Below are 144,179 nucleotides of genomic sequence, written 5' to 3'. Positions count from 1 at the left end.
CTTCCTGCTCCAAGTTAGGCATGCAGTGTATTATTATTTTATTATTTCTATGCCACCCTTCATCTAAAGATCAAAGGGCCATTAACAATACAAAAATATATAGCATAATAACAAGCAAAAACAATAACCTCCCACAGCATTACTTTACTTTACTTTTTACTTTTTACTTTACTCTTTACTTTACTTTACTTTACTTTATTTACTGGGTCAGGGGTGATGGGAGTCCAACAACATCTGGGTGACCACGGGTCAGCTGCAACATACCTCACTGCTACAGTGGATGCTTACCAGGGCTGCTGTGAAGATAAAATGGGGAGAGGAAGAGGCTTGCATGCTGTTCAGAGTTATTTAGAGAAAGGCCAGGGTTAACATTGTAATATAAAAATAAAATAATCACAAAACCTAGAACAGATAAAGAGGAGATTAAAACAAAAACTTATTTATTTAGGCCCAGATAGTAATGGTGATGAGCCTTCTCTCAAAGAGACAAGAAGAGATTAAAACTAAAGCTTATTTAATTTTATGTAAGCTCAGATAATAATGGTGAAGTTCCTTCTTTAAAGTCTTTAATTGTAATAGATAGAGTTTCTTCAGTCCACAAGAAATCACAGCAATCCCTGGGAAAGACAGAATGCTGTATCTGTGAGGGTTTTTGTTTTTTAAAAAATGTTTTCTCCCAATGCAGTTTAAGTACAGCTTTATTTGCAAAGGCAAGTCCTCAAATCTCTTCAGTGTAATTCAGTCCACACAAGAAAAGCTGCAAATATAGGTCCATAATCTTTCTTAGACTCTTTTATATTGTCTTTCAAAATACACAGCATTTTTCACGACTCCCAAATCTGTTATACTTTTCAGCTGTACTCTGGACTGCCAGTATAAACCAGAATATTAAATCCCAATGTTACTCCTGAAAGAGAGATGGATTTATTCAGTTGAAACCATTTTTGAAGGGGGGGAAGTATGGTAGCGTTTGTGTATATTTTCCTGAGCAACTAAATACTGTATTTTAAGAAAATTGACTTCTTGAATGTGAATGTTGATATCTCCAGCCTTGTAAGGCCAGGACACACAAAAGCAATATTCCTGCACTGAAAGTGCTCTTGGTCACCATTACTGTCTGCCACCGTATTATGATGAAGCTTTGTTAAGTTATTTTACATAAGATATGCTTGCTCACTTTGTGGGGCTAGAACAAGTTTACTGATCAACATAACAAAATTGGACCAGAAAAAGAAAATAACCACCAGAACAAGCTAAAAGGTGGAGTCTTAGCTCCAGCCACAAATAACTAGAGACAATGTTTAACTCCATCATTATCCATTATTACTGTCTCCATACAAAACAGGTGGGGCAGGGCTATAGAGAATGGAAACTTGATGGTGATCTGCATGATTCACAACTGGGAGAGAACACTTAGTATTCCAGATGATGGTGGACTCTTCCTAATCTGCCTGAAGGATTTGCTGAAAAAAGTTGTGTCTTTCATTCTCTTACTTGCTATCTTTATCTCTACTTGTTTGCCAAGGAAGCCAAACATATTGTCAAACAGAGACTATCAGATATCAACCTGCAAGGGCTGTGTGGCCCAGCTCAGCAGGTGTTGTCCTTGTAAAAATTAAGAGGTGGAGTCATTGGCACGTCTTCTTTTAAAATGTAGATTTTCTCAGGGGGGTGAAGAATACTGCATTACACAGTCCTTCCCAGGATAATCTTCAGAGTGTCTGTCGGTCATTTTATTGGAGACTTCTGATTTTTAAATTACTAAGCAAGCTGCAAAATTTCTAAACATTGCCATTTCCCTAAGACAATCTCCAACTGCCTCATGATTGTTCTGCCTCTTTCAACAATCTTATTTTACATAGGCGCCGACTCCATGGGGCCTGAGGGGGCCCGAGCCCCCTCAAAAATTTGATTGGGGGGGTGGAGCCCCCCCAATAATTTAAGAAAATTATTAGTGCGTGAACCTTCGTGTAAAGTCTGGCGGGCCAGCGCTGTGGCCGCGGCGACATCAAAAGGACTGGAGAGTCCCGAGGAGATTGCACGGCGGGGGAGAGAGAGAGGGAGAGAGAGGCAGGAGGTGCACTCGCTCGCCGCGCGCACGCACACGCAAATACAAACACACCGAGGGAGAGGGAAAAGTGTTTTGCAGGAGGAGCTGCTGCCGCCGCTGCTGCTGCCAGGACGCGCCAGAGGAGCCGCCGGGTGGGAGGGGGAATCCGAACGGAAGAACAACAAGAGAGAGAGAGAGAGAGAGAGAGAGAGAGAGAGAGAGAGAGAGAGAGAGAGAGAGAAGCAGCAGCGTCTCTGAATGGGCTGGATATTCCTCCTCAGGCGGCGCTGGCTCTGTGGCTCCCTGGGCCTGGGCGGCAGCAAGCAAAGCAAAGGAGCCGCCGACCGAACAGCAGCAGCAGCCACCTGCCTGCCTGCCTGCCTGCAAGCCTGCCTTCTATACCAAGGTCCAGGTTCTTACCCGGTCTACCTGGAAGAAGGCAGGCAGGCAGGCAGGCAGGCAGGCATGGGACGTCCACGCACCCTGGCCTGCTGCCTTCCTGCCTGCCTGCGGCCGCCTGGCGCTTCTATACCAAGGTCCAGGTTCTTACACGGTCCACCTGGAAGCAGGCAGGCAGGCAGGCAGGCAGGCAGGGGACGTCCACGCACCCTGGCCTGCTGCCTGGCTGCCTGGCTGAGGCCGCCTGGCGCTTCTATACAAAGGGCCAGGTTCTTACCCGGTCTACCTGGGGGGAGGGAGGGAGGCAGGCAGGCAGGCAGGGGATGGCCATGCTCCCTGCCTGCCTGTGGCCGCCTGTCGCTTCTATACAAAGGGCCAGGTTCTTACCCGGTCTACCTGGAAGAAGGCAGGCAGGCAGGCAGGCAGGCAGGGAACGTCCACGCTCCCTGCCTGCCTGCCTGCTGCCCGCCTGTCGCTTCTATACAAAGGGCCAGGTTCCTACCCGGTCTACCTGGAGGGAGGCGGGCAGGCACGGGGGTCCTGCTCAAGCAAGGAACCGACGCCTACCCGGCCAACCCGCTGCCTTGAGGCAGGAGCAGCAGCTGCGCGGGGTCTCGCGTTCTCTCAGAGGCTTGCGCTGCTTCTCGTGTTCTCCCTCCCCCAGGACCCTGGTATGGGCCCCCCCAATATTTTTTATAAGTCGGCGCCCCTGATTGTGTAACTTTTTATTTGTGAAAATAAAAAAATTCCTTCCAGTAGCACCTTAAAGACCAACTAAGTTAGTTCTTGGTATGAGCTTTCGTGTGCATGCACACTTCTTCAGATATTTGTGGTGAGTGGACTGCAAATAAGTAATATTCATGTTTGTATTCATGTCAAGAAATGTTATTGCTTATTTCCTACTGTCTTCCTCCAAAGAGCCCAGGGCATGTCTCCCCCCACTCCCACTTTCAAGCTAGGCTATGAAGCAGGATAGACTGAAATGACTGACCCAAGGCTGCACATGAACTTAGTGGCTTGAAGGAGATCTGAACTTGGGCAAGTCGAATGACTACCTGTGGCCATTGCTCAGATGTCTTTTAAGCTGGTAGCTTAATATGAGCAACTTGCTGTGTATTATGCAAAAAGCAAGTCTGGTCAAAATCAACTTAGATGAATGCCAATGGCTGATAAGTTCACACGGTTATAGGAACTGTGCATAAGAACTGACATTATTCTAAATTACATCTCACAAAAGAGGGACAGTGTCATTTGCTAAAATGTTAGGTGGAAAAATTAAGGGAGTTTAAAAAAGAAAGAACTATGCATATGGTCTATGGTGAAGCATAAGGTAAAACATTTATCAAGAAATTGAAGTAATTTGTGTCTTGGTATATCATTTCTTTTGTACCAGATGCTAACCATGTTAAAAGCAATACTTGTGAACATCTTGTAGCAAGGAAGTAGTAGAAAATGGAGGTTAAAATTCATAGCAACTAAGTGCCTCTTGAGCATATTTAAAGTGCATATTATTACCATTAGGATGGTCTAGGAGGATGAATGGTTTCATTTCAACTGATCTAGCATCAAGGCCATTATATATACATACATATATGAATGAATGAAGCAACCACCACCACAGAACATGTTAGGTCATCTCTGCAATATGCCAGATAACAAAAGAGGACAAGGCTCAGTTCTCATATAAGAAAAGTAATATTTTCTTGCCGCCTTCTGTGGCATTCTTTTCTGCAACCTGTTGCTGTGGACTCCTCTTTAAAAATGCCCTCCAATTTCCATTTCTCTTTCCTTAATGATGCCCCATTACAGGTTTTCCAAACTGGAATAATTAGATTCCATTCTCTTTTCACTTAGCACTTAGTAACATCTGTTCACAACATGATTGTGAACAGGACTTTCTCAGGCCCTTGTTGGTGTAGAATCATGAATGGTGGCAAGCTTGCATGACCTTTGTGCAACGGTTCTGATCCTAACTGGATGCTCCAGCAGCCGGGAGAACAGCAGTCAGAATGCATGGTAGACCCCAAATGCCCTGATGATGTGGCACCTAATTTAAATGAAAAGCTTTAAATGAAAAGCCACCCATATAGGACCGCCATGCAGCTGGCATCACATTCTCCCCCCCATTCAGTGGCTCAGTCATATGTTCTGCCTGCATTGTTGTTCATTGGACTTTGGTATGTAAACACTGTAAATGGATATGCTGGTAAATGGAATAAGAGCCTTTTAAATAGGATGCCAGTGGTAGTGTTGAATGCAACTAAAATTCACATCAACAAGCCTTACAACAATAAAGTGCCCATAGATGGGAGCGGACTTCCTTTTTAAACTCCCATTTTTTGCCGAATTGGTAAAATTAAATACTTCTCACGCTTCTGTCGGCTTGGATTCTTTTTGGAAAGGTGACCACTGTAAAAGGCTGGAACAGAAGCGTCGCTCTGCAGGGTGCGTTGTTGCCTAACTGACCGGATTTTTTGGCTCCCCCCCCCCACTCTCCATACTTCCCAGCAATGGAGGTAGAAAAATGACCTTGCCAAACTGCTGTTGCCAGTTGCAGGACCCCGCAACCCCTCAGGTACTCTCCTGAGGCTTTCTTGGGGGGGGGTGTCACTCTCATGCTCCCCCCACCCTCTGTGGAGCCAAATCTGACAGCGCTCAGCTGGAGCTGTCGGATCTCCGCCCGTCCACCATTGCGCAGCTACCCAGAAGTCATGACCAGAGGTTTCCTAACCCTGATCTAGGCATTATCTCTCAGGCCAACCTGCCTCATGGGGCTTTTACGATTATAAAATTCCACCTTGAGCTTTTTGGGATATAGATTTCATACATGAACAATGGACACAAATTATGCACATAAGATCATACAGCATTTTCTGTGAAAAGCTACTCTTATTATATAAACTTGAAAGGATCTTGCAATATGTGGATTATGACTACATTGGGCAGAAAAAATATCTGAGCGGAGAGATGAAAGGACCAATAAACAGGTTGAAAGCCAAGGGATTAATGCACCAGCTGTATAAAAATTACAGATGAGCTGCTTGATCTCTCAAATCCTCAAGGCCTACATCTGATCATACAAAGTTTAGAGCCATATGTCATGTGTGTGTGTTCAATTCTAGGGCAAGGAATATTTGATGTTTTAATATATACAGTTCATCAGTAAGAAGTGGTCAAGAGACCCAAACAGGCAGTAACACATCACAAAAGCAGAATCAGGAATAAAAGATTATGGAACTGTCAGTGAGTCATATGCACACATAAAACCATGGGATGGAAAATATTGTGCTCGCAATTCACTAGGTTTAACCATCTGGCAATGTTTCTGCAACACTGTGACCAGGATTATTAGACAGACTGATGCACAGTTTTAGTCTCGTTCTTACAAGTCCTGAGATGTTGTTTTTTGGACCCTTCTTATTTATGCTGGCCTGCCTGAGCTACTTCCTATACTCTATTCTGCCGTTTCTTTTACCCTTGAAAGGCAATGTCAACTAATCGTAACACCCTGCTTTGGTGAGTGGCACTACCAGGGCGGACGTGGGGACAGAAATCAAGGCTCCACTCAGCAGAATGAGCAGAAGGGTCCCCAAACATGGCACAATTTGAAATGAGAAGCTAAGTACATCACCATTTAAAGAGGGCCCAACCATAAGACCATTAATCCCAGTCTGCAGGTGCCTAACTGTACTACGCATGTTTGACGCAGCAGGACATTCTCCCCTCTCTTCCCCTGTGTGCCCTATACCTCCCAAATTGGCTGAGGTAGAGGGTCAGGAGAATGCCCCAAGACAGCAAACAATAATGATAACTAGACATTTGAAGGAGTGCCTGTTCTTACAGAGCCTGCCGTCTCACTCTGCTTATCATCCTAGGCTTTGCTCCATGCACTGTTGCCTTCAGAAGCATGGTAGGTTAGGTGATGGAGCAGGGCCTTTGTGGCTGAAGCACCACAAAGGCTGTGGAAGTTGAATGCATTATTTGTACTTGTTTTCCCTGTGGAAGATGTAGGGCATTTCCCTGTTTCTGAAGTGACTTTTCTAAGGAAGGGAGTCTGAGAAATGGGCAAACAGCGACATTGAAACAAATGAACATTGGAAGAATCAGGACAGACGAAAATTATTCACAACTACGGAGTTCATTCCCATAAGATGGAGTGATGGCTACCAACCTGGACAGCTTTAAAGGAGATTAGAAATTACAAAGAGGATAATGTGATTGGCGGCTACTAGTCATGATGGCTGCTAGTATGGTGTGCATTTAATATCAGAGGCAACAAGTCAGAGCTGGGAGAGAGCTATTATCCGCATGCTCTGCTGAAGACATCTAGTTAGCTACTGTGAGAACTATGGCAGACTAAATGGGTCTTTGGTCTGATGCATGCACAACTCCCACCTTATAGAGGTTTGGCTGCTCCTTTCTCTTTACATTTTTAGGTGGCTTGTAAAAACTGTTTTGGTGGTGCTTTTAAAGGTGTTTCTGTTTTAAACTGATCTTTGCTGCTTGATTGTGTTTTAGTAGCACTGTTTTAAAGATCTATTTCTATTGTATTCCTATTTTTAGTTTTGCAAGCCACCTTGAGGGCCCTATTAAGGCAGGGTAGAAATGATCTTTATAGACAAATAGTTAGATAAATACACTTTTGAAACAGAGCTCCCCATCACAGTTTGACCTGAGGCTTGCTCCCAAATTGACAAATCTGGGAACTGGTTTATTCAGCTAACTTGATTGCATAATGGTAGAAGAGAGAGAGAGAATGTGGGTTGTACAAAATTGTCTGCACACATCCCACCACAAACAACCAAAAGGGTGAATCCTGAAAATAGAGACAGTGCATGTAAACAAAACAGGCACAGGAACTTTGTGAACTACACCGACTTTGACGCTTGGATGAATCAGCCCACAGTAATAGTTAATTTGATACAACTTTATATCTTTTGTGTAACTGTGGCAGCAGCAAAAGTTGCAGGAAAGTTCTTACAATTGTAAGAACTCTGGTGGCAATATTCCCCCCAAACAGTTCATTTGCATTAGTTAATGGCTTCTCTTCAATGGTGCTTAATCTTCTAAAGTGTACAGAAGAAAATCTCATTAAAATTGAATTTTGCAGAAATGTCTCTGTAGAAGATCTCTTTCTTTAATGGAGCTAAATTTTTCCCTTAGAAATAAAACCTTCATCCTGTTGCTTCAGACAACGGAACAGAAAGAAGATCATGGAAATGTCTCAGATCGGTTCTAATCATGCAAAGACTGTTTACAGTTAAATCTCTGCCATTGTGGTAGCACAACCCTTGGGAGGTTGAAAAGAAGCACAACAGAGGAAACGATGCAGAAATCTCTCATTTTAAAAAATATACAATTTCATAATGTTTATCTTGTTCCAGTGGGGCAGTGAAGGGTTTATGGGGTGTTAGGGGAGGGGTAGTACCTATGGTGGGAGACTCGTCATGCTCCTTCTGAGGTAGTTTGTCTATCTTTGCTCCCCACTTTGCACTCAGCTCTCACCTATGGCTTCTAGAAGCTGTCAGCCAGTGTGGTGTAGTGGTTAAGAGCGGTAGGCTCATAATCTGGTGAACCGGGTTCGCTTCCCTGCTCCTCCACATGTAGCTGCTGGGTGACCTTGGGCTAATCACACTTCTTTGAAGTCTCTCAGCCCCACTCACCTCACAGAGTGTTTGTTGTGGGGGAGGAAGGGAAAGGAGAATGTTAGCCGCTTTGAGACTCCTTAAAGGGAGTGAAAGGTGGGATAGCAGATCCAAACTCCTCCTCCTCTTCTTCTTCTTCAGCATGTGACAGCAGCCACAGTCCAGGAAACGGCTTCGACTGGCCAGCTAAACCACGTGAAGCTAGTCAATAGGACTCAAACCCTCAGTGAGTTAGGGAGATCCTCTGCATGTGAAGACAGGCTCTGGTGGATTGAGTGGGCAAGTCCAATAGTGGGTCCAACAGTCAAGAAGGCAGTTTCTGCATGTGCTGTAGAGAGACGTAAGGGGCAGTAAAATCAACCCTAACTATTGGCAAGCTTCAGTTTGCTAGAAGCTGAGCACCAAGGAGGTGCAACAGGTGTGAACAATGCAACCTTATCCCTCGATTAGATTACACAAATACTCAATGGGCTGAATGCACCTTGAGTAATAGTGAATAGAGCTAATCATTTGTCAGCGTATATTGGAAGAAAGTTGGAGTGATTATTTAGAATCAAATCCCTGTGAAGCTTGCTGGGTGGGCATTTTGACTCTCTGACATCCTGAACTACCTCACAGGGTTGCCGGGAGGATAACATGGAGAGGAATGAGGTCTATTGCCTTCAGTTCCATGGCACCTTGAACTCCATGGAGGACAGGTGAGATTTTGAAAAGTAAAATAACTATCATATTGTGAGGAAAATCTTACTACATTCCTGTTCATGATCAGAAGTCCAGGGTGTGGGATAACCAGTCTCTTATAACCAACATGGGGTTAATGCCATAGAGTAAGCTGTCCTGCCAGGCTTAGCTAGGTCACTCCCCTGCATCTTGGGAAGAAACTCATCAAGTCTTTGTTTTCCCAGTGTACCCAAGCAGCTCAGTATGTAAAGAGGTGTGAGCTGGTTGCCCCAAGCTCAGACCGCATGCCTCCACAAGCCTTTCTTGAGTTCCTATACCAATAATTTAGGAATTTTCACCCCTGTAACTAGGCCAAGTTTTACTGCCTGTGCAACCTTTTCTGAATGCTGTATGGAAAAGCACACAAACCTGACCTTTGGAGAGTTCGCAAGTAAACCATTTTTAAATTACCAAACATGTGGTCTTTTTCTATGCTAATGCCGTAGTCCTGTCTGAGTAAGCAGGGACTAAGAGTCTCTGAGGAACACTTGCCCAAGAGCAGAATCCACATACCAAGTCCGACAGTCCAGAGGTCAGGGAATCCAGATAATCACAGAGTCAACAGTCCAGCAGGAAGCAGCAAGTTAGGGCTAGGAACTACAGGCATTGTTTCCAGCATCTGACTGCTGCTGAGAGCTCTGTTTAAGAAGGCCAGAGTCAGTGTCTTCTCTGTGAAGGCTGATCAGCTGCTGGTGGTCACTCCGCCTTCTCTCCCTTCAGGCTGCTGTTCAGCAGGCAAAGCTGACTCCTGGCCCATGACAGTTAAGGGAAGAGGGAGGTTTCGGAACTCAGTAGGGCATATTTTAAAGATCTAACAGCCTGCATTTCCACAGTTTACTTGCTGCATATTTTCTGATTTTAAATCTCTGATTGGGCTCTCTCTCACCAAAGAGTACTTGCCCCTTGGCATCCAGGGAATTTCCCTTTTTAAAACCTATTTTTCCTTGCCACCAACACAGGAAAGCAGTGGACATAGCAAGACAAGTGTGTGTGTGTGTGTGTGTGTGTGTGTGTGTGTGTGTGTGTGTGTGTATGTAGTTGTGTAGCATTTCTATGGTAAATTATAAGATTCATGTTATTAGTAAAAATATACTTAGGAAAAGGTCACACACTTATTATACATATAACAGCTCCTTCCTTGTTGTCCTTCCTCCTGCTGGCGAAGACTTTATTGTTCCAAAAAACTTTGGGGAACTGACTGCTTTTAATGAAAGGGCTGGTGCCATGCTGCTTTTATTGTAATTGTTGGTATGGTTTTTAATAAATTATATATATATATGTATATAGTTCTAATTCTATCAATGTTCAATTGATTTTCATGATTTTTTTCTTTCTATGTTTTTAGTGGGCGACCTCACAAATTCGATACCAATAAACAAGGGAGTGCGCCAAGGATGTATATTGGCTCCCTGCCTATTCAACCTATTCATCAGCGACATGCGAGCACCCCTAGTCAACTCATCTCCAAGTACACACGCGCCTAGACTAGCGGATTACCGCTGTCCACTCCTTCTATACGCGGACGACGCGGTAATTCTATCTTATACACGTGTTGGACTAACCAGAGCTCTGAAGATCTTTGCCACGTATTGTCAACTCAACCAATTAACCATCAACCATGCTAAATCTAAGATTCTGATTTTCGCCAGAAGTCGGAGATTATACGAATGGAAGCTTGGTGGAGCAAAAATAGAGCAAGTCCTAAAATTTCAATACCTAGGAGTTATTTTTCAATACAATTTGGGGTGGAAAGCACAAATTCAACACCTACTTAACAAGGCCAAAACTCTGTCATATGCGCTCCTCCGATTTTTCTTTTCGGATGGAGCTTTGCATGTTCCCTCGGCCCTAAAGGTGTTCAAGGCAAAAGTGGTTACCGTGCTTGCTTATGCTGCCCCGCTCTGGGCCGTGATGACAGATCTTACTCCTCTTGAGACTCTGCAAAACCAATTCCTACGTCGGCTCCTAATGCTCCCCCTGTGCGTAAGCAACGCAGCCATGCGATTAGAATTGAAGATCGCATCCTTAGAAACTTGCCTGTGGAAGCAAGTCTTCAATTATTGGTTATCATTGTGGCACAGATTACCAGACCATTACCTTGTCCAATGCTTATGGCGTGATGAATTCTCCAGCCTTTGGACTAGTAGAATTCATGCCAAACTCCTGAGTTATGAAATCTCTCCCTTAGATTCCCTTAAACTAGATCAAATCACTGCTCAAAGACTGATCCGCCAAAGACTGGACGACATCGATTTACAGCGAAATTATACGCTGGGGGGAGGTGTTTGTTTGCCCCAGAACATTGGTATCACTTTAACTTACTGCGTTCCATCATACCTCTCCTCCCTTTCGTCTGTTGCCCATAGGCTGGCCTTCACCAAAGCGAGGTTTAACGTTTTTCCCTCCAATGTCCTGAGACATAGATTCTCAAAGGGACAAGCCTCCGCCATGTGCGAATGTGATAGGGAGACGCCGGAGTCGCTTCAGCACATTATGTTCACTTGCCCCTTGTTCAATGTGCCACAGGCAAATTTGTTGGGATCAATCATACAGAAGCTAGAGGGTACCCCACCAAAATTCCACCTTGCCCAAATCCTGCAGGATAAGGATATCCATACGACCCTGAAAGTGGCTAGGTTTCTGGTCGCTGTCCTTACCCAAAAGCGCTGCCAAGGAGCACTACAAGCTAATTAAGGCGCAGTATGTCATTCCATCTTACAGTATTTTATTGTTATAGTGATGTTTTAGCGGCTGTTTTTTCCCACGTGCACAAGCTGTTATTTATGTCTTGTTTTTATCTGTATGGGCCTATGGCCGTAATAAATATCTAATCTATGTTTTTAGTGGTTCATATTTTTATTTGTAAGCCACCTTGAGTCCCATCAGGGTAAAAGACAGGAGACAGACAGACAGACAGACAGACAGATAGATAGATAGATAGTTAGATAGATAGATAGAACAAACATAGTGCATGGTGAAGTTACTATTTGACAAAGCAGTCATCCATATTCAATCTTCAACATGGAGCCTATTTATTTAATAGCTGTTGTCAGGGGTTCAGGAGCAGAGGCGAGGGCAAGGGAGGAAACAGAGAGCGAGGGGGAGGAGGCAGAAGAAAAGATGAGTGATGACGACGACCCGAGATCTCCGAGTCTTTCCAGTGAATCAGAAGATTCACAGAAAGGAGCACCAGTGGCCAGAGCAAGGGGGGAGCCTAGGGGGACACCCCAGGAAGAAGGGTCCAGAGGGGGCTCAGAGGGGAGCAGTTGGAAATCGGGAACAGCGTCACCAACAGAGAGCAGGGGAGAAGAAGGGCGCCAGGTATCAAGCACTGGCAGCTCGCAACAGGAGGGAGGGCACGAGTCAGGAGTGGCCACACCTCCATCGGAGAGTGAAGAAACGGTCAGGAGGAAAGTGGAAGGTTGGGCGCGCGCGCCAAGTTCAAATGCACAGGAAGGTGGCGCAGTAAGCAGCCCGGAAAGGGAGCCAGGTCCTAAAGCCCGGCGCAAGGAGACAGGAGGGTCCGGGGGGTCCGCTTCAGAAGAGTCCCGGAAGGAAGAGACCACGGGGGGCAGAGGGACCCAGAGAAGAACGGTCAGGCGGAAAAGGTGGAGTAAAGCTAGGTTAGTAAGCTGGTGCACAGGGGGCGGAGACTCAGACGGAGCTTCGTCGGTCTAACCCTTAAGACGTAGAGTTGCGCGCAGCAGCTTGAGAATGGAAACTGTAACTCAATAAAGACTTTTATAAAGTGACCGCTGGCTAGCGTGATCCTCTGTGAGCTAGGATCTGGAAGCAGCTCTGACAGCTGTATTAATTTTTTAACTACAAATCTAGACCTTTAAGGTCTGTTTGTTCATGTGGATCTGTACGAAAGATATCAAAACCAATTAATAGGCAGTAACATCACAGTAATCCAAGTTTATGCAGCAACTACTGGTGCTGAAGAAACTGAAATTGACCAATTCTATGAAGACTTACAACACCTTATAGAAATGACACCAAAGAAGGATGTTCTTTTCATTATAGGGGATTGGAATGCTAAAGCAGGGAATCAAGAGATAAAAGGAAAAACTGGCAAGTTTGGCCTTGGAGATCAAAACGAAGCAGGGCAAAGGCTAATAGAGTTCTGCCAAGAGAACAAGCTGGTCATCACAAACACGCTTTTCCAACAACACAAGAGACGACTCTACACATGGACATCACCGGATGGGCAGCATCGGAATCAGATTGATTATATACTCTGCAGCCAAAGATGGAGAAGCTCTATACAGTCAGCAAAAACAAGACCTAGAGCTGACCGTGGCTCAGATCATCAGCTTCTTATAGCAAAATTCAAGCTTAAACTGAAGAAAGTAGGAAAAACCACTGGGCCGGTAAGATACAATCTAAGTCAAATCCCTTATGAATACACAGTGGAAGTGAGGAACAGGTTTAAGGATTTAGATTTGGTGGACAGAGTGCCTGAAGAACTATGGATGGAGGCTCGTAACATTATACAGAAGGCTGCAACTAAAACCATCCCAATGAAAAGGAAATGCAAGAAAGCAAAGTGGCTGTCCAATGAAGCCTTACAAATAGCAGGGGAGAGAAGGCAAGCAAAATGCGAGGGAGATAGTGAAAGATACAGGAAATTGAATGCAGAGTTCCAAAAAATAGCAAGGAGAGACAAGAAGGCCTTCTTAAACGAGCAGTGCAAAGAAATAGAGGAAAACAATAGAATGGGAAAAACCAGAGATCTGTTCAAGAAAATTGGAGATATGAAAGGAACATTTCGTACAAAGATTACCATAATAAAAGACAAAAGTGGAAAGGACCTAACAGAAGCAGAAGACATCAAGAAGAGGTGGCAAGAATACACAGAGAAATTATACCAGAAAGATATGGATGTCTCGTACACCCCAGGTAGTGTGGTTGCTGACCTTGAGCCAGACATCCTTGAGAGTGAAGTCAAATGGGCCTTAGAAAGCACTGCAAATAACAAGGCCAGTGGAAGTGATGATATTCCAGCTGAACTATTTAAAATTTTAAAAGATGATGCTGTCCAAATATGCCAGCAAATTTGGAAAACTCAGCAGTGGCCAGAAGATTGGAGAAGATCAGTCTACATCCCAATCCCAAAGAAGGGCAGTGCCAAAGAATGCTCCAACTACTGCACAATTGCACTCATTTCACACGCTAGCAAGGTTATGCTTAAAATTCTACAAGGCAGGCTTAAGCAGTATGTGGACCGAGAACTCCCAGAAGTGCAAGCTGGATTTTGAAGGGGCAGAGGAACCAGGGACCAAATTGCAAACATGCGCTGGATTATGGAGAAAGCTAGAGAGTTCCAGAAAGACATCTACTTCTGCTTCATTGACTATGCAAAAGCCTTTGACTGTGTCAACCACAGCAAACTATGGCAAGTTCTTAAAGAAATGGGAGTGCCTGATCACCTCATCTGTCTCCTGAGAAATCTCTATGTGGGACAAGAAGCTACAGTTAGAACTGGATATGGAACAACTGACTGGTTCAAAATTGGGAAAGGAGTATGGCTAGGCTGTATATTGTCTCCCTGCTTATTTAATTTATATGCAGAATTCATCATGCGAAAGGCTGGGCTGGATGGATCCCAAGCCGGAATTAAGATTGCCGGAAGAATTATCAACAACCTCAGATATGCAGATGACACAGCCTTGATGGCAGAAAGTGAGGAGGAATTAAAGAACCTTTTAATGAGGGTGAAAGAGGAGAGCGCAAAATATGGTCTGAAGCTCAACATCAAAAAAACTAAGATCATGGCCACTGGGCCCATCACCTCCTGGCAAATAGAAGGGGAAGAAATGGAGGCAGTGAGAGATTTTACTTTCTTGGGCTCCATGATCACTGCAGATGGTGACAGCAGTCACAAAATTAAAAGACGCCTGCTCCTTGGGAGAAAGGCAATGGCAAACCTAGACAGCATCTTAAAAAGCAGAGACATCACCTTGCCAACAAAGGTCCGTATAGTTAAAGCCATGGTTTTCCCTGTAGTAATGTATGGAAGTGAGAGCTGGACCATAAAGAAGGCTGATCGCCGAAGAATTGATGCTTTTGAATTATGCTGCTGGAGGAGACTCTTGAGACTCCCATGGACTGCAAGAAGATCAAACACATCCATTCTTAAGGAAATTAGCCCTGAGTGCTCACTGGAAGGACAGATCCTGAAGCTGAGGCTCCAATACTTTGGCCACCTCATGAGAAGAGAAGATTCCCTGGAAAAGACCCTGATGTTGAGAAAGATTGAGGGCACAAGGAGAAGGGGACGACAGAGAACGAGATGGTTGGACAGTGTTCTCGAAGCTACAAACATGAGTCTGACCAAACTGCGGGAGGCAGTGGAAGACAGGAGTGCCTGGCGTGCTCTGGTCCATGGGGTCACGAAGAGTCGGACACGACTAAACAAGAACAATTACTAGCACTGACTATAATTGTAACTTGATTGTTATAAGAAAATTAACTCTGGCTATTACCCATATAGTTGTACCATTGGTAGATAAACAAGAGGAAAAAATACTTGGACAGAAGCAGTTGAATGCAGTTGCTATTTTTATGCATTTCTAAATCTCATTTAATTAAGCATTTGAGTCGGAGATATTTAATGCTTTCCAAATACATAAATGACACGACTAAATGACTAAACAACAACACGGAGGGGCGCGGTTGGCGCTGTGGGTTAAACCACAGAGCCTAGGATTTGCCAATCAGAAGGTCGGCGGTTCGAATACCCGCGATGGTGTGAGCTTCCATTGCTCGGTCCCAGCTCCTGCCAACCTAGCAGTTCGAAAGCACGTCAAAGTGCAAGTAGATAAATAGGTACTGCTCCGGCGGGAAGGTAAACGGCGTTTCCGTGCGCTACTCTGGTTCGCCAGAAGCGGCTTAGTCATGCTGGCCACATGACCCGGAAGCTGTACGCCGGCTCCCTCGGCCAATAAAGCGAGATGAACGCCACAACCCCAGAATCAGTAACGACTGGACCTAATGGTCAGGGGTCCCTTTACCTTTTAACACGACTAAACAACAACAACTGAGATACAGTCGATTTCCTGGTGATCCCATACAAGTAATGAGGATCTAAATATTCTCTCTTCTTGAGAGAATGTGAAAAATCTGCAGGTGGTTCATGTCAACATCTTGTTTTTGCCTGTTCTAGCAGAGTAACAGTGTCTCGGAAGCAGCTGCTGCCTGTCATGACACAAATATGCCTGAATTGGGTTGTTTTACTTCCCGTGTTTGGGCATAAATTTAGTCTCTTCCCTAGGCTTGTGAGATACGAATAATTTTATAATGCAAGAATGCCCTTACTGATCAGGGGTAGGGGAGCCAACTTGATTAAAATATGGGGGGGGGGAGGTAAACCTCACCCCACATAATCAATCACATGACGTGGTTCACACACTCTGTTTGAATGGCAATCCCCATCAATGGGGGCAGGCAGACCCCTTAAATATTTTATTAGGAGTTGGCTCCTAATACCAGGAGTGTAACCAGATACATGATGGGATTGTGTTTGCATCTTGCATCTTGTCATATTTGTGTGAAACAAGTCTGAAATTAACCTGCATACAGGTAAACCTTCCAATAGGAGTGGATGAGGACCTTTCTGTTGTGGGATTAGGTCCATCCCCTCCATTGCACAAATCTGTAAAAGGGCACCTGCGTGTGTAGCTGTTCTCCCTCAACGCTCCAGATCATATTTGTTGGGGCATGTAGTGGCAGGAGAGGGAGGAAAAGTTGGGTTGCGCAAGAGGAAGTCCTTGGGTGAACGAGACAACCTTGTTAGATACAACGCCAGGTGTGTATATAGTGGCAGCTCCTTATGGGTTGAGAGGTGATGGCACCCAGGTTATGAAACACCCTCCCATTCACCACAAGGTAGTTCTGAATGCTGGTTTTGGACACTATAATGCGTACAGTCTACCAGTATTTTAATGTGTACAGTCACATTATATAATGTGTACAGTCTACCAGTATTTTAATCCCTCTCAAAAATATGTGTGCATGCAAGGTCTAATCCTGTTCCTCACAGAGGCTACACAAATCATTACCCCATTTATGAAAGCAGCAGACTTGAAGCTAAAATTCCATATAATCTGCTTCCTTTGCCCCTGTAATGCTGACTGTTGGATCAGGCCATAGGAGAAATATTGAGGTTTGCTGTGCTTCTGGGAAAAACACATTTTTACCTTTGCTGATAAAAACTGGAATGGAGCACAGCCTCCACATCCCCAGAGGTGTTTTTTAGGCCACTAGCATTATTTTGCTCTATCAGAAGTGCAGCAGTATTAAAAACATAAAGAGTTGCTATCCAAATCTCTTTCTTGTCTTACAAAACAAACACTATATTATAGGCTCTTGTTTTTTCCTTACTTTCATTTGCTGTCGTTCTTATACACCTACAGATAATGTTTAATTATTATTTTTATACCCAACAGCCCTGAAATTGGCACCAGGTTTTGCATTTTTAAAATTAAATTCTAAGATATTAAATTCTAAGAAAAAATGATACATGCCCAGCCCTCTGTTGTCTTAACTTTGTATCCTAGGGTGGAACACTATGTAGAATTAAGACAATTGTTGCATCAGTGCAAGAATTTCTGCTTTCACAATGTTCTCCCTGACTCCTCCCCCTGCGTACCCCCTAAATCTGGGGTTTCTCCGACCCTCTGGAGCAGATCTGGGGGGGTGTGGGGCACATGGAGGAGGAGGTGGGAATGTTCTGCTGCAAATCTGGAAATCCTTGTGACGGGACTTGTTAACAGACTACTGTTCAAAGGCTGAAGGAAGATGATGAAAGGAACATCCTCCTTTGGAAAGCGTCGCAATAAGACACACACTTTGTGCCGTCGATGTGGGTCCAAAGCCTATCATCTCCAGAAGTCCACCTGTGGGAAATGTGGATATCCTGCTAAGCGCAAGAGAAAGTATAACTGGAGTGCTAAGGCCAAGAGGCGCAATACTACCAGAACTGGCCGTATGAGGCACCTGAAAAAGGTTTACTGCAGATTCAGGAATGGATTCTGTGAAGGAACAGCGCCAAAGCCCAAGAGAGCTGCTGTTGCAGCATCCAGCTCATCTTAAGGACTCAAATGTCTTTTTTAAAATAAATGGCCTGAACTGCCGGGGGGGGGGGAGAGGCAGTCCAAATATCATTTATATATTATCTTCAAAATATGTTCCAGTTTTCCAGGAATCACTCGCTTGTCTAAATGTGGGTGTCTGGAATGTAGATCCAAAAGTACATTGTTGGCTGATCTTTGAATGTATGTCAGGTAAGTATACATGGGATTTATTTCTTAATAAATGGGCACGTAAATTTAGCAATAGGTACGCTCTGTCTTATTCTGCACACACATAAGCCTTTCCTATGTTTTTTGCTATATGTATTTCAGCACTTGGTTTTGCTCCACCTCCGGGAAGGTTTTCAAGATGAAGGGTTTGAATTATGCACCAACAATGCTCAAGGGGTCCCTGCTAGTGGATTATTATAATATTTTCTGGGTCAGGTTAATAATTCACGGGCTATTTCTGTGTGAGAATAAGATACATGGCTTGTCACTTCCAGGGCCTCTAATGGGCCTGAGAACAAGAGGTCCGTTTTTTATGAGTTTAAGCATCTGACACAAAAAAAAGTGGTTGGGAGCAAAGTGAATACATGTAAGGAAAGAATCCTTGTCACTGAGGGTAAAACCGAAATAGTAAGGTGCTTTAAGGATGCAATTCACTGCGATTTTAAACTGGGAAAGGATTTAAGCCAAGCTGTTTCCTTTTAATGTCATAGGGATATGGCTGTAAACCTAAGCCACTTAGTTGGGTGCCTGTTCCACTGAACTCAGTGGCATTTATTTCCAGCTAAATACATATATTGGATAGCAATCTCCTCTCTATGTCTTTGTTGCTTTTGGTACAACTGCCTATGATTTAAGGAGGCACACTTCTGACAACATGAAACCTTTCTTAAAAATGAACTGGTTCCTAGAGTCAATGTTCGATTGGTTGAGAGGCTGCACAGAAGTCCATTGTGTGTTCTGGAAGTTGAACTGCCCTGGGATCTATGGATGAAGGGCGGTATAACAATTTAATAAATAAGAATAATAAAAATAATTAGTACCTGTAATTGTTTTTTTTATAAATGTGCCAGACCCTGGCATCCATTACAAGCAGAAAGAGAACACTCTTCTCACAGTTAAGAGATCTAGAAGACCCTAGTAGTGATGCAACACTATCACATCAACTTGTTCTGGGGGAGTGAGGGAGGAAATGGCTGGGGAATGGCAACAGCTATGTGGCAAGTGTAGGAAGAGCTCTAGGTGGCAGTAGTAATTTATCCCCATCAAAATTTTGTGGGAGACTATAGTCAAACATAATTATGCATGAGTGTTAGTTAGTGTATGAATGGGTTAAGACTAGAGAGTTCTGTTCCTAGACTCAATTAGGCCACATCCCCTCACATCTGTGAGAGAGGAAGTGAGGCTGCTTCTCTTCCTGTTCTTCCCTCACTCTCTCTGTGCCATGTAATCCACCAGGGAGGACATGTCTAAGCTTTGCTCCAAGTTTAGAGGACATGTTTGAAGCTATATTTCTGCACTTGCTACCCAAGAGTATTCTCCCCGTGTTCTTCTTGCTGCTGTGTGGATAAATGCATGAACCTGACCTTTGGACAGTTTTGAAAGTAAAGCATTTTAAACTTAGCAGTGTGTGATCTTTTCATTGCAAGAGGGATAGAAAAAAAGGACAGCTGTATGCAAATAAAATAAAGAGGGATTAGCAGCCCATACTCCCATGTTATAGTGCTGCTTGACTTTCGTGTGTTTTAAATCTGATATTGGTCTCTCCTGGTGGAGAGTGTCCAAAGCACCCACATTTTGATTCCAGGCACCCTACACACATGGGTCACAGGGATTCCTATTTTCCTCCCACAAATTTTGGCCTTCCTGCCCCCCAAATTCCTGCTAGGAGGGAGTTTGGCTCCCCTTGTGTCCTGGTGCCCCTAAAATTTAAGCCAAAGATTTGCCACAGAGAACTTTCATCAAATTCATACTCATCAGAAACTATGTGCATATAGTTTATTTATTTGTGAATGTTTATAAAAGGCCAGTAAGCTCAAACCTGTTTCTCTCTCTAAGCACATTCAGTAACCATGAGGATGATGTTTATTCAGTTCCCATGGCTCACAGTTGCTTTAAATAATTGCTCCTGGTACCCAAAGAGTTCCCTATGTGGAATACCAGCTAGATAGCCTATTTGAACAAAAGGTTATCACTGAAGAAATACCACACGGGCCTCCTTTTCACATGACATTTAAAGCCTTCCAATTAGCAAGTGGTATTAGATAAGCTGTCAAAATCTCTGTTGCAGTAGCACAACCTATGCACATATTACAAGATCTGGACATTTATTTCCCCTCATATGACTTTTTCATGACATTTTGGTTGGCAACCATCTGCCTCTGTAAAATAATAGATTTCCATTGTTGCTTTGGGTGAAAACCAGGTTATCTGAATGAAAGCCTGGAAGTGATATGGAGTCCCATACTTGCAACTGAGATATCACCTTGACCTCCCAAGAAAAGAAAATACTTCTGTGGCTGGTTTAGCTGTAGAGGATTTATGGAAGGTAGACTACTCAAGCTACCTGATAGGATCCAGGGTGTTTTTGGGATTCTCTCCCCCCCCTTTCCCCCCTTTTGTTTTCCAGATGAACTCTTTTGGCCTTTATTTCCCCTGAGAACAACTCAAAAGACAATGAGGGCTGTAGGTTCATCACTGTGAAGTGCTATCACCATTAATTTAAAACAGGTTTATCTCTCAGTCCAAACTTACCTTACCAGGTTGTTGTGAGGATAAAATAGGATAAACCCCAATTTCATGTCAAAAGCTACATGTATATAGTTGTCCATTCATGTGCTTTCTATAGATTTCTGCATTTTTGAAATAATCTGAAACTGACACACTACATACAGTATTTAGGTTCTTCTCCAGAAGGCTCCATGATGTTGTCACACAATTTGTTGTTCAGCATCATGCGCAAATAGATGTCACAACCTATAGTGCATAAACAAGCGTTCTTATAACAGTGATATACCATTGAATATGCATTTCTACATCTTTCCATAATAGATTATTTATGATGTTAACATTTTTATATGATTTTTATTGTATGGCTTTGCATAAAACTTTGTAAACCATTCTGCTTTTCCTTTTCCTTTTCTGAATACTATATTACAACTAACTAAACAAATAAAGTTACTTGGGAACAAGGCTCATTGAATTCAGTAAGGCTGAGTAAACACACAGAGCATTGGGCTGCACTATGCTTTGTAATAGGTTGGAGGAAGGATTTTAAAATGGTACTTAACTTCTAGAAAATAGGAAGACATTTAGCAGATCAAACAGTGAGAAAGAGTTCGCTCTTGCTCTTGGAAGCAGAAAGGCTAATAAGAGCTTTTAGTCTGCCTGATTCATGTCTGAATCTTGTTTGGGAGTGTTATGATTCCATTTAGACTGCTATTATCAGGTCATTAGACCTGCATCCAAGCATAGAACTGAAGGTTAAGACACTATTAGAATTTTGTTTGTGCATCTATGAATGGAGGAACGAGCACAGGGCTCATACCAAAAGTTTCAGCAAACTGGGTATCATCACGAACCAGTAATATAGGAAAAACAATATTGTTCCCTTGAAATGTTCTGCTTCCCATGAAGTTTACATTAGGTGCAGTTCTAAATATCCTCCCTGGAAGGTCATCTCATTGGACATGGTAGGACTTGCTTCCATGTAAATATCTGTAGGATTGTGCTGTTCTCCTAATAAAAAAGGTGTAAAAGCCTTATACATAGCAAAGTATTCCTTTATTCTACACTAAGTGTTGCACCTGACTCTTTCAATGTTTTGTAGCATTTTATTCCATTACTATGAATATTTACACAGAGACGTAGGTCAAGGTGTGTCATGACTTTTGATTAACTCTCTGATCCTAAACACTTGAATGTGTTTCAGTGAAATTTATATTACCGTAAGTGCTTGATCCTTTTTATGGTTGCTGTTCCTGTGATTTTAGCTTTGTTCTTATGTAACGCTGCCTTACTGCAATTTTCTTACCAGTTGTGTACCACCTTGGGAGGTTTTTCTGCCAAAGGATGACTTACAAATAAAGCAACAACAATAATTGTTGCTGGAAGAAGCGCCTGGGAATAAGCAGACAATGCCCAATCCTACATATGACAGGCCAGAAGGTTTCAGTACTTCAGATGATCCTCAACCATCCACCATTGTTGGGAAGACTGCTGCTGTCTGCCAGCCACCACTGCCAGGAATCAACCCTGCATGGACCCTATTCCACATTTGTAGCCCTGTGTGTGTAGCGCATGGTTCACATTGATTTTAATTATGCCAGAGAAACCACCCCTGAATTGGGATTTTCCCTCCAGATCAAAATATGTGGGGTCACTCACAGATGGAGTGGTACCCCTGTGATTTGCCTTCTGGGAAGTAGTTATGAAACCCAATTTGTGTCTGAACCTGGCCTTAGTTATTTACAGTTGGATCCTTCTCTTTCTCCAAGGAACTTCACAGACAGAACTGGAATGACCTTCACACCACAATCAAGATAGATAGCTGGCTCTTTGCCTTAAGACGTGTCACTCTTGCTGTTAAGGTTTCTAAAGTATTCATCTATAAACGCAGGGTGTGAATGTGGCAAGGGGTGTGAAAAAATACAGGAATGATAGTTAAGGTTGGCTGTGACTCCCTGTTGAGTATATCCATGGTGATGAATCCTGATTTGTTGCACAGTGTGGAGAAAGATAGATAGAGAGACTTTTTTCTCCTTCTCTAATGAAACTAGAACCAGGAGTTGGTCAATGAAGCTGAATATTGAGAGGTATGGGGCAGAAAAAGGAAGCACTTCTTAATGGATATGTTACCTCATAGATGTTACCTCACATGGATATGTTACCTCAAAGTGTGATGCTGTCCACCAACTGAGAGGGCTTTAAAAGGAGATGAGATAGATTCATGGGGGATAAGGCTATCAATGGCTACTAGTCACAATGGCTATATGCAGTGCTATTTTTCTAGAAAAAGAAGGTGCTGGAACTCACCATGAACACCTCCCTCGTTCTCTTAGAATGGCAATGGCACCCACCTGAGAGGTGGCAGAACTGAGTTCCAGCTGGAAAAAAGCCCTGGCTCTATGACCTCTAGTGTCAGAGGCAGTATGTGCCTGAATGCCAGTTGCTGGGGACAGGAGTGAGAGAATGCTGTTACGCCGATAGATGTTTACAAGATGGCATGGAGAAAGGGGATAGAAAAATGAGAGGCCCAAATTCATCACCCTCTGCATCTTGCCTTCCATTCTGATCAATTCATTACATCCTAGTTGTGATGCCCTGCAGCATCTCGTACACTCAGCGCCCAGTGTGATCGTGCTGCCTTAATTTGGCCTCTGTTAGAATTTACTGGACATCCAGTGAAGCTGAATGTTGAAAGATTCAGGACAGACAAAAGAAAGCACATCTTCATGCATCACTTAGTTAAACTATGGCACTTGCTCCCACAGGAGGCAGTGAGGGCCACCAACTTAGCTCAGCTGGTTAGAGTGTGGTGTTGATAACACCTAAGCCACAGGTTGGATCCCTGAAAGGGGATCAGCTGCATATTCCGGCATTGCATGGGGTTAGACTAGCTGATCCTAAGGTTCCCTTCCAACTCTACGATTCTAAGTGGCTTTAAAAGAGGACTGCACAAATTCATGGAGGAGAGGACTCTCCAAGGCTACCAGCAATGGTGACCATGCTCTGCCTCAGTGATGCTTCTGGATATCAGTTGCTGGAAACCACAATAGGGGAGAGTGTTGGGTCCTTCTTGAGAGTTTCTCATGGGCATCTGTTTGGCCACTGTGGGAACACTGGGCCATTGGCCAGATCCAGCAGGCTCTTCTTATGATGTCCAGCTTGGGGGCTTCTCAGAGCAGCTGGATGGCCATTGCAGAAAGCTAGATGCTTGACTAGATAGGCCAGGAGGTGGGCAGAGTGCTGTTGCGCTGACGTCCATCTTGCAGGCGTCCCAGCAGTATCTGATTGGTCAGGATCCTGGACATGATGGGTCTTGATCCAGCAGTCTTATCTTATGTTCTTCAATCTGATGCAGCAGAACTTTTCTTATGCAATATATGAAATGGTCATTATAGCCAGACAAAAAGAGTTCACATCAACATGTGTAAGAAAAAAATGTACAAGTTATAGAAACATATGAACTATGGCAATAATTTGCAAAGCCCGATGATAGTGACATGCCACCATTGAAAAATGAAGCTGCAGGGGGCCACTAGGGGGCGCATTGGAAGATGGCTGACAATAACATCTCTCCGACCCACACGAGGTAATTTGGAGGCTATGATGGGGGTAATTAGCCTCCTTAACCCCCCCAGGATTGTGGGGGGGGGGACGGCCCTTGCCTGCTGTGCCCTATACCACCCCCGAATTTGGGGGGGGGCACTAGGCACAAAGCCCTCCTGTGGGATTTCGGCACTCCTGAACACCGTCCCTGATTCGCGCCACTAGATGCAGAACTTCAAAGGAAACAATTTGGATGAAAGGAATGCACATATTTCAAGAAAGAAGGGGGAGTAAAGACTGCTAACAGAAGAGATCTCTGACAAAACAAGATAAGAATAAAACATGAGAAGATACGCCAAGACAAGGTATGGCAAATGACTGATGGGGGACGGGGAAAAAACTCTTCCTTCTTTCCCTATGTGATTAAACAAGAATCCCCTCCCCTCAGGAGTCAGAAATGTCGTTTTAAGGACTTAAGCTGTGGATTTAAGGCTGTGTGGAGATAAACTTTCGAACCAAAGCACGTTTTAAGAAGAGCGTGGAATGTGTAAGAGCTTGGGAATGACGCAGTTAAAAATGCCATCGCCATATTGGGAAGTTCTGTCGGAGGTCTTGAGTCTGGGAGGAGAAAGAGAGAAATAGAGCTGTTTATATATTGTGGGTTAAACTCCTCAGTGGGACTTAAGAGCGACAGTTTTATGAGACTATGATGGAAAGAGTGATGTTATCTATGAAGGAGACGATATATGGAAACCATCTCGATTTGAGGATTGGAAGAACGGAAAATTCACACAGGACTATTATTACTATTGGTGTTTATCGCCTTAAGGAGACTATCAGAAGAGATCATAAAGAAAAAAGAGAAAATATATGAACAAGATGTGATGTGGAAACAGCAAGATAAGATGGGATAGAACTATGAGCTTCGTTTGGACTGATTTGGACTGATTGGGACATTAACGCAGCAGCAAGAAGATGATCAGAATCCCCCTTCGGATCTTGAAATATGGGTCCCCCCAACAAAATTTAAAATTCGGCTTTGTAATTCGGAATTTATGTGATATGATTTAATTTGATGTGATTGGCCAGTTAATAAAAAATATTTAAAAAAGAAAAGAAAAATGAAGCTGCAATCCTTTACCTGCTTACCTGGAAGTAAGCAGCAATGAAGACTATGGGGCTTATTTCTCAGTAGACGGGGATAGGACTGCACTGTTATAATGAATATGTGACAGGGTACTAAAATTCAGTGTGGTTGTTATATAGTTCAATCTGTTTCATTTCATTTCATCCTGTTGTCAGTTTATTCCTCTTTAGCATGGCAGCTACTTAAAGAACATAACTTGTATCTCCCAGTTGGTATAAGATTTCTGTCATGCCGACACTTGTCCCACCCAGTCCCAGTCACAAGCTGAACTGAAGCTTCCTTTGCTGCTTATTCTTTAAATTAAAAGGGCTTAGTCAGTCCCTTTAAACTGTCAATTATTTTAGAGATTTTTTAAAAAATAAGAAGGCACACAACAATATAATATCTGACAAAAGCATTGCCCACACTACAAAACGAGTTAACGAAACAGATTGTCAGTTTCCTTACAGTAATTTTGCAGCAGGTGAAAACGACTCATTTTTGTGTTTCTGCTCATTACATAATTAAGCAATATGCAGAAAATAACACAGATGTAGTTGGGTACAGACTCTCAGTGTTTTGGAAACATGAACAGCATGCAAGGCATAATTACATACATACTACATTCTGAGCTAAATATTGTCAGTTTCTAAAACTGAAGGGCACAATTCTCAGTGTGCTGTTGCATAGCTCCTATTCATCTGAAGAAGACTTGCACAGGAGATCCTAGTGGATTGTGCTTGCTTACAAGTTACTTAGTACTATAAAACTCATGTCCTGGTTTTTGATCAGAAAAAGTTGGACGGTATGCTTTCATGCAACGTCATAGATGATACTAAGCATATGACAAAATCTGCATCATGTCTTTTACCAAATCAAATCTCATTTCTTTAAATTTGCAGCTCTAAGCTGACAGAGTCACAGTTTGGTCCAATGTGCATATAAAGAAGTTATGAAACTTATCAAATGCCAAAACAAACAAACCCCAAATCCATAAATGTCTAAATGTGATGCCCCCTTCAAGATTGTGTCCCCAGACCAAAAAGTCCTTTTGCGCCCAGCATCTCTGATTGACCCTATATGAATATGGCTGCTCCCAGAGCCCTAAAAGAACAACAATGTCCATTCTTGTAAGCTTCACGTCTGATGCTTGCCAGTAAAAAGAATAAATAAAAAGCCAGATTTATTTGAGCGTGTAATGCATCCAAGAAACAGCAGAATAAATTAGAGCTGCCATATGGTCCTTTTATACCTGTTTTTGTTCTTGTTTTGCCACAGACCTGTCTTTTCATTATCTAAGCCTGGGAAATACCTATGTTGAAAATAAGTAATAAGTAAGCGAACAATCAGGAGCAAAGGTGAAAATACCTGTTAATGATCAGTGTAGATATTTAATTATCTGTTCTGGGCTCATGTCCAATAAATACATAATAGATATTGAAACATGCACACCCCGTCTTACTTATGTGCAGCCTGGTCCTACGGCAGGTACACAGTGGCTGAGATCGGCTTGTATTTTATGGGAGGGATTTGAGAGCACATTGCAAAGGTAGATTTGCACACGGAGAGAGGATTGAAGTGCCTCATCAGCCTGGGCATAAAAAAAATCCTCTTTTTTAAAACAAAAACTTTTTGCATTTTTAGACTTTTTGCAGTTAGGAAAGTGATGCACTGAAAAGTGTGAGATGAGCTAACAGTTACTGGCTGGCTATTTCAGCTGCACCATGCTAATATATTGGCTTGGCTACCATGCTAGTGCAATTCTGAGATTGTTGTACTGGCAAAGCACTCCTCGCATTATTTCAAAAACGTTTATTTCCATTGGTTGGGCCACTTGATTTTAAGTAAACTTTCTCTGAAGCAAGTTTCATTAAAACCCAAAGGATTGTATTGGAGTTTAGGATCTGGGACCTGCTGAGAAGTTTAGAGACTGGAGGTGCTAGATACCCTTACTTTAAAACCAGGCTTGGGTGCAAAGACAGTTACCCAACAGCATTGAAAAGTGTCCCCTAATCTATATTTTCCCCATGCTACTAGAGTCACTAACATGGTAGCTTACTTCCATGCACATATCATGTCTAGCTAGAGTGGGACACTTATGTCTATCACCATAAATGTCAAAAACAGGCACGATTTGGCATCTTTTGGGAAGCTGAATACATTAGACCTAAATTGCAGCCATAACAATATACAATGCAAGCATTCAGAAAAAAAATCCAAATCCTAAGAAATTATGGATTTTCTATCTGAATCCATTTTTTTTAAAAAAAGAACAAACCGTTAACCCAGGCCCATCTTACTTTTAATGAGTATTATGTTGTATTTTTTATTGTTATAAGCTGGGTTGAATTTTGTTCATTTTCATGTGTAGGCTACAATTTAATGTTCTTTGTAAATGGTTGTATTCTGTTAAATCTCTCTAATTATTGTTTTGCACCAGATAGGTATCCAACCCAGAGTGTTGATTTTCAGCATTACTCACAGCCACCAGAGAGATCAAGGGTTACTTGAAAGTACTTTTGTAAATCAAGCAGCTGCTATTTAGAACAGAGTACAACTTAGCATTAACAACTGTGGTCAAAATTATTTTGTGCCAGTGTGGGTTTATATTTTTTTATGCTTAGGAAAGTGAGGAGGTGAAATCTGTTAAGTGAAATTATTGACTGACAGTGTGTGATTTAAATTACCATTTGTAATTGTTGAAGATGATTTAGTTTGAAGAGCAGTTTCATAACTGTATCCTAAACGAATAGAGATTCTGCTAGTCTTTGTGAAGAATTCTTGAAAACAAGTGTGAGTTATAGCAGTTGTCTAACTATATTTCTAAAAATAGCCAAATGAAAACTGTCTCAAAGAACAGCAGGCCCACTCAGTGTCTGATCTTTATACAAACTTACGTTCTTTATGCACCCAGTTATTTATTGTTTTGAAAAAGATGCACTCCAGCACAATCATTTCCTTCCCATTATGTGTGGGCAAGATGTCATCCTACTGCAGGTGAAAAGGGCCTTGTGGAATTATCTTCCTTAGGATAAAATATATGTGCACACACAGTGCTGAAATCACTTTTGAAACAGAGTTGCAAAACTCCCATATGAACAAAGACACCAGGCAAATCCACCAGGCTCATTTCTGCAAAGTAGTTTTATTTGTTGACATTTTGCTTTCTTTCCTAAGATTACATATTGCATCTCCTTTCCTTTGGCTATGTCATCTCTGTTGCACGTGCTTCTCACAGTGTTGTGGGACCACCTATGTACTTTGCGCAGGAAAGCTATTTATCTTTTGGGAGAGAGGTCATTATTATTGCTCATCCAGGAACTGCTTACAGAAAGCCTTGCTGATTTAGAATTGCCAAGGGATATATTAGGAGTAATGCAGAATTTTGGACAATACAGATGTGCTTTGCAAGCATACTTTATAACACTTTTCTTGGAGCTGTCTCTCCAAAATTTATTATTTGCTTTCAAGTAAACTTGGTTATGATAAGGCTTGTAAGTCACAGAATTGTTGCGGTATTTAAAGAAGCTGTTTATATATTGCGTGTGCACGCGCACACACACACACGTTCTTCTTTTCAGTTCCAGTTAAAGTGGCTTGCCTCTTAAGCCGCTATGTCAACAACTATAGTAGAGAACCTTGACCGCCTACACGATTCTGTCAAGGTCTTCTAACTTCCTTTGAACTGTAGTCACAAAATCAAAGAAACAGAAGGAAACCTGAAGACCCACTTCAGGGACAATGAACATAGGAAGACCATCATATGTACAGACCTGTGGGAAACTCACAACCATAAATTTCCTTGAGGCCCTTTCAAAGCCATCTAAATTAGTGACCACCACCACATTTTGTGGTAGAAAATTCTATAGCATTCAACAGAAGAAGAGATAAGTTGCAGAAAGTGCCTGCCAGAGAAACAGTTGCTTCTTGCTCAGTCCTAACCATATATTACAGAGGAAAGCAAAAGCAAAACAGCTGTCACATCTGCACAGTAGATTTAAAGCACTCTTAGGCCACTTCAACAGTTATGGCTTTCCCTGAGGAATGCTGGAAAGCGAAGTTTGTTAAATGTGCTGACAGTTGTTAGGAGACCCCTCAGAGGGCCCAGTTCACAGCACCCATAACAAACTGTGTGATTTTGGGGAGGAAGCCATGGCAGTACAAGTGGTATAAGAGGGCTTTAAATATATGGTGTGGATGTGAATAGGAACTATACTAGTTTAGGGTAAAATCCTCCCCTTTGCCATTAAATATTATGGGTACATCCTGCAGTGCTTACAGTGGGTAAGAGTGAGCATGCGAGAGTACATAAAGAGGGCACTGGCTTAGCAAATTTATATATATTTACTAATTTCGAGCACATCCTTGTATTATTGCTGTTTCCGCTGCTGTTTGCAAACTGAAGAGGGAACAAATTGATGTGCAAATTACTTAGGCGAAGGTTAGAATGTTTTTCGCCTCTCCTAGGAAGCAGATTATTGTAAAACAGGAAAATATGAAAGTACATAGATGAGGAATCTGAAATGTATGAATTGGCAAAGTCCAGATCAAAGAAAGAAACTGGGTCATAATTCTGAAAAGTCCTATTCATTTCTTGTCTCCCATATATAAAGCTTAAGCCAACTTGTTCAAAAATGCTAGTTGACAACATTTCCAAAGATTTTCCCATTTCTAATCACCCGTTTTGAAAAATGAAATAAAGAAAAATACAGGATTGGCAGACGGTAGATGGCTAAATTAATTATTTTAGCAAAAACACTTCGCTGAGTTGATGCAAAGACAGCAGCTTGCAGAAATACAGAACTGGAAATAAAAAAAGTGTTTGAAAGCCATCCTGCAAATTGTCTTTCCTGACACCTAAGGATATTGCTGATGTTTCCATGGCAACTGCTTTTTATTTATTTCTTTTTTTAATTGTCTGTGCATCTCATTCCTGCTATTACGTCCGCACAACTAAAACTCGACACTTTGTGGTTTTTGTTTCTTTGATGTACAGCTTTGGCAGCCTACCACTTTTTGTCATTTTCCATATTTTTCAGGGCTTTGGTGGTCCACTGTTCTTTTTATGCTTCACACTTTATTTATATGGCAACAAAGAAGGAGCAGCATGTTTTCATATGGTAATTTTGCCGTTTCAGATGCAAACAAGATGCAAGGAGATGGGTGCCTTGACACCACTCTGCTCAGTGTTTCTCCCATACAAACACACAGCACTTTGATGGCTGTCACTTAAGAGGACTGATAAATGCTAAGCATGGTAATGTTACACCATGTGTCTCCATTCATTAGATATTGCTGAGGATGTGGGTTTTGACATCAAGGCACTATGATGCAGAGGCAAATCCAGGTTTGCTCATGAGTGTCCATCCAGCAGGGAATTGATGATTATGGCTTTCAGATTAGTATACCTGTAGAATATGAGCACATGGCAGTTTGTGAGCACATGTTTGTTGCCACCCCATTTTGCATGTTGAGGTGTACCCTTAAAACATCTCACTTGTCCACCTACTAAATTTAATGTTCAATGGGAACTCAAAGGACAACCAGCCCAATCCCTTTCTGAAGTAGCAAACCTTCAGCTGCATCTTCCCATCTAGCCTCTGCTTAAAGACCTGCAACGAAGGAGAATCTAGCACCATAAAAGGCAGCCTGTTCCACTGGTAAACAGCTTTTATCACCAGGAAGCTCTTCCAAAGCTTTAGTCAAATTCAGATTTTCTTGTTGTTTGAAACCTTTGGGGACCTGTTAGGATATTGATGTTCTGTTCCACATAAACAAATGTGTGGAGCTGTTGTATGTCACATGTCTGTTTACATTCCAGCACAGCTTGCTGGGAACTTCCCTTTGTGTATAGCTTTTGCCTTTTGCTTCTTGCTCTTGGACATGAAGGAGAGCAGACATGTTTTCTTTGTCCTGATCTACGCTGAATAAACTGCTTGCAAATATGCTTTACATATGCCTCTGCCACCCTTCTGTCGTGAAGAGTTTGTTATCTCTGCTGGCTTGCATGCTCAGCTTCTGAAAGGCTTCTGAAGCTCCGAGTCACAGTTTTGATGCAGAACCAAGGACTGGAGTTTGACCGGCAACTGACTGTTGGGCTGGAGCCAGCTGGGGGCCTGCCAATGGCGTCCCTTGGACGCATCGCAACAGGACCTTCCCTCTGAAGCACAGATAGTCAGAGTGAGGCACTCCAGATATTGTTGGACTACAACTCCCATCTTCTCTGACCACAGGCCATGCTAGCTGCAGATGCTGGGAGTTTGAGTCCGACAACACCTGAAAAGCATCCCGGGTGGATAGGAGGTGAAAAGTGTCAAGTTGCTCGTAAGCCAGAGAGTGAGATTCTGTGGGTCCAGAGTGGACTTTGGGGGAGTGGCAGAAGGGAAGTGATCAGGCTCCAGAGGCAAGAAATGGGATGGGAAAACAATTTTGTTGTTTTAGTTGGTTGGATGGCCTATTTAACCAAGTATTTTGTGAAATTGGAAATCTAATTGGTCGTCTCACTGATGTTTATTTTATTTGCCTTATGATCATAGAAATGTATAGCTGGAAGGGACCGCAAGGGTCATCTAGTCCAACCCCTGCAATGCAGGAATCTTTCACCCAACGTGGGACTCAAACCCATGACCTTGAGATTAATAGTCTCATGCTCTACCGACTGAGCTATGATGGAGTTGCTAATCTGTTTATGTTACTTATTGGAATTGTTTCTATGAATCCTGTAATTTTTATATATCCCCACTCCCAGCCCGTATATCTTCATTGCTTTGTTTCATTCTTCTCTGCTCTGGGACTGAAATACTCAATGAATATAAATACTACTACTGCTGTACTATTAGTAGTAATAACAAAAACACCTGTATTTCCTTATCGTCGCAACTGTGTTCCAGTTTTCTATATCCATCTTAAACTATGGTATCCAGAAATGGACACAGTGAGATGTTACCAAAGCAGAGTAGAGTGGTAACATTACTTCTTGAAAGCTAAATTTAAAATTAAATATAAATTGAATTTTTGCGTGGATTTTCTTTTGTATCTAGATATTGCTGTAAACCTCTTTGGTATTTTATATGACATAGCAGTGTATACTCTTTTTTTTATAAACAAATATGTTAATGGACAAGAAGTGAAGACTCGAGCACTGTTGCAGGAGAACAACTTGTCTCCTTGCAAGATCATGAGGGTCCGTCTCCAGCCTAACTGATATTTAAATAGCAGATATCAATGATGATATAGTGTGGATATCCATGCTGATTTCTTTTCCTTTTTTCAGACACATTTTATGGAGAACCTATGGCCTTCCAGCTATCAATACCTGGAGGACTACAGACCCAGATCCTTGCCCCACACTACATCCCGGTGTTCATTGGTTCTTAAATTGGGCGCAACAATCGGATTTTCATCTCTGTATCCTTGTAGTCATGGAATCATGTACCATTCGCCAAGCACAGGAAATAGCCTTAATGTAGGGAAGCAATGTAATAAAGCTAATAGCAAATAATCCTCATTTGGTGCAGTTCCAGTTTTTTGGGGGGTGGAGGGTGGGGAGTTGCAGTGAGAAGTAGAAGCTCCCTTTTCTTTTTAAAATGAACTCTTTACACAGTAATTGCTGGGAAAAGCAGAATGTCCTTAAAAAAAAGATTATGTGATCATGCTGGCTTAATGCATTGTGCTGAATGAAAAGTGCAGCATGTTTACAAGATGGATTTATGGTAATGACGCACATCGGCATTCATGGAGATCTCTCTTCCGCTATTGTGTTATTCTGTAATACTTCATGTTGCCCCCAATACAGCAGCTTGAATCCCTCCTATAATGCATACGAAGGGTGTGTTTTTTGACACAAACAACACATGACACTCCGTTTGTCTCCAGTAAGATTATATGCTACAAAATTCAGCAATGGAGTCTTCTGTCTAGCTATTTTACTTATCTGTGACTAGGGATGGAGGAATAGGTCTATTTTAGTTCAGTTTCAGTTTCTCATTTTTTCCAGGCTCAATTTCCAAGATCGGTTTGCTTTTGGGGGGTGGGGGAGTATGAGTGGTCATGAAAATTCACCATCATTATATAGTGCACACACTGCCTAATGTACACATTGTTGCAGAACAGCGTTCCTAAAATATCACCCATTCTTGTATTTCCTAAGGTATTTTGGAAAGCGCAGATTAGGTGAATTTGCGCTGAAATGTGAACTGATTCAAATTTCTCCTCCATCCCTGCTTATGGCATTTGTATTCTGCCCCATACCAAAGTTCTCTGGGTGGCTTAATAAACAAGCAAAAGAAAACTTAAAAGTGATGGAATTCCTATATAAATACAGAAAAACAACAAAGTGGAACGTGCCACACCCTAATAATAATAATAATAATAATAATAATAATAATAATAAACAGCACCATGTTATTTAAGTTATTTTAAACTCTTTGGAAATAAGAAAGAAAAGAAAAGAAAAGAAAAGAAAAGAAAAGAAAAGAAAAGAAAAGAAAAGAAAAGAAAAGAAAAGAAAAGAAAAGAAAAGAGAAACATTTTGCCTGTAAGGTGAAAAGCTACTTGTAGATGTGAGATTTTTATCGGGAAGACTTGGAAGTGTTAAGAAGCTCCCACTCATGCAGGCTTTCTATATCAGATTATAGATTTGCAGCCCTAACTTGTAAAGAAGAACTACATGGTTACATGTGGCTGGGCATCCCTAATTGCTTGCCCTGAAATAACTTTTGTCCAAACATGAATGTAATACAAACACAAAATGTATGTTAGCCAGAATATGTATTTGCAAAAAGCCTCTATCCCACTATCTATCCCACATTAACAACAATTACATGAGAAAGACCAATTTGCTTGTTTTCTTTTTCTGCATCCTCCAAGAACAAATCATTTAGCACCTTTCAGAGCCTCCCACTCATTCCCCCCACTTGCTCTCACAAGGCACGATAGACAAGTCTTGGAGCTGCGCATGGTAGGCTAGACACTTTCAAGGATCTTGCCCACATTACAGGGCCAAAACAACTGAAAGAGTTCCTACCAAACATGACCCAACAGTTCTCTGTACAGCTCCTCCAGAATTATATTAATAGTGCTACATAGGAAGCTTGCTTTTACTAAGTCAGACCATTGGTCCATCAAGCCCAGTACTGTCAACACTGACTGCCAGCATCTCTCCAGGGTTTCAAGCAGGAAGCCTTTCCCAGTCCTACCTGGAGATGCTGGGGATTGAACCTGGGACCTTGGGCATGCAAAGCAGATGCTTTGCCACTGAGCTATGGCCCTTCCTCAGTGTTGAGTGCAAATGTGAGCAACTTCACCCTTAAAATACACTTAAGCTCAGCTCAGCACAACAGACTTCTGAGTGTTCCAAAACCTGTACATTTGGGCTAGATTTCAACTGCCTGTTAACCTTAGGAATAGCTTTGCTGGATGGCAAATTGAGGATACAATGGTGAAAGAGAAGTTTTATTCACTACCATCACTGTCACACAGTAAGCTTACGTCCTCCCTGCTTCATTTCCTAATGCTCCCCTGAAAAGCAACCCAGTACTGGAGAGGGCACTTCAGAGCAATTGGCCCTTTCCATCTCACCATTCCATGATGAGACCAGGGCCTCTGAAGAACCAACAGCCACAGCAACCAGAAAATCCCCCCAAGAGTTCATGAATCCACTGGATTCCATATATTACTGGGGGCACCGTTACAGCCATTACAGACTTCAGTTAAGTTGGGTCTGAGTCCATAAGGAAATGTCCATTCATCCATTAGTACAGACAACCATCAGTTTTCCCACCCATTCCTGCTGCCAGCTACCATTTGGAAGACTTTTTAGCTATAAAAAGGTAAAAGACCTCTGACAGTTAAGTCCAGTCATGAATGACTCTGGAGTTGCGCATGTCAGTATCTCAGCTCGCAGTCAGAGGTAACTGGCCTCCCCGGGGCAAACCGAGTGAGATACTTGTTGACCTTCCCGTCTGCGTCTCCCGGCAGGCAAGGTCATAAATCGGCGATCCTCCTCAAACGTGAGAAGAACACACCCTCCTCCTTCTCTCCCTCCCTGCATTCCCCCAGGGAGGGGAAGAAAGACAGACAGGAGTCCTATTTACATGTCTTTATTCCTGTCATTCAGCAGTACAGAGAAAACGTGTCTGTACTCTCCAGACTCCAGCAGTAGAGTCTCAACTCCGCCCCTGTACTTCCAGTACAGGTCAGATGATACTCTGAGCTAACATCCGGTGCTCAGTACAGAGAATGGATGCCCCCTTTCTCAACTAGTACAGTTCCAGACCACAACATCCTGTTTTGCATTCCAGCCACCTGCAGCTGGCTTTTGCATTGCTGCTTTTTCCTGACAACGCACTCATCTCGCTCTATAGGCCAAGGGAGCCAACATTTATCCACAGAAAACTTCCGGGTCATGTGGCCAGCATGACTGACGAAACCAGAGCAGCGCATGGAAACGCCGTTTACCTTCCCACTGGAGCGGTACCTATTTATCTACTTGCACTTTGATGTGCTTTCGAACTGCTAGGTTGGCAGGAGCAGGGGCCGAGCAACGGGAGCCAACCCCGTCGCAGGGATTCGAACTGCCGACCTTCCGATCGGCAAGCCCTAGGCTCAGTGGTTTAGACCACAGCACCACCTGCGTCCCCTATAGCTATATGTCAACATTAAAATCAATTTAATATTAACATGTGGGTTGATTCTTTCTACCATACCGTGGACCATCGATATATGAAATCCAGTTTGATTCTGGCACCCTGAATAGATAAAGCTAACTTATATGAGTTGGCTAAATCATTTCCTTTACAGTAAAAACTGTACAAAATACCTCTTTTGCTTATTTCCTTCTTGTTGTGATGCCCATAGATCTCTCTTTCCTGCAGCCTTCTAGAGTTGTCAGGCAGCTTTCTAACATCACTGCCCTGAATTCTAATGCTGTCTCATTCTCCCATTTTCATGCTTTGCTTTCTGAGTCATTGCTTGGTGTGAAGTTTTCTCTAGATGTCTGTCCCAGGTCCGAATGAGAACATTTATACGAAGCTGCAGTTTAAGTCCCTGAGTGGGACTATGCAGAATGATCTGTAAGATAACTGGTCAGAACAGTGAAGATTCATTGGCTGCTTCTATTCAGAATAAACACAACGGGTACCAGAGCAGATGAAAGAAAAGTGCTGGAAGGCCAGAAAATGTAACAAAGTTTCAGGCAAAGACCAATACATTAGCATGGATTAAAATGTGATTATATGTAAAACAGCTTAGGAATCAGACTGGGTATTACGCAGGCATTTTACTGAGACTATAAGTGGAATGTGAAATACCACTGACATATTGGGTCCAGTTCAGTTCTGGGCAATACTGTTTTGTGTGTGACTAATGCCAGAAAGTTCAGGCTTGGGCATGAAATAATTCCATAAAACACCCAGTGTTCCTTACATGCAGTAATAAACACCCATTAACCATGAAATCATAATTAGAATCAAGGCAGGCCTTCCTCTGTTTCCTACAAAGAGATAGCCAGCAGCTGCTAAATTAACTAAAGAGATTGTTTTGCCTGGGGAAAGGACGTATCAAAGTAATAGACAGATTAGTAAGGGAACACTCCCACATTCCCAGTTACTCACAACATATACTCCCCCAAATGCAACAGTGATGTATTAATTCCAGTTTGCAACTTGGGTTTGGACATTTGTGCTTGCCAAATATGGGGGAATCCTGAGGGAGTGGGCTATATATATACGGATATAGCCTCTCAACAAACACCCAGGAGCTGAATTTGTAAGTAGCATGTAAGGAGAGGAAAATGTTGTTTATAGTAAAAGCTTGAATTTCTGAAATGACTTTTCAGGCATCATCCATGAAAACTGTCCCTCCCTCCTTCCTACACTTGGTTGCTTAATTCTATACTTGGCCTGATCAGACTCTAGCAGTGGCCAATGCTAACTGGGCTCAGATCCCATTGAAAGATGGAAATCGTCCATTATTTCTTCCATTACAGGACTGAATTAAGCCTTATTAAAATCCAAGGAATTATTTCCTTTGGGTCACCCAGTTTGCAACAGCCCACAAAGCCAGCCTCTATATTCACACTCAGTCCTGAATATGGCAATAATTCGCTTCCATTGTAAAGAAATGAGAGGCATAATTGCAGGACGATCATTCAGTAATTGCAATCCAGGTATTCTCAGTTCCTAAATCAAGCTTGCTAGTGCATGAATAAGCCCTGGGGATTGAAGTCAATTTGTGTTTTGTTCACTGCTGTCATTTCCTATATTGATGGACTGAGGCAGTAATGGAGTAATGTAAATGTTGAGCAATTAAAAATGTGAGGCGGTAGGAAATGCTCTTGGCTTGTTCACCAGAAATCTGACAGAAATGATTACCAGTGTTTATTGTCACTGCACAGTCAGATTGTTTAGGCTCATGCATTTTTATCTTATCTGTAAATATACTGTATAAATTCGAAAGACAACAGATTGGATCCTATCAAGTGCAAAAGAATGAAGGGTGTGTGTGTGTGTGTAAAAATTCCAGTACTGTTTCATCTTCCTTGCAACATGGCAGTCTTGCAAATGTTCAGAATATGATGAGTTTGGGAAATAATATTATATCTATACTTAAACTTCAGTTGGTTTCAAACTGGCTTAGCGGTCAGACTTCTATGTCCTTTATAAATCCCTGGGTGATATCAAAAGGTAATAATACTCAGAGTAGACCCATTGAAGTGACTTCAGTCCACCAATTGCAAGTGGTCTGCAGTGCCTATGACCAACACTGGAAATCACCCTCTATAATTATATTAGCAGGAGCACATTATCTTCTTGATATAGTTACTTGTTTGTTAAATGTGATTCCTGTATTTTGCCACAGCAGCTCATGGCTGCTGAGGGTAATAAATAAAGCAATTTATGATATGTTTTCAAGACAGCTTGCCGGCCAGAGGCATGTCTAAAGAAAGATCCCATTGCCTGTAGATCAGAGGGGGCTAACCAAGGCCTCCCTCGTAAAAAGTTCCAGAACGGAGAAGAGCCTCTATCAAATTATCTCTAACTGCACTTCAGTGGCTGGTAGAACCTTTCCTGAGGATCTACAAAACTAGACAGGCTGCAATGCTGATATCCTGTCTCTAGGGCTAACCAAACATTTCTTTTTCTAGCCCCTCACCACCCACCATGACTTTATACATAACTCTCCCTTGTAACTTGCGCTTTCTTCCTGTTTTTGTCACAGCGTTGCTCAGTAGCATGTGGTCATTAGACTAGAGGGATTAGGCTAGTCTCCTAAATGTTCCCCTGGTATCTCCTTCCCAAAGCCTGGGAAGCTTCTGCCTGGCTTAGGGAGGGAGGCATGATGCTCACGCACGCGATGTCAGGACCATAGCTGTCAATGTTTCCCTTTTTTAAAGGGAAATTTCCTTATTCCAAATAGGATTCCTCGCAAGAAAAGGGAAAAGTTGACAGCTATAGTCAGGACATCACATGCGTGACATCATCTCCATCATCATGGAGATGATGCGTGACATCATCTTCCCCCCAAACACAAGCTGGCGCCTCTGGCCCTAACTGTGCCCCTGTGACAAATTTCACCGCATGCCTCTGGGGTTGCTATCCTTCATGTTCTTGGTGGATGAAATAATCTATCGGAGAATTTCTAAAACCTTCAAAAAGAAACAATTCCCAGGGATGATTATTCAGAGCAGGCCTGCCCTAAACATTAGTACTGTGTCCCCCCTATTAAGTGCATACCATATATGGGGCATTTCCATAGAGTCACATACTCAAGTCTAAATTTCTTCTTAAGGATTTTTGAGACATTTATTTTATTAGTATGTTTATTTTAGAAAAAAAATCCCAAGGGAAATGGAGTGCAAGCGTCATTTGCATGAGATGTGCACTCCTCCACATTTCTAAAATGTTTTAATGAGCCGCTGTGGGACTATATGGATGCTTTCATCTTTCATGCTATATGAGAAGCCGCGGACTATATCTTTCAAATTCTGCCACACAGGAATGCAGCACATGTCTGACAGCGATTATATGTTGCACGCAGGAGCAAAAACAGCACTTTGAGAAGCACCAAGAGATTAAACGTTGTACTGCATTGTTAAATGGTAGTTCTTACTCCCCTAGAAATCAGTGGGAGTAAAGAAAAAAAGCCTGTGATAGGATTTTGAGAAGCTATCGAAAGCACAGTGTGCCCAGATCTGGGATGAGAGATTGCCAGACTGCTGACCGAAGACACTTAAAGGAATGGACTGCTTCCGAGGCCTGCCATCTTTCCCATCTTGAGTGCATGGCTCAGGTATGCACACCTTGAAGAGCCTTGGGGCTATGAAGTTGTATATTGAAACCTGTCTTAGTAATGGCTGCTGTTTCCTACAATTGGTGCTTCCAAGGAACTGGCTGCTTGTTCTTTTATTTACTAATATCTGACTGCACATGGAGGTTTGATCACATCTGGTTTAGATATTTTCACCATCAGTAACAAAGGTAGTTGCTTTACATTGGGTCTTGCCCTAACTGACAGTGACTTCTCCAGGGCTTCGGGGGGGGGATGGGGGCTATGCCAGAAACTGAAGATGGGACCTTCTGCACACAGTGTGGATGTTCTGCCGCTGAATTACAGCCCTTGATATTGATTACAGTGGTACCTCTGGTTACAGACGCTTCAGGTTACAGACGCTTCAGGTGTCCGCTAACCCAGAAATAGTACCTTGGGTTAAGAACTTTGTTTCAGGATGAGAACAGAAATCGTGCCACGGGAACAGGAGGCCCCATTAGCTAAAGTGGTACCTCAGGTTAAGAACAGTTTCAGGTTAAGAACAGACCTCTAGAATGAATTAAGTTCTTAACCCGAGGTACCACTGTATAATGAACTTAAAAGATCCTGTTTCTCACATTGGCCAACCAGTTGCCTATTGGAAACCCAAAAAGCAAGGCATGAGGAAAGCAGCCCTCTGCAGTTGCGCTCTCTAGCAACATGAAAAAAATTCAGAGGCCCACTGCCACTAAGCCTGAAAATAATATATTGATTTCATGACTAGTAGCTTATATTTGTGGGAGTTTAGATGTGGAGTTAGGATCTTAGGAGCATCACTTTTCACTTGCTTACATTTATCTGTGTATCACATTTTAATGCCCATTTACCCAGTTTGGAGAGAGACTTTTTGGAGTGCCATGAAATCCCTTTTTTGTTTTTACCACCCTGAATAAAATGGTGTCATTGGCAAATTGGCCACATCCCTCACCGACTCTGGGTAATTTTTGAACAAAAAATGCACGCTTCTCAATATTAATCCTTTTGGGATCTGTCATGAGAACTGCCCATTTATTTCCCCAGCTTCCTCTTCTCTAGCCAGTTACCTGTTATCTTTACCAGATGTGTTAAGTTTGCTGAGGTGTTTTCAGTGAGCAACTCTGTTTGTGAGATTGCCCCTATCCACCTGTTTGTTGAATTCAAAAAATGAAATGTAAGTTACCTTTGCAGAAGCCACGTTGATTAGTTTTCAACACATCTTTAAGCTAACTGGCTTTTAAGTTTCTGCATCCCCGCTGAAAAATGTTGTTACATTGGCACTGGGGTATGGAAAGACACTGGTCTTTTCAAATCTGGAAGACAGCAGCTGCTTGCTCCTCTCCGAAGCCCAGCCATGTAGCTGTTCCCAGGTGATGATGGCTGTCCCAAACTAATACTGGAGGAAGAGGAGAAAAAGCTACACTGTAGACCAGTAACTGTGACCTGCAGCAGTTGTCTTGATAGTGAAGTTCTACTAGAAAGTTAGTGTGGGGAGGGATGGAAGTTACCTCAGAGGAAGAAACAGCAGCAATCTGAAAGCGTCCCAGATGTGTGCGTTTCCTATAATTGCATAATGGTGATAGCCAAAAGGCCAAACGGAGTTCCACACTCTGTGCCACTATTATCTGTGAACCGCCCTGAGACCTCCGGGTATAGGATGGTATATAAATTCAACAATAAATAAATAAATAAATAAATAATCTTATCAGTGCAATCATGGCTGCATAACTAAGTCTTTGTAGTGGAAAAAGACTCCACATGAGTGCTACTATTTTAAGCTTTTGAGCTCTACTCAGCTTAATGAGCATGCTGTTGAGTTATATAATTTGGAAATAGAGTGCAATGGAACTTGCTCCCAAGTAAGTGTATCTAGGACTGCAGCAACAAGTGCCAGCAGGGGGTGTCTTAGCTAAATCTTTTCTCAGCATATATATCAGTGTCTAGTTACTTAATGGATCTGCTTCAAGATTTTGCTTTTTAAAAACCCAAAATATTTATTACAATGCCAGATAGGAAAAAAGTCACTTGCCTGAAAGGAGATGAAGAAAACACCACCCTGCTTTGCATCCCCACAGTCTGCATTATTAAATGCATGCAGATTGTTTTGATTTAGGGATGGGAGCTTTGTTTTATTTAGTGGCATGTTCACTGATTCAGATCACAAATTCACAGTTCTCATAAAAACAGGCACATCTTCAGCTGTTTCAAATTCAATTTCATGCAGGACGAGATTGTCTTGTCTCCAATTAGCATCCCATTGTGAAGTGCCCATCATTTTGATTTATCATTTCAAGGCGGTAATTTTCATACTGCATCTAAGATGATTATTCAGAACAACACTCTTAATAAATGTTGTCATCCACTTTTATCACTGTGGTTAAATAGATGTAGGAACTTTGGTGAAAAGTGCAACATATTTTTAATATGTGAAAGGTTCCCCAGTATAAAACATGGCACTTATTAGCATTCACTCTGTCGTTCTTTCTTTCTTTCTTTCTTTCTTTCTTTCTTTCTTTCTTTCTTTCTTTCTTTCTTTCTTTCTTTCTTTCTAAAATTAAAAGCATTTTTTATAAGGGTCATACCTAATTGAGCATATACTCTTGTGCCTTGATTAGCTCCAGAGTTATTTATATAGTAGGGATTATTACATTTACAATAAATTAATGTTTGCTTGATGTGCTTTGCTTGATTATAAAATTTACAACCTTTTAATGATTTCATTTATGTATTTGGAAAGCATTAAATATCTCCGACTCAAATGCTTAATTAAATGAGATTTAGAAATGCATAAAAATAGCAACTGCATTCAACTGCTTCTTTCCAAGTATTTTTTCCTCTTGTTTATCTACCAATGGTACAACTATATGGGTAAGAGCCAGAGTTAATTTTCTTATAACAATCAAGTTACAATTATAGTCAGTGCTAGTAATTGTTCTTGTTTAGTCGTTTAGTCATGTCTGACTCTTTGTGACCCCATGGACCAGAGCATGCTAGGCACTTCTGTCTTCCACTGCCTCCCGCAGTTTGGTCAAACTCATGCTGGTAGCTTCGAGAACACTGTCCAACCATCTTGTCCTCTGTCGTCCCCTTCTCCTTGTGCCCTCCATCTTTCCCAAGATCAGGGTCTTTTCTAGGGAGTCTTCTCTTCTCATGAGGTGGCCAAAGTATTGGAGCCTCAGCTTCAGGATCTGTCCTTCCAGTGAGCACTCAGGGCTGATTTCCTTAAGAATGGAGAGGTTTGATCTTCTTGCAGTCCATAGGACTCTCAAGAGTCTCCTCCAACACCATAATTCAAAAGCATCAATTCTTCGGCAATCAGCCTTCTTTATGGTCCAGCTCTCACTTCCATACATCACTACTCGGAAAACCATAGCTTTTACTATACGGACCTTTGTTGGCAAGGTGATGTCTCTGCTTTTTTAGTAGTAATTACTTTTTTTGCTAGTAATTAGGTGTACATTAATAACTAAGAAGGGGACGCGGGTGGCGCTGTGGGTAAAACCTCAGCGCCTAGTGCTTGCCGATTGCATGGTCGGCGGTTCGAATCCCCATGGCAGGGTGAGCTCCCGTCTTTCGGTCCCAGCTCCTGCCCACCTAGCAGTTCGAAACCACCCTTAAGTGCAAGTAGATAAATAGGTACCGCTTTATAGCGGGAAGGTAAATGGCGTTTCCGTGTGCTGCGCTGGTGCTGGCTCGCCAGAGCAGCTTCGTCACGCTGGCCACGTGACCCGGAAGTGTCTCCGGACAGCGCTGGCCCCTGGCCTCTTAAGTGAGATGGGCGCACAACCCTAGAGTTGGACACAACTGGCCCGTACGGGCAGGGGTACCTTTACCTACCTAATAACTAAGAACTCCAGAGAAGGATGTGCATCTCCATTCACATAAAAGATCTACCCCAAATTCTTCAATGGGTCTACAATGAACATCAGTGCTTATCCACTTGCAAATTTGCATCAGCTACATCCATGTGACCCTGAATCAGTTCGGGGGTCTCCCTTATTGGATAAGGGGAACAATGTTTAACACGTGGATCCTGCAAAATGTTGCAGTGCACACTCACAGCCTGGAATGCTCCTGTTCAGGATTCCAGCCAGCCATGCTTCAGGATCCTATAAACTGTTAGAAGAAGAAGGGTACCCTAATCCTATTTTTTTGTTTTTATTTGTTTTATTGACACTTTCATTCCATGACTACTGAGTATGCTCAGACCACACTGGTCTAGGTTTTGTTTCTTTATATTGTCCTCTTAGGTTATATATTTGTACTTTGGCAAAACTTGGGTGTTCCGAGAGCATGATGAAACCTCTTTCATGTTCCTCAGTGGTCCGATTTTGGCTCCAATCCTGTGTTGGAAGCCCCCACCTGAGTCTGCTATTAGAGAGAGTTGTTCTAAAACAATCAAGACACTCAGTGGAGATGTAAAACAGATATGGTCCTCAAATGTCTTGGTTAAATAGGCTAATAGTAATTTTCTCTGTTTGAAAGAATGGTCATTGTAATATTCTCTTTAGGCCAGGAAACTGCTGTTAAGGCAATATATTTATTTACCGAGATATAAGAACTTGTTATTTCCTATTAATAATAATCCTCTACCAGGTCCAGCCTGTATAAAGCTCCTTTTTCAGCATCCAGGCATGTGATTAATATCCTCTTGTGAGACATCTTTTGGGAGCTGCTCTGAAACCAGTGGCGATATATACTACAATTATAGTGTTGAAATATCATTCATGCAGGTGTTATTTTGTTCAACTACAGATCAGAGCCTGGTACCACAAAAAGGATAAGGGAAACATTGATATAAAGAGTGAGGAAATACAAGATTGGAAGCATGGTGGTTGTCAATGTCAGTTACTGTACTATCCGTGTCTTGTTCTTTGATGTTATAGATATTATTACTTCAATGGTGTTATGTAAAAAATAAACAGTAGTAATAATTAGCACCTTATATTTGAGACAAGAAGCTTATGCAGTCAAGATGGGTCTGGATTTGATCCTTCCAGAAACTCATTCCCCAAAGGAGTATACAGTGCTTTTTTCTGGAGGTACTTAAAGGGACACAATACCGACACCTCTCCCGCCCCCACAGTGTGAAAAGTGTGCCACTTACTGTAACAACTTCATGGTGAGTACCAACACCTTTTTGTGTGTGTGTTAAGCACTGGGGGCATATCAGGTCTGCCAAAGTGTTCCAATATCCTCCCAAGTCTTTGCTTCTTTTTCTTTCCTCTGTCTACCTTATTTTTGTTTTGTTTTTGTAGAGTAAAGCCTGAAAGAGTGTCTCCACCCCCATCATTCTGCCTGGACACTGAGATCCAGCACAAGGGCCTTCTGGCAGTTCCCTCCCTGCAAGAAGTGAGGTTACAGGGAACCAGGCAGAAGGCCTTCTCAGTAGTGGCGCCCGCCCTGTGGAACACCCTCCCACCAGATGTCAAGGAAATAAACAACTATCTGATTTTAGAAGACATCTGAAGGCAACCCTGTTTAGGGAAGTTCTTAACGTTTGATGTTTCATCATGTTTTTAATATTCTGTGGAGACCTACCCAGAGTGGCTGGGGAAACCCAGCCAGGTGGGCGGGGTATAAATAATAATAATAATAATAATAATAATAATAATAATAATAATAATAATAATAATAAGACAACTTCTGATGGAGGGTATTATAGCTGCCAAGTAATTCATGGCACACTACATGCTTTCCAGGGTACAGTAAACCTTCACCAGCTTAACAGAGTAACACTAGTCTTTCCACCTCAGAAGATAAATTTGAAACTGGATGTCCAACTACAACTCCCATCATCCCAGATCTTTGGCTATGCTGGCTGATGAGAGTTGTAGTCCAAAATATCTGGGCGGCACTAGGTTAGAAAAGGCTACTCTTGACAACATGATGGAAACCTCTGGTTGTCTACTGCAGCAAAGGTAGCCCTCCTGAATTGCAGATTTCCTGAAAGCTTGAAAAGCATGGCTAAGGCTGCTGTACCCACTTAACTGAGAGTAAGGCCCACTGAACAAAACAGGCCTGAGAAGACATGGAGAGGATAGCGCTGTGAGATAAAAATGTCCAAGAAGACAATGCTGGAGATAAGTTGTGCAAATCAGGTCAGAAGCCTGAAGTAGAATAATTTGAGGCTGGTGTCAGTGACACCCTTGTATTGCCTTCAACAGATCAGAAAAGCTGTGTGAAAAAGCCAAACATCACATTTTTCAACAGAAATATTTTGTACAGTCAAAACTGTGACACAACAACTAATCTCTATTATAAGCCTCTGTTACTAATAAAAAGAGTTTTCTCAAACTCATGAATCCTTGAGTTGTCTGTGTCCCTCCACAGCGGCCCACCACAGTAAATAGTTTTGGCCCTAATAAAGCTAATTAAAAACAAGTGATAAACCAAAGGGGGAAATATTTTGGAAAGTGTTTGAACAAGCAAAGCACAGAGTAAAGTTTAAATGTGCTTAAGTTTACTGTTAAAAGAAAACATTTGCCAAATTTTTGATTGGAGGAAGGGAGCAGAGAGGCTGGAGAGCAGAGTTAGTGAGTTAAGGCATGCCAAATTTGAACGGCAACTTACTTTCTCATATATTCCCCCCCCCCCAACACAGTTAGTGGAAAGGATGACAGACAAGAGTTGAAAGGGGAAGGAAACCTTTTAAACATCATCACCCTGGCTGACATGTTAGATTTCAGAAACACCTGACTGGCCACACTATTTGAAATGGAATGCTGGACCAGATTGGCATTGGTCTGATCCAGAACAAAGGGTCTTATATTAATGTTATTTATATAAACACATGCACAACACCACACAAAAGCAAAAGCTGAGGAAATAGAGAAGAACATCCTATTGGATCAGACCAAGGATCCATTTAATCCAGGCAAATGCCGCTAGGAAACCTGAAAGCAAGGCATGAAGGCAGCAGGCCTTGTATCTCCCAGCAGTTGTTACTCAGAAGTCTCTTGCCTCTGAGCATGAGGTCCCAATTTAACTATTGTGGGTTTATAATTAATCAATAATAAAATAATATGCTTTACATATTATTTGGTACAGGCTTTGGTACAGTGATGGTTTAAAATTGTGGTCAAGTTGCCACAAGTAGCAGTGGCCAAAGACCAAAAACATTGGTGCCACTGCTAATGGTGGGTCTTATTTTCATGACCTGTTGGAGAATTTCTCCTCCTTCTAGAGAAATTTGGCTAATAAAGTCAATACAATGTTTAGCTTTTTTTCTAATTACAGTGGTACCTCGGGTTACAGACACTTCAGGTTACAGGCTCCGCGAACCCAGAAATAGTACCTTGGGTTAAGAACTTTACCTCAGGATAAGAACAGAAATTGCATGGCGGCAACGGGAGGCCCCATTAGCTAAAGTGGTACCTCAGGTTAAGAACAGTTTCAGGTTAAGAACGGGCCTCCAGAACGAATTAAGTTCTTAACCCGAGGTACAACTGTACAGTTTCCTTTTTAATGTCTCATTACTGAGAAGTTCTTTCCCCCCGGAAATTAAATGTGGCTGATGGACTTTCTACCAAATTCCCACTCTCAGAGATTTCGAACTTGATAGTACTGAGGTCATTCTTCCTCAGTGGTTTGCCAACACTCATATCTCTAATGATCTCTCTAAACAACTCCTGGGCACCACTCTGCAATGAACTCCCTCATCCTTTCTTGGCCTCCTCTATTCAAAAGCACAATAACGGAACATATTCCCCAAATTGCCAAAAATATTCACAGCTCAAATGTGAGCATAAACAAAAATTAATGACCAATTATCATAACATTTTCTCTTTCTGATTGTTTTCTTCCCCTTAACTGTGATCAAGGAGGAGATAGTGTGCCCACGGTGCTGCATTACATGTTTGGTCTGGCAGAAGAGAAAAAGACTCTGGAGAAAGAGATAATGTAGCACAGCTTATCTGATAATTATAGAATGGAAATTTGTCAGCAGGCTAAAGAGAATCTGCAGAAGAGTATGGCTCAGTCCTTAAGTCCAGATGTCAGAAAAAGCAGATGTCCTCTGGTCCAGACATTATGTGGCATCAGACAAACTTCTCTCCTCTGGTGGAAGAAACAGCACAGGCAATTCTTCCAGACCCTTCAAGTGTCCCTATTTACAGAAGCCCTCCTGGTTTCTGATTTGATCCCAGAATGTCCCCCTTTTCCTTAGGACCTCCCTATTTTCATCGGAGGGTATGGAATTATGAGACTCCCGAGCCAGGGAGCTAAGTAACCATTAGAAGACATCTGAAGGCAGCCCTATATAGGGATGTTGTTAAATGTTTAATTATGCTTTTATATATGCTGGAAGCCACCTAGAGTGGCTGGGACAACCCAGTCAGGTGGGTGAGGTATAAATAATAAAAATATTATCATTACTATGGAATAGGACATCCCTTTTTTCATTGGGGAAATGTTGGAGGCTATGGTCTTCATCCCAGGTGACAATGTGAGACACTGTTTGGCTTGGAATGCTAAGCGGCAGCTAGGAAACTAACAAGGGTGGTCAACCGAATAGGGGCATTCAAGATCTCCTCTAAAATAAAGGTTTTTATGTTCCATAGACAGTGTGATTACTACTACATGGTTGGGGCCACCACATGTCTGCTGTAAACCAGATTCTAATTTCACACCACCATTATAGGCCTGGCAGTACATGTAGTAACAGAGGGGGCATTTATCTTCCAGACATTTGGAGCCACCACATGTACCCAATCACCATCATGATTAAATTGAACCTAAGCCAGTTAAGTAAGAGCTATTAGTCTCAAAAAGGCAGCTGCCTTTTTGCATCTCTAAGTGAGAGAAAGCACTCTAGCCCTCATTTCCATAGCAGAAACGTACTTACCTTAATTCATCCAATAAGCTCACCAATTTCACTTAAAAACTATCTGAAAACAAGCTTCTGGTGGCGACCGAAATTACTGACTCAGAGAACATTTCCCAGCCTGAGAACCGGATTAGAGGGTAATGATTTAATTGATGGTTGAGTGTGCAGGCGAAATGTATGTACAAAATAATTTCCCTAATTATATCTTTTCAGGGGGCTGCAAGCTCTTATTAATTGGGTTTCAGACAGTAATTACAAACCAGTTGCAGTTTGAGGCACAGTGTAAAGTGGGCCCATGCTGGTTGTCTTGGAGTGAAGAAAATATCAAAACAAACAAAAACATATTGTTTGAGATTGTGATGAAGAAAGGAATTCAAAGCCATTAAGTATTGGAGGGGAAGTAGCACTGCAGGGATGTATGTGCTTTTCTGGTTGGTATTACAGATGAAGAATTTATGGTCATTTATTTAAATTCTTTGGCACAATCCAGCCAAAGTTAAGCATTTTCAATTCCAACTAATATAAACAGAAGGGAGTGTGCATGAGCTTAACAGTGGAATCCAAAACATGACTACTTTGAACCCATTACATTCACTAAGACTTACGGCAAATTATGGGATTGCAGTCTATTTCTCCCATTGAAATTTATGGATTATTTGTGCTTAACTTAATTTAATTTGTATCTTACTCTTCCTCACAACAGACCCCCGGGCAGCATCATGTCCCTTCCTAAGTAAATGTATTTTGGATCTGAATAGGTTCCTGATGTTTCTCCCTCTTCAAAAATTAGCAGCAGAGTGAAAAAAAGAAACATATATTTCTGTTGTTTTCACCATTTGTGATCTTTGTTGATGCTTTTGTGACTCTACCTTACAAGAGACAATGATGTTTGAAGGAGACTGGATGCTGTGCTTAATTTGTACCAGTGTTCAATGACAGAGCTTAATCTGAGAATTCATGATGTTAGAAATGTAATTGTTCCCACCTTCACCACGGCAAGGACAAATATGTGACCTGGCTGAGCTGGAGCTCTTGCACCAGTGCTGAGCAGAGCTGGGGAACCTGTGATAGTCCGGCAACAGCTGGGGTATCTCAGGTTTTCCAACTCTGCTTTTAGACACTCTATTGGCCATGTCAACTGATGGGGCTGATGGGAGTTGGGGTCCAACACTGGAGTGCCACAGGTTTCGCAGTCCTGGAACTGTCTCTTCCTGGAACAAGCCATGGACTTATGGCCTTCTCCCTGGTTGGGAAGCTTCAGCCTCCTAACTGGCCTTGTGTCATGGGACCCAAACTGGGCCTATCAATGCTAGTGCTCCCGAGGGTGAGGAAGGGATGGTGGTGTCAGCTGTGATGAGATCCCAACAAAGGACATTTGTTGGTCTTAACACTAAAGACCCAACCTCCCGTCTATTCCATATTTCAAATTCATATTACTTATTGCCAATACACATGTTTTTCATAATTAAACTTTTCTCATTAAATCTAATTTCTTATATCTACCTTGCAACTATTACTGAAGTTCCCCGGATGCTGCAACAGAATTTAAACTACTATATTTATTTTTCAGATATTCTTTAAAAACCTCCCATTTAGAAACAAATTCCTGTTTTGAGTTATTCTTTATTTTTTTCTGATAAACCATCTAATTTGGCATATTCTGTCAGCTTTTGGATCCAATCTTGTATAGAGGGGATTTCATTACTCTTCCATTTTGCTGCGATCAAAACTCTTGCTGCCGCCGTCGCATATAAAAAGATACTCTTCCTTTTTTGTGGAATATCCAAATCTGTTATTCCCAGGAGGTAGGCCTCTGGTTTTTTATTGCATTTTATTAGCATTTTTTGCAGTTCTGCATGTATACTCTCCCAGAATACCTGTATTTTCCTACATATCCACCACATATGGTAGAATGTTCCTGAGTCTCCGCATCTCCAACAATTACTTGACACATTTTTATACATTTTGGAAAGCTTCCATGGTGTTAGATACCATCAATGTTGAATTTTTTGAAAGTTCTCTCTAATCGTGTAACAATTTGTGAATTTCCAATTGATCTTCCATAAATTTTCCCATTGGGCCATGGTTATTGAGTGGCCAAAATCCTGGGACCACCTCACCATTGCCACTGCTACCTCCTCCTCCTTGACTGTCCAGTCAAGGAGGAGTCGGTAAGTTTTGGAAAGAGTTTTTCTTTTAGAATTTACAAGATCAGATTCGAATCGGGAAATTTCTGTTGAGAACCCCTTTTGTTTGTCAGATTTAAATTTTTCAAATAACTGATGGTATTGGAACCAGTCTGAAATGTGTTCTCTTATTTCCTCAAAGGTTTTTAATTTTATTTGGTTATCTTCGTTTTTTAGAAGTATTTTATATGTTGGCCAGCTTTCCTGAGTGTTTTTCCGTTTTACTGCTATGGCTTCTACTGGAGAAGTCCACCACGGGACTTTAGGCTCCATCAGGTCTTTATATTTTTCCCATACAGCAAAGAGTGACTTTCTTATTATATGGTTGGTAAAGTTTTTATGAATTTTCGCTTTTCCATATATTAGGTAGGCGTGCCATCCCAAACGGTTGTCAAAACCTTCCAGGTCCAGGAGGTCTGAATCCTGCAACGTGCACCAATCTTTTAGCCAGGTGAAACAGGCTGCCTCGTAGTAAAGTTTTAGGTCGGGTAGGGAAAAGCCTCCTCTCTCTTTTATGTCTATTAAGATCAGGTGTTTAATCCTAGGTTTCTTCCCTTCCCACAAGAATTTGGAAATTTCTCTTTGCCATATCTTGAGACAACGGTATCGTTTTCATTTGTGCTAGAGAACAGGACCTTGATCTCTTGGAAGGGCCATGGTTCAGTGGTAGAGCATCTGCTTTGCCTGCAGAAGGTCTCCTGGTAGGCTAGGGAGAGAACTGTCTGAAATCTTGAAGAGACATTGCCAGTTAGTGTAGATAATACGAGATGGACCAACGGCCTCACTCAGTGTAGAGCACCATGGTATTGATCCCCACATCTTTAGAGGAGGTCTTGTGAGATCTGGCAGGCCCTCAGAGATTGGCAGGAAGTGTGCACGAGCAGTTGCACAATGCATTTCCTTAACTACTGGGTTACCAGAAAGTGGTCTTTACTCTATATAGAGGTAAGAATATTGGAAATTAGGGGGAACAGCTTCCAGATCAGAAGTGATTCCAAACAGACTTGAGCACCAGTATCTCTCCCCTGCCCACAAATTAAACACAGATTGAATAACAACCTTCAATAAAAGATTCAAGATACTGATGTGCATACATTTAGCCTATGAGTATTTCCAAAAGAGCTATGTAGTTCTATTTGAATTGTGTATCTTCTGTAAGTATGTGGATTAAAGTAATGATTTAGAGATGCATATTCATAGAGATATCTTAGCAGGGTGTTAACTGGAGAGAAAAAGATAACATAATGGAAAATTAGCCCTTTTGTCTCTGAACAGCTTTGCACCCCAGATATGTATCTCTGTTAAATGCAGAATAAGATCCATTATCCACACTCTGAAAACTTACATTCCTGCATTTGCTCCCGAGACTGCTTCTTTGACTGAATTTGTCTTAGGTTATTACAACAACTAAAACTGTACGTAAACAGGAAGGATGTGACACATAGAGGAAACCGTAAAGCCACTGATTTAGAGGAGCAGCACTATTAGGGAAAGTTTCATAGATATTTGTACCTCCTTTGGCTGGAACAATTGCTAAGAGCTTCCAACAAGCAAAGCCTCTCTTTGCAGTGAGGGGTGAAAAATGAATGCTGTCATTTTAGAGCAAAAACAAGAACCGTCTCACTCTGCTTCAGTGCTGCCTTACAGTACATCAGGCAGTTTGGGCTGACAGTGAAATGCAGGAATGAGGTGCAAAGCTTTTTTGGACTTCTTTGAGGTTAGTGCAGTAGTTTAAGTGTTATAGGAAGACTGGGGAGACCTAGGTTCAAATCCTCTCCTGAAGCGGTCACTATTTTTCAGACTAACACAGAGTTGCTGGGAAGAACTGTGTATAATGCCTGAGCTCACTGGAGAGGTTGGCTACAAATGCACTAAATAAATGTTTTGTTTCAACAAACACATTGCAGACATTAGATTGTCAACACTGAACATTATCCGAGATCCTGGAAACATGGGCTGCAGTCCTGCACCTACAACAAAGAGGGTACAGAGCGGCTCCTATTGTAACCTTTCCCTGACAGGCACAAAGTTCTTGGCGGTACAGGAAGCGCTGGCAAGTTGTATGTTCAAAATTATACCACCTCAATTTAAATATTTTTGAACAATCACGGTTTTCCTACAAGGCAGGTTCACGGTTGTTTTGGGGAAAACATAAATAACAGCAATTTGCAATTCCAAAACATTAAAAGTATTCTAAGTTTTACCACATAAATTAAAATATGTGACCTTCTTGGTGACTCCATGAGTGAAATTGAGGCTTGTGGTTTAATTAAATTGGAAATGGCAAACTCTTCTATATATAGTCTGTAGATTATTGATCACTGTGTTAAAAGGGCAAATCAGCTCAAAGACAGAGACAAAGGCGATTCTAAATGGTTCCTGAAATGCACTTTTTCTCATTAAGGGACAGGCAAAGTCTCTCTCACACTGCAGGCACAACTTGAAACTGAGGAGAAAGCCAAACATGTCCACAATGGTGACCTACCAGGTACTTAACTACCTCTGCTTTCACAGTCCTAGGCTGACAGAGTTTTGGGGCCCCTGATAGGCTGCCATATATGGCTGATAGGCCAAGTTTGGATTGGTCACAGATTTATTTTTGGTGCCTTCATATATCAGATATGCACAATGGTTTGTGTATCCAACTGAGCCAAGAGAGGATTTCGCAAACAGAAAGTGGGAGGTGGTGAATTTTGTAAGTCCCCCCTTTCTCCTGCAGTTCTCCCCATTACCTCCCATGCTCCATGTTCCAGGGGCTCCTGCAAGTGTCTGGGGGAAAATTTTGGGAGGGGACACAGAGAGAAAGGGAGTGGAAAGGAACTGCCTTCTCTGCTTTCCATACGCAGAAGCCCCTGCTGGACCAAAGAGCCTTCCATCAGCAGAGGGTCAGAATTGCCTGCAACCCAAGGAATTTGCATTGATTTTGATAATGGATGTTGACCTGTATGCATGCCACGTTATATCTGCCAGCTTGTAGTGTGGATATATGCACACTGGGATGAACAATAGTCCTCCTTTTGGGAGGAATGAATGTTAATGGGAAGAGACACTGGAGACAGATAATAAGCGCTTGAATCTAGAAATCATTTTGGCCTCAGAGCACCGGCTCGGGGATCAAGGAACTGAAGGCACTCCTGCTCTTCCTATCGTTCCAAGGACTACTTAGTAGGAATACCTGCAATTCAGATTTAACAAATCTGTGTGAGAATAGTTCATGGTGCTGAATGTGACATTTTTGAATCATAAGCAGCCCTCGTGATCAACCTTGAGAAATTGGAAACAATGGGGCTTCAGCTCAAGACTTCCAGAAGAGTGTGTGTGTGTGTGTGTGTGTGTGTGTGTGAGAGAGAGAGAGAGAGAGAGAGAGAGAGAGAGAGAGAGAGAGAAATGGAAGGGGAGAAACGCCTGCATATTTTATGCAGATTATGTTGCAGAAAACATTACCAACATTTACAATATAAACAGAAGTAAAATGGCATTTAGCTAAAGTGCATAACCTTTTCTATTTGTATGGCTTTTGAGAAAAGTCTGAAATATCTTTACTTATTTTCTTATAATAGAAGGAAACCAGGCATTGACAAATGGCTTTGGGGGGAGATGGAGCTAGCGGGAAGTGACTTCATCTGTTTATAATTAGACAGGAAAAACAAGTGTATGCTTATGTTTTACGTCGCCATCAAATGGGTTATAGATTTTTGTGTGTGTGTTTATTTGTCAAGCCAGAAGCTATATTTATAAATGCTCAGGGTGGACCACAAGAGTGGGCCTTAAAAAGACATGCTTTTCCATGGCAGTATTGGAAGACAGTAGGGAAAGGAGCTTATAGAACGGGTGAACTATTCATATGATGCATTCATGTTTATTCATGACAGGAACCTTGTACAAGTCATCCCATGTCTATAAAATATGTCCTATGATAGAAAGACATACAAACAGCTTTGCTGGATCTGCTCAAAGGTCCATCTAGTCATTCTGTTCTCACCGTGCCTAACCCCAGATGCCTACAGGAAATCCACAAGGATGACATGAGAGCAGTAACTTTATCCACTTGATTCCCTGCAACTGGTATATTGCTTTACTTTTTAATACAGGGTTACATACGCTTCAGGTTACAGACTCCACTAACCCAGAAATAGTGCTTCAGGTTAAGAACTTTGCTTCAGGATGAGAACAGAAATCGTGCTCCGGTGACATGGCGACAGCAGCAGGCCCCATTAGCTAACGTGGTGCTTCAGGTTAAGTACAGCTTCATGTTAAGTACGGACCTCCGGAACGAATTAAGTACTTAACCCGAGGTACCACTGTACTATGTATGTTTACCTGGAAGTTAGCAGCACCATGCTTCGTGGGATTTACTCCCAAGTAAGTGTGCATAGGTTCTCAGCATTAGTCACCCTGAGTTTAATGCAGTGTCTCTCGGTGAGTAAAAGAAACATGTCTGAGTTTGCTCAGAACGGGTCTGAGTTATTCCCAAATCCTCTTTTCCATGCATGACCACACTTTACCTAAGCACACCTAACAATTTCCCTGAATGACATGTCAAACATTGGCAGATAGAAAGTCAGTCTTACTCATTTAAACAAGAAAATTATACTCTTGTCACTTTGAAAAATTAAAATGTGAAACATGGTGGGTGGGTGAACCAAATTGCAACACTGCCCTTAAATTGCTCAGTGGTGCTTAAGGAAATAATACTTAACTCTGCAGAAACTGTGTTTTATCCTGCAGATTTCCATTCCAACAGGGAACCCAAATAATGTATCTGTTGCATTGTCCTCTCCTTGTTGCATATGGTACTTGCTTATTTTGCTTCCAGCCTTAATTTATGGCTTTGATTCGGAGAAAATTACTCCACAGGTTGCTATCAGGGAACATGGAATTAAAACACTTTTAAAGCACTGAATGTGGGCTGTTTAAACATTCACTTCAACTTTAATATATAAATACAAAATAGGCATAAATTACAATAGCACAATTTCTTACGTCATTTTATTAAGAACAAAATAATTCGTACAGACTAGATCTATATAAATGAAACCACAGTACATTTTACTTGTGTTTATAAGAATGTTATACTTTTTTATAAAATTAAGAAATGTTAAATTTATTTCGCCCCTCAAACTGTTACTGCAAATCAATCATGCATTACCTCTACTGAACGAAGAGAAAAAAAGTCCATCAAACTAACAAAGCCTTGACAAGGATGTGGGTTTACGCTCCAAATTAGACACTGAACATAGATGTACCAGGACTACTCATTGAACAACAAATATTAAAAGTATAGTACAATGTCTGTGTGTCATCAAAGCAAAGTCATATTTAAATACAACAGATCTCTTTACATACTTTTGTGATGAGCCTAAAATAAGAAAAATAAAAATAAAAATGAAGGAGGACTATCCAGCATGCAACCAAACAAAACATTGCAAGTTTGAGAGATAATTATGGGTGAATACAGATTACTGTTTACCAAGTCATGTGCCTGGGCACCAAGGGTGGAGAACCTGAGGCCCTCCAGGTTTTGCTGGACTACAACTCCCACAATCCTTGAGCATGACGACTGGTTTGATGGAAGTTGGGCACCCAACATCATCTGGAAGGCTGAGGGCTCCCCATCACTGATTTGCATCCTGGTGTGCTTGTAACCACTTAGTAAGCTAGCTGTGTTTCATCCTCCCACACCAGCCCTCTTTAGTGGTTCACACAACGGTGAATTGGATGGTGTATTTATGAGCCATCTAGTTACTTCTACCCATGGAGGTTCCCCACTTGTTTTAAAACACAGTGGTACCTCGGGTTACATACGCTTCAGGTTACAGACTCCGCTCACCCAGAAATAGTGCTTCCGGTTAAGAACTTTGCTTCAGGATGAGAACAGAAATCGTGCTCTGGTGGCACGGCAGCAGCGGGAGGCCCCATTAGCTAAAGTGGTGCTTCAGGTTAAGAAGAGTTTCAGGTTAAGAACGGACCTCCGGAATGAATTAAGTACTTAACCTGAGGTACCACTGCACTTATTTAAATCATCGTGTGGAAAGTGATGAAGCAAAGTGTGTGCATCACAACTATGCAGAATGCCCGAGGAGCGCTGTCGTCACAATGGTTTTTACCACTCCCTCCTCCTCAGATCAGGTGTAGTAGTACAGCAAGATCTGGTAAGATGAGAAAGCCAGTCAGCTTTCCAAGCAGCTACAAGCACACTGTGGCGTGTTTCCATTTGTTAGCTACCTGTATTCCCTCTGCAGCGGCCAAAGGAAAACAGAAACAGTGAGGAAATGGAAAACAAACAGAGGGAAAAAAGAGCCTGGGTGCTTACAGTCCATCTTCTATACGTGCTTTGTCCGCGTGGTTTTTGTTAGCTTATTTAGCAGTGGAGGTGTGCATCCGTGTTGCCCATCCTTCCTGAGTGTGGCCCCATCACAGTCCTTTGGATGTACACAGTTCATTTCCCTTCACGGAGATGGAGGCCCTTTGAGAGAATTGCAGGACCCAGGCGTGCTTCCAGCTGCAGTTCCTTGCCCAACCCACTGTATTAGAAACAACCTTTTAATGCAATGCTTGAAGATAGACCACACGGAATGCATAGTTCCATTAATATCACACCTCAGTTTGGCACATCTTATTTCTTTCAACTGTTTTTTTGTGTGTGCACTATAAAACACAATTATGAAGAAGGAAGCAACTATTAATGACAGGGGGAACAAAAGTAGAGTAGACGTTAATGCTCTCCCTTTCCCCTTTTTTTTTTTTGTATGTAGTATTATTCTGTTGTGGTTTTTCACAGAAGCAGCTATTTTTTTAAAAAATGGACTGTATGGCAGAATTCTTTCCTTATGAATACCACTGCCATTATTTTTCCAATTTTACTCTGAGGTACAGTCATTTTATAGTACATTGCTCTTGACAGAATGAAAGAACAGTGTGATAACTCAGGACGTTTCTGCCTGCTTTGGTCCAATTTAAGTTATGCCTACTTTTAACTTTTCTCCCTTCCCCATTCATTAGCCATAATATATATATATTAAAAAGGCTGTACTTCTAAGTGTTCCTGGATACTGAGCACTGAGAAAAAGATAGCTCCAAAATAAGTATCCCACTGATTCCTTTAGCCTGGTTTCCTGCAGTTTAGGTAGGCTTGCCGTCTCTCCCTACCCTCTAATATTTCAGAAGTGCTGCTATAATCTCCAGTGCTTTCAATGATGGCATGATTCATCCCACTTTTAAGGACTTTTATGCATGCTCACTGCAAATGGAAAAAAAGGATTTGAAGGCTGAAATCCTGTCTTGGGTCCCAAACCCTTCCATGGGTAATGTCAACATTAAATTTAACATGGAAGTAGGCTGAGGTCTCAGGTGTGAGGACAAGCTCAAGTAATATTTACCAATGCTAATTATTATGGGACACTCCATGCAGCTTAATTCTGTGACTATAGTCCTCACATTCAGTTAATACTTCTGCAAAGAACAATGAATATACCTCTCAAGTAATCCCAACGGGGAGAAGCGTTCTGTATTTTCACCTGGGAATTTGACATGTAGCAGCAGAGGGAGTCAGAAAATTCCCCAAATGTTCATCAAAAATGGTGGAGCAGGAAGGTGGGAGGAACTTTATTCGCTATGGATTTTTGAAAGCAAACCTAACCATTCCAACCCTCCCCCCAGCCCTTGTGTTGATTAGAATGTAGATATATGTAATTGTCCACATAATCTACAAACTGATACACACCTGGATATGGCAACAGTGCTTACGAGATGGTCTGAGGGGTGCCTTCTTTCTTTTTAAACCTTTTACAGCTGCTTTGATCCGCTATTAAGTCCACTGTGGCTGTGCAGGTTAAAAAGCCTTTAAAAATGCTCCCAAGAAGTGACTGTACGCCATACCATGCAGTCCTTCCTGGGGAGTTGTACATAGAAAAAGTTGGCTGCCCCCAGCTATCTTTTTCTGTGTAAACATTTTTACCTGTGTGGCCATGAGGGACTTGCTTCCTGCTCTCAGGAGCTGTAAAATGTTAAAAAAGAAAGAAAGAAGCCATCAAAGAAACCTTGTAAGCACATGTATATTTATTAGGGTTCCTTAAAAAAAGGCAAACACCTATACGTAAATGATACACAGACCCATTCCATTTACGGGAAACTGTCACAGGATGGATATAGTCTGTTCTGTACTTGAGGGCTATGATGAGGCTACATGATGCAGGAATTAATCTTTTAAAAAATGTATCTGTGACTTCTGATCCTAGATACTGCGCCTAAAAATGGCATAACAAAAAATGCTCCTTTAGTTTGCTTTAAATTGCAATGCATTTCAGCACAATCCGTTACAGTTTCTGTATTTCATATGGCCTGCTGTAAAAGGAACCAATTGCATAGATATCTAATTCCATCCAATGGGTGGAATTCAAGGTGGTGCTAAGGGGGGGTAGACATGTGGGGAATGAGGCCAGCTCACACAGTGGGACTTCCCCCATCTCCTCCCCTGTGCCCTAATATTGTTCTGGAGGTTCCTCAATCCTTCAGAGCAAATTTAGGAGGTCCATGGGGGTGAGGAGAAGGAGGAAAGTCCCATTCTGTGATCAGTCCTCATTCTGTGCATGCAAGAACTTAGTTGAACCTTGCCCAGTATCATATTGGAAACTATGAGTTTTCTATAATTGCCATTATTTTCTTCTCTTATTCAGGAAAAGATATATAGCTAGAGGAAATGACGGGAGTAAAATTAATTTGCAATTCTTACTGCTTTTATTGTTCTTAACTATTCCTGTTTTAGAATGGGCTTCGTTAAAATATACTAATTTGGAGTATGCGGCTTCACGTGTGCTGTGTGGAAATCCTCATGATACCATCAGGAAGGTAGTGGGCTAGGAAAGAGCTACAAACTCTTTCTGCTGTTGGCATTTTTACCAAAGAAAACAAGGCAACAGTAGGCGATAGGAAAGGCTTGGAGTAATTCATGTTTCAGACTTGGATGCTTTTGCAAGCATGCGCAGTTGTACCCAAGCATGCCAGAAAGCAAGAAAAATACAGATCCCCAGCTCCCCAACATCCCAGAACTGTTTTGGTCCAATCTGAAAAGGAAGGCCGAATTGAACCCAACCCAAAAATCCGAATTCTATTATATTACTATGCAAGATTTAACTAATAATACATTGCAGATGCCAACTTGAAGTATATATGGTTAACAGGACAAGATTAAGTGATGGTTATGGAAATGATTTATTCTACAAACTTGGAACAGTTATTTGACAACTTAATATGGATTCACAAACAGAATATAAATATTTCATCTAAGTTTTTTAATGACTAGACAGTGCTCCCAATAGCAGAATGACTGTGGCTTACAACTGTATTTTTGATTTTTCTTTTTTACTTAGTGATGCCCATTATTAATATTGAACATTCTATGCACTGGCTTTTCAGATTGACAAAAATACCCAACTCCTCACTCTCAAGAAAGGTAACAAAGACGTATTGGTCTACGTATTTTCCATTAAGGGTCTGATAGTCATTTCACATTTTGGTTTATAACAATCTCCGCATACCATGTAAAAAGTGCTTTAGTGGTTTGTTTGTTTTTCTCCAGATGAGGTGTTGCTGCTGTGTTGAAAGTCTCTCTCCAAGATTTGCTAATTGGACTACAGTTTATTCGGCCTTCCCCAAAGGGAGATGACCTGGGGCTCAGATTTTTCAAACCATTTAGGATCAGAGCTGCAAAGCAAATATAACAAATTTGAATTAGGCCAAACAAATTGTAATCTAAATAGCAAAACTTGCTAAAAGACTACCATGTCATAAAATCAACAAGTCTGGCCGTACCACAAACCTACTTTATTTGCTTTCGATTTGAATGCGTGCCTGGAGAAGAGTGAAGTCCACAGGCTTTTTCACCAAATGTTTTTAAACCACTAGAATAGGCCTAATATTGTTGTCTATTCTTTTTAATCTAACTCTTATATTTGTTTCTTTAATCGTACTTGGGTGGTTTCCAATTGTCAAAACTACTCAGTGCATGACTCATTCCACGAGACCCAAATTCTCAAAATGCTATGGGTGGGAGTAGCTTGTAGTTTTGTTGTACTGTAGTGAAAAAGAAATGCAAAAAGTGGAGAGAATCCAAAATGAACCCAAAACCAAAAGAGAGTGTTTCTCAGGACGTTGAAGAAACGTATGGATTTTATTTTCGCAACAGCCCGAAGTGTTTTCGGCCTACAGAGGTATGGAGAACCTTTGGCCTTCCAGATGCTGTTGAACTACAACCCCCATCATGCCTTGCCATTGCCCGTGCTTGCCGGGGCTGATGGGAGTTCTGGTTCAGTAACACCTGGAGGGCCATAGGTTCCTCACACCAAGTGATGACTTCTTCAGGGGCTGTAAGAACATATACAAATTGCGTATGAGCCTATGTATACTTTCTTAAATTGACAAATGGCCTGCCCATATCTCTGTTCACATTAACTGGCAACTGGAATTGTTGTCTGAAGGCAGCAAATGGTGTCTTTTCTAATGAATCTCACACAGGTGTTGTTAATTTGTGATAAAAATATCAAGGACTTTCACTTCTAAACATGACAGTGCAAAAAAACAAACAAAAAAAAAACCCCCAGGGGCATGTCTCCAAGTGTGGAAGGAAATCCAAGTCTTCTTTAAGCCCATGTGCCACCAAAGTCTCTAGTTTCAATATGCACTCCGTTTTTTATTCATGTGGTGTATTATTGTGTTTTTATAGCCCTTGAAGAAAACCTTTAAACAGTCATTGGCCAAAACACGTTGGGCTGTTCTGAAATGTGCCCGAAGGCCAAGCTACACCGGACGTGTTTACAAATGTGTGGTTTCCATTTCTGACTTTTAGTAATTCTACCTCCAAAGGGTTCCAGCCCTCTGCTCCACATGATCCTGACTTTTGGAAAGAAGAAGAAGAGTTTGGATTTGATATCCCGCCTTTCACGCCCCTTAAGGAGTCTCAAAGCGGCTAACATTCTCCTTTTCCTTCCTCCCCCACAACAAACACTCTGTGAGGTGAGTGGGGCTGAGAGACTTCAGAGAAGTGTGACTGGCCCAAGGTCACCCAGCAGCTGCATGTGGAGGAGCGGGGAAGCGAACCCGGTTCACCAGATTACGAGACTACCGCTCTTAACCACTACACCACACTGGCTCTCTGTGAAGAGAGTCTGTGAAGGTTCCTGTTTTTCTTCTGAATTCTGCATCCTGGTCTTCTACCTCATCTATCTATCTTGTTCTACAGGAAAAATGATATGAGATCTGTCTTTGTTCAGTTGTACTTTAATGATTTCCCCCTTATTTTTTCCTACTGTACAACTGCATTTTAAAATTAATAAGACACACAAACACACAATTATATATTTCTTCAGCACCTTGAGACACGTTCTCTTTCGGTTTTGGGTAGTGTAGTAAGCCCTGTGTTATTTTTAAAATCTATGGTGCGGTCAGTCACAGAGGCACAGTACTGCTCTCTCGGTTTTGTGGGGGCAGTTGCCACTGATGTTTAAAAGGGATATGACACACAACTTACTGGAACTTCTGTATCACTATTGTATTGTAATCCATACATTATGAAAACAAAAACTGTCTACTAATAGTTTGACCACTGACCTAATGGGGTTAGGTATATAAAGTGGGGTTAGGTATATAAAACAAAGGAATTCCATTTTTTTCCACCTATGACAATACTTATCACAATAAAATGTTTTATTTTCCATGCATCTCAAAAAATGCATTATGTGGGTTGAAACAACACGGCTAACAATGCAATTCATTTAAGGAGTATAGATGACAATATGGGTGTTACAGATAGACATGGGTATCTATGTTAGAATCCAAACTACAGAAAGCTTCAGAAACAAAAGTACATTTCCATCTAACAAACAGAAGTTTTGCATCTTGTGGTTTGGGATTAATGTATTCTGGGGTTGGGAAAGCGGGTGAGGGTTAAATAATGGAATTGAAGGGATGTCTTTACCCCTTTGGACACTCTGCGGAATGGCCCCTGAGAAAATGGCTAAGAAAGGGTTCAACAGGAATGCCAAATTTCTGCTGAATAGGTTAAAAGAGTGAGGAAGCCTCTTCGGCAGCCATCCATGCGCAGAAGGCCCGCATAACATTTCTGTGGAATAGGGCCCTAAATGAAGACAAAAGAAACAGAGGAATCTAATTGTAACTTGAGGAGAGCTTTCGACTGCATGTCCTGAACTCTGAGGTCGTTTTTAATTCCAACATAATTTGAGATCCCTCTGGACACTGGCGTGGACTTACATTATTACCAGATAATAAATCATTATTTCTGTCTTGTATATAAACATAACCATAAGCCCTGTTAGTAGTTTCTTCATATGTGTAATCCAGTGGACACCACCATCTGTAAAAGACAGACGTAATCCAGTACACAAGGATGTACTGGTATATGTACCCAAAGTTTTAGATATTATAAAAATCCACATATGCATGATATATGGGTTTACCTTTAAGTTGGAAGTATTTTCACATTGCACTAAAAATAAAATCTCTCGGGATCAGATTTCGCTTGATCTCTACATCAGTCTTGCTTTAAGCTTCCGGATTCCGATGTGTCTTAAAAGGATTTAGTCTAAGCAAATGGATTCTTGTTTGAAGAGGGGGGGGGGAAGGTGTTTTCTCCAGCACTAGGGTCATTTTAAGAGCTTCTAGCATAATAGAAAAGGCAGTGTGTCAGGCGAAGGAGTCTTACCTCTGCAAGCAAATGCCAGTGAGCGATGGGCTTCCGAGGGTAGGAGAGCATTTCGTTCCAGTGGTCTCGCCCAAGGCTTTCCGCATCGTTGCCTACTTGACAGACTCCAATGACCTCATTGTGACCTACACTGTGAAAAGGTTCAATAATATTTATTTCTTAAAATTTCACATCCAGGAACCGTGTAATTCAAACCCTCTCCGAGCAAGGGTGAGCATTTGGAAACACATCTAAGGACTCAAGTTGACATGGCTTTAAATGTATCTTTTTGCACTTAATGCTAATGGGACCTGAGCAAGCATGAAGAGGAAATTTGCACAGAAAATTCCTCACTCCATAGCAGGGGAGGAAAGGGTTAAATAAACACCCCCACACCCCCATTTGTTCTGATCCCATTAATTATCAACCTCCCTTAGCTGATGCAATTTACAGTTGCTGTTGTTGTTTTTTTTAAAAAAAACCTTCACGTGATAGGCATATACCTATTTAGCGGCATGTGTATTTTGGTGTTCAGGGAATGGAAGTTTAATTCTTGTATATAAATTAGAGCAGGCGGAGACAACTGCAAGCCCCATGTAAAGGTATAATGACATTATTAAAGTCCCATTTACTGTTCATACTCTCAACATTTTCACTAATTCTAGGGAACATGTTGTCAGTGTGGACCCACCAAAGCAGCTTCTGTTGGGTGAAGCCAGAAAGGAATGCTATGTGTGTGCTAGTGTTACACCTCTCCCTTGCTACTGCACCTTAATCTATACTGGGTTCTGGTGTATCCCTAGCCTGGAGGCGCCATTTAAGATATCATACCTCCAGCCTACCAGGAAGGTTTCCCATCACATGAGGCAAAAAGCACACACAAACTGAGGCAAATGAGGAGAAAGAAGATTTGCCCAATGTTAACTGATTTCCCAGCCTTCGAGATTTCACCAATGAGCAGATCCAGAGAACAGCCTATGATGTGTGCAAGTTCTTAGGCTATCACCTCTCTTAACTGGTCCGAAACGCCAATATTTTTAAGCACTTCAGTAAAGGAGGAGTTGGGGAGTGTGACACTCCCAGCAGTCCCTCACAAGGGTCTGCCTCCAAATGGTCACTAAAGTCAGTTCCACAGCTGCTCTACTGAGTCCAGATCTCTCTCAAAATACCTGCTGCTATCACCTACTGGCTTATATTACCTCAAGTTACACATGCACCAAATGCATGGGATGAAACATATTTATCTGAGAATCCACCCAGATGTGAATTAAGGAACATAACATGCGGAACAAGCAGTCTTTATATACAGAATCTGAATAGTTCCAGTTTCCCAACTTAGCATGGCTATCTTAGACTATCCTAAATTCTTTTAAATATATAATTTAATATCTCCTTCATCCCATTTCTCCTTTGGTCTCTCTAACTCTCACAGCCACACTGTCAACCTACACTCAGGGCCAGATTTAGGTTTGATGAGGCCCTAAGCTACTGAAGGTAATGGGGCCCTTTATATGTCCAGCTGTCCTTTGTCAACAACAAATTGTCACTGTTTTTTGTGTTGAATATATGCTATATGGTAATTTATGGACCTAATCGGTATCTAAAGCCATTTGCACTTAACAAAATATGTACTTTATCAAAGTAATTGTTGAACTGAAATACAATTAAGAAGAAGTATATTATATTTTGGAAATGTACATCCAGGTTTTTTCCCCTTTAATTTTTTTGGGGGCGCCCAAGAAAGTGGGCCCATAAGCTATAGCTTGTTTAGCTTATACATAAATCTGGCACTGCCTACACTCTCTGTCCATCACTCATTCTAAGTCCACCCAAATCCATTTCCCTGCTGCCATTCATTCATCCCCAGCTCTTTTGTCAAAGGGAGATCTTGTTTCTCCTCTCTGGCAGTGAGAAGACAAAACCAACTACTGTCATTCGATTTGATTAGGTCACTAGTCAGAGGTGACCAGATATCTCACCGGTCATAATCCATAACGGCTATAAACAAGTTAATTTGGTCAATGTTTTCTGGAGGGACATCAAAGACTATGGCTTCATTATAAACAGGATTAAGGGTGTTCCTCTTAGTGGAAGTCTTCCTCTTCTTCAATCGTCTCCCTTCACACATTAGTGAAACCTTCACGTAGGGATCTGTGTGAAGGACATAACAAGCATACTGGTTTATTTCAAAATAATCACAAGTTTAAAGCAATAACGCACCAAATTTGTTTCTCTGATACCTTTTCCTTATAATCTTGTCATCTGTATTTTAAATAAAAGTGCTCTGGTCCCTGGGGTCATGAAGAGTCGGACACGACTAAACAACAACAACCATGTTCTACAGTTAATAACCTCGCTCTCTGTTGTGTCTTAGATGACACTATTCATTCATGGGGGAAGATTTATACCCCAATAGGATCTCCATTTAAAAACTACGGTTGATTTAAAATACAGAATTTGTTAAAGGACTAGAAATATGCAATAAAATATGCCACACCCACAACCCAAAATGAGACAGTCAAAACCTGTAGTGGCACTGTACTGCAGGATGATGTCTAGTTTTTCTGCACTCTGTTGACCACCGTATCATGGTGCAAAGTAGATGGCAGAATCACAGTTTTGCCCTTCTTCAGTACATATGATGACAGTGTGTGGTTCCTCCAACTCAAATGCTTGCAAGAAGCATTGGAAATAAACTGGGGTGGTTTTCCTACCCCAATTAAAACAGCCATGTAGTTTGGTAATGGGTGGAGTGCGTGTCTTACCTGCAATTTCAGGTCGGTTTGGGATGTATTTCTACTCTGCAGAGTTATTTTATCCCTGATGCCTGGCTATACTTTTGATTAATTGTGTAACAAAGTACTGCTGACAATGTTTTAAAAGAGGATCACTGCAGACCCCTTGCACATTTTTGCAAGGAATGTGCCTCTGGGATATTCCACTACCTCAGTACAGAAAAATACTGATGAAATGGTTCAGGATCAAGTATACTTTCCCCCTCTAACAAACTACTGCATTTATAGTACTCAAAGGAAAGAGTATGCTAGGATGGGCATATGCTAAACTTGCATGATTACTTTCTAAATAGTACATTTAAATTAGAATGAAAAAACATTCCTACCTGATGCTCCTGTTATGTCCATGGCCTTCAAATTTCTAGCTTTTATTATAGTAATAGTTAGTCTACCAGCAGTTGGAAGATAGCAAAGTGAAAACATCAACTCGCCAAGATCCACTTTGTCCTGTAAGACAATAAAATACATTTGGAACAGTATTGAAAATGTCTCTCTGCATCAGTTAAAATGTCCAAAATAAATTTATGTTTGCCATGATATATTATGGATCTAAAGCAAGGACAATGTTTGTGCCCACTTTTCACTCTGGGGACTCAGCTACATTAGTAAAAAAAGAAAAAGAAAAAAGCTTTGGATGTATTATAAACATGAAACACCAGGAAGCACAAGAGAGCAAAATAAAATTTCTATGCAATTTTTACATAACTTTTTTTCTTTTGTTATAATGAATTAATTTCTGACTTATTTATAGCAGGATTTTCCCCTCTGTGTAGATCCACCCTGGCACTGCCTGTCCTTGTATCTCAATGAGGACCACAGCAGGATATCAGAATTTAGCAGTCAGCAGCCAACTACTTCTGTACGTCACTTTTCTGATGCTGTCATACATTCAAATGTTTGTGTTGTTACTGCCGTAATACATTCCAGACATTATTTTTTAACAGATGTGATATGTACATTGTTTTTCCCTCGAAGCCAGGCAACATTCCATGGCCATTGAGCATGCTATGTCCTCGCTGGGCTTTCTGTGTGTTTACCTTCCTAATTAGTTTTCTCAAGTTTTTCTGCACTTCTGTACCTTGCTCTTGTGTATGGCTTGTGCTTTTGGCTACAGAAGGAGCCACCCGGGAAGGATTAATTATTAGTATAAAGGATGGTATGAAGTACAGTTAAACGAAATCTTCACCTTCAGAGGCAATATTTTGTGAGGTACTGGGTGACATTCAGCCAAATAACTGCACAATGAGAATGATTCACCAAGCGAGGGAACAAGGTTGGTGAAGGTTGCTCTGAACCATTTCAAGAGTTCCTGAGGCCTTGCAAGAAGTTCCTCAGGTTTCTCAAATTTCACCCCTCATTTCCTGTAAGCATAGCTGCCTGCTAGAAGCAAGTCATTATTATCTGTGCCCCAATAACCAACCATTCCTGCCAAGCAAATATGCAAACCGAGAGGAAAGGCTGCCCTACTAACACTAGGAGACATTTTATTTTAAGTAAAATTTCACGTTTGTATTCTCTGAATCATAAGAATCTTTCCCATTTGGTAATAAAAATCTACACTAGGAAAGAAGTCTCTTTTTAGGGCTGTTTGATTATAATTGAATTTGAAAACACCAGAAAGCACAAAGCTTACTGTGTACATTTCCACTCAGTCAAATTAATATGTGATCTTGAAACTAGAAATCTCCATGACATTTTGCATCAAATTGAAATAATGATTTGTAGTAAAACAGGGATGTTCTTAACGCTTCAAGCTAATTTACCTGAAGAAATCATATTAACTAGAGTGGAAAATTTGAAAGGCCTGCCTCTTAAATTTCAATACTTAAATCTTTATTTAGGATTTCATGTAATTTGTCTCAAAAGCTTATATTTTCATTAACAGCAGTTGCATTTATTTTGCATTATTTCTGTAACAAAAGTAAGGTAAGAACACAATCCTTTTAGAATTGCATATGCTATGATAAGATCAGACTCACTAATCAGTGTAAACTTCTCCATCAGAAATGCCTGGAACAATGAGGATAATGGTGACCCTCTGGTGATCAAGGTTTAGTATTGACGTAGGATGGTATAAGGATGGTATTAGGGACGCGGGCGGCGCTGTGGGTTTAAACCACAGAGCCTAGGACTTGCCGATCAGAAGGTCGGCAGTTTGAATCCCCTCGACGGGGTGAGCTCCCATTGCTTGGTCCCTGCTCCTGCCAACCTAGCAGTTCGAAGCTGTCTGCGGACAAACACTGGTTCCCTCGGCCTATAGAGTGAGATGAGCGCGCAACCCCAGAGTCGGTCACGACTGGACCTAATGATCAGGGGTCCCTTTACCTTTACCTTTAGGATGGTATTGTTAAAGATAAAAAATAACCAAGCATTAGAAGAACAAGACTTGCTGAAGTAGAGTCAGCATGGCTTCTGCAAGGCCACATCTTGTTTCACAAATCTATTAGGTATTTGAGAATGTCAACAAGCATATAGCTTGAGTTGAGCCAAATTACATACTTCGACTTTCAAACAGCTTTCAGCAAAGTACCTCACTAAAGACTCCTGAGTAAGCTTAGCAGTCATGGAATAAGAGGAAAGCTCGTCTTGTGGATCAGAAATGGGTTAAGCAGCAGTAAGCAGAGAGGAATAAGTGAACAGTTTTCCAAATGGAGAGAAATGCAAACATGGAGTTCCCCAAGAAATTGGTACTGGGACCTGTGTTTTTAATTAGTTCATAAATGATATAGGTTTAGGGGTGTGCAGTGAAGTGGCCCTGTTTGCTGATGATACAAAATTGTTCAGTGTCATTAAAACAAAAAGAGAGTTTGAATAACTCCAAAAGGACCCCTCCAAAACTGAATGAATTGGTGGTAAAATGGCAAGTGCAGTTCAGTGTAAACAGGGTAGAGTGATGCACGTTGGGGTAAAAAAAAATACAGTGGTACCTCGGGTTACATACGCTTCAGGTTACATACGCTTCAGGTTACAGACTCTGCTAACCCAGAAATAGTACCTCGGGTTAAGAAATTTGCTTCAAGATGAGAACAGAAATCGTGCTCCAGCGGCGTGGCGGCAGTGGGAGGCCCCATTAGCTAAAGTGGTGCTTCAGGCTAAGAACAGTTTCAGGTTCAGAATGGACCTCCAGAATGAATTAAGTATGTAACCCGAGGTACCACTGTATCTTAATTTCACATAGGGTTCTGATCTGGCGGTAAGTGACGAGGAATGAGACCTTCAAGGTAATAGCAGATAGCTTGATGAAGATGCCAACCCAGTGTGCAATAGCTGTAATTAGGAAAGGAACTGAAAATAAATCTGACAATATTATAATTCTGCATTTGGAATACAGTGTACAGTTGCCTTGCCTCAAAGAGGATATTGTAGAGTTGGAAAAGGTTCAGAAAAGAGCAACCAGAATGATGAAGGGACTTGAACAACTTCCCAAGGAGAGAAGGTTACAATATTCAAGGATTTCCAGTTTAGGAAAAAAGGTGAATAAGAGGAGATAAGATAGAGGGGTATAAAATTACGTATGGTGTGCTTAAAGTGGATAAATTAAAGTTTTCTCTCCCCTCCAATAACACTAGAACTCCGGCACATCCAATGAAGCTGAATGTCAGAAGAGTCAGGACAGATAAAGACCTTCTTCAGGCAGCAACTATGGAACTTGCTCCCTCAGCAGGCAATGAGGGCCACCAACATGGCTGACTTTAAGAGGATTATACAAATTTATGGAGCACCTGGCTCTCAACAGCTACTAGCTGTGATGGCTCTGCTCTACCTCCACTGACAGTGTGTTGGGAGTTTTAGATTTACCATTTTGGCGAAAACACGTTTCAGTATATAAACATATGCTGACAGTATCTTATACATAGGGAAAGGATTTCAAGAGGGGGAAATATAATGCTGGTTTTAATGCTGGTTTTTTGCTTAAAATATTGTTGAGTCGCTTTGCACTGCTGTGGCAAAAAAAAGAGAAGTGACTAATGAATTTAATTACCGTAATCATCGTCATCTAGTACGTTTAGGGTACAGATATTAAGGATAACAGGATGGGAACACAGAATGCAGAACTGAAATCGGAAGGCAAGAAAAGTCAGCACATCAGGGGACACTATTCAGAATAAGTACCTATTTTTAGGGGGAAACCAGGAGATGTCCGGAGATCAGAGATGAATCAACAAGGCAGTAGGACAGAAAACGAGTAATGGTCAGGGGTTTTGGTTTTTTGTTGCAAAAATTGAATTAAGTATTAACACACTCCCCTCCAGGGAAGGGGTGATGCCCATTTAGAGGTCCCTGACCAATCAGAGATTGAAGTTTAATGTCATGATTTGTGCAAGACAAGAGAAGTTGACAAGAGCAAGGAGGAGAACCCATAGCTACCTGCTGTGAGGCTGAATTTCCACCTCCAGAGGTGACGAATGTCTTCTTCTACTTGTAAGTGTATAAACTCTTTCTGGGTGAGAAGGATGTTCATCATTTATTTATTTTCTTGCTAAATAATAAAACACTATACTCGTCTGTCAGCTAGTGGTCCAGGTGATGAGTCCTCTTTTCCACTCACCCACAGGTTTGGGGAGTCGCTGGCTGTTTGTGTGCTATCACCCCTATGCAGCTCTAGACCAATCAATAATTTTTAAGTCCTAGCAGTATGCCCCTGAGTACCGGTCGCTGGGAGTGGCAGGTGGGCTGAGTTGCGCTTATGTCCACTTTGCAAGTTTCCCACAGGCATCAGGAGGGCTACTATGAGAACAGGATGGTGGAATAGATGGACCATTGGGTCTGATGCAGAAGGTTCTTCTTATGTTCTTCTGCTAGAGTGTTCTGTGGAAACATTTGCTTAGTAAGTATGAACTTGACTAGTTTGGTGTGCCTGAATTCCAATGTCACAGTGTCTGCCTCTGTTAGCGCAACGTGGACAACTTAATGCACAGTGTTCCAGACAAAACTCACTTCATCGCTGAAGCTATCTAAAATGAAAATAAAATCCATGACCAGAAATGCACAAAAGGAGAGCTAAAAGGAGAAATCAAACTCACGGTTTGAATCTTTGCATCAGAGCCTTAAAAAATATAAGACGTTGAAACACCATGGCAGTGATAAACACAGGGGCTCAGTACTGCTTCAGATGTACAATTCAAATTTTGCCACAGGCAATATGTTGTCGGTTTGGAGAACATGTGGTGCACCTATTCTCAAAAGCCAGCTTTACAAATGAAACAGAGGCTCGGATTGAATCCTTAGAGGATTACCCACTGTTTGGCCTGCACTGCTCGCATCTATTACAGCTCCTGGCAAACTTTAATAAAAATGAAATACAAAAGAATGATGTGACAAACACCAGCAAATTTGATAAATCACACTGCGTGTTTTTCATACAGCCCAAAGCGACTGTGTAGCACAAGTACCTCTACCACATGCCGAGCTGTTTGGAAAAAATGCTGGGAAACAGTGGACCAAAGGGATCATGGCAATTTACTGTGGTGGGGGAAAATTAATAAAGATGCAATCTTTATTACTTTGCACCTTCTCATTTCCAATTAGATTGTCAGGCTTCAGTACATGCTGGGCACAAGCCAGCCTAAGAATGATTTTAGATAACCAACCTTCAACGAATAGCTGAACTAAAATAAGCTCTTGGGGTGCAGGTGCCCTGAGGATAACAGAGACTTCCCTGCCCTAATTCCAATTCCCAATCCATACAGAAGCTGAAGGAGCAAGAAGAAGGGAGAGTCACCAGCAGCACACTCTGAGGGGCTCTGTATTGTGTGCGCTAGCATGCGCGAAAGAGTGCATAAGAAGAAGCATGGAAGCAAGAAGGGGTGCGGAGGATCTGCTTCCCTCTGCTTTCATTGCTCCTGACTGTAAGACGATGCTCAAAGGTCTTTGAGTGTAGGACTTTCACCAACCAAGAATTTACATCTTTTGGGTCTCAACTCCATTAAGACACGAGTTATGGATTTATATGCAGACAATTCAAGAGATATGTCTCCCATGCTTCTCTGAAAATCCACTCTGGAAACCTGGGGCAATCCCCAAAACAGATTTGGCGAGCCTGCAGGGCCGCAGGAATTCTGTTGTTTAAGTGGACGTTCTTATGGGAGCTGGATGACTTCACTGGGTGCTATAAACAAACAGCAAGAGTATTTCGTCGTTTGAAATCTTGCACTGGTGCAGCTCTTTTGAAAGCACCTTCTCCTTTCATCACCAGCACCAGGGAGAAAATTTAAGTCTCCCCTGTGTCCTAGATGGCATATGGATTGTGAAATCTTATTAAATTAAAGATTCTTCCACTCAGCACGTCTCAATTATCCACACTGAAAAAGGAGACGGACAAGTGCACAGGCCTCTGCTGTAGCCTGAGTTCACACATGGCCACCCAAAACCCTGTGTCTCTTAACAACTTAATTAAAAAATGAATGGACACAGGAACAAAATTATCTCATCATTCTCAGGGAGAGGAAAGGGGTGGGGTGGGGGAGACAGAACAGTCAGTCTTGACTAAATCCCATCCAATGGACCGGCAAAGGGAGGGGAAGGAGATGCTATGCTGGCACAATGATGTTGCTATACCTGAATGAAACATTGGAAGTAAGTTTGGTTCTTGACTGTCATTCACCTTTCCTTAGCAAGAGCCTCTCCTGTGTTACCAGCTGCAGTGAACAAGCCAGCCTACTCATTTCCTGCACTGTCTATGAGATTCTACTTCTAATCAGATCATATTGAAAGGGATAGAAGTTCAATGCTTATGCAGTACTGATGGTGAGAGAGATGACAGAAGCAAGTGCGAAGAGAGATCCTTACCAAGCTGTACGAGAAACTTTTGTAAGCATTATTAGGCTTACATAAGGTAGGCTTTTATGACTTAAAAAAGAAAAAAAATCCAAATTTAGTAAAGGAACGGCTTTGAAGAGCTCATAAGGTGTTTGTAAGTGCAGAGCTCTCTTTAAAAATACCCCAGATGCCTGCTTCTTGGTAGAAAAGCAATGACAAACCTAGACAGCATCTTAAAAAGCAGAGACATCACCTTGCCAACAAAGGTCTGTATAGTTAAAGCTATGGTCTTCCCAGTAGTGATGTATGGAAGTGAGAGCTGGACCATAAAGAAGGCTGATCGCCGAAAAATTGATGCTTTTGAATTATGGTACTGGACGAGACTCTTGAGAGTCCCATGGACGGCAAGTAGATCAAATATCTCCATTCTGAAGGAAATCAGCCCTGAGTGCTCACTGGAAGGACAGATCCTGAAGCTGAGGCTCCAGTACTTTGGCCACCTCATGAGAAGAGAAGACTCCCTGGAAAAGACCCTGATGTTGGGAAAGATGGAGGGCACAAGGAGAAGGGGACGACCGAGGACAAGATGGTTGGGCAGTGTTCTCGAAGCTACCAGCATGAGTTTGACATAACTGCGGGAGGCAGTGGAAGACAGGAGTGCCTGGCGTGCTCTGGTCCATGGGATCACGAAGAGTCGGACACGGCTAAACGACTAAACAACAAAAATCTATTTAGATGAATGCAAGACAGATTGAAATGTGATTGTTTTTAAAGGTGTTGTGATCACATGTTGCACTGCAGCTTTGCAAATCTCTGGGATCCCTGAACATGTGACTGCAACATAATGTTGAATGCTGCCAGGCACTATGCTGGTAGGCTACCATCATTAACTAAGACAGTCATTTTGAGGCCATTTACTTGTATGTAAAATAAAAGGCAGTAGTGGCTGGTGCCCACTGGGGACTGGTAGGGATCCAGGTGGATCCAGAGCCACTGACAGGCAACGACAGCCAGTTCTAGTTTTGTCCCCACCCTCCCCTCCTCCCCACTCGGTTCTACAAGGGCAATGCTGAGGCCCAGGAGAAGGAAGCTGGCAAGCAGTGCCAACCTCTGATCTTTTTGGAAATAAGGGGTTGAGGGAAGACTGAGATACATGCCAGCAATCCTCTCACCTTCCTCAGGCTAAGCTGGATTCCCTAAAAGCCCTTTTGGTTGGTGCGCCCCATTGCCCCATTCACTAAACGGACCAGCCTCCACTGGGGCTGCTTGTAAAAAAATGGTTTCCTACTTGTACTTCAGGTACTTAATCTGTGTGGAAAAGGGGGAAAGCATTAGCGCTAAAACAAAAGCCTATACAAAGCACTCCACGACAAAGCTTTTGTGACACTATACACATAATAAAATGTCACATTCATTTTATCGGCAGCGCTCGCCTTAAAATAACACGCTCTTAATCAGTCACACAATTTCATTCAGGACTTCGTTTACTTTTCTGTAATAGGCTTCAATGGCCTATAGAGAAAACATTTCAGTATTCTGAAATAGAGCATTTAGAATTAAAGAGACTATTACATTAGCAATGATACTCAGCGGATGGTTTGGGTTACTAGGTTGTGGATATATTTGAGAAGCCTATCAGAATGATACTAAAATGTAATCAACAGTCTGAAGCATTAACAGGTAGTAGAAAATTGAAATCTGAACATAAACAGAGTTACCTTTTATTGGACTAACCAGGTTAACTAGATGAGAGGCAGAGCGCAGAAACGTAAGCCTACTCTTAGCTTAATACTACTGAAACATTCCAGCGTCTACATCCTGGTTCCTCATCACTTATTTTCATGAAATTGATATATCCCTTGATTGTAGAAAAAGCCTCAAAGCATTTTACAAAAAAAAGGATAAGGCAATAAAATAAATAAGGCACCAAAAAAATACAGTGTCATGCCATTGAGGGTACCAGCTCCAATATGAAGACACACTGCACAATGATGTGGATTTTAAAAGGGGGGGAGGAAATGGATTGAGAAAAATAGGGCAATTTGGATGAGGAAGTGATCTAATTTAGCAAGCAAAGCTAAACACTTTGGGAAGTACCCAACAAAGTAGTTCTGTTATGCAGGATTTCTGGCAGTGCAATGGTACGTTGCCTCCATCTCCTCTACCTGCCCCCCAATCTGTTCTGACCTTTCCCCTCAACCTTCCAGAGTGGGTTTGGAGAAGGCGCAAGGGTGCATAGGGAGTGTGAGCAAAAAATAAAATAAAAAATCATTGTGCGAAAGGAACAGCTTCATTTGCCTATTAATTAATTTGGAATGGCCATCAATTAATTGTCACTATGACTCTACTCTGATCAAATATTTGTCTAGTGGGAAATGAAGTAGACAGTGCCTTAGCCATTGCAGATTCTGAATTCTGTAAGGAAATGTCTGTGCTTAAATATATAATGAATCAAAATAGTGAAAGAGATTATACCTGTAATCTAGAAATACTCAGTGAAAAGAAACATTCACCTAGCAGTACAGTTGATGACATTTAATACAAAACTTTGCTAAAACTTTCAAAGGGTTCATATCATGAATGACTGCAATGGCCTATGTGTCTGCTAAGTGCAAAACCCTCTTGTGCAACAACAAAATCAGATTTCTTGTAATGATGAAATTGATGGGAGTAGTTAAAGATCATCCAACTGCTATTAAAGAGGCTTGTGTAAGTCCAAAAGTACTGGCTGTGTTCAGGCATCATGTTAAAACAATGGCCTAGCACGGTATGAACATGCTAAATTAACCACCTGCTTAATTAACAACAACAGCCCAACTTAAACTGTGGTTTCAGCAGCTGGCTTGTTAAAATTAACCACGGTTGCTATATGGTTAATTTTAACCATAGTCCTCAGTTGGGATGACAAGGTGAACTGAAAGTGAAAGCTTCTGAACTCCTTTTCTCTTGGATGTATAAGAAGACAAGGAGGTTGTGGGTGTGGGTGCAAGCCCAAGGGGAGGCCACATTCATTCACAACACCCTAAACGATGGCTCAGTTTGATGTTCAAATGTGGCCATTGGCTGAATTAGGCAGCATTTCTGTTACACCGTACAGTGTATGTAATGGCAGATTTCCTGGATCCAAATTTAATAAATAAAGAAAATTTTAAGGTGCCTATGATAAAGATTACTCATTCTTAAGACACATATTCTCCCCTTAGCAGTTCCTCTATGCCTTTTATGGCAACTAGACATTAAACAGGACACATTTTTTTGTCAGAATGGAAATGTAGAATGGAAAACCTTCACCTACTGAGTTTTTATCCTTTATGCAGCTGTTAATAAAGCACAGGAGCCCTGTTGAAGGGGGGGGGGGATGCGACAAAGATGCCAATTTTAGATGTGATCTAAGGACTGGTGATTTTCTGGGATAAACTGCAACTGTTAATTACGGCAACTAATGGACTGCCTTAAAGCCATCCCCTCCGGCTAGAAAGCCATTCCCTTTAATCTGGTCTAGCTCAGAGACTCTCTTGCCTTTCCTATTTTACATAGACCAAATCTCAATATTAAAAACAAGTTTCAGGGATGAGACCACGCTCATATTTAAAGGAACTTCTTTTACAACAAGGTGTATCCTTAAAGCAGGAGGCTTCAGGCAACACTAGATTCAAAGCCTCTGGCTTCCAGATCTACTAGGTAAGGTGGTTCTAAATCCAGCAATACTTTCCCTAAGAAAATGCACATAAAAGTAGCTTTTAAGTTATGTTATTAAAACTGTTTGAAGTATAATCCAAGTACCCTAAAAAAGGGACAGTTGCTCTGTGCTTCAGTGTGACAGTCTAAATACAAAATGACAGGCGACACCTCAAATATGAACCACCCACTTCTATTATTATCATCCCAGTCCTTCTCATTAAAACATATGCAAATGAAGACACAGCAGCTGTACAAGTGTGCTTTGTCCCTGGGTATCTACACGAGTATTGGGATGTGAGTGGTGCTGTGGTCTAAACCACAGAGCCTAGGGCTTGCCAATCGGAAGGGCAGTGGTTCGAATCCCCGCGACAGGGTGAGCTCCTGCTGCTCAGTCCCAGCTCCTGCCAACCTAGCAGTTCGAAAGCACGTCAAAGTGCAAGTAGATAAATAGGTACCGCTTTGGCGGGAAGGTAAACAGCATTTCCATGTGCTGCTCTGGTTTCGCCAGAAGCGGCTTAGTCATGCTGGCCACATGACCCGGAAAAACTGTCTGTGGACAAACGTCGGCTCCCTTGGCCAGTAAAGCGAGATGAGCGCCACAACCGCAGAGTCGTTCGCGACTGGACTTAACTGTCAGGGGTCCTTTACCTTTATTTTTATCTACATGAGTATTTTAAGAACCTGCCCTTAGCTCCAGTGAAGCAACAGCATTTACTTGAAGCTGGGATGAATGGTCTTCACATTTTTTCCAAACCTTTTCACGTTTTCGAAAAGGCAGTGGGTAGAGTCCAACGTACCACTGATATAATCATTCTGTCAGCACAAGGCTTTTTATTTGCCAGTCAGAACGATCTCCCCCCCCCCACTGTGCTGTTTTTGGGGTTCTCCCCCCCTTCCATAGTGGGATGGAGGGGAGGGAAACCCCCCTGTGCATGTGGGAGTGCTTCTTCTGGCTTCCACTAGCACACTGAATTAGTTGAAACCAGCAAAGTATCTTATTTCCCTCCATTACTCCACACTAAGGACTACAAATGATTTGGTGGGAAATTAATTCAGGTGGGAAATTTCCCACATTACTGATGCCTTATCAATGTTTGCATAGAAAAACAACCTCCAAAAAATCTGGCATGGCCCAAACTTCCATGTAAATGTTGTTTTTCACATCAGAAATAATAATAAGGAAAGTTTATGAGCCCAACATTGCAGCTTAAAAAAAAAGGCAGGCCGTACAATCAAGTGCATCACAAAACACTTCAGGTGCTTCAAGCAGGGCTGGATCCAGACACATCAAAGAAGCATTTCAGTTAAACGCGTTTTAAACTTTGTATGAGAAATCGGGTTGGCTCAAACGGAACTCCAAAGCGCCATCTGGTGTCACTGGTGTCACAAACAACACATATAAAGCACTTTTTCTTTGCCAATGAAGCTGAGTCCCAGGTGAGAACTGATTGTGTGAATTGTGATGCCATATCTATTTCCACAACACCCTAACAGATGTAGTTTCATATTTTTACATTTCGGTATCTTTTGCCAGCAATATCTGGACTATCTCCACCATTAACAGTTTTTCATCTTTGTTACATATCAAATGAAAAGCTACAAAAGAAAACTGAAATGTACCAGTCTTAACCAATGGGTTTATGATAGGTTTACACTTATATCCCCAAAGCACAATTATTTATTGCTGAAGGCATTAAAAACAGTCATCTTAATATCAAGTGAATGTGTCTGCATGTACAATGAAATTTCTCGTAAAAAGTTTGTTACATCCATCGTATGAATGCAATTTTATATTACACTATGTGCCATTTTTGTGTAGCAGATCACCCTGCCCAATGGACAATTTCCAATACACCAATGGAAACTTTTTATTTTTCAGATTTGTGCAGTCGTTTGATAAACAGCAAGGAAGTATTCACCGTGTCATACCAGTGATAGCAACACAGCTTCTACACACAGTTAAAATGCATAAATCTTGAAATGAGGTGGGTTGCCATCCCTTTCCTTTTCAACCTAATATAAAATCTCAATTCTTTTCAACTGTTGAAGCATACACTTACTAGCTATCTAGTAACGTGCCATTTTGAAAGTACCTGTTGACTACAGTGTTGTGAGAACTATCACAGAAACCTCATTAGTAGTTCACTGTTAAATACAACATTCATACTTAGCTGGGTGTAAATATCATTGATTTTATTTGGACTTACTTCTGGGTAGACATGCCTAGGACTGCTATTAGTTACCGCTAGAGGAGCCAGCAATTTGAGCACCTTAGGGAAATCAGCATAAAGTTTTGAGACTTTGGTTCTTTCAGACAAAAAACAGGCTCTAAGATTATTATTAAAGTCTGGATTCTACTTATGCTTCTGAATGCAAAGTGTGGTTAGGAAAACATATGTAATAGACTGGGACAGGGAAATTCTAACAACCATTTTGGTATCTTTATTATAATTTTAATTAAGCTGTCAATACCTAACATCCAGCTCTTTTCCAGATTGATTCATTTTCTCTCTGATAAAAGGACCTTGGATGATTAAGCACTCATGGTGGTGACAAGTTATGCCTGCCATTTGTCTAGGAGGGAATTTCTTACAAAGATTTCAAATACTGTAACAATACAAATGCAAGTGGTCATTTTTCCTACACAAAAACAAGTCTGTTGCACCAGCCCAATGATGAAAAACAAGAAATATATACCAAGATGCTTCAAGAAAGTAATTTTTGTTCTTAGAACATGGAGATATTTCAAATCAGAAAGCCCTCCCTTTGGGTTATTTTAGACTGTCCTTCCATTCTGTCAAAGGAAAGAGGACTCTCCTTCAAGTTCCAAGAGAAACAGAAAAAGTAACTCCTGCTCCTCATAGTGAGCGGCTGCTGGGAGGGACAGAGAATCCATGTGGCAAGTAGGCCTCCATATTAAAAGTGGAATGAGTACAATTCACCCACATAAGCTATTTTCAGCAGTATCTATGTGGAAACGATAGAGGTCTCACTTGTTTATTAAACCATGGCTTAGTGAGATATGTAAACCCTGGTCTTGATTTCTTTACTGCCAGCAACACACAATCTGAAGCCATGGTTTGTTGCTGTCTTATGAACCATGCTAGTTTTAACTTTGGTTTGCTGTTTGTTGCATGTGAATTCTGAACCACTGGATAACCATACTTTGTTTGATCACACTGCTCATCAAACAACAAAAGCATGAGAGGAGCAGCGGTAAAACAAAACTAACTTTGGATAAGCAAAGCTATGGCTTGTTTAAATAAAATGCAATTAGCATTCTGTGTGCTCCATTCTCTAAAAGAAGTTCATTGTGAGGAAGGGAAGAAAGAGAAAGACGTTTTCTGATTAATTATGTGCCCCTGCCCCGGCCAGGCAGAGTTATCTATTTATGGCTTTCACAACCCACGTCTTTGCAAATGTGGGTGAAGCTGCATAGCTCAGCTGGTGAGAGCATGGTGCCGACAATGTCAAGGTTGCAGGTTTGATCCCTGTAACGGACAGCTGCATTTTCCCGCATTGCAGGGGGTTAGATTAGATGATCCTCAGGGTCCCTTCCAACTCGATACAATTCTATGGTATTCTATGGAACAGTGAGGATATGTGAGCCAGATAATTTATATAAGACTTTCCAATGGATTTTATGACCTGCCAAAGGGTGTCTCAATGGGTGTCAGGAACTGGGCAGAGGAGGAATGGTGGAGATCACCTCCTCAGCCTGACCCTTCCAGGGAGGAGGAAGAGGAAGACATTATAGATTTACAACAGGGTCTGAAGGAGGTCACAGCTCAGAGGCAGATGAGGGGGAAAGTTGGGAAATCATGGGAGAGCCAGAGCAACACCTGGCAGACACGTCGTTAGAAAGCATTCCAGACTCCCATCTCCCAGAACCCGGAGAGCCTTGAAAGTAGGAGAACAAAGAGCTCAAAGACAGACGGCACATAGCAGCACCCATAGAGGTGACGAATGAGGAGGCTGGATTCTATAGCCTCTCTCTGTGAATACTGAATAAAAAAGGACGGTAAGAAATCTACCCTTCTCTTTATACTGTCCTGGGCTGGGAGTCGCTGACAACATTTTGACAATGGGAAAGGTCTGCAAGATGAGACCTGCTCACAAGGTAACACTGTTCACATGCACGCCTCTGCAACGTGGTTTTGATTCATACTGAGTCAACGGGGAGTCAGAGCAAGAAGCAGATTTTAAGAAACTGGCCACCTATTAAAGATAAAATGTAAGGAGAGGGAAAATATGAAAAATCAAGGTGGTTATTGGTCACAAGCAAGTACACTAGATTTTAACTTGAATCTGTAATCCATGGCATTGGTGCTTGAAAGAGCTTGCAATACTTTAAGTAGATGTTTTACATGACCCTGCAAAACACTGCTTTTTCTCCCTCTCTTTACTATTTTGAGCTAATGTGCATGAGGCAAATGTGACGTTCTAGTTCTCTTCTTTTCCCATGAAATTTGGGGACTCATTTCCCAGAATCGTTTGGGGAATCTAACTGGTGTTGCAGGCATCACTGAATCTGATGTAATTTAATCTAACATTAAATTATATGTCTCCAGTATAACCCAGTTATGCTCTCAAGAGAGACAGCTTCCAAAAGAAGAGGAAGAAAAACTATATTTTTAAAAAAAGAAAACTAGAAGAGCACAGGCTGCATACACCAGACATGAAATCCTAAAAAAAATCAGGGTGGGGATGGAGAGGGATCAAACCCTGTTCAATAGAGGGTGACCTATGGTTCTGATATCTTGCAGATTTAAGGCTAAAAATAGCCTGAGGCATTTCAAACAAGAACAGTATGTGCAATTCAGGGGGACAAATAAATTCTCTTTAGACTCCATGAATTTAACCAGCATCAACAACACTGTGATTTTCTGAGAGATGAATTCTCAAGGCTAATGAAAGACTCTATAGTTTCATCTGCAAAGAAACAGATGGGGATATTCTCTGACTTGTTTAAAAAACTAAACAAAAGTGAGATGAAGGTCTACTCCCCCCCCCCACCCAAAAAAGTTCCATCAGGGATACTGTGCATTTTGACAGTAAACTAGCATGTATAAAATTGCTTGGAGGCAATTCCAAGGCTTGGCCAATATAAAAAGGACAAAGTTTATATAATCTCATTCTAGGGAAAGATTCCAGAGAACCAAGATTTCAAGCGTTGGCTGCTGTACTTGCAGTTTCTCTTAAAACTAGAATGTTGTGAATGTTATAGGAACATTGCAGTTAACTGGGAAAAATATTTCAGTGCCAAGAGTTATGCCTATTGTGCAATTAATTTGCACACTGCTTTATGAGGGCAATTGCAATGTGGTGTGGTTTTAAAAGGTTTAAATAAATAGAGAGTTTTATCCAATAGTTTTCCTCTTTGTTCCAGTGGAGCCTTCTGTGAATGGAAGGGATGTGTTGAATTTTAGAATATCTCCCTTTCCTCTTGAGTCTCCTGCCTCACCTTCCACACTGTTTCAAAAGGGCCTCCAACCCTCTGGGATGACACAGGGGGCTGCAGAAGCAAAAGTGGGAGGAACCAACAACATTTCAGGTGTGTGTATACAAAAAAAGCTCAATAACTTTCAGGGTGTCCTGGGTTTTACTTTTTGAAATCTGGCAACCCTATGGTTGAGCGTAAAGCTAATCTCAGTCAGGCCAAACATGAGCAGCTGTGGAACAGAGATAAAACAGGAGGGTGGCTTCTTGAGGTCACACAAAAGAAGAAGATGGAAACTACTGTTTCTCAACTTCAAAGTGATTTGGAGGATCCTATCAGAAATGTAGAGGAGACTGCTAAAGTGGCGATACGGCTGTGATGGCAGAAACACGGAACAGAAATGACATTGGTGCTGACCTGGAGAGAATAAGGATGAACATGTCTGACTCCAGCAACCCCCTGTTGGACTGGGGTGGGGACATTCCATGTGATCTGCTCTACCACAAGTTTGCAGGTTGCAAATGTTATTGCCTGAAGCCCAGACTAGGAATATAGTCCCAACGTGTGCCATTAAGGATGGACAGAATCTTCCAATTACACACCTTTATTATTCCATAGTTCTATTATGCCCCAAATGCCACTTCAGTTGGATAATTTCATAACATTGATTATTTTTTATGAATATGTACTTTTAAAAAAGAACAAGCTTCTCTTAAAAAGAGAATTTACACAAAACTGCAGTAGTAGCCCCCCAATAAAATCTAAAATATTTTTTTTGTCTGTGTGTTGAAACACTAAATTAGATTCTCTTTTCTTCCTACCATCTAGCCTAGATGGTTGGCTCCAGATGCCATTTTTAATGCACCTAATTCAATTCATTTAATTCAAATGTTCCTCCAGACTGAGTCCAGAATCCAGACCCAGTTCACTAATTGGTGCGAAGGCTGGATGGCACACAACCAATCTGTGCAGGTGTTGTTGTTGTTTAGTCGTTTAGTCGTGTCCGACTCTTCGTGACCCCATGGACCAGAGCACGCCAGGCACTTCTGTCCTCCACTGCCTCCCGCAGTTTGATCAAACTCATGCTGGTAGCTTCGAGAACACCATCCAACCATCTCATTCTCTGTCGTCCCCTTCTCCTTGTGCCCTCCATCTTTCCCAACATCAGGGTCTTTTCCAGGGAGTCTTCTCTTCTCATGTGGCCAAAGTACTTTCAGTACCCTTAACAAGCTGCATTTTCCATGTTTTTGTTTTTTTACAGGGAAGCCATGACTGACTCTAGTTCCTTACGTTTAGAGCCCTGCAGCCTACTACTGCTAAGCCTCCCTCTAAGGGGGTTTAAAAGTGTCAAGTCAAAATGACTGGCCAGCGTCAAGACCTCTAATCTTCCAGCACAGAATATACATTTCTTCCCTCAGTCATGCATATAGCTAGTATGAGACACTGGAACACCATGTATTTTGCAAAAGAATTTCAAGACCAAGGGATTTGGTTGCGCTCCTGAAGAACAATTTATATTTGAACAGCTTTGGGTTCAATAAAGCATACTTCGGGGTCCACCTGAAGTTTTCCTCCTTTCTCCTCCTACTCCATGTAGTCACCTACACATGAAGCTACCCAATTCAAACAATGATTCCCATCTCAGAAGAAAGAAAAATCACACCAATCAGGCTTCTGCATTCCCAGGTTTTCACTTGCCGTCAGCATTCCACACGAACTTAGGAATGTGACAAAGGGGGAGCATAAAACACCTTTTTTCCAGCTTGCGAAAACTGCCTGATTCCTGCCCAAAACAGCTAAATGACAGAGGCATAATGGTTGGATAGAATAGTGGTACATACATACAATTCTTATCAGATAGGTTTTGGGTTTTTTGGTTTTTTTAAAAAAATAATTTTTTATTGCAGTTTTATAATTGCAAATTCCATATATCACATACCAATATCCAATCCTACCTTATAATCTTCCCCCTCCCCACCTGACTTCCCTCAACTTCCCCTTCTGGTTTGTTACATTGTTTGTTATATTCTGCATGTATATATACTATTAGGTGTTGTTGCAATATTGTCCTCTATGTTTAAAATCAATAAAATTGTGAAAGTCTTGCCAATGAGTCCATTTATTTTTGTTGTTTTTGCAAGTAGACTGTAAATAGCTCCCATTCCTTTTTGAAGTCACTGTTCTCTTTTTCATGTAATTTGTCTGTTAACTTCGCTAACTCTGTGTAGTTCATCAATTTTTCTTGCCATTGTTCTTTTGTTGGTATTTCTCCTGTCTTCTAATTTTGGTAATTCTTGATCTAAAATACCTATTAAAAAGGCTTCTGGCTTTTTTACAGATGTTATTTTAAACATTTTTTTCAATTTATTGTATATCATTTCCCAGAATTTTTTTTATATGTCTACATATGGTAAAGCGTGTTCTCCATAACAGAGGCCACCCCACTGTTGTTGGGCAAATTGGCCGTGTGCTGTGATTGGACAAAGGGTGTTGCTGGGGAGAATGTTATGTTGCTAAAGTGTGGGAGGGGTCAGAGGTCTTAAATACAGGGCTCGCAGCCTGGGGCCTTCTCTTGGGCTGCGTCCACCAGATCACCCGCCCACCCTTCCTGAAAAGGGGGGGTTCGTTTTCCTCTGACCTTGCTATGCCTGTCATGGGATCGTCTGCCTTGGGGCAGGGGCCTGGTAGGAATTTTGTCCATTTGGCTGTTGCCATTTGGTTTTTGCCTACTGCGTAGCAAATCGTCACAACTTGTAAGGTTGGCGGTTAGGCATTGGTTCAAATTGGTTGGTGGAGGGGTAAGTGTCTACCCCTCCAATGGTGGTGCGGAAAGGGAATTCCATTAAAGGAATCCAGGGGCTTGCCATCCCTTTTGTTCTAGTCCCTGGCATCGCACTTGGGCCATGCAAGCCACCAGGAGCATGAGGGTGAGAAGTGAGGGACTGAGGCCCAGCTTCATTTTCTCCCCAAAATTGTTTCCCTCACTGGCTTCCGCTGGAATCCAGAAGTCAGTTCTGTCCCAGGGGCAAGGACAGATAGTCGTAACCTATGCCTAAGCAACCACTCACGTGTGTGTATTTAAATAAAGTTGTGGCCAAATTCATGCCAAAAACCTTAAACAAAAATTGATGTGTGAAGTGTGAGTTATTTGGAGTGGCCTGGGGGACCTTGACGCGCAAAAGGTACCTTCCTTTTCTTTACATCTCCAACAGGTCTTCAATTCTGTTCTATACATTTTGGCCATTTTTACCGGTGTAATATACCATCTATATTGGTTTTTCTTTCCTTCAAAAGTTTTGAAGAACCACCTTTGGCCACCTTCTGATTGTGCTGGCTGGGGATAATGAGAGCTCTATTCCAAAACAGCTGGAGGGCACCAACTGGACTCCTTGAACCATACAATAAATCCTATTGTCAGCTCCGTTGGGTGTGTGCACCAGAGAGACCTGATGCTTTGCTTATGCCACCTTCAACCCTTTGAGAAAGCTGCCGCCTGTCTCCAGGCACAAATTACTTAACTCCAACTTAACAGGAACTAGCATAACATATTTTTAAAACCTGACAGCTTCTAAAAAGAAAAGGGAACCAGAATTGGAAAGGTGGCTTGGAAAATGTGAATTATCGCACAATGTAAAACAAGTTGGTGTGTGTGCGGGGGGGGGGGGGGAGCTGATAGTGCAGTGAAGCAGCCGAGGTGCTACAGAAAGTGTTTCTTCTGTGCAGAGCGTGAAGAGCAATTATATTCCTTTCTCTCTCTCTGTGGTTAGGGTCCCCCCCCCCTTGTGAAATTTACATCTCTTGACTCTCAACACTTCTTTATCTGCACAAGGCCTACAGGTCCAAGACCTTGTTTAACCTTCCTTGCATACTTGATTAAAGAAGGAATGCCAAAACCAGATGTCGTTCTTTCCACCCCTGCAAGCCATCTATATGACAGATTTTTCTACCTACTCCTGAGGCTCTAGTCCACTCACCTGGAGCCGTCCAGATGTAGCTGCCATCAGTCCCAGCCAGGATGGATTGAAAAAGGTTGCTCTGGCCATATAGACAGGTGAAATGATGCAACGTAAAAGTATTAATAAATGTCATATGTGACACTTGATTATTGGTCTGAGGACAGCCTGCAGCCAGCCCTCACACTGCTCTTGCCAACTGCTCGTGCCATCTCAGAAAAGTGGGGCAAGGACACATATTCAGCAAAGTTTAGTGCACAGTGATCTATGGACAGCTTCATGTGCAGAAGGGAAATGGTGCAAAAACACACAAAGTGGATTGCATTCCCATGATTTCTTTGCACTGCAGATTTTAGGTTACATGCATTAGTCCCATATTTCCCTTTGGGGATTCCAAAAATTCTTACAGAGAAATAATTGCATCATAGAATTGTAGAGTTAGAAAGGGCCTTGAACATCGTCTAGTCAACCCCCTGCAATTCAGGAATCTCAACTAAAGCATTCATGACAGATGGCCATCCAACCTCTGCTTAAAAACCTGCAAGGAAGGAGAGTCTACCACCTTCTGAGAGAATCTGTTCACTATTGAACAGCTCCTACCATCAGAAAGTTCTTCCTGATATTTAATTGGAACCTCCTTTCTTGTATCTTGAAGCCACTGGTTCGGGTCCTATCCTTCAGAGCAGGAGAAAACAAGCTTGCTCCATCATCCATGTGGCAGCCCTTAAGATATTTGAAGATGGCTATCGTATTCCTCTCGGTCTCCTCTTTTCCAGGCTAAAAACCCCAAATTCCCCCAACCATTTCTCCTAAGGCTTGGTTTCCAAGAACTTCAATAATCTTGGCTGCCCTCCTCTGTACGTGTTTCAGCTTGTCATTATCCTTCTTAAATTGTGGCACCCAGAACTAGACACAATACTCCAGGTGTGGTCTGACCAAGGCAGAATAGAGGATTACTATTACTTCCCTTGATCTGGACACTATACTTCTGTTGAGGCAGGCTAGAATAGAATTAGCTCCCCCCTCCCCCCACTGCTGCATCACACTGTTGACTCATGTTAAGCTTGTGGTCTACTAAAACCCCTAGATCCTTTTTACATGTACTACTGGTAAGCCAGGTGTCCCTCATCTTATATTTGTGCAGCTGGTTACTCCTACCTAAGGGCAGAATCTTACACTTGTCCCCATTGAAATTCATTCTTGCATGTATTTGTCGCTCTGCATATAAGTAGCTCTATTCACTGCTACTCTATAATTTAGTGTAGATCTATTTCTTATATATTTTGTCCCTACTGAGATTCATTTTGTTAGTTTTGGCCCTGTTCTCCAATCTGTTAAGGTCATCTTGAATCCCGATTCTGTCTTCTGCATCAGTAGTTACCCTTCCAGTTTTATGTCATCTGCATATTTGATGAACAACCCTCAATTCCTTAATCCAAGTCATTTATAATATGTCAACAACAATGGGCCCAGGACAGAACCCTGTGGCGCCCCATTTGTCATTTTTTTACAGAATGGCAAGGATTTATTAGTGAACATCCTTTGGGTTCAGTCAGTCCACCAGCTACAAATCCACCTAACAGTTCCCTTGTCTATCCCACCTTTTACTAGCTTCTCCACAAGAATATCATGGGGAACTTTGTCCAAAGTCTTACTGAAATCAATATACACTGCATTCACTGCATTTCCCTGATCCACCAAGCTTTCTTTCAAAAAGAAAGAAATGAGATTCGTCTGGCATGACTTGTAATCACAGTATCGTTTTCTAAATGCTCACATATCAACTGTTTAATGATCTTTTATAGGACCTTTTCTGGTATTAATGTAAATCTTTTTTTTTTTTTTTTTTTGAAGATGAGGTCAGAATTTGCCTGCCTCCAGTCTGCAAGGACCTCACTTGTTCTCCAATAATTCTAAAAGATTATAGATTATAGAGAGGCTCTGTCATTACACCTGAAAGCTCCTTTAATACTCTTGGGTGCAGCTCATTAGGCCCTGGAGATTTGAATTCACAAAACTGTCCTACAGGAGAAGGAGCTTGTCAGAAGTCTGTGACGTAATGCATTTTTATTATTATTAAAGAATCAAGTTAGGTAATTGCAAGGGACCTGAATGCATTTCCTTCTCCTCATGTTTCCCCCTTTATTTCTTCTAGCAGAAGAAATTGCTCCTTTCCTCCCCGCAAAGAATCGCTGGATAAATGACTTCCCTATGAAACAGAGTGCAGCTTGTCCTGGGAAACTATTTCAGGGCAGGAGCCACTCAGAAATCTCAGAGCACATATGGCTTGTAGATCAGCCTGCTGGATTAGTCAATGATATGTTTCAAGTTTTCAGTGATTGCTGTACCTGTTTTGTGCTGCATCAAATACATGTTCTCGGCTACAAAAAAAATAAAATGTCTTAAGGAGCGGAGCACCTCAGAATTGAAATGACTGTTATCTTTCCTGGTTTTTCGGGGGACTGCTTCAAGATGGCGACGAGGTAAGACGCACTTGTCGGAGTTCTTTTCGAATCCTCCCTAAAATTTGTGCTGTGGCTCCCAGCCTTTCAAGTTTTTGCTGAAGATTGTATCAGGGTGTTGGAGCCCATGCCAGGAGTTCACATTGCTAATACCTGTAAAGTCTGCATCGTAAATCAGCTTTAATGAGCAGATAATTGCATTCTCCGGCAGCCTTGGAAGCACCCTTCGACTTACTGGTTTTCCGCCAGCTCGCATCCAGTTGTGTTTCTATTTCTACTACCTTTTATTATCTTTTAAGCACTGCTATTTTTAAAGACTCATAATGACGGGCCAAGGCAAACGCCTAAGGGATTGTGACGAGGCTCTGCCCTCCCCAAGAGCCAAACAATTAAAAATCGACCCCCCCGTGTCTGACAAACGGAGTGACCCCATTGAACTCTGCTATAGGGTGAAAACTCAGAACCGTTTCTACCCTCTAATGTCTCCAGAAACAACGTCAACACCAGAGGAATTATTTTTTCCTCAGACTAAAACTGCGGACGGCAAGCTTGGAGGAAGAGGGAGTGTCCCATTGAGGGTGGTGCAGGACGCTGGAACTGAGGACTGCGCAAGACAAGAACAACATGAACATCTCCATCTTGTGGTCAGAACCCTTAATTGCATATTCAAGAAGATCGATGTGCTAGCCTCCCAGTTATGTAACCTCGAACAGAAAATGGATAACTTCTGGTCAAAGTTTAAACCAACTGTAGATACGGGGGAATTGAAGTGCCAGAGGTCCTTGCCTTCTACCAAAAAAAGAAGTGTGATCCATAAATATAAACCAAATCCTGCACTGAAACATCAAGCATTGTCCCTGCAACCTAAGAAAATCTGCCTAAACATCGGGGCAGGGTCACCAAGGTGGCTTACTCTGAGTGGGGTTAAAAAGCACCTAAGCAATCTCCTAAACATAGAAATCTCACAATGCGATCTCATTGCAGTATTACCTTTGAGCCAGCACCTCGGGCAACAGAAAGTGATGCTTGCGTTTTACTCTCCAAGGATCCCTTCAGCTATCATCAGGCAGAAACCACTCTTGGCAAGGTACGATATCATCCCAACAAGAGTTTTTATGGATAGCGTGATCCATCCCCTCCTACTTGCCGATCACGGTACGGAGTGGACTCTGTCGGAGAAGTCGGGAGTACCTCGGGACATCGAGCCTCCTCTCCCGGAGGATATCCATCCGCACCGAAACTGGACTCACCCTACGTCCCCACGAGCTCTAAAGAAACCCACTGGCGCAAGTAATTCTCTGACCCCGCCGGAGGAAAGAGAGCTTTTAGCCACCTTTGGCGACCTTCCACTGAGAGAACAAGAAGAAATAATTGATAGACTAGAAGTACTTAATCATCAGCTCATACATGTCCAGAAGAACGGAAAAGTCCTGCCCACTTTTCAGCATAACTCTGCCAGCTTTTCAGAGTCGTGGTTTAAGGAAGCAGGAAGTCTTCCATACCTTAGTCCAGCTCCTAAACCCATGCCTCCCCCACTTGTGGGCAAAACCCACCGACGCTTGGCAGACCCAGGTCTTGCCTCTCAAGTTGGCCCCTCATCCCAACTCTTGATAAATTTTGACTCGCCCTCCAAGAGTCCCCCGCTGAGGAGTGTAACTCAGAGTTCCTTCCACCAAAACAACTCCTTACCATCTAATCCATCAATGCCGGAACTGGAGTCCTCATACTCCCCTGAGCGGCATAGACCCGACATACAAACGGTACCAGTACGCCGTACATCCCCTGCACCTTTGCCAGCATCAGGTCAGGGGAGTGTCCCAACTACTTTAAAAAATGGCCCGGATTTGATTGAAGACCCGACCGGACATATAAACCAAATGGTTTCATCGGCGACCTTTAGACCTTGCGGTGGGGCAGTCTCAGCAAATCCTGTGGAGTTTCCCACTGAAGTGTCCGCCCTTGGGTTAGCCAGCGGGAGACCCGTTTTGTCGTCCCAGTCAGAATACCTCACTACCAACTTCAAGACTAGGTACCTTCAGCAGGTGCCTGCTATGCAAAGTAAAATAACTGACTTTTTCGTGGGGTCTGCCTTGCCTCCAAAGGACTCACATCCCTCCCTGAAATGACAGCGAATTGGTTACAACAGGAACTCCCCCCTATCAGTCCTCAGCTGGAACATTGCGGGCTGGAGGGGGAAAAAACTTGACCCAGAATTCCTGGAGTATATTAACCTGTTTCATATCATCTTGTTCCAAGAATCGTGGGAAGTAGAGAGAATTGATCTAAATGGCTTTGAGCTTCTAGAACTCCCTGCCTGCCCCTCCCTGAAAGGAGGCCGCCCTAAAGGGGGCCTAATAATAGGCATCTCTCTCAACTTACATTCTAAATTTACTCTAGTACAGGCCTTGCCTCCCTACGCCCTTACCGGGCTGATTGCGGGGGAAAAGATCTCACTTCTAGTTACAAATGTTTACTTGCCACCCGGGGGTTCTTCCTCCGAACTGGGCTCTAAATGGGGCTCACTAGAAGAGCATTTGCTCTCTTGCTATGTCAAGTTTCCTAACACCCCGGCCATAATAGGTGGCGATTTTAATGCCCGCACAGCAGCAAATTGGGACTCGCTGACCAAAGCCAAATGGTGGGTTACCCCAAACCTTGATAATTATGATCTGGAACATATCATGAGGAGAACTTCTAAAGACCAACGAGTTAATGAGGCTGGAGTATTCCTCTACCAAATGGCCATCCGTTTAAATCTGGTCCCCCTAAATGGCACATGCCTCCCTGATATTCCAGGGGATTTCACTCACCTGAGTGTTAAATCAAACAGCGTCCTCGATTACCTGCTGGTCTCCAGTGATCTACTTAAGTGTATTTCCTCCTTTAAGATCGAGAATGTACAATCTAGTGATCATCTTCCCCTTGTAGCCAAGCTTTCCCTGAATTGGCAGTCGGAGGCCTATAGACATGCGACCCAGATGGTAACCAACGTATCTCTCCAAGTAAGAGGAATCAAATGGTCGGAGACCCAGGCTCAAAGGTATCAGGAATTCTTTCAAAAAGAAATCCTTGGGCCCCATCCCTACACAGGCTTTGCCTCAGACGAGCATAGCATAGTGTTGAAACGCTTCCACCATCATACGACTGAACTTACGTCCTTCTTCAGGTTACCACCCAAAATATTAAATCGAAACGAGTATACTTACGGTGCCCCCTGGTATAACTCTCAGTGCAAAGAAGCAAGACAGCGCCTTCGTGCTATATATAATGTATATAAGACCTCCGATGCATCTACTCTGCCAGCTAGTTATGCACAAGCCAAGCAAGTTTACAAACGCACGCAGAAAATTGCCAAACGTGAGTGGCAACATAATCGCTGGCAGGCCTTGATTACTGCTTCAAAATCACATAGATCCAGGGAATTCTGGTCTCTGATTAACAGAAGGGTGAGGAAATACCCAAGGGCAGTCATCCCTGCACCGACATGGGAATTGTTCCTGAAGAAATGTTTCTCACAGGCAGATGCTCCCTCCGACCATCTGATGCATCTGTTTTCCCACCTACCTATTTGGCCTCCCACCGATCCTGACGAAATAGCCAAGCTAATAGCCCAGCTGAAACCGGGCAAAGCCCCAGGGCCCGACCTGATCCCTGCTGAAGCCATCAAACTACACCCAAAATGGTGGGCTGGCATCTTGGCCAAAACCTTCGACGCAATCAACGCTTCTGGTCTCATCCCCAAAATATGGAAGGAGGCCATTATAGTACCAATTCATAAAAAAGGTTCTCCAATGGAGCCGGAAAATTACCGTAACATCAGCCTCCTTTCAATTATAGGGAAAATTTATGCCAGCTTTTTGTTGACGAAACTATTGCGATGGGTAGATGAGACTAACCAGATTGGCCACGAACAAGCAGGGTTCAGAATTAAACGCTCTACAACTGATCACGCAATAGTTCTTTACCATCTGGCACGGAAGTACTCCTCCCCCCCCCCCGGGGCTACCTGTGTGCTGCCTTCTTAGATCTTAAGGCAGCCTTTGACAGCATTCCTAGAAATATTCTTTGGGAGAAACTTGTGAAACAGGGCATTGATAGAAGACTCTTATGGCTTATAAGTCAGCTCCATGAAGGTACCCTTGCCAGAGTGAGACTTACTCCTGCGGGCGACCTCACAAATTCGATACCAATAAACAAGGGAGTGCGCCAAGGATGTATATTGGCTCCCTGCCTATTCAATCTATTCATCAGCGACATGCGAGCACCCCTAGTCAACTCATCTCCAAGTACACATGCGCCTAGACTGGCGGATTACCGCTGTCCACTCCTTTTATATGCGGACGACGCGGTAATTCTATCTTATACACGCGTTGGACTAACCAGAGCTCTGAAGATCTTTGCCACGTATTGTCAACTCAACCAATTAACCATCAACCATGCTAAATCTAAGATTCTGATTTTCGCCAGAAGTCGGAGATTATACGAATGGAAGCTTGGTGGAGCAAAAATAGAGCAAGTCCTAAAATTTCAATACCTAGGAGTTATTTTTCAATACAATTTGGGGTGGAAAGCACAAATTCAACACCTCCTTAACAAGGCCAAAACTCTGTCATATGCGCTCCTCCGATTTTTCTTTTCGGATGGAGCTTTGCATGTTCCCTCGGCCCTAAAGGTGTTCAAGGCAAAAGTGGTACCCGTGCTTGCTTATGCTGCCCCGCTCTGGGCCGTGATGACAGACCTTGCTCCTCTTGAGACTCTGCAAAACCAATTCCTACGTCGGCTCCTAATGCTCCCCCTGTGCGTAAGCAACGCAGCCATGCGACTAGAATTGAAGATCGCATCCTTAGAAACTTGCCTGTGGAAGCAAGTCTTCAATTATTGGTTATCATTGTGGCATAGATTACCAGACCATTACCTTGTCCAATGCTTATGGCGAGATGAATTCTCCAGCCTTTGGACTAGTAGAATTCATGCCAAACTCCTGAGCTATGGAATCTCTCCCTTAGATTCCCTAAAACTAGATCAAATCACTGCTCAAAGACTGATCCGCCAAAGACTGGATGACATCGATTTACAGCGAAATTATATGCTGGGGGGAGGTGTTTGTTCGCCCCAGAACATTGGTATCACTTTAACTTACCGCGTTCCATCATACCTCTCCTCCCTTTCGACTGTTGCCCATAGGCTGGCCTTCACCAAAGCGAGGTTTAACGTTTTTCCCTCCAATGTCCTGAGACACAGATTCTCAAAGGGCCAAGCCTCCGCCATGTGCGAATGTGATAAGGAGACGCCAGAGTCGCTTCAGCACATTATGTTCACTTGCCCCTTATTCAAGGTGCCACGGGCAAATTTGTTGGGATCAATCATTCAGAAACTAGAGGGTACCCCACCAAAATTCCACCTTGCCCAAATCTTGCAGGATAAGGATACCCATACGACCCTGAAAGTGGCTAGGTTCCTGGTCGCTGTCCTTACCCAAAAGCGTTGCCAAGGAGCACCACAAGCTAATTAAGGCGTAGTATGCCATTCTATCTTATAGTATTTTATTGTTATAGTAGTGTTTTAGCGGCTGTTTTTTCCCACGTGCACAAGCTGTTATTTATGTCTTGTTTTTATCTGTATGGGCCTATGGCCGCAATAAACTATTATTATTATTATTATTTTCCTGGTTTTTCTTTTCTTTTTTTGTTAGAGAGACTGGTTTTCCTCCTCATTATCAGCTTATGAGAGCAGATACGCTGAGAAATGACAGATTCTTCTTCTAGGTATAATCTTTTGCAATCACAGACAACATTACGATATTGTCTCGAATTAGAGCAATCTTTGAAATGATATAATAATCTGCTGCAGACAATGTAGGAAACTTTTACTTTGATCGGAAGAGGGATAAGGGTATAACGCAGTGGAACTAGGAGCTATTAATTCCATGCAGGTTTTTGTTGCTGTTCATGATTAGGGTAGCTTGATTTAAACCAAGTACATTTTCAAATCAGCAAGAGAAGAAACCAATTTTCACCAATGATTCAAATCAACTCCCCCATGTGTTTGCCCATATTCCTTTGTATTTCCTAAACTCCTCCTTGGCCCTGCATCCTGGTTTCTCCTTCCATCTGGACTTATTCTAAACATAAACTGGGGAAAAATAATACAGTGGTGCCCCGCAAGACGAATGCCTCGCAAGACGGAAAACCCGCTAGACGAAAGGGTTTTCCGTTTTTGAGCTGCTTCGCAAGACAAATTTCCCTATGGGCTTGCTTCGCAAGACGAAAACGTCTTGCGAGTCTTGCGATTTTTTTTGCTTCCCCCTTTTTCTAAGCCGCTAAGCTGCTAATAGCCTTTTAGCCGCTAAGCCGCTAATAGCGCTAATCCGCTAATAGGGTTGCTTCGCAAGACGGAAAAACCGCTAGACGAAGAGACTCGCGGAACGGATTATTTTCGTCTTGCGAGGCACCACTGTACTCAAGATTCTGCCAATGTTTGATTACAATGATAATCCAATATTTTTCTGTGATTATGATTACCTTGACATGCTTACTATGTAATTAATTACACCTAGATACCTGTTTGTCCTCTAAGGAGCTCAGGAGAGTGTACATACAGCTCCCAGGCAGACTCTGCTTCTGGGGAGCATTTAGGGTGAAGCTGGATTAGCTTCAGCAGTGAAACTGCACCATATACCTTCCAAGAGTTATCTGCGCTATTTGCTGGAGGCCACGCGGGTGGCACTGTGGGTTAAACCACAGAGCCTAGGGCTTGCCAATCAGAAGGTCGGCGGTTCGAATCCCCGTGACAGGGTGAGCTCCCATTGTTCGGTCCCTGCTCCTGCCAACCTAGCAGTTCGAAAGCAGGTCAAAGTGCAAGTAGATAAATAGGTAAGATAAATGGCATTTATGTGTGCTGCTCTGGTTCGCCAGAAGCAGCTTAGTCATGCTGGCCACATGACCCGGAAGCTGTACTCCGGCTCCCTTGGCCTATAGAGAGAGATGAGCACCGCAACCCCAGAGTCGTCCGTGACTGGACCTAACAGTCAGGGGTCCCTTTACCTTTACCTATAACTGGCTGCTCTTGAGAGGGTCCCCTTTTTTGGGTAACAGTGGCTCAGGGTGGCCGGTCTTTCCTGTGGGCATTGCAAGGATCCATCTAATCTCCATGGTGAGATCCTCATGGGAACTCCTCAGTTTTTCATGGTAGGACAAGACCTGCCTATTTACATTGCCTTCTGGTGACTAGGGTTGGGGGGGGGGGAAAGATGTTTAAGTGGGTAATAATCCCTTGGAAAGTGTTGACCCAAATAATGCCAACACCAGTCCCAAATGAGAAGTAAAATGCAGTTGGTTATATGGTAAATATGTTTTGGGTCAAAATACGTAAAATACATTTCCTTTTGAAGTTTGAAACAGCCAAGATTTAGAGTAGAGTATGGTCAAAATGTGTTTTGTTTTCTGTCCTCTATAATAAATCAGTTCTGTTTTCCTTATCACACAGCTCGGTTGAAAGGTTCATGAGCTCTGGCAAGATTCCACATATTTGATAGAATGAATTTTATGCTGCTTTAGAGGGTACAGAACAAGGAGTTGAGGTTGCATTTACAGTGTTTGAGAACAACCTCAGGGAAACATAGGGAAACAATAAGGAATATATGCAAGAGTTCTTGGTTTATATTGTTAGCTGTCCATAACTTTAGTGCCCAAATCACATTTGCAAATATTCAAAGACTATAAAGCTGTAATATCTTAATTTGAAAACAGTGTGCTGTAAAAACATCATTAGCCTTGAGTTTTTCATCAAGGAAGTTTCCAGTTGGGTTATGGCTCCTGCTGAGACTCATTTCCACTTGGGGGGGGGCATGTCCCACAATCAAAATAAATACCAGAATGCCTTGATCAATTTGTACAATCCAGGCTCCACATGGCAGTGCATCCGAAGTTAAATCACTTTCAGCCAATTTCCATCTGAACAACAAAATGAAGAATGTGTATGGAATGTACAGATGTGCTGAAATTCTGCTCTGCATGTAGCTAATTCAGATGCTCTGCTGTTAGCCTGAAAAGTATCCAGATAAAAATGTGTGTGGATTTCATAAGATTATAGTGTCTTGGAGGAAATTATCTATTTTTTATTTGTGAAACCAGTTTTGTTGCTTAATTATTTACTTGTGGTTTTTATCTTGTATTTTATTCTGTGAACTGCACTGAGATACTCTGATGAAGGGTGGTATATAAATTTAATAAATAAAACAATAAATAAAATGGACACAGTAGCATCCAATGATACAGCTTTCACCAGCAGGGATCTGGTTTTGCTGTTTTTACTGCTGGTGAAATTATTAACCGCCCCGTAACTGTTAAGAAGAAATGTTTGCCTTGTAGGAATATTAAAGGCCTTCTGAGATTATAGATTTCAAAATTTAGGGTCCATAACTATTTCTATTGTGGAATTAGTGCCATGGATATTAAGAGAGAAACAGATTGATGCTTTGAAGCCAGAGGTCTCTCATCTAGTACATAATGCATCATTTCATTTACTGCGAAGTTAACTTTGTACATTATGGCTGCTGAATCTTTGCTTAATGATTGGGTAATTGCCTATGGATTGCTGCCTGTTTGCTGTCATAAAAATACCCCCCCCCATCCAGCTTGCGCCCTGACCGCTGTATGCAGTGGTGACAACACCGTTCCATATAGTCTTACCATAGGTTTCGGAGGTTAAGATTGCTCCCTTAGGCTTAACAACAGTAGGAATAGATACTTGTAGTAGTAGTAGTAGTAGTAGTAATAATAATAATAATAATAATAATAATAATAATAATAATAATAATAATAATAATTCGTTACTTATACCCCGCCCATCTGGCCGGGCCTCTCCAGCTTCACAGAAAAGGTAGGTTTTGAGGACAGAAAGTAGGAAAAGTGGAATTATGATGACAGTTCCATGCATGAGGGGCAGCAAGGAAGCAGGAGACCTTCAAAAGCTGAGGATGGCAGAGCTTCAATGCTATCCTAAAATGTTTTCCTTCCCCTTGTTTGTGAATATCCTCATGAGACAGCTGCTGGTGCAATACTTTGTAAAGAGAGGAGAGGAAAACTATATGGAGAGTACAGTAGATGAAAGCCTCACAAAATGCTGTGGCTAGACCAGGTTTCCTCAAACTCGGCCCTCTAGATGTTTTTGGTCTATAACTCCCACGATCCCTAGCTAGCAGGACCAGTGGTCAGGGATGATGGGAATTGTAGTCTCAAAAACATCTGGCGGGCCGAGTTTGAGGAAGCCTGGGCTAGACTGCTGGTGGGGTCAGAATACCACCAGCATATAATGCCAGGGTTTAAAAGTTTGCACCAGCTGCCAAAATGCTATCAGGCGAAGTTTAAGACTACGGTGTTAAGCAGTATATAAACTGTTGAAGTAAGTAATAATGAATAAATATTATATTTTTCTACAACTCCACAGTCAAGAGACAAATGTGTGGTTCCCCAGTGGTGTAGTAGTAAATTTTAAAAGGCAGGAGCTCATCATGTTCCCAATCTCCATGCTCCCAAGGAGAGTTTAAAACGCAATGGCTGTGCTTCAGTTCACCTATTGTTTAGGAGAGAGCAAATTACATAGGTTCACCTTTAAATGCGAACTGAATCAAATTTCTCCCGTATCCCTAAATACCTAAATTTATTAGGATCAGCATTGCTGTTCTGCTGCACAGTTTCCTGCAAGCAAGTGCCATTGATCTATTTCAGACTGCATGGATTCAGCTTGTAAAACACACTGGGCCTCAATAACAAATCCCCAGCTAGCTGAAATGCAGCCATTTCATTTTAATTAGAAATGCAGACAATTTTGCAGAAAACTACTACTGCAAGAATGAAGTAGGGATCTTATGAAAGGTGGCCGAAATACTGGGAAATTTTGGAACAAGAGGGAGACAGATTAAAACTGCAGAGTTTTGAAACATTAAAAAATAGAGTGCGAGATTGGCTTCATTATTATCAGATAATGGAGGCATATAATTGGGATAAAAAAATTGGCTTCCAGGTGGAAAAATCAAAATTGGAAACAGAACTGTTAGACTCCAAAACTAAGAATTTGTCAAAAATGTATAATTTGCTGTTGAAATGGAATACTCAGGATGAAACGGTGAAATCTGTTATGATTAAATGGGCACAAGATGTTGGACATAACATTATGATGGCTGACTGGGAACAGTTATGGACCACAGGTATGAAGTTCCCCCAATTACCACATCGCTAAGGCTGATGACATTATTGCTCCTGTTCTGACAAACAACCTGGAGCTGTGCTACCCTGCAATACTTATCCACTATACCACTGCTGGTTTCTCTCAGCGGAACTAATCAGGAAAAACCCCAGCATGCTCTACTGTTCATGTACGTGGCACAACAAATGAGCAAAAAGTCTCCTAGGTTGGTGAAGTCTTCAGAGCTGTCCAAAGATTATGGAAATGTATCTATGAAACTGCACTTACAGAATCAAGAATGTCTCTTAGAAAGCAATGGGGGTTGGGAATGTAACTCTGGAATTCTAGCTGAAAAATGTAAGGTAATAATTTTTATCAGAACAGAACACACGAGCCTACCAATCTCTATAAAGTTATCAATTCTCTGTGATAAATCATATAAGCCAATGGAAAATCAAATTAGCAAGGAAAAGAATATTTAAGAATGAAATTCAGGGGAAAGGCACAAGCTTTTATATAACACCACAGTAATTCCTCCATATAGAATGTAGTCTTTGAACTAAGTCAGTTTCAGGTAGATACAATAAGGGGTGACTTTCATCACAAATCAACCACTTTGACAGCAGATAAACTGGGCAACAATGCAAAGAGGCAGAAAATAAAATCTCAAAATAAAAAGGGGGGGTCATACTTACATTGGTGACATATTCAATATCCTTCCAAAGATTACACTCCCTGGGAAAGTCTGACAACTCTAAAAAATTATCCACTATCACTTGGCCAATCAAGTCATGCCTGGAGAATCGGTCAAAGTCATATACAGAGAAGTGGAGTTTCCTCGTGCTCAAATCATTGTAAGGAACAGGAAATAAAAAAACTTCATCAAACACTGGGTTTAGGGTCTTTCTATGCACTTTAGTCTGGTGTTTTGTTTTCCTATCTGGAAGTAAGTAGATCTTGACATAGGGGTCTGAAGTCCCAGAGAAGTCCTTTGCTGGCAGGTTGACAGCTTTGTGAATTTTCACTATCAGTTGCTCCAAGTCACAATCGTATTTCACAATAAAGTTGAGCTTCCCACAAGATTTGCTATTGTTCCTCCTCCCATCATCTGTGTCCACCGATCTTTGTTTATACAGCTCAGGCTTGATGCGCCCAATCCCTGTCAGCTGCTCCTGCTTTTGGATCTGCTGGATGTTGAAGTCTGGGTTTGAGAGATTGAGCTGCCTTCGGAATGAATTATGCCTTGAATAAAAACAACAAAACAGACTGGGTTAGACAGGTGGGATTACAGCATCTCTACAGTGTTAAATGAAATAAAAAAATATAAATAAATAAAATGAAACCTGAAATCATGATTTTGGGCAATTAAGAACGTTTTTGATATAGTTTCCCTACCACACCACTCATCCATGCAACTCGTATCAGTTGTTGTGGACTTCTTACCAATCATGCTTCTAACTTGACTGCATCCTCTCTTTCCAATCACCTGGGCAACATGTAAGAGGTTGGTGGTGCTTTCCCCCCTTTGAAATTTCCACTGTCCCTTGATGGTTCCTCTCACTGTAACCTAGCTGCAAGCAAATTTTACATTGCCTCTCAATCAAATATTAATCTAATTCATCCTTGATCCCTTCCACAATTTATGTGGATACCACAGCTTTCACACTCAGTTTCTGACTATGCTGCTGCTGTGTTCTGTTCTTCCAGTTGCTCCACCTATATAGGTCATTCATCTGTTCTAAATCTTGCCAGAGGTCAAAAGTGCCTTGCTACTCCCCAAATACTGTGGTACCTTGGTTCTTGAACTTAATCCATTCCAGGAGTCCATTTGACTCCCAAAACTATTAAAATATCAAGGCGTGGGAGCCGATTTGTTCGGGAGCTAAGCTGTTCAAGTACCAAGGTACCACTGTGCATAGCAGTATAAACAAATACTCATTTATCTACTCAATGCACCTTATGGTTTTCATTACCATAAGATGTGGTATAGCCACGATACTAATAGCTTTCGAAAGGCGGGGACAAGTTTATGGTAGATGAGTGTAATAATTACTATTCATTATGATAATAAAAAATTGACCGTCTAAGGTGCCCCTTTGGCAGAAGCCCTGTGCAAGAACTTCCGCTTGCACAATTGGGATTCCCCTTCTCCTCTCCCCATCTGCCCCTTAAAACTGGCTCAGGAGGGAGGTCAGGAAAAAAAAAAAACCCAAACAGTGTGCTGGGGAGGAGAGGGAGGTCATTCTACCCCACAAGCTGAAATACTTTTGCAGATCATGCGTATCAGCACAATGTGGAATTTCACCCCATGTGTTCGGAGAGGTAATATACCTTTGTTTACCAGATGATGGAGCAAACTGCAGAGGAAAGCTATCTTTATCATGTCTTGCTTGTGAGGTGGTTGGACACAGTCAACAAGACTGAGCTGCACTGAGTTAGCCATTGATCTGATACAGTTCAGCAGTTTTTTAGGTTGACTCTGCCCCACCATCATTAGCTCTCCCATATTTTACATACACTCCTCTTCATGCAGTTTTGTTCAGTCAGTCTTGCCCCTCGGTGATTTCACCTCCCACCCACTTCACCAAAGCTGTGGCTAATACCTAGCACTTCCTATTTCAAACCCTCGCAAGTGTTTTGTTAACCTGTTCTATTTTTGTTGAATTCTTTGCAGGGCTATATCAGCACCCACAGCTGCAGAGGTAAGTGAAAATGAACATACTTTGCAAGATTAAATTGAGGCAGCCCTTCAGTTACTATAGGATTTCAACAACCTGGCAATTACGTCTAGCTCATAAAACAGCAAAAAAAATGTGTGGGGCTCTTTCTATACGTTGCCTGCAAGCGTCCGGCTGCTACGGCAACATTTGCAAAAGTACATGCCATTCAAGTCTGACTCTAGTACTTTCACTAATTCTCTGCAGTATTACTAAAAGCTTATCGGTAACTGTTCCTGAACTGTTCCTGTTATTTGGGGGAAGTGCTTAGTCAGCATGCTCAGCTATTTTTTTTAATTTTTATTGAGAATAGGATTTTTTTTATATACAAGTAAAATAGCGTAAGTAATGATGGTATAGAGGCTTACAACTAACAGGTGAGTCAGAATGTTTGTATAGATTTCTCAAACCAAACATCTATAACACTTTTCAGATCAAGGTGGAATCTACACACATATAAAAACTGTTCTGAAAATGCTTTTTAAAGCGTTTTTAAAAATACAGTACAGTGGTACCTCGCAAGACGAATGCCTCGCAAGACAAAAAACTCGCTAGACGAAAGGTTTTTCCGTTTTCGATTTGCCTCGCAAGACGAATTTCCCTATGGGCTTGCTTTGCAAGACGAAAACGTCTCGCGGCTTTGTTTCCTTTGTCTAAAAACAAAGACATGTTTTGTTTATAAAGTTAATTTATTTTCCCTTCAATTTTTGAACTGCTCTTTACAGTATGTGTGACTTTAAAGAGCAGTTAATAAACTGTTGTTGTACCAAATTTGGCTTTGTTTGGACTTTTTTTGACCATAGGAACGCATTAATTGATTTTCAATGCATTCCTATGGGATTTCGTGATTCGCAAGACGAAAAATTCGCTAGACGACAAAACTTGCGGAACGAATTAATTTCGTCTTGCGGGGCACCACTGTACATTAAATTTTCCATAAGGCTCATCATCGCCATCTAGTGTCACATTGTGCATTGCACTTAAAACACACTTGTTTTATTTGCAGCTGTATAGCTGAGTCCCAAGTTGTGGCCAAAACTGTATACAAGGAAGAAAGGAGTGATGGATGATTTCACATTGTACTGAAATTACATGACTTTTACTCACATTATGAAAACACCCTGAAATGCATTTACCCTCCTTTTTTTGTAAAAAGGAGGAAGAGGAGATACCAAGCATCAAGAAATTGGATGGCGTAGTGTGGACAACTTACTGATTTGCAATCCTTTGGGATGTTTTCCATCTTCTGAAGCACTAGCTCTATAGTAATGCAGACCAACACACTTACTGACACACAGCCACAAAGTGTCAAGGGGTACCCAAGAGACTCTGCCTCCCTTGCTTCACACAGGATGCTGATTTGTGACCCAGTGTGAGGAAGGTGGTCAGGCAAGCCTCAGGCGGTTGGAGAAAATGAAGTGATCCCCTTGGTTCCTTCTCCTAATCCCACTCTGAACACAGTAAACTGTAGTGGTCCTTTCTTCCTTGGCTTCCCCTTTCCACTGGCCTTTTATGTTTGATTCCCCAGCCACACCGGTTTGCTGGCTCCTTTGTGTCGATTACAATCAGGCCTTTACTCAAAAGTATTTAGAGTGTACTTTTATTCATGAGGCCTCTCTCAGGATCATGGGAACTGGTGAATGAAGGCAAGGGGATGCATTGGTTGCCCATCTCTCCCATGATCAGGAATGCTATCTCTAAATTAGTCTCTGATGCCTTCTTCCTTCCCCATCAAGAATCCTGCTCCTGCACCTGATAAAGTAAACACACACCTCCACCTGTGCAGTCCTTGGTGACCAAGGAGCCTGTTAGGTAAGGGATACTTTTTGGCACAGTAAGGCTTTTTTACTTTGGCGGCCACTCTGTTCCTTACTGGAGTTACTGACCGTGCAGAAGGAGTTGGCTCCGTGATCTGTCGATGCATCCGGACATTATGCACACAGTTTTCCTTGGTCCCTGCCTTAGCGTCCAAAGGGATGTCAGGGGATGTGTGGCTAATCTTCATGGAAGAGTCGGGGTAGGTGGTAGGTTGTCCCAAGTAATCCTCGCTATACTCGTGGTCATTGGTCTCTGTGTCTGTATAGTTCAGGGACTCCTGCTTGTCTTTGTTTCCAGGCAGGCCACGTTCTCGCCAAGGAACCCAACACAGCTTCCAGGACACAAACAGAGACACCCCAAACAAAGCAAGTCCACATGCTGTGACAACTAAGGACAGTAAACTCACTGTGATATCTGAAAAGAAGAAGGAAAATAAACACATGTCAACACTGGAAGGAAAAATCAGTTCTAAGACAAGAGGCTTTAACAGAAATAAACCTTGGGTGAAGGGCGGTATACCAATTTAATAAACAATTTTCTTTGTGCATAGAAGCTGCTGTGTAGGTCAAAAATTTGGTACTGTTTTCCTTCCTAACTCTCTACTCAAGAAAAAAAGACATATCATCAAACTAGCACAGGACTTTGTGATGCTCACCGAACGCTGTTTTACAAGACACGTTGATTTATCACCCAGACTTCAAGAAAACCTAATGCCTCTGCTTTGTGTATCACATCTGTCTCTGTCTCCCCTGCTCTGCTATTTCCACACTTCCTCCTCCTCTCTCCTATTCTGTAGGACCCTTTGCACACACACCTCGTTCTCCCTGCACAAATGTAATGCCTGGAGAGAGCAGGGGTGTAGGAAGGGGGTGCGTGGCGCCACCGGGTGTCATCCTGAAGGGGTTGACATTTGGCGTGCCCCCCCACCTGCGACTCCCCCAAGCCCGGTGAGCAGCAAAGCAGCAAGCGGCAAAGCTGCAGCTCTCCCCCTTCCCCCGGCTCGCTGTAGAGGCGGATTGTGGTGCCGCACCGAGGCTGGCCCCTGGGGAGGATCGTGCAGCCGCACCAATCAGCCCTGTGGGCAGATCGCCCCAACCCTGGGTGCACAGCATGTGTGCCACTCCAGGTGCCAGGGCACCTAGCTCTGCCCCTGGGAGAGAGAACATTGTTATAGCAGGAAAACAAACAGAATAAAAGCTTCTGCCGTGGATTGATTGTTTTTAACACAGTTTACAGTTGATCCGTTTCATAGTGCCATCATGGTACATCTGCAGCAGCACAATTAAAAGCCTTCATCTGCCCCAGCTGCAACAAAACATGTCTCTTCCATACTGGTCTCTACAACCACAGCAGGCTCTGATGGTTTGACTTCACTCTCAAAGGCTCATTACTCCATTGTCTCCTGAGACAGATGGATGCCAACTGGCATTCGGACACCTCTTGGAGCCTAACGGATGGCAAGACAAGGTATCAGGATTTTACATAAATGAAATAATAAAAAGCCTGTTTCCCTTTTTGTTTCGTGTGTGAGTGTCTCACTGTACACACACACACACACACACACACACACGTAAGAACATCACACAGCCTTCAAAGAATGTACGTGATTAACACAGAAGATGTTGCTGAAATTGTGAAAAGTAGCTGTTTCTCTTTTCAAAACAGCTGCAAGAGCGCAGATGCTTTTTGTCATGCAGGACTATTTACCCTTTTGTGGATAATAATGTCAGGCTTTTATTTGGGTGCTCATTCACAAGGCCCTCAAATAAATTTTAGCAGGGACCTCCCAAGGCAGTACAACAATCCTTGCTGGTGACTAAGCGGCAACAGAAAGAAGAAAGGCCTTTTGTATTGTACATGGTAAGTGGAAGTCAATAGTATTTCCATGTTTCCAAAAACCCGATGGCTATAACAACCCACAGTCTATAATTTTGGGTAACAACCATCCCTCTTTCAAATTGTTCTTTAACCTGGAAGCCTCCAAATGGCTCACCTGTTTTGCTGGTTTTTTTCAGCTAAGCTTTCCCCTCCTATTTTCCTAGGGTGTTCTAAGTCACAGGGAACTGTCAAAATAGGCAATTTGCTCACCTTTCACAAAATCCTACTATTATCTTATCTTGTAGCCATGCTGACACATCTGGGTTACTACAGAGAGAAACAACAGAAAGAGGCTAAAAGAAACAGCCATTTACAGAGATTTTTGCAGAGCTTCTTAAATATGTGCTGCACCAAATATACAGAAAACATTCACAAAAAGTGATGCGCTCCTTGGAGAAAGTCAGCAGTGGGGTGCGGGTGGAGAGAGAAAGAGAGCTTCGCAGGTATTTTTAAAGGGTTACAGGAGAGCTACTAACGGCCATGTGGGACAGAGGAAGGCTGCTCAGCTGCTAAAGAATGATTAAAAATAAAATCACAAAACTGTGTGGGAAATGAGACTGCTCTTTTCAAGCAATGCCCCGTGCCTGGGAGATTTATACAACCACAGCCTCATTCCTGGCCCCATCCCTGATGATGTGCTCTCTTCCCCCATGACTTCTAGGCATGGTGTGTGATGTCTGTAGTGGGTAAGTCTTCATATGTACTGTTGAAAGCATCTTCCTTTCTTCACAGATACCTAGGGCTCAAGAGGTGTGATGTTGCAGGTGGGGCCAGGAGGCGTGGCCTTCTTCCTGCATCTATATATTTAGCCAGTGCTTTTTTCCTAGAAAAATAGGTGCCAGTAGATACCATGAAGTTTTTACAGTAAATGCCAAACTTTTTAACAACAACAAAAAGAGGTGTGGGTGCTGCATATCCTCAAGTACCCCCTGAACCCCCACTATGTTTAGCTATAGGTGTGGAAGGCAATTTCTGAGAAGGGGCAACTACTGCAATGGAATTACTAGCTTCTAGAGCAGGCATAGGCAACCTTGGCCCACCAGATGTTTTGGGACTACAACTCCCATCATCCCTAGCTAACAGGACTAGTGGTCAGGGATGATGGGAATTGTAGTCCCAAAACATCTGGCGGGCCGAGGTTGCCTAGGCCTGTTCTAGAGTGAGGAAGAAGGAAAGGTAATCTCCTCTCACTGACTGCTGGGAAACTGTGACCCCAGCAATAGGAGTTCTACACCAATGGGGTTCCGGCAGCAGTGAAAAGACAGTCGAAGTGTAGTAAGGATGCCCTACAAGAAGCTTTGCAAAATGACTCACTATTTCATTTGTTTATTTTTATTTTCTGCCCCTCTATCAGAAATGGTTCACAAGGCAGTTAACATTAGAAGGAAAAGAACGCACAACTCAAGCAAACAACAAAAGACGCAAGCTCCCCACCTACAGAAAGTGAGCAAATCAAGAAGAAGTGTGTGTGTGTGTGTGTGTGTGTGTGTGTGTGTGTGTGTGTCCGGCAGTGGCATGTGATCAATGAACTAGGGGGACTAGGCTGGTCTCCCAAATATTCTCCGTAAATTAGACTATTAAATCTTGGTGCCTCCTTCCCACCTGGCTTTGGGAATGAGGCAGCAGGGCTCCAGCATCTTGTCAGGGCCCTGGTGCCTACTTCCCAAAGCCCAGGGAGCTTCTGCCCAGATTAGTGAGGGGCGGTGCCCAAACGTGGGATATCAGGATATCGCCCTCCCTGAATCGCCCTCACAAGCTGGTGCCTGTGGTCCTAACTGTCCCCTATGAAAAATTTCACCACACGCCACTGATCTCTTGAAGGTATATTTGTAGTCATGCATTTAGAAGACACTAACGGATCAGTAAAATGAAATGCTTTGCTTTTTCAGCACATTCCTTTTTTATTCCTGTTATTTCTTTTATGCTGATGTTTTTCATAGTTACACACACACACAATTTACTATGACTAAATGGTGCTGCTGACAAGGCAATGGTTTGCAAGCAACCCCTTTGATTACTGAGCATATGATTCACACCAGGCAGGCCCTATTCCTTTCACTATTCATAGTTATTAAGTCCCTTGCGGCATCCTTGGAGTAGAGTTGCCTCAGGTAATGAGTGTTCCAAGCAGTTGTCTCTCCAGCGTTAAAATACTCTATTCCTATGGAGCCGCCTTCATATTACTTACACTTGTGATTTACTCTCAACCTCACTACATCTTCCTTGGTGCAGTTCAGCTCCTCTGAACCTATTTATCTAGGCCTATATTCCTGCAGGCTGTTATGTCTTGGCTTGGAGTCAGGAACTTGCACCTCCCTGCAACAGACCCCGGCTGCCCAAATGTACAGAAGCGTCAATGGAACTGTACAGTTTTCAGGCCTTTGCTAATCTTCAAGGTAAAGGCGATTTTTTTCTTACAAGCTCACTTTTCAAAAGAATCACAGCAGTGCACCAGCACCTCAACAGCTGTAAAGGCCACAGCTCAGCTACATTGACAGTAAACACAAATTTTCGGGGCTATGTGTCCCACTTATTCTTGCAGATAATCAGAATCTCCTTTATATCATACAGGAGAGTTTCTAAATATTAAGGCAGAGGGGAGGGGGCATATACTTCTACTATTGTAATGCCTGGAAATTCTAATCTTCACCATATCAAGGTATTTGTCCTATCTCCTTGGAAACTGGTGTGGCATAGCTACCTTGTGACTGTTACCAGCAGACCATCTTTGTTCTTGCAAGAGTCGGCGAAGGCTGAGATGGCCTATGAAAGCTTTCTCCCCCCTCCCCTTGTCTTTCTCATTTTCTATGGTGGTACAGTACATCAAGGTCAGCAGATGTGGTTCATGCACTGCTTCAAACCAATGACCTTACTTTCCCAGGAGATTGCAGTCTCTCCGCTGTGTTTAAGGAGGTTTTCAACAATACTAGGTCATACTACTGTCAGGAAGAAAACATATTTTTACTGACTGCATTTTTATATGTATCTGTGTGAAATTCAAACTCCTTTCCCCCAGCCCTACCCACTTAAGATCTAAGAGTTTGAGCATCCCCAGAGGTCCAATTTATAGCATTTAGGCTCCTTATGCCTCCCCATAAGGAAGAGTAAAAGCAGTAGTTTAAACTTTAAATGCTTCCACGTTTTCAGAAAACACATTTAAGGAACACGGCCCCATTGTCATCCGTTGTTGTCTTTCCCCAAGGAGGGAATGCAAAGCAGAAAGGAGAGAGCGCACTAAAGAGTTACTAAACAGCATTAAACATTGAAGTGGCAGACAACTTAGAAATACACACACAAACAGAGAAAGGAGAAATCTGAACTACAAAGATGTGTTACTTTCCCTTAGCTCTTTTGTGTATACAAGAAAGGCTGCCTGTTTGTCACACTTATGCTCCCCCCCCCCCAAGCACTTCCCCAGGTGAGCGGATTCAATGCACCTTGGCATTCCTACCTTCTACTGGCAATATAATAAGCACTACAAAACACCAAGGATAAGATAAGGCACTGGACAGCCATAACTCTTGGTGACCTGCCAGTCATTTGAAGCCACCAGTTAGAAGAGCGGAAAAATTTGATGAGATCATCATAGTTGGCATCCATCTGCCTTGGGGGAGAGTGCCTTTGCAGGCGAATTCAAACTGTTGGGAGGTTCCAGCGCCTGCTGTGGCTGCAGAGACATGTTTTGTTGCAGCTGGGGCAGATGAAGGCGTCCGGTTGTGCTGCTGCAGATGCACATGGCGGTTCTTCTTTCTGCACTCCTCCCATTGCTCATCAACTGATATTAAAAATAGGATAAAGCCCAGTAATGCCCTTGCTTAACGGGAGATCCCAATGCCAGCTACAGAGAGACAGAGTGAGAGACTGTTTTGCTGTTCTGGAGGAGCTTTTCCAGCAACTCAAAGAGCCATGAAATCTCGTCTCTTTAATGCTTTGCTTTCTATTCTTGCATAGAAAATAACCCCGATAAAGGATCAGCTTGGTGTTTCTTTTATTGCCTTGAAAAAGAGCCCCTTTCCCCTTGGCAAGACAGCAATCCCACACAATTCTGGCCTACCCACATTAACCATGAACGGGACAATTTTCACATACACCTAAGCAAACTGTAAGTAAACAGTGAGCCGCATGGGAAAGGCATGGATAAGAGCAGCAAGTCATTTGGGAACCAGCCCTCATAAACTTTCCACATTACACTGCAGCAAGCTAGTTGTAATGGGGGTGAGGGGGAAGAGAAGTACTGTATAGCCAACAGCAAGTGCATCTGTGGGATTGCAACACATGTGGAATTGGATATATAGCACAAAATTCTGCTTACCTTGCTTCACAGATACAGAAAACTAACAAATCGGCAATACCTAGTGGAAGAAGCCAGATGAGAAGCAAGTAACATTTCTCATGGCCAGGAAGTGAATTTTCAAAGGCATATTCAGCTTTTTTTTACCTTATATTACACTGCCTCCTATTTCCTGGAACATGCCGTTAAAGTCCACCCATCCACATCCCCTCCATTCTTTCAGTCTTTGCCCCAAATAATAGGAATGTAAGCAGCTGGCTTACATCAAGACAGACCACTGTTTCCTCTGGCTCAGTACTGCTTATACTCCCTGGCAGCAAAACTCCAGGCAACTTTCCCAGCCATCCCTGGAAAAACTGGGACCGAATCTGGGATTTTCTGCAGGCAGAATATGTGCTCTATTGAATAATTTCACAGCGGATCCTGGGACAAACAGACCATGGGCAGCACACACCTGTGTAATTATGGTTATTTTGGATAATGTTCTCCGAACCTGGAGTGCTATACTGCAGAAAGTACACAGCCCAGCATTAATAGTATAGCTCAGAATAAAACACTAAAATTTTTCTGTAAAGCTAAGTACCATATTTGAGGTTTCCCACTTTATGAGCCAAAAAAGGTTGTCTGCAGATTGCTGAGTTGCTATTGAGTTTACGCCGAGAAGGAAGCCGCTTGTTTGAAAACAGCAAATACATTCATCCTGGACATTTCTCTGCACCTGCTGTTCACCTCCCATTCTGCTTGGATTCAAAATGTTATTGAATTTACTATAGAAATGTTAAGCACCCTTTACAAAAAGAAAAGATGCCACATACAGACCTCTGCAGAGATTTCTGTAAGAAGGGACCTTTATCCCCTTGAAGTATGAAAAGATGCAAATGTCAGAAAATGTAAAATGAGCTTACTGTGCCAACCCACTGAAAGAGAAAGGGCACTCTGAAATCTATCTACTTTTGCATGAAAAAGGCAAGAAGCCTTTAATCCTCACTAGCGCTAGAATATAAAATTTGATAGGTTACCATGAACTACAGCAATGGGAATTCTTTTTATTACTTATTCATAATCTGACTTCTTTATTCACATAGCATCTTTTCTACTAAAAAGGGTGACTGAATAATAATAATAATAATAATAATAATAATAATAATAATAATAATAATAATAATAATAATAATGTTATTATTTATACCTCACCCACTCTGGGAGGCTTATAACATATCTAAAAACATAATAAAAACATCAATCCTTAAAAACTTCTCTAAACAGGGTTGCTTTCAAATGTCTTCTAAAAGTCAGATAGTTGTTTATGACATCTGAAGGGAGGGCATTCCACAGGGAGGGTGCCACTACCGAGAAGGCCCTTAGAGCTGGACCTCAGTGTCCGGGCTGAGTGATAGGGGTGGAGACGCTCCTATGGGTATACAGGACTGAGGCCATTTAGGGCTTTAAATGTCAGCACCAACAATTCAAATTGTGCTCAGAAACGTACTGGGAGCCCGTGAAGATCCTTTAGGACTGGTGTTATATGGTTCTGGCGGCCAATCCCAGTCACCATTCTACCTGCCACATTCTGGATTAGTTGTAGTTTCCGGGTCACCTTCAAAGGTAGCCCACATAGAGCGCATTGCAGTAGTCCAAGTGGGAAATAACCAGAGCATGCACCACTCTGGCGAGAGTCTGCGAGCAGGTAAGGTCTCAGCCAGGATTAATGCATGATATTATCCCATTGCACCCTATTGCTTCTCACCTTGCAACAAAACAAAACAAAGCAGGATTCTTAAAATAATTGAATAGGTTATAAACTTCTGTCAGATTCTTCCAGGCAAGTGGGTCTATAGGATTGCAGCTATAGGCACCTTTACTATACAACAAGAAGACACTGATCCACCACTAATTTGCAATTATTAGTTATGTTAATCCAGAACCCTGAAATTTGGAAAGGGCAGCAGGCATAGGGAGTAAGCACTATTGAACACAATGGGATTTACTTCCAAGTAGAAATGCCTATGTTTAATCTGTCTCTAAAAGTATATTGCTTTTAGAGACTGGTTTTGCAGATGGCTAACAATAATTAAAATGGACAGAACATTTCCTAATGACTATGGAAGCACACATGGAACTTTGAATCAGGCTGTTAAAAGAAGTAATTAAAACAATGAAGCTGGTCAATTGCAAAACAAGGAACAGGGTCCATTTTAACTTGCTGCTCTGCTCTGATCCTATATGGTCACAAGGAAGCAACATTCTAGTCTGAGGGAAACTCATAAGTGGTTTATAAATCGTTCCCAGAGAACTCTACCAATTGCAGCTATGTAAGGACAAGGACGCAGGTGGCGCTGTGGGTAAAAGCCTCAGTGCCTAGGACTTGCCGATGAAAAGGTCGGCGGTTCGAATCCCCGTGGCGGGGTGCACTCCCGTTGCTCGGTCCCAGCGCCTGCCCACCTAGCAGTTCGAAAGCACTCTTAAGTGCAAGTAGATAAATAGGTACTGCTTTATAGCGGGAAGGTAAACGGCATTTCTGTGTGCTGCGCTGGTGCTGGCTCGCCAGAGCAGCTTCGTCATGCTGGCCACGTGACCCAGAAGTGTCTCCGGACAGTGCTGGCCCCCGGCCTCTTAAGTGAGATGGGCGCACAACCCTAGAGTCGGACACAACTGGCCCGTACGAGCAGGGGTACTTTTACCTTAAGGACAAGATAAGTCTTCCAATGACTCTCCGCACCCTTAACAAACTAAAATTCCCAGGATTCTTTGGAGGAAGTAACAACTGAAGAAAAGGATTGACAATCTTTTAAATATACTGTATAGTGCAGCGAGGGTGTTATGTATTGAAGTTCTCACCCTGGCCACCAAGAGTATTGTGTATATAGTTTTCACTCAGGTCCATGTCAGTTACTTTAGGCAGGAAACCCTGGGTTGTTGTTGCTACAATGTTGACAACCGGCTGCCTATAAAAGCAGGCCGGCTGAGCTGTTTGCTGTTCAGTTCTGTTCTGGCCTCTGAATAAACAAGAGCTGTTTGAAGAATTGCTGTGTCGTCTGATATGTTCACCCACAACTTAACAGAGGGCCCACAATCTAAGTAGACAGGAAGTCTTCCAGGGGAAAAAACCTATGCATTTTATATCCAAGAATATCATGCAGAGAACACTATTTTATATGATCAGTAAGAATTGACTATACTAATACAGTGGTACCTCGGGTGACATACGCTTCAGGTTACATACGCTTCAGATTACAGACTCCGCTAACCCAGAAATATTACCTTGGGTTAAGAACTTTGCTTCAGGATGAGAACAGAAATTGTGCTCTGGAGGCGCAGCAGCAGCAGGAGGCCCCATTAGCTAAAGTGGTGCTTCAGCTTAAGAACAGTTTCAGGTTAAGAACAGACCTCCGGAACGAATTAAGTACTTAACCCGAGGTACCACTATACAGACTAGAGAACTGATTGTGGAGGTTTCCACCCCCCTTTTTAAAAAAAAACCTGTCATTTTCCAGTTCTTTCTTCCATTAGATTACAATTCTTACCTAAAGGCCTACTTAATCTCTTCACAGTAATGCTGCCACAGGCAACATGAAGAATACAGCTATTCATGTCAATCATCTGTGCATTCTAAATAAAGTATAGAGTGACACACCCATATTTCAGATACGAGTCTAGAGACATTACACACATTTCTTGCTCTTTAGTACTCCTTCGTCTTTCCTTCCAGTCATTTGAACTAACATCTTAAGAAGCAAATTACCTTTCAACTTCTTAATGCAGGTATTACACATACTTTCAGAATAAGGACAGCATAGTAATTATTTGTTATTTGCAGACGAGTTGTTCCAATAGGAACTCTGTGTATGTATGCTGATGTTTTTACACAGTCTCAAATTCAGTAGCCAAGTGACGGCAAAGTGTAAAATAGAGAAAAGTTAATTGTACCAATCAGAATGCTTATTGTGTCTTTTCAACTGACTGACAGTAGGCACTGCCTTGTATCCAGTTAGTGGGGAGAAGAGAGAATAATGAAGTATTTTTCTTGTATACAATTTTAAAAGATCCTGCTGGGAGTGAGACACACATCCATATAAAATCTAGCACAAAGCAGCCCCAATCATAATCATAGTAATAACAGTTTAGTGCAAACACAATCAAACGCACAGAATGGATTGTTTAGGACGTCTTCGCAGACAGACAATGAATTGCTACTCTTGAATTATTCTAATCTAATTACAGCCACAGGTAGAAAAGTAAATAAATATATTTTTGCTTATGCCCCATCAGAGTGGTTTACAATGTTGAAAACTTGCACCATAAATTTTACAAGGATAAAGCTTGTAACAGCTTACTTTGAAAAAATAAATCAATACTTGAAAACGCCACACTGGAGCAACAAAGCTGGTTCTCCCCCCACCGCAGCTACCTCCAAAATTCTCATATTAAAAGGCGTTATTGTGCTTAACCTCCCACCCCAAAGAGAGATTAAATTCTCATAAATGTTATTTTATGGAACAGTTTTTGTTGGTGGTAGTCTATGCATTCTCTTGAACTCACAGAACTGAAGGTTGGTATTTTATCTGTCCAAAGCAAACACAAAAATCCTTCATCATTATATCCTTCATTATAAAATAATAAATTATCATGTTGCATGTTTGCAAATTCATGGAGGCTTCATTATATCATTGCCTAAGAGATGGCAGAAACTGGATCCCATTCAAAATGTAAAATTCATGGAGAAAACCAATATTTATGAATACTTGATTAGGCTGTGAATCTGAGAATGCCAAATAAAGCCAAAGCAATCAATGCTAAGTACCCAGCCTAGGAAGGAGACTGAGACTGAGAGAGATAGAATCCACAAGGGAGCTTCCTTCAAGCGCTGGGAAATGTGCTAAGAGGCCAGTGTTACCAGCAAAGATACACCAGTATTAGGAATCTGAAATCAAACCAAGTGCATGGGATTTTTTTCAAACAGGTTCAAAGTACCTTTTGCATATGAAATGCTATTTTCTTGATACTACCTTATTCTGCTGTTGAATCCTCATTCCTGGTTCCGGAACAGCTGGTTTTGAAAAATGTTGCAGGATAAAACAACCGCCAGCAACCAGGCCAATTTACCTGCATTTCCTGCAACATCCATTTAACCTCTTCTTGTTCCATTTCTAAAACGGTTCCTTAGAACAGTGTTTCCCAAACGTTTTTGGGCAACGGCACACCTGCTTACCAGAAAAAAATCTCGCGGCACACCACCATTAAAGCCCCGCCCCCGTGACGTCAGCGCGCAGCGTCACGCCGGGAGGGACGCACAAAAATGAAAGTTTTTTCCCTCCCCCTTGCCGGGGTGGGAGGAGGCAGCAGAGCGAGGGCAGCTGAGGCGGCGGCGGCAGCTGAGGCGGCGGCGGCTGCGATAGCGGGCGGAGGAGGAGCCGTCGCCGGGAGTTGCTGCTGCTGCTGTTGCTGCTGCTGGCCGGACATGCCGGCCTCCTCCTCCTCCGCTGTCTCGCGCTCCTCCCTTTTGCACGCGCTGCCCCGCCGCTCGGCACGACCACCGCGGAGCCGCCCCGGCTCGACGCGGATCCTCCCTGCCGCCTCTCGCCGCCGCCTCTCGCCCGCCTCCCTCCCACGGCACACCAGCCGGTGTCTCACGGCACACTAGTGTGCCGCGGAACACCGGTTGGGAAACACTGCCTTAGAAAGCTAAGGGTGGAATTCGATCCTGTGCAAGCATTTCAGCTTGCTAAACTGAAAGCTTGCCCTGTTTCTTGGGGGTGCTCCCAAACCCACCCCAAGGGCCAATTTCAGGTGTGTGGGGGCATGGGGGGGGAAGGAGAGGGAGGAAATCCCCACTGCACAAGCAAGGTTTCCACGGATGAGGTTCACTGGGTGAATCTCATCCTGTTTTTTCAGTTTTTAAGAATACAGTACAGTGGTACCTCAGGTTAAGTACTTAATTCATTCTGGAGGTCCGTATTTAACCTGAAACTGTTCTTAACCTGAAGCACCACTTTAGCTAATGGGGCCTCCTGCTGCCGCCGCGCCGCCGCTACACCATTTCTGTTCTCATCCTGAAGCAAAGTTCTTAACCTGAAGCACTATTTCTGGGTTAGCGGAGTGTGTAACCTGAAGCGTATGTAACCTGAAGCGTATGTAACCCGAGGTACCACTGTACATTAATACTGACAGTCTCAGTCCTAAAAGGCGAATCTCTCTTTGTTACAGAGTTCTGCCACCAGAAACACCACAATTGTAACAGCTTAAAAACAAAGCGGTGTGTTATCTTTTATGATTGTTTTTCTTTTAGTTGTAACTTTTAGTTGTTCTATTACTGGCATCAACTAGCATTAGTGGGAGCAATGTAACATATAAACCAAGAGCTAATGATTTCTACCTGTAAAAAAATCTGTGTTAGTCAGGGCTGGCCCAAGAAATTTTACCGCCTGAAAAGAAAGAGCAAGCTCCTCTTCCCCCTGCTCCACAGCTCCATATACAAAAGCCACCTGAACTGGTGATGGGACAGTGTTCTCCACATTATCGTAGGGGTACAGTCTAGCTAATGAGGCGCTGCACGGGTCTGTCCACTAACACCTAAACAGCACTTCATATCTCCACTGCCTGAGACAGCCATCTCACTCTGTCTAACGACAGAGCTAGCCATGTGAATGTACATTTAGAACTTCAATAGAAACCCACCGTGGCTCAGGTGGACAAATTTCCATTTCAGGCATTACATTGCTCATGTTAGTAGAGCACTTCATACTAGTGACAAAAACAATCAAGGCTGGTGTCTCAATCTCTATGCCACTCTAAATACACTTGAATCTTTGGAGCATAGCTAATGTTGCTTCTATACAGATTTTTAAGGTACCCAGCTCAATGTAAGGACTGTGGAGGGTAGCCTACTTGATAAAACTTTCATTCACATACTTCCGTAGATCATGGAAAGAATGGAGGGGTGTGATGTGAACTGGCGATTAGTCTATCTCACATTCAGTAGTTTCAGGCAATTAGACCATTGACACCATTTGAAAATCTGATTTTGAATATGAATGAACAAAATATTATAAATTTTATACAAAATATTTACTGACCTGGCCATTGGATAATGTAATGCTTATGCTTACCGGTACATCCTGCTTCTTGAAAATTAATAATAAAAAATAGAAAAATCGAAACACATTCTTGACTCCACAGCCCAGGGAATAAGACCTAAGATACATTAGCTATTTTAATACCTGATGTACTTTTGCTTTCTTTTGCTCTTAAAAACATCTGGCATGCAAGAAGTAGACGTTATGAGTATTTTTTCAGCTGGCAATTCAGAAGGAATTAATTTCTGAGTAGGATAGGAAATAACTTTTGATATACGCTCATGAGTTAAATGTTCACGATCTCTGCTCACAGTGGCAGCTTGTCAGCAAAAGAAGAAACAATAGGAGTTGCAGGTCAGGGGAGACTACAATGAAAGGAGAAGGCAGTAGTTTTTGATGGGAGGAAGGCAAATTTTCCCCATAGCAGTGCTGGTCAGATGGGTCTTTATTATTAGCTCTTCATAAGTTCCTCCACACCCACAAGGCCAGTCAGCTGTTAAACCAGGTATGATATGTCAGTACCTCATATGAACAGCTAACTGGAGGAGGAGAAGGCAATGAGGGGTTTTTAAGGCCGCGGATCATTATGCCTCACATTTACTAATTTAAGCCTGAAAACAAAGGTGGTGTGAATGGGCAGCTATCTGAACCCAGAGAAAGGGAAAACTGCATGGGAAGCCTCTACCGAAATGGACACAATAAAAGCTGCTGATAGAAGACAGCTACACTAATTTACAAGTTTGGAAAGGATATGCAGATCCAATTCCTCTGGAAAAAGTTCACAAGTTTTATATTTTCCCTCAAGTTTTAGTTTTAGTTTCCCTCAAAAAAAGTTTTAGTTTCCCTCAAAAAAATACCTTGGGTGTGTCTCTTAATCAGAATGCTTAAAATGTGTCCTGAAATTTGGTCACAACTTTAGGAAAAATTACCCTTTTTGGAAACCATAAGTCTTCTGTCCTTAATAATAATAATAATAATAAATTTTATTTATATCCCGCCCTCCCCAGCTGAAGCCGGGCTCAGGGAGGCTAACAACAATAAAACAGTACAAAAGTACAGCATAAACAACACTCTAAAATCATTCATTATAAAATTAATTTTAATTATTTCACACAATTTATACACTGCTTGATTGTAAGAAACCTCAAAGTGGTTTACAAAAAGACAAGACAATAAAACAAAAAAAAAAAATTACAACCCTACTTTAAAACATACAAAAGTTAAAATACTAAAGCCAATTAAAATTACCTCAACTTTATAAGCATCTGTGTAGGCTCGTCTGAACAAGAATATTTTTAGGAGGTGCCGAAAACATTAAGCTCTTCTAAAATGCAGTATGAATGCTTAGTACTATTGTTAAATGTGTTTCATCTTGTTTGCTGTACGTGTATTATAGCCACTTCTTAAGAGTTCACACTTGAGTTAACTTAACACTAATTAATCACTCCATAGCACCCCTTAGTAAACCTGTCATACACAGTGAGGGTGGTGAAAGAATGGATTTCTCTCACCTTTTCCATGAAGTGGGGGTGATGTGGAGATTCTGATCCAAATTAGGACTCACAGCTTGTGACTGTATATGTGAGACAGAGTTCATCTATATAAAATAATAGAAAGTACAAGGATGGATAGTGATGTAACCTACTGTGTTATGCCCTCCTCTCACAGATTTGACTGGCACCAACCCATGAGAGTTTTGGGTGCCAATTAAAAACCACACACACACACACACACACACACACACACACACACACCCCTATCAGTATTTAGCTAAAGTAGTTCTGAAGTTCAGCAGCTTGCTGAACTTGTTGATTTGTGTTTTGCAATGATAAGCTTTAATATTATACTGATTTTGTGAAATCTGCTTTTTCATTAAGTATTTGTTTTGCACATTGTACCCTGTGCTGGGATTATTTTTAATGAAGAGTGGACTAAAGAGGCTCTAAATAAAATAAATAACAGGATAATCCAAACCCTCAATGTGGAGGGAGGAGTAGAATGGAGTGGAAGTGTCCACTGGAAGAACTCTGCCATTGGCAGGGAAGTCCCACCAAAAAAGGTGAGCCCTATCATGCCTGCCAAACTAGTAGGCTGAAGGTAGTGTCGGCTGTGACACCACTGGTAACAGCCTGCGGAAAACCCTGAAATGAAGCATTTTGACACAGGGCTCAGGGCTAGCGCAGGACCCACTGGGTCTCACCTTTAGTCTGGTACAAGCAACAGAGTTATAGACATGACTATGCCTCCCTATTGAGCCCCATCACCGCTGGCCATGGATTTCTAATTCCCATTTTTTGAAACTTGTCTCGCTTTTAAATCCCTGAGCTGGTCCAACGGAATATACCATTTCCTCTGCTGTCTTTCCCACATGCCCTTTCTGGTACAAACTCTTATCTATTTAGCTCTATTTGACGCCTGGTATACTAAGCTGCACTTCCAGACAATAATTAATTAATTAATTAATTAGTATTAATTACGTGGGAGAAGGTCAGAGAAAGAAAGAAAAAAGGCACAATGAAAAGAAAAGAGAGTGAAAATGAGGCTGCGGAAATATTGAGATGACTCATTTCCACTCTTTTTAATCCCTAAAGTGATACGAGAAGAAAAGAATGGATAATATCAAATAAACAAACAAGAAATGCATACAAGAAAACAAGAAGGCTTGTGCTAAGACAAGAGCTTTGAAGGCTGGATGGCATGTTACTTCGCTACCACCTTTAATTAGCAGTTATAAAGCATGACAGACAAAGCATTTAATTCTGTCTTTTGAAATCTTAATTTAAAGATCTAAAGATTTATGTACACACACACGAATTACTCTTGGGACAATGGAGATAAGATATATGGAACAATTTGCTTCAGGTGCCCAGGCTATGCACATAGGACTGTCCTGTCACAATAAATTTCCTATGCTTCACTTTGGAGGAAGCAACTCCATGCACATGTTGTGTGTGCCCAGAGTTTCCTTCTCTGCATAAGAAAATGGGAAATCCTCAATATGGCAGCTCCATCCAAAGGCACATGATGGTCTGGCTTGGGGCAAATGTCAGTCAGGAGGATACAGGAAAGTTACATGCTGTTGTGTTTGCCCACAAGCAGGGAACAGAACTGAGGAAAAGAGCACTTAAATAGCATGACAACATTGAGTGAGTTAATTTACTACACTAACAGATTAAATTAATTGACTAAAAAGGTGCCCCAATTAACTGGTAGATTTGCTGAGCTGTTTAAAATACAAGAGCATATGAAGCATGTAGAGGACAGGCTCCATCATAGAAAAGTCATTCTCCCTTTATACTTGCACATAAGTAAATGCTTCTAACACGGTACCTGCTGTTCCTTTTGCAGGAAGTGTAGGATATAAATTTAATAAATAAGTGGAAATAAAGCAGGTGTCCTCTAAAAGTGAGGAACCTTTTTCTTCTTTAATAGACTAGTAAATCAAGCAACATATATTTCTTTATTTCTTAATCTTTATTTATTTTTCAAAATTCCTAAAATCTGGCAATACAGGTAATCCAACACTGAACAATACACCGCAGGCATGTCCCTATGTATTGTTTTCTATGAATTCTAGTTTTGTAAGTGGTTAGAGAAGAAAGCAAAACTGAACCTACTCAATGGGCATATCATGGCTCTGTGCCAAGACTGCTAACCATCATCACGATCAATCCAATAATTTCAGTGTGGTAGCAATATTAAGTATATACAGTACTAACTGTTATGCAAGAGTATCTCACTTTATTTTTTACTTTATTCGCTGGAGATATTAGAACAACAAAATAAACTTCCAATATTCCCTTCACAGAGGTAATAATATATCTGAATATAAATTATGTAGTTGGGAAAACATTTTGGGGGTGGGTGGGAGTAAGCCAAAGTAAAACAAAAACCCACGGCAAAAACCAAGTGAATTGAGGCAGCAGTCATGTAGATTCACTCATTTGTTTTTCTATCAATTTGAAAACAGACATGTCACAAGATGCACATCAAAAGCAAAATATTAAACTGAAATAATCTCTTTGTTTCCCCCCAACAAATAAAGCTGCGAAACAGCTTAAACTAATGCAAAAAATGCAGCTGAAATCCACAATACAGAAAGTTTTAAAATACAGCTTTGTACTAAGCAAGTACAAAACAGGCTAATAAAACAGATCTCTGACTGGAAGGAGTGGGACAGGGGGCTTTACAAAAATACAAAGTTGAAGCAGGAGTCAATTGGAGTATAGAAGGGCCTTAACTGAGATGATTCAAGTACTAAAAGACTTTCCAGGATCAGCAGGAAATGATGAATATATATTTCCCTTTGGAAATATAGCAACGAAAGATGCATTGGCCCGTTTTCATCCTCACCAGCATTTGGGTATCACAGATTTTACTGAATGCAGCTTTCCACAAATCACCAGTTTAACAAAATGAAGCTTCTTCCCACCCCAATTTATTTTCTATTTATAGATTTCAAAACATTTCTAAGCAACTTAATATTTAAAAGTCTCTAAGGCTATGCATGAAATAACAAAGAAACAATGGAACACCATAACTGAAACAATAAAACAGCATTATAAGATGGGGGTAAAAACAGCAATTATTACAATGTGTGGGTGTCCTCTTCATGAGGTCACAGGAGAAGAGTAGAAGATCGTAAGTAGCCAAAAACACCAGAAGGAAAGCCCAACACACAATTCAATTTTCTACTATGTTTGCTTGCACAGAATAATTTGTCAGTCTTTCAAAACAAATGTTAAAGATGTAGTGTATATATCTTCACTGATACCTATGTTGCTATTATACTTTTAACACATAAACAGTAAAAGAAAAAATGTTTATTCACAAAACAGCTCACATTTTAAAGCAGAGATCTGTCTGTAGTCACAATTGGAGCGTATAGGTCCTGTTTTCTCAAAGTTGGTCTTAGTATAAGACTAAGCATAAACCACTGAGATGAGAAACATGATTTACTTGCTTTGGTGGCGAATGCCACCATTTTGCTAGTATATACATACACCCTGAGACTCCCTAAATAAATATACCGTATTTTTCGTCCTATAAGGCGCACCGGCCCATAGGACGCACCTCATTTTTGGGGGGGAAAATGAATTTTAAAAAATTATTTCCCCCCCCCCCAGCCCTGGCTGCCGCCCCAAGCATTGCGTTCACCTGCCGGAAGCAGGGGAAGCCCTCCGGAGGGCTCCCCGTGCTTCGGGCGACAGGCTGCCGCCCCAAGCCTCGCGCACCCGGTGGGACCTCCTGCTGGGCACAGGAGGCTTGCAGACACTCGCCCGAAGCAGGGGAAGCCCTCCGGAGGGCTCCCCGTGCTTCGGGCGACAGGCTGCCGCCCCAAGCCTCGCGCACCCGGTGGGACCTCCTGCCGGGCGCGCAAGGCTTGCGGACACTTGCGGGGGCTGCAGGCTGCTGCCCGCAATCCTTGTGAGCCCGCGGGTACTCCCACCGGGCTTGCAAGGCTTGCGGATAGCTTCCTGAAGCCTGGAGAGCGAGAGGGGTCGGTGCGCACCGATGCCTCTCGCTCTCCAGGCTTCAGCGAAAGCCTGCATTCGCCCCATAGGACGCACCCAGATTTCCCCTTCATTTTTGGAGGGGAAAAGGTGCGTCCTATGGGGCGAAAAATACGGTACTCTGCTCCAGCACTGTCAGCTGAAGGAAAATGTTTCAAACCAAGCTAAAGATGAGAGAGATCATCATATTTTCACAAGTGAAGATCCTCAGATACAGAAGCAAACCAACATCCTGTTCCCATGTGCAAAGAGGTCTAGATTGGGAACCATTAGAGAAGGCAGAGGGCGATCCTCTGATGAGTTCAAGCCACATGAAATTATTTTTCAGGAGTGCCTGTATTACAGGCTAACACATCGCTCCCAAAGCACAAAAACCTTTGCTTTTAAAAGGGTTGGGGGGGTGTACCATTGTTATAGTTAGTAGTGACTGGTGGGGTGGCATGGGTGGGGCTGCATTGCTCTCCCAGTTGCTTCAGTGGGGTGGATTCCAGGTAAGTAAGTACAGGATCTCACCCAAAGATAAAAATCATAACTTCAATGGGTTAGGCTTAAAGGCGGGCATTTCTCCCTGACATCTCTCTTAAAAAGATGAAACAGATGGTGAGCAGCTTTACTGAACTGGTTGTCTTTACTAATAACTTGATCAGAAAATTATAAATCTGAGATCTATTTAATTTGGGTTTCTTTTGTTTTGGTGGTTTCGGTTTATACTGGGTAAAAAATAAATTGATTGATTTGATAACTCTAATGCCTAACCGGAGTCAAACATGCCTACAGAAATACTGGAAACAAATGTGACCTGCAGTTTGACTCCTATTATTATTTTCTTGTGACATTTGCTTTGGTTTTTAAGATGAATAATTAATGGCAGCATTTACAATTCATTTATCCCAGATGTCCTCCTCTGGAGTCAAATGTTTTCAAAGGAACCACAGGCTTGTGCAACATGTTGCCTTTTATTCTGAAGATGGCATAAAAAAGGCAGGTGGGAACAGCAGGGGCAGGGCAGGACTTGGGAGAGACTACGGCAGTATCATGCCCCCTTCCTCTTATGGAGGGTCAGTAATTTAACCGCAGCAGATTTCACCTAATACATAAGCACCTGTGTAATATAAATGCGCAAAGTGCTTGTAAATCTTCTTTGCCTGTTCTTACAACAGTGCTGGCAAATGCTCCAATAGCAGTTGCTGTAATCCCATTTTACAGACTGGGTACTGAGGCTGCGGGAGAACATTAAAGTTGTTCTTTGCAACAGGGTCTGATTCAACATGCTGTGATCGAAGGGCAGTGCGGACCCCATTTAGGGCTGAAATCCACCCTTAGTCAAGGCAAAGGTGATTCACCTGCGAATGAAATATAGAAATGCAAATAATATTTTTTGCCTCTTGGAAACTTAATACATAACAACTTATAGGAATATAGGAAGTTGCCTTATACCAATTCAGACTATTAGTCCATCTAGCCCAGAGTTCGGGAATATCCACTCCGTGGGCCTAATTCATTTGGGTTTTTCCCAAACCACACCCACTTGCCCCTTCCCATCATCATATGTGATGTCAGGTGGAAGGTAGGTAAAATCATGACCTTCATTCATTTTGTTTTAATTCTTGTTTTTACTATGTATTTTGTGGTTTTTTATCTTGTATTTTTATGTGGTGAACCGCTCTGAGATTTACAGTTGAAGGGAGGTATACAATTCTTATTCTTATTTTTCAGGAAATGGTAGTCAAAAGTCAGCCTCAGGCTTGTCTTCTGGCCAATTTAGGAGAGAGGGATCCATACCCTCCAAATGTCCCGATTTTCCAGGGACAGTCCTGGAATTAAGAAAAAATAATAATAATAATAATAATAATAATAATAATAATAATAATAATAATAATAATTTATTATTTATAACCCACCTATCTGGCTGGGTGTTCCCAGCCACTCTGGGTGGCTCCCAAAAGAGTTAATGATAATAATAATAATATTTAAAAAATGATAAAACATCATTGAAAACTTCCCTAAACAGGGCTGCTGATTTGATCCCCTAATGTCCCCATTTTCCCTGCCAGTGCAACTGCTGTTGAGCTTGGGGAGGAGAATGAGTTGGCACTTGTCCCAAGCGATGCCAGCGGCTGTGGCTGTAAAGGAGCATCCCATTGCCTCTCCGTGGCCTCTCCATGCTTGCCACTTCCAGCCTCCTCCCTGGGCAGCTAGCAGTGGCTACTGAAGAGAAGGCGAGGAGGATGAGAGGCTCTGGCCACCGAGGCCCAGCCCCTAGTGACGTGCCAGCTCTGAGGGGCAGGCAGAGGGCAGGGCTGCCCTGGGCGGAAAGAAAGGGGGAGCGGAGCGCTTATTAAATGCTTGGTGTGCCTGCATCTAATCCTGCCTCTTTCTAAAATGTATTTATTGGTGTGTGTTTTTCTTTTTGTAAATCTAGCAAAGAATAACATAAAATTGGGTTTAAGGAGTTTTCTCAGGACAGTAGAAGGTGTGTGTGCTGTGTCCTGTTGCTGTAGTTGTGGTGGCACTTGCCCTTCTTCTGTTAGGAAATGCTTGAGGGGGAGACACAAATGAGGTTCAGTGGCCTGACAATAAGTGTTGGAAGTGTAAAGAAACTGAAGGTACTTTCTATCACCTTTGGTGGACGTGCCCGAAGATTAAGGCTTTCTGGGAGATGATATATAATGAAATGAAAAAGGTACTTAAATGTACCTTCCCTAAAAAACCAGAGGCCTTTCTCCTGGGCATTGTCGGCCAATTGGTGCCAAAGAAAGACAGAACTTTTTTTATGTATGCTACGACAGCAGCAAGAATACTCATCGCAAAGTATTGGAAGACACAAGATCTACCCACCCTGGAAGAATGGCAGATGAAGGTGATCGACTATATGACATTGGCTGAAATGACTGGCAGAATCCGTGTTCAGGGGAAAGAGACGGCGGAAGAAGATTGGAAGAAATTTAAAATTTATCTTAAGAACTATTATAAAATTGATGAATGCTAAAATGTCGAGGTTTTGAGAAAGAAAAGGAGATTACAGCGACAAAAGATTAAGTTAAAGAAAAGAGCAAGGAGAAATATATTTGATAAAATTAAGTTTAGGATTTGCTGAAATAATTTTGGAAATTGGGATGTAGAAAGGGGAGGTTTGGGGGAGTCTGAGAAGTGAGGTTTATGAAAAAAAGGTTATGAAATTATACATGTTTGTTTGTCTTTCTATTTGTTTGTACTGTTTATAAAAATTTTGTAAAATCAATAAAAAAATTTATAAAAAAAACACAAATGAGGTTCAGTGGGGGGGGGGGCGTGAGAAATCTCCCTGTTTTCATCCGCAGAATATTGGAGGGTATGTGGATCCAGAACAATCCCTGAATACCAGCTCCCTCCTCCTTTCCTGCTACTCACATGACCACATAAGGAGGACTGGGTGAGAGGGGGGTACTGTATTGCCCTGTTCTGGGTTCGACCTTGAAGCTGCCTCTAGCCCTTTCACCCATCCTAGGCATCCATTTTAATTACGGAAGCAATTCCTTTTCAAATGACATCCCCCCATAAATGCTTAAAGCTCTTGCATTACCTGTAAACTAGGCTCTTGTTACCACCTTCCATAGGACAGATGAGGGGAACAGAGGCAGACTGACAGGTCTGTAAGGGCATAGCAGAGCTGCCACATGATTTAGTTTTTTAAAACAGAATTGCAGAAGAGAAGTAAAAAGACATCAAACAAACAAACAAACAAACAAACAGAGTTCCTCCCAAGTATCAGGACAAAGCTTTTCCCATTTCTCAGTTAAATGGTATTGTTCGAAAGTTATGAGCCTGCTGGTAGAAGCCACAAATACCATTAAAATCCACATTGTCACAGTTATGTAAAACAGTAATTAGAAGGACCCAACCTTGCTTGCAGGAAGCCGGAAGACCCCATTAACAGATATCTTTTAGCCAGTGTCTCCAAAGATATTTGGCATTTACTGCTTTTTCTGCCTTGCAACCCGAGTACTTAAACATTAGCCACTGACACTAATTAGGTTAAGAGCCTGTCCCTTTACTGTTAATGTTCACTGTAGCCAATTAATTCAAGAACAATGTTAAAGACAAGTTGAACATATCTCTTTTAAGTGGCTAAAAAAAAAAGGATGATGGAACCATGTTTGGGGGCATGCTTTAAACCCTCCTTCCCTTGTAAAATACATATTATTAATGCCAGTGCTTTTTTTCTAGAAAAAAGTACTGGTACTGCTTGAATACCTCCAGAAAAAAGCACTGATTAATGCAATATCTGGGTCAAAAATGTCCCAATTTAATTATAGTTTTAAAAGGACCAGTGAGATATATTTGACAAAATCATTCCAATTCACCAATGTTAAACAATAAAACTGTATTAAATGTTTTATAGCATAGGGGGTACAGCTATAGTATTTGGGGTCTTTAACGATCACCCCCATTAGTTTCTATATGTATAATGAGTCACTTCCTTTCAACTCAAATCTTCCAGAAATGCATATTTTGAAAATATTTTAACACCTTCACTGCTGCATCAGCTTAGATCCTATATATTTTCAGTGTACAGTGTTTCGGTCCCGTCCCCCCCATTTCTTTTCATTTGAGTCTGACCACAACGTCATTAATGAAAGCTTCAGCTTAAAGTGAAGGAAGGACAAGCACATCATGGAGTATTAAGTGGAACAGGTTGGAGAGGAGAGTTTTATACAATCTGTGTAGCCCTTTGGGATCAGTGATGATGCCCTACATTAGGGGTCAGGGTTAAACCAGAGCCTAGGACTTGCCGATCAGAAGGTCGGCGGTTTGAATCCCCGCGACGGGGTGAATTCCAGTTGCTCGGTCCTTGCTCCTGCCAACCTAGCAGTTTGAAAACATGTCAAAGTGCAAGTAGATAAATAGGTACCGCTCCGATGGAAAGGTAAACAGCTTTTTCGTGCGCTGCTCTGGTTCGCCAGAAGCGGCTTAGTCATGCTGGCCACATGACCCGGAAGCTGTTCGCCGGCTCCCTCGGCCAATAAAACGAGATGAGCGCTGCAACCCCAGAGTTGGTCATGACTGGACCTAATGGTCAGGGGTCCCTTTACCTTTAAACCTTTTCAGCAGGGGGCCAGTCCACTGTCCCTCAGACCTTGTGGGGGGCCGGACTATATATTTTTTTTTGGGGGGGGGGAATGAACAAATTCCTATGCCCCACAAATAACCCAGAGATGCATTTTAAATAAAAGGACAAATTCTACTCATGTGAAAACAAGCTGATTCCCAGACCGCCTGCAGGCCGGATTTAGAAGGCGATTGGGCCCGATCCGGCCCCTGGGCCTTAGTTTGCCTATCCATGCCCTACATAAACACAGGGAGGGGAAAACTATGGTATTTTAGAGCTACCGGCTCATTTGCAAGCTTTGCCAGAATGCTCAATTGCTGCCATCCTGCACTTCATTGAATTCTTTATAACTGTGCACAACACAGATAAAATGCTACCAAACCAGGATGTCTGTGTCATTTATGGAGTTCATTTGCACTTTGACAGAGGCGTCAAAATGTTGGTAAGTGTGCCCCTAATTCAGTCCCATCATAGGTAACTTACTACATCCTAAGCCTCAGCTTGAAAGAGTTACTCCACCTATAAACCCACAATTCCATGCTATCTCAACTTTATAAATGTTCTTCCCCTTCGGCTGAAATTTGTCATGCTTAAATTAATCTTTAAGAGCTCATGCCGTTATGAAAATGTTTGACCAAAATCAGTTGAATCACTTTTGAGTTATTCAAGCATAAAATATTATATATTTTCCTTCTTTAAAAATTAAGGCATCTTTTAAAAGAAAAGGTTATTTCTTTTAGCTTATTTCAGCTTCACATTTGCTAAGGATTTAACCCCAGTTAAATATTCTTCAAATTAAACAAAGGCCTATGAAGGAAGTGAAATAGGCTACACCAAATGTCTGCAAGGGAACAATTTCAGGGCATTGTGGGCATTTATTCCCCAAACATTTTCCTAAATCCTTTTTACTCCAGCACTGTTTACAGCCATTATTTCCCTATGCTGTTGCAGCATTATTTAATTCCTCTAATCTCTACTTCATCTCAGCCAGTCAATAGGCATGGAGGGTGAGGTAACATCACAGAGAGAAAATATTATATTGAGAGCAATTCCCCTTGGACTGGTGATTTTAATTAGGAACATAATGCCCCTCTGAGCTGCCAAACCTCTTGAAAATTAAGGTGAGGGTCCTAAGTGGCCCAGGCTGCTTCCTTTAAAGTGGCGTCTTGCAAGCTCTTTGCAACTACATTGTGCTGCATGATTCCAGTGGCAAGCTAGCTGACTTCAAAGCTGCAGGTGAAGGATGTCTGTATGCTTGTGTAGACTGAATTCAAACCAAACCTGCAAATGGACAACTTCAAATGGGCTCAGTGGTGGTGCCGATCAGCTGATAGGCACTATCAGTGATTCCCACTTGCTAAGGAACAACTGGGAGTGCCCTTTCAATTCCCAATTGTTCCCCTGCAGCTACATCTTGACCTGCCCCACAGGTCACATGGGGCCAATGGATGTGCTTTGCAGAGAATGGACTTGTGGACCAAATTAGATCTCTGTGGCCTAGAGCTGTCCTAGCCAATTACATGCCCCACCCCAGCACAATTTTCTTTCTAAAGTGGCAAAGTGCTTGCAACCTGCCACATTAAAAGGAGGCGATCTAAAGTGTGATCCCTCATGCTTTCTTGGAAAGTCACTAACTAAAGAGGGCAGGGGCAGCAGCTGCAATCCCTCAGATTGCCCAAAGGGAGGCATGGGAGTGTAAGGTTGCATAGACTTGGTTATCCTTACTTAAGCCCTGTTTGAAAAATCCAGGCTCTTATTCATAAATATCACAGAATCAATGGATGCCTAACATTCATTATTTTAATGGTCCTGACAGTAAAACTGTCTTTGTAAGTCACCAATATCTGGCTCTGATAAGTCAGTAAATTTCAGACCCAGCTGAACTAAGCTTTTCTCTTCTCTTCTCTTCTCTTCTCTTCTCTTCTCTTCTCTTCTCTTCTCTTCTCTTCTTTCTTTTCCTTTCTTTTCTTTTCACTATTGACCCACCTTCCCAGTCTCAGCAACCATGATCCACCAGATTCCACCCTAGTTCTTTGCCTGTTCCAGAATATGGAGTGCCAGTTTACTGAAATTTAAATGTGAAAGCCCTAGAGTTACATAATGGTACTAACACAATGGACAGCCCCAGAGCAACTACAGTGGTACCTCGGGTTAAGTACTTAATTCATTCTGGAGGTCTGTACTTAACCTGAAACTGTTCTTAACCTGAAGCACCACTTTAGCTAATGGGGCCTCTTGCTGCTGCGCCGCCGGAGCACAATTTCTGTTCTCATCCTGAAGCAAAGTTCTTAACCTGAAGCACTATTTCTGGGTTAGCAGAGTCTGTAACCTGAAGCGTATGTAACCCGAGGTACTACTGTAGTGTCCGAATTGCAATATATGCCTCAAGTCAGGACCAGGTCACATGTTGCACAGGAATAAGCTTCTTCCCCACTTATATGGCTAGGCTTCTCTGCTAGAAATATTCTGCTCTATGACAAGATCAAGCAAAACACACCCCACCCACTAGCTTTATCAAGCATAATGCAAAGCAAAAGTGAATTAGGTATTTTGTGCACATATGATACACATACAGTAAGAGGATGTGCAAACAAGAGAACATTCAAAATACATGCTACACAGGGTGTTTTCAGTTTTAGTTTTCCTGTTGATAATTTATGCTGCTAGGTTATTCCCCCGCCCGCCCTGCATGCAGAAAGAGAGCACACATATACAAGTAAAATATTAATGACAAGACCCTGATTCCACTGGCATAAAAATGTCTCACACAGTTCATTCAGAGCCTATCTGACATCCTTGACTTTGTGGGGTTTTTAATTTCCTAGATCTAAGCATCTGCTCCTAACTTGAATAAATGATCAAATGTGACTTTTCATTCCTTTTGCTCATAAGCTCCAAAAATCCTATATCCTCTGTTAAACCAACAGCATCTATTTACACTGTAATTTGTCAGAAGCTGTTTTTAATATAAATAAGTAGCAGCGGGCCCAGTGGCTTATTTTCTGGGCTTCAAAAATATGCAGCCCAGCATGGCAATAAGGAAGAGAAAGCTTTATTTGGTTTTGGTAGTCTCATTCTTCCACTCAGTGTGGCATTAATGAAATTCAGCATGATTAATGGTCTGGCCTTTCTATTTATCATCCTTATCTGCATAAGTATTTCCTGATCTCTCTTTTCATCCTATTCTGGGGCTTCACCACAGTCTCCTATGACCTTTATGAATTTTTAATGGAAAGTTCCTAGGGTCAGATCCTTACTAGTTTCTCAAGGAAGAGGCCCATTCTGGGGGAAGTGTATAGAGCGCAGCAGTTGCTAAAAACCATTTTTCATGGCTGACAATCTCAGGTCACACCTTTGGTCCAGGTCATGCATGCCCACCAATGTTAACAGGTGCTACCCTAGTATTACTAGAGAAATCGCTCACAGTAGTCCAAATTATTTGATGGGAATTGGAGTGCAAAACATCTGGATAACTCCAGGTTGTTATGTGCCTTGTTATTCCTACACTCTGGAGATGGGACTTAAGAAGCTGTTACTGCACTGAATACAGCCATTGCATACTCAATGTTCCTGCACTGGCTCCATGTCCCTGGTATTTGTTGGGCAGGTGGGGTTGAGGATACTTGCAGGAAGATAGGCATCCTGTAAATGTTACTACTTGGACAATTTACAAAATGCCCATATAACACACACACACACACACACACACACACACACACTCCACTCTACCCCAACTAAAAAATATGCAGAAAATTGAGGTCCAAAAACCCAGGTAAATAATAACAATAGCAATGTTTGGCTCTTAAAAACAGAGAATATGCAACCTTCCCCTAACCTGGAGTTATTCAGATGTTTTGCAGTCCAATTCCCATCAGATATTTTGGCTCCCACCACTCTTCCTCATCCAGCCAGTCCCTGACAGCTACACTCCTTACCAACTGCTGTTCCACTCTCTCTTGAGTACCTTTGCTTGACTAAAGTGTACTCTTTGAAAATGTCTCTTGCTTGCCTGCATGGAGGGCAATGTGTGTGTGTGTGTGTGTGTGTGTATGTAGAAGCCTACCATGAAAAAGTAACATATCTGCTGCTCCACCCATTTTGCCTCTGCGCCCCCCCCCCCAGCACTGTCATGCAACTCCCAGAAGTTTGCCCACATGGAAGGCAGCCCTCATCTTCCACAAGGGGCACATTCGACATGGCACTATGGACTCTGACCATTTAAAAAGCTGATAGAAGCTTCTACTGTAACTACAGCTCTTGCACCGATGCAATTAACTTAGAGGGGTAAACACACAACATCCCAGGGCATGGTGCGAAGCTGCATATGAGGTTACCACCTTGCTGAAGCTAAGCAGGGTTGGATGTGATCTATGGGAGACTTCCTGGGAACCACATGTACACTGCCTTGGGCTCCATGACGGAAAAAGAGAGAGGATATAAATGTAAAAAAAATCAGATAAATTACCTGAGACTTTTCCTTGACCAGCCAACACCTTTAAAATTGGCTTATTTCAAACAAACCATAGTTTAGACTAACTACAGTTTATTGGGTTCGGACAAAATGACAAGCTGTGGCTAATCTGAAACGAAAGCTTTTGATCTTGTGATCAGAAGCAGGGGGGAAATGAGACTGAGGCTTAGTGCAACTCATTCCCATCATGATAAACTATATGTTGAAACCAGCTCAATGACAGTGCTACATTTCTTCATTTCTGTAAAAACAAACTGATGCTTCAAGATCAGTTAGGCTGAATCTGTACTCATCATATTTCAGACATAGCTGGTCAATATTTACAAGGGAAATGACAGCTTAACAGTAGTGCATTGCCATAGTGCTGCCTGCTGCTAGGGTCACATGCTGTAGGACTCTGTGTTGGCCAGCAGGTAATGGCTTTTCCTACCTGCCTTGCCTATTCTCCAGCCCCGGGAGCCTTCATAATGGAGCTGTTTCCAGAGGAAGCACTGTGAAGGGAAAGATACTCTTGTTTGCCATCAGCAGGTGGGTGGTTTCACTTGTGCTGCCCCACCTCCAGCCTGAAGAACCTTCAGAAGGGAGCTGCTGCCACAGGCATCATGTGGATGTGTTTTAATGAGATAAATAGAGTGATAGTTTATGAGTCATGGGGCGCAGAGAGTGTCTGTATGAACTTAACAGTGCTTTGTTTCTTTTTTGGCTGCTATATTGTTAATGTTGTTAGTATTGTTTTATAGATTACAAATGCTGTATTGATTTGCTAAATGCATAATATGACTTTTGCTTTAATTGTGATGTTTGACTTATTCTTTTAGGTGCCGCTTTGTTAACAGCGTTTTATAGAGTGTAACTGTTTCACCGATGATCTGTTAATTATGCTATATGATTTATGCTGTATTTGTGATGTTCGATTACGTTCCATCATGTTATTGTTATTCCTTGTTTGTAAATTGGGATTTACAATTGGGATTTATTGGGATTCATCTGAATGAGAAATATATACACTAATCAAAGAAATATAACAAATCAAATAAATCGTTTTACATTAAGCCAGTGCTAAAAAAAAAAATGTTTAGGGGTACTCTCATTTTCCTGCTCATATTGAAATACTGTCCCTCAATGAGGCCAAACTTAGATTCACAAAATGTTTAGGGGTATGCGTCCCCCTGCATTCCCCCAGGTAAAAAAGCACTGCATTAAGATATGGATACACATTTTCTGCACAGTGAAGGATCCTGTAAGGGCATGTGGAAGTGAAACAGGTTTTCCATACATGCATCCACCCTGCCATACATATGGAAGCACATTCCTAGCCAGGGGCGCTTGCTTGTACGGAGGCTCATTCTCACTCAGGAAACCATGGGCTTTAAATGAAGTATTGATTTAACTGAGAACTCACTATGTGCAGTGTGTAAAACAGTAGTAAAAATGCTTGCTCTTCATTTATTTTATTCATCTGAAACATCAACCATCTTATATACTTCTTAGCAACCTTCCCTATAATGACCAAATCTCCTAATGCAAACATTTTTACCTGCATTAAGCTAAAATATTAATAATGTTGGAGTCAAGCTACTAATTAGAAAGGTATTTTTTTCCTCAGTTGGCTCCATGCTGTTGCCACCATTCTTCCAGTCCTCGAAAACCTGAAGAGACATTCTTCAGAGCCCATTAATTGCCTTCTACTAACTCAATGAGACGGCTTGTCTGAATAAATCAAGCTGTCTTTGGCCTGTCTACTATTGATGGGTTTCTGCCAAGCTACAGAGAACACTACCTTCCCTTTTTTTTTGTAAACTCAATATATTGTTTTCCAACTAGGATGAGACATTCAACTTCATGGCCAGAAAAGCACACAGCACAGGGATTTCTTTTAATGTGTTCTTCACACAGTGATATTTCAAGCACTGAAAAGTGAGTTAAATACAAAGTCCTAAAACATGTACATATCACTTCATGTATAGCAACAAATATAAAACCATGTGAATGCATAGATTTTACTTTGAAAGCACAGAAGTGTATCTCATTATTTAGGAAAGCAATGTGTCAAGAACCACCCCAGAAGGTTGTATTTATACATGGTTTTATTAAGCCCTGGCATCCACAGCAAACAAGGCCTGTGCATATTTCTGTACTGGAAGATGCAACGAGGTCCTGCATACATAGGGCTCTTAGCTGAATGTCCACACTCTATGAGGACTGCGTGTACAACCCCCAATAATATAATATAAGCCAGGCAAACAGCACCAAACACAGTCAACACAGGTACATTTAGCCTGGAGAAGAGGAGATGTGATAGCCATCTTCAAATATCTTAAGGGCTGTCACAGGAAAGTTAGGGTGGGTGATATATCGTTATTTTGTCTCTTATCGGTATGAACTTCAGACCGCAATAAAGGTTTCATATTTTTTCACTCTGTAAAGCAGCACTTTACTGCAAAGTAAATGGCCATTTCCTGCCTGCCCATCTGCAAGGCATAAGCCCCTGCCACCACTCAGCTGCCTAAAGGGCTTTACTTTGCAGTAAAAGCTGCTTTCTGCCTGCACAATCTGCAAGGTGCAAGCCCCATGCCTCTTGCTAGAGACAGACCCAGCATAACAATAGGCTTCCTTGCTGAGGCAGGGAGATTTTGATCAGCAAAAAAAGTTTATTTTCTCCCCATAAGATTCACGTTGCTTTGAGGCACACACCTTGCCTCTTGCTGGCAGAATAGAGACCCAGCTCGATATCCAGCTAAGAACGGTATCAGGGTCTCTACTCTGCCTAGCAAGAGCCACAGTGTGGAGCTTATTGGCAGAAAAAGAAACTTTGCTTATTGGAATTTTTGTTCCTCAGCAGTGCTGTAGGAGAAGATTCCGTTCTTCATTTTAAGATCAGTGTGGCTTGGCTCCAGATTCTGTTCTGAAAAGGATCTAGGGGTCTTAATAGACCACAGGCTTAACATGAGTCAACAGTGTGATGCAGCAGCAAAAAAGCTAATGCTATACTAGGCTGCATCAACAGAAATATAGTGTCATGAAGGTAAAGGGACCCTGACCATTAGGTCCAGTCGTGGACAACTCTGGGGTTGCGGCGCTCATCTCGCTTTATTGGCTGAGGGAGCCAGCATACAGCTTCCAGGCCATGTGGCCAGCATGACTAAGCCACTTCTGGTGAAACAGAGCAGCGCACGGAAACGCCATTTACCTTCCTGCCAGAGCGGTACCTATTTATCTACTTGCACTTTGACATGCTTTCAAACTGCTAGGTTGGCAGGAGCAGGGACCGAGCAACGGGAGCTCACCTGTCACGGGCATTCGACCTTCTGATCGGCAAGCCCTAGGCTCTGTGGTTTAGACCACAGTGCCACCCGCTCTATTTTGCCTTGGTCAGACCACACCTGGAGTACTGTGTCCAGTTCTGGATGCCACAATTTAAGAAGGATATAAATAAGCTGGAACACGTGCAGAGGAGGGCAACCAAGATGATCATGGGTCTTGGAAACCCAGCCTTGTGGGGAACGGTTGAGGGAGCTGGGTATGTTTAGCCTGGAAAAGAGATTGAGAGGAGATAAGAGTGGCCACCTTCAAATATCTGAGGGGGTGTCACCTGGAAGATGGAGGCAGCATGTATTCTCCTGCTCTGGAGGGGGAGGACCCGAATGAATGGTTCCAAGTGACAAGAAAGGCGATTCTGACTAAACAACAGGAAGAACTTTCTGACAGAAAGAGCTGTTCAACAGTGGAAAGGACTCCCTTGGTAGGTGGTACACTCTCCTCCATTGGAAGTTTTTAAGGAGAGGTTGGATGGCCATCTGTAACCTAGTTTTCAGGCGACATGTGGCACCTAGACCAGGCTTTCTAGCACTGATCTACACCAGGTCCAAGTCTGTTACAGGGCCAAGTTCAAGGTATTACTATGGGTATATAAAACCCTTAACAGAACAGTAATATATTCTCCAGAAATCTTTAATGGTTTAGTTAAGGATGTTATCGCTGAGTAAATTTTCATTTAATTACCGTATTTTTCATCCCATAGGACGCTCCGTCCCATAGGACGCACCTAGTTTTTTTTTTGGGGGGGGGAAATAAAGGAATTTCCCCCCTTTATTCCCCCCCCCCAAAAAAAAGCAGGTCAGGGAAACAGAACCAGGCCGAGGAACAGCGGGATGGCGGCGCTGCGCCTCCCTGCTGTCCCCCAAGCTTGTGGGGCTGGCTGATGTCTGCCCCGCGCGAGGGGCGCTCTGCATCAGGGCGCCCCCCCCCCCGCGGGGTGGCAGGCTGCTATCCGCAGCGTGGGGAGCCTTGCGGGGAACTCCTGCAAGGCGCCCCACGCTGCGGATGTCTGCCTGGCGCGGGGGGCGCTCTGCTTCAGGGCGCCCTTCGCGCCGGGCGGCAGGCTGCTACCCGCAGCGTGGGGAGCCTTGCGGGGAACTCCTGCAAGGCTCCCCACGCTGCGGATGTCTGCCTGGCGCGGGGGGCGCTCTGCTTCAGGGCGCCTCTCGCGCCGGGCGGCAGGCTGCTATCCGCAGCGCGGGGAGCCTTGCGGGGACCTCCTGCAAGGCTCCCCATGCTGTGGATGTCTGCCTGGTGCGGGGGGCGCTCTGCTTCAGGGCGCCCCTCGCGCTGGGCAGCAGGCTGCTATCCGCAGCGTGGGGAGCCTTGCGGGGAACTCCTACAAGGCTCCCCACGCTGCGGATGTCTGCCTGGCACGGGGGGCACTCTGCTTCAGGGCGCCCCTCGCGCTGGGCAGCAGGCTGCTATCCGCAGCGTGGGGAGCCTTGCGGGGAACTCCTGCAAGACTCCCCACGCTGCGGATGTCTGCTTGGCACAGGGGGCGCTCTGCTTCAGGGCGCCCTGCCCGCCGGGCGGCAGGCTGCTATCCGCAGCGTGGGGAGCCTTGCGGGGAACTCCTGCAAGGCTCCCCACGCTGCGGATGTCTGCCTGGCGCGGGGGGCGCTCTGCTTCAGGGCGCCCCGCCCGCCGGGCAGCAGGCTGCTATCCGCAGCGTGGGGAGCCTTGCGGGGAACTCCTGCAAGGCTCCCCACGCTGCGGATGTCTGCCTGGCGCGGGGGGCGCTCTGCTTCAGGGCGCTCCTCGCGCTGGGCAGCAGGCTGCTATCCGCAGCCTAGACATCCCTGCCGGACCTCCCGTAGGGCTGCCTAGGCTGCGGATGTGTTCCTGAAGCCTGGAGAGCGAGAGGGGTCGGTGCGCACCGACCCCTCTCGCTCTCCAAGCTTCAGCAAAAGCCTGCATTCGCCCCATAGTATGCACCCAGATTTCCCCTTCATTTTTGGAGTGGAAAAAGTGTGTCCTATAGGGAGAAAAATACGGTATAGGCATCAAATTTAGATTTTTATTATTTAAAAAATATTTCCCCAGATTATTATAAGCTCCAACCTTATTTCAGACACGGTGATATACTGAGGTATCGCAATGTTTAGCTGGCGATATATCGTGAATTTGCTGATGAGATGAATTGGATTGACCCTTTCCTCCTTCTTAAACTAGCAGTACTATTAACAGGTTATAATCATAATCACATGAATGTGGGTGGACTTGTGCCTCCATCCTTTTTCAGTTGCAGATAGGGCATGTTGGAAGCTGTTATTAACCACATGCTACTTGTGAGACACCACCTCATTATTTGTTCTCCAATAACCACCTCATATTTGTAAAATCTATACCCCAGCTTACATTATCGATGGGACCCTCTTGCCTGCAACTACAAGCTATCAAAGGTTTTAAAACTCAGCTAACTTATATTGCAGCTGACTGAAGCAATACCAATATCCTCACTAGGATATGGCTAAAGCTGTATGTACAAGAGCACTGTGGATGGCAGAGAAAGCCTTTAAGTGCAGTCCAAGTGAAAAGCATCCTGGACATCTCAGAAATGTCACTTGGAACTCAGGAGCACGACAAAGAACAAGTGAAATGGTATTTCTATGAATTCCTTTTGACAGATTTCTATCAATCACACCAAGTACAAACTAAATAGCTATAGTTTAACTTGTGAAGCCCATGCTCAAATTGTTTTACACCTGCCAACTTAGGTTTAACTTTATGTTTAAGTGCTCTTACTTGAAATGCTTAATATTATTTTAAATAAAGGTTGTGTAAACCCTACTAAAACTTAACTTATTCTACTTCAATTTTAATGCAGGAAATGGCTCAACAAAATAAGTTTGGTTTGTGAATAACCAATTAATCGACTGCTTGTGGCAAATAACTGTTGTTTCTGGATGACCAGACAAGGAAGCTTAGTTAAAATGGAGAAAAGTTAGTTCTTGTAATGTTGTCAATGTGCCACAAATGCACAGGTGTGCATTCACTGGTGATCTAGAAAACATCTCCATGGATTGATCACTTTTGCATACATACTCACAGGCCGTATTCACTAAATCAAATGGTCCTGAACCTTTTGAGAACAAGGATCCACCTTTAGCCCAAAGATGCAAAAAGACCCTATTTTTAATTCCACACTATATACTTGTACAGTGGTAATGTTGCTGTTGCAACCCACCAAAGGTCAGTCCACTACCCAGTGTGCCTCTCTACCCAGCAGGTGAATACCAATGGATTATAAAATAGTGAAGAATTTGTATAATGTAGCAGCCACTCAGCATCAAATGATAAAACTGTGGGCACAACTGTACAGTAAAATCAGTGGAACCTAATTTGCTTCTGACTCGCCATAAAGAAAAGTATTTACTCTGTTTCCAAGATTCAGGGTTGAGTGCCAATTCTTATTTAGCTAAAATGGGGGCATCCACACACAAGAGGAGGTATCAGCAGTTTTAAGGAAACCTCAAGGTTTGCAGATGTACAAAAAATGTTTAGAAGAAAAGCACCCCCAGGGCAGGCAGGGAACCCAAGAACAGCCCAACACAGAACATGTTCAATAGCCACAGAAAATTGGAAAAGAAAATGGACATGGCTGCTCAGCTTCAAGAACTGCTGATCAGCTAGCTGAGAAACAAGGCAAGAAGATTAAGGGAGAGAGTAGAAGGTACACAGTAATATCATTAGGTCTTTTCCTCCATTGTCCTTCAGTCTACTTGTCACTTTCTCCTTCATCCTCTAAAAGGAATGAGGAAAAACAGACACAGATACGAGAAGCGTAGAGAGAATCTTCTCATAGTCTAAAGAGAATTCATTTGCTGGTTCACACCGAGAAGCTATTTTTAAATGTTGTTAGGAACAGAAGAAGTGAGAGCTTCCCAAAGAAACCAATGGAGAAATCCAAGGTTTCCGTGTAACCAGGATTGGACACCAGTGTAGCTACCACATCCCACCTTCTCCAAATGCAACTCATCGTCACCATATTGCAAGTTGGAAAGGCTGTGGATGAGGAAATGGTTTATGACAGGCCTGCAGTGTAGTTCACGTGAAATACTGCAGCTTAGGCTCTGAGTGATCTACAACAAATCTGTAGTGATGTCCAGGAGTATTAGACCCCAATTGAAGGTTGGATTCGAGCTAAATGAGCAGTTTTCAACAGCACTGCTGCAGTATTATCCATTGCCTTTATTCCCACATTGCTGGTTGGCTTGAGAAATATGGAGTGCAGTTCAGTGTTGAATCCTCACTGAAGACTTACGGGACACAGTAGTCTTCTGTTAACATTGCTGGACAGAACTACTGAGGCTGCTTTGGATTTCCAGTCAAAAATACCCTATACATCTCAGGTTGAAGTAAAAATCCAGCTCCTTAAGTTTCCCTCTGGAGCCTCATTCCAGGCCAAATCCATCAGTTCAATTGACTTGCATTCCCCTTTAAATGTCCAAGAACTAACAATATAAATAGAACATACATGAATCAAGTTCCAAGTTACAACAGGGAGGGACTCCTGTATTCGATGTTAACCCCCCCCCCATTCTACTTAGCCACAGGCCCTGGTAACACCTGTGGCACACTGTAACATTTTGTTGCAGGGCGCCATTTGTAAGTAAATCGGATGACTTCAACAGTGTGGTCCAAAAAAATTTCCCCTTGAAGTCCCGCTAAGTTCAGCAGAATAAACTTTGTAGTTAGTAACCCCCAGTTTCAGAAGAATGTAAATGCCACTAAGGAGGCACTTCTTCATAGCTTCCCATACTCACAGCTTATTAGTAAAGTAATCATCAGAAAAGCCGAGGCAGGTATTATATACAATGAGAGCACTTCATGTGCATCATATTGTGTTAGATGCATGATCTACGCTAGCCCTGTGAACAGTTATGCTTCCAGTGCAAATGGGCTGAAGAGCAATACGGACTAAAGACTTGTGCTTGGGAGCTGCATGTGCACTAGGTAAAATTTCACGCAGAGAAACAACGCAGATTTAGCTTAGGCCTTTGGTGATTTATCTTGATACATGTGCATATTTGGATCAGGAAGATCTCTGATCTTCTTCAGCAGCCACAGAATGGGTCAACATTCTTACAGAAAGTAGAGCAGAACCAAAGCAGCTGGAGGTGCTTCTTTAAGAAAGAAACATTTAAATCAGAACGTTTATCAAAAAGAAACCAAAGGCACTGCACTAAAGACATAATCCAACATAAATCCCATAATCAGCCCCAAAGGCTGGTATGCAGTCTCTCTGGTAGGAAACAAGAGGGAGGGGACTCAAAAGCTTGTCGGCGAATAAAAAATGCAACCATGGGACATAGTATGGGATTGTTCCTAAGAAAAGCAATAACGTAAAAACCCATCTGCTGCAAAGTATAACATCCTGCCTCTACCTTCCACCCTGCAACATCTTAAATGTGTTTATGCACAAGTCAATCCTCTGTGATTTCAGTAGGACTTATTTCCAAACAAGTATGCTCAGGATCAGAGCTCAGTAGTCATTTCAAGACAGAACAGAAGCACCTATCAGTTTAACAATTCAGCATGCCCACCTCACTTAAATCCTGATCAAATGAACTTACCAAAGTTAGCTGCTAGCTTTCAAATAGCTCAGGAAGCAAGCAACTTCTACGCTACCCAGCGAAAGGATTACAACTAATTAAACGGTGGTAGCATCCCTTTGCTCCGTTAGTCCCAATACAATCAGCCCCTGCCCCTGAAACATGTTTTAAAGAAAACAAGGTATGCTGCCAGTTGATTTCCATAATAAAACCAAAGGTATAGAGATGTGTTATATTGCAAAATGCTTATATTACTCGTAGGAGATATAGAAGAGCAATTTAACGCTCTGTCACATTTTATTTGATTGTTGTGCACGTGCGCGTGCTTGTGTAAGCAAGGCAAAGAAACAATTCCTGTAAGATCTGAATAGCTTAAGAGCTACCCAGCATGGGATGCCTTTTGAACACACCGCCCTGGTCCCACTCTGAGTTCAACCAGAGCCACAGCCATGATTTGGTTCCTGGAGATGTGGTTATTCCGACAGTCCTGCATACGTGCTGGTCTTACAGCAGCAATAGAAATTCACAGGATCTAAAAATAGTTCAGAGATGGTACTTTAACTCTGCCCGATGACCATCTCTGCAACGCTGTACACACACACGTGTTACATGGGAACAACTCTCACTCAACTCCCAGGGCTTCTCTCTGAGTGAGCAGGTCCAATATCAGAATGCAAACCCATGATTCTAAAGCTATGCTCAAGAGCAAGTTCTGTGAAAATCAACAGGATTCATTTCTGCATCCATGCAAATCAGCACATAAGATTCCATTGAAACAATGGGTTTGGCGCCTAAATGTGACTAGGGTTGGGCGCTGCGTCTAGGAGGACGCGTGCTCTCTGGCTGCACAGACCGGGAACATCAACCCCGGCCTCACCATTTAGGAGTAAAGTCCTGGTCGCCTCAAAATCAGGGCAGAGGGAGATTTCTGAAAAATGGAGGGATGGGATCGGGCGATCACTGACGCGCCACCTCTCCAAACCCAGCCTGCGATGGATGCCTATAGATTTCCGACGAGGGAACTGAAGCCCCTTGTCCCGCTGAAGTTCCTTCCCGGCCCCCCCCCCCCCAGGATCGCGGCGCTTACCGGAGTCTGTGGGCCGGGGTCTGCCGCTGTCCCGCAGGTAGTAGTTGAACTCGAGGCAGCGGTCGTTCTCCACCGTCCCGTCGGAGCAGAGCTCGACCAGCAGCTTCAGCGCTTTCTGGCAAATCTCGTCCTCCCTGCCGCCAGGCATCGCCCCCCAGCATCCTTGTGAGTGGAGAGGAGCTCTCCGGTCGCTCACACGCGCTTCTTCGGCTGCCGCTGCCGGCCGCCCGCTTGCCGTCGCCGCCGAGGCAACTGGGGAGACGCCGGCATACTGGGAAGAGGGAGCAGCAGCAGCAGCAGCAACGCCGCCCCTCCTCGCCGCTGCCCAACTTCGCCTGGCCGGCCTCGGCACTGTGCAGGAGCCGCCACCGCCGGGCGTGACCACCCCGCCCGGACGAGGAGGAGAAGGAGGACCCCGCCACCAGTTGCGCGCAAAGCCAGGCGCCCAGCCAGCCGCGCCTCGCTCGGCTCCAGGCGGCGCCCGAACGGCTCTCCCTGGCGGCCGCGAGCCTCACTGCAGCAGCCCGGCGCCAATAGGGAAGGCGCCTCCTTCCGCTCAGCGCCCAGGCTGAGGCAAGCTCGGCGTTTCCCCGTGTCTCCCCTTCCCGAAGATTGTCAGCTATCGCATTTCTTTCCCCGCCCTTCTTTTTCTGGAACAACATTTCCCTGGAGACCTGACGTTCTGAGCACACACGTGGAGCAGCTGCCTCTCCTCAAGTACTTGGGGAGCCACATGAAGAGAAAGTGCTGTTTTCTTAAGGCAAATAAAGCAAAGCTGATTCCTAATCTTGGTGCTTTTAAAAACAATTCTCTCACAAAAAGTTTCCTTTTCGCAACACAGTTTTCCTTCACACACAGGTTCTCCGCCTCCCTCAGTTTCATTTTGCTAAGTGTTGGGGGGACTGAAACAGACAAAATTTGCCGCACATGAGGTTGTTTTTCATTTGATCAAAATAGGTTAAGTATTTTCCAACTGGTTCAACTGCACACATATACCTGCTAATCCTTACTTTAAAGTACCAGCTGGTGCCCCAGAGGAATCTTACCACCTGCTAGTGCCCCCCCCCCCATTTTGTGAAATAGCATGAAGTAGTTTCACATGCTGGTGCATACATACTGCTAAGTAATACCATGTATTTTCAGGTTATGTTGGGTCACATGGAGGCACGGTACGCTTATTTATTTCCCCAATTTATACTTTGCCTTTCCACTTTTAACAGAGTGTTCAGAGCACGATATAAATTGTGATAGACAATATAAATCGTCGAGAGGGGCTGGGAGCTGGGGGCACTGTTATATGGGGGTTCCGCTCCTTTCTCCTGGGCTGTGTCCAGAAACTGGTGTTGGGGGATGAGTGTTCAGACCCCTGGGCTCTCACTTGTGGGGTGCATTAGGGTCCCGTCCTCTCCCCCATGCTTTTAATATGTATATGAAGCCGATGGGAGAGATCATCAGGGGGTTTGGGCTGGGTGTTCATCAGTATGCGGATGATACCCAGCTCTACCTCTCTTTCAAATCAGAACCAGTGAAGGCAGTGAAGGTCCTGTGTGAGTGCCTGGAGGCGGTTGGAGGATGGATGGCGACTAACAGATTGAGGTTGAATCCTGATAAGACAGAAGTACTGTTTTGGGGGGGCAGGGGGCGGGTGGGTGTGGAGGACTCCCTGGTCCTGAATGGGGTAACTGTGCCCCTGAAGGACCAGGTGTGCAGCCTGGGAGTCATTTTGGACTCACAGCTGTACATGGAGGCGCAGGTTAATTCTGTGTCCAGGGCGGATGTCTACCAGCTCCATCTGGTACACAGGCTGAGACCCTACCTGCCCGCAGACTGTCTCGCCAGAGTGGTGCATGCTCTAGTTATCTCCCACTTGGACTACTCCAATGCGCTCTACGTGGAGCTACCTTTGAAGGTGACCCGGAAACTGCAATTAATCCAGAATGCGGCAGCTAGGCTGGTGACTGGGAGTAGCCACCGACACCACATAACACTGGTCCTGAGAGATCTGCATTGGCTCCCAGTACGTTTCCGAGCACAATTCAAAGTGTTGGTGCTGGCCTTTAAAGCCCTAAACTGCCTCGGTCCTGTATACCTGAAGGAGTGTCTCCAGCCCCATCATTCAGCCCGGACACTGAGATCCAGTGTCGAGGGCCTTCTGGCGGTTCCCTCGTTGCGAGGTTACAGGGAACCAGACAGAGGGCCTTCTCAGTAGTGGCGCCCACCCTGTGGAACACCCTCCCTTCAGATGTGAAGGAAATAAGCAGCTATCCTATCTTCAAAAGACATCTGAAGGCAGCTCTGTTCAGGGAAGTTTTTAATATTTAATGCTGTGCTGTTTTTAACACTTGATTGGGAGCCGCCCAGAGTGGCTGGGGAAACTCAGCCAGATGGGCGGGGTATAAATAACAAATTATTATTATTATTAAATAAAAGACATGGCAAGAAGCACATTAAAATCGTAACAATCCTCAGTTCTTCTAATAGCAAACTCAGCTACTGAGTACTAAGAGCTGTGGCCAAACCAAGACCACTAAAAACCAAGAGGGCTATAGCAGCCTCCTAAGGGCAACCTCAATATTTTCAGAAGTATGGAATAAAAATAGTGTTTACAAACAGTCAAGTGGGAGCCACAGAGGGTAAAATGGGGTATCTTGGCAGAGGACATGGCTGGCAGGAACCCTAAACAGGAGCACTGCAAATGACAACATTTTGTTCCCAGTGGAGAACTTGCTGGGGCACCCAAACGAGCAGAACTGAATTCTCTGCGCATCAGCTGACAGGCAAGGAGTTTAATCCTTTTCATCAGCAGGA

General features: G+C 42.6%; 1 protein-coding gene and 1 pseudogene across 6 annotated transcripts; one reads left to right on the top strand and one right to left on the bottom strand.

The window, feature by feature from the left end:
- The first annotated feature begins 17,578 nt into the window (after positions 1-17,578).
- Positions 17,579-17,950, top strand: LOC308583056 (large ribosomal subunit protein eL37 pseudogene; annotated as a pseudogene). Its single transcript has one exon. The product of its transcript is annotated as a large ribosomal subunit protein eL37 pseudogene (transcript).
- Positions 17,951-55,550: 37,600 nt separating this feature from the next.
- On the bottom strand, positions 55,551-141,826 carry SYT9 (synaptotagmin 9). Of its 5 annotated transcripts, none has more exons than XR_014009196.1 (8): positions 141,372-141,630; positions 103,162-103,507; positions 99,254-99,800; positions 66,405-66,525; positions 65,263-65,434; positions 63,305-63,434; positions 60,126-62,719; positions 55,551-57,113 (listed from the first exon to the last, which is right to left on the bottom strand). XR_014009196.1 is itself a non-coding variant. In XM_081198364.1 (7 exons), the coding sequence occupies exons 1-7, from the start codon at positions 141,517-141,519 to the stop codon at positions 62,612-62,614; spliced, it is 1,572 nt and encodes a 523-aa protein (XP_081054490.1). In that variant the 5' UTR covers positions 141,520-141,826; the 3' UTR covers positions 55,551-62,611. The 5 variants fall into 5 exon arrangements, 3 of the variants coding, with proteins under 3 accessions (XP_081054490.1, XP_081054489.1, XP_081054488.1); XR_014009197.1 differs by having other exon boundaries at positions 55,551-60,291; positions 62,561-62,719; XM_081198364.1 differs by having other exon boundaries at positions 55,551-62,719; positions 141,372-141,826.
- Between the last annotated feature and the right edge of the window lie 2,353 nt (positions 141,827-144,179).

Source organism: Podarcis bocagei (genome assembly GCF_964188305.1).
Source record: "Podarcis bocagei genome assembly, chromosome: 1".
NCBI lineage: Eukaryota > Metazoa > Chordata > Lepidosauria > Squamata > Lacertidae > Podarcis > Podarcis bocagei.
This window is presented reverse-complemented; position numbering and strand designations above follow the sequence as displayed.

What these genes read in the sequence shown, in the direction of transcription:
- SYT9 (XM_081198364.1), bottom strand. Translation starts at nt 141,519, where the DNA reads ATGCCTGGCGGCAGGGAGGACGAGATTTGCCAGAAAGCGCTGAAGCTG. An exon ending in GAGCCAACTCCTTCTGCACG is followed by an intron (nt 99,801 to 103,161) that starts GTCAGTAACTCC and finishes TTTTTATTCAAG; the next exon opens with GCATAATTCATTCCGAAGGC. An exon ending in GGACATAACAGGAGCATCAG is followed by an intron (nt 65,435 to 66,404) that starts GTAGGAATGTTT and finishes TCCTTCACACAG; the next exon opens with ATCCCTACGTGAAGGTTTCA.